Below are 121,896 nucleotides of genomic sequence, written 5' to 3'. Positions count from 1 at the left end.
ATTTTTCAAAAGTTTACAGTCATTTGAGAAAAGGTAAGTTAGTACAAGTTACTACATTTATGCATTTTATTTAATTTTGGAAGTCTAAAAATCACAGAAAAGAGAGACCAATCTTCATTGGGTCCATCAAACTGAGAGATTTCAATAAACTCTGCTGTTCTACTGCCCATTTAAATGTAAGTAGCCCAAAAAATCTGCTGTGTAAATACATGGCTTTCCAACAGAAATAAACTATGGTTTGAGTATTGCTTTACTTGTACATTTTTATAGCACTGTAATTGTATTGACTTCATTTGAGACATTTCTGAGGCAGTTTTGACTTGCACCAAATGAGAGGAAGCACATTTTCAAGTTTTCATATTTGTTGCATACAACAAATTAAACAAAGCACAAATCGCTAATGTAATATTAAAATACTTTGGAAATTATTGAGATTTTGGAGTCAAAGCAGGAGATTTTTCTAATTTATGAAGCACTTTATAATGATGAAAATTTGGTGACATCATAAGTGAAAAGGCCTTGTCCTGTAATCTTTACCCACACTGAACAGCACATTTCTTTTTGCACCTTGTTACTGAGGTTGCTGAGTCTTTTATCGCTGTCAGTTCTCTGTGCCACATGTATTATCATGTGTGTCTTCAAAGCTTTACACAAACAAGCTATGTGGTGATGCTGTCATTTTGTCTGAGGATGGCTTCAGTGGCACTTGTTAAAGAATAAAAGCGTTTCCAGTAACCTAGTAACAGTTGAAGAAACAACTAGGTCCCAGAGAGAGGTCAGAGCAGAGCCCGAAAAAGATTATAATGGGGCGCCAGCAAACCCCACTGTACTTATTTTTTGTAACTGTTTTTTAACGGAGCATGCATTTGTTCTGTTTCTTTTGTTTGCATTTGTTTTACCTATTGCTTCTTTTCTGCTTCCTAGCTCTAAACAGTCACTCTAAATTGGAGAACTGTTTCTTAGGAGATGTTAACAGTTATTAGTCTCAGGCCGACAGCATTTGTACTTGACCCAAGCAAGGCATGGTGATGTGTTACTTCTTCCCATGCAAAAGAGTAAGAAAAAGAAGTCATTTACACCTGCTGCAGCACTTATTCTAACAGCGGTAGTGGAAATGTGAATTTCATTTCTGAATGTGAAAATTTCAAAATACTAGTGGTAAATGTAGAACATGACCATGATGCCCAAGCTTACTTGCTTTCAAATACATTTATACATTTTTACTTTGTACAAATGTGTGCTCTGAGGTACTTGCGTTAACATGTTTGGGGGTTGGTACATGCTTTGAGAAAAGCGCTTATACAGTTTAATTAACTATTCTTATTTTTGAATTAAACCATTCGAACCACTGCTGCAAAACATTGGGACTGTTTAACAGCTTTCTTTGAAGTACTATTGCTTTACTATTGCTTTAAGCATTTAAAGCTAGTGAATTGGCTTAAATGTAGAGAGGCTTAAAAAAATACATTTGCGGTGGATGGGGGAGCTCCACTTGCCTTTTAGCTTTTTTTTGTCATTGTGGTCCACAGTTTCAGGCTGACAATAAGGACTAGCCAGTAGCTGAGGTTCTGGTGTGTTCAAGTGATCTCAAGGTCTAAGGATTTTGACAAAATACCAAATATCACAACCTTGTAACAGAAGCTCATGAACTGGTAATTTTTTTCCTTATACCAAGTTCTATTTTCCATTCTGTACTTTGCTGCAGCATTAAATTGTAAAGCTCTTAAGGTGAGATATTTTAATTAGCACATTGGCTCAATAAGTAACTGGAACTAATCTTTATTATTTTATTTGAATTCATATTTTGGGAAGTTTGGAAACTGAATACCCAGATTCTTTGGAAGAAGTATTTTAATATTATCGAACAATGCAGAATGCTATGTATATGATCAGCTGTAATTACTGTTGATGTCTAACCCTGATGTCCTTGATGAAGATTTATGGTGCTGCCTCTTACTGCTAACATTGGAGGAAACAGTGTCTTGGATTCTCAAATTGAATTCTCTCCAAAATGTGATGTGCTGTGATGGAAGATGGCCAAATCAAAACCATTTTAAAATTAAAGTTTATGTTAATATAAAAGAACAAAAGTATTCATCCAAATCATACAGATTTATTCCATCCCCCCCATCATGCTGTAATGTTACGTAGCTGTTATCCTCTCAGTCAGCTTTGCCTGTCCCTACCTTGAGCTTGGCACCATCTAGAAACTTCAAGGCAAACCCAGATATGAAACAGCTGGGTGGAAAAAGCAGAAGTCTTTGCAAAGGTTGTGTTTGCAAAACAAAAAAGGATGCAGATATAAAGTATCAGATGGAACAAAATATATAGGGAAATCCAGTGCTTTCTGCTTTGGCTACATCAGGTAAATGTTGAAGACAGTTCACTGCTGTAAAGCCAAAGTAACTTCATCCTTGGCTTGGGACCTTACAGTTAAGTAGAAACACAAAATAAAAGTAGCTACAAAGAAGGCAACATTGCTTTGCTTTTATTTACTAATGCTGACAGAAGATGTGAATGTATAGCAATGCAAAAGATTACCTGTTGCTAGTGTCTTTTGAGATGAGTCATTATAAGACATTGCATGAAATTTTAAATGAAAAACAGAAATTGAGGGAAAATGACCTTTCTTCTTACATCCTTGTCTCCTCCAGTGGTCTGTTCATGAAATCTTGAATTGCCTGGTGTAGGGGTAACCATTTATTTATTGAAGCTTTCAAAGCTGTAATCCACCTAGAAGAAAGGAAAGACCAACAACTGTCTCTGATTGAGTATTACATATGTACTTTTATTTCATTTGAAATAGGTCTTTTATAAATGGTATTTGTACAGTCTTGTTACTATGTATGCTGATAGTAAGTGGATTGGGGAGAGGCATGAAATGAAGGAGTTGACTGTAATAGCAACATGTCTTAACACCAGTTTCCAAAATACTGAATAGCTTATCTTTTGTTCATTAAATTAAAACACAAATCCTATAATTAGTAGGCTTTACACAAGCAGAATTCCCACTGACAGCATTTAGAATTTGGCTGGATTATGATGATGCAGTTCACCTTCAGAAAATGATTTCATAGACCAATTTTCTTCTTTAATTCTAACGATCATTATTGGAAGTAAATCATCCTTGGGAATGAGGAGGATATACTTTTCATTAGTTTAAGCTTCTCTAGTGAAAGGTACCATAGTTTTTCTGTTTAGCGTAATCACCCACACATCATTGTGGAAGGCACCCTATCAAGCTTCCTTTCTGAACCTCTGCAATTGAGCCTTGCTGTAATTCCAGCATTGACAGTAACAAAACTGATGACTCACATGTGCCAACATATTGCACTGCAGTGTGACTAAAGCTAGAATTAAAGGGAAATCTGGGGGAACAAGTGAAAACAGAATGAAAAGTTGTTGCCAGATCTTCCCAAACTATAGTGTTCCTGCTTTCCTGAATTTTTGGCAAATGGAATAGAAACAAAAAGTTCAGTTTACCTTTTATTTTCATTCACATTCTCTGCACATAAGTAGAAGGTTTTAAACTCTTCAGATGGAGGTTTGAGCTCAATTACAGATCTCTTTGAGCCCAAAGACTGTTCACTCACAATATAGCCCTGTAGATAAAGGCCACCTGGACAGAAAAAATAGCATGCATTGGGTATAATGTAGGCACCATTTGTGAAATTACTGACAATTACAAGCATACTGACAATTCTTACAAATTTTATTTGCAGATTCCTTACGTTGGGTGTTTCTATTATACAGAATTTACATATAAAGTGATATACTGAAAAAATATAAGAGTTTAGCTTTACCCCCCAAATTAACTTGAAAATAATGTACAATTCCGTATTTATTGCGTCTAACAAATTTCCTGATCAGATGTGTTCTGTTTATAATTGGAGCAAATTTTTCATTTTCCTCAGCTGCCAGGTTTGGGATTCAGTTGGAGGTCTGTGAGGTCAGCTGAATTCTTGCAACCCTGCCCCTTATCTTCATTATGAAAGGTCTACACTTTGGATGAAAAGCAGCGTACAGGAGGTGAGTCTTTTCATTGTTACAGACTGAATTTACCCTCAGTTAATGCTTATGCTCCCATTTGTTTTGGCGCAGATGTATCTGATTGTCAAGTCAATGGAACTTAAGAAACAGTTCTCTTGCTTTATGAAAACTCACTCTAGCTCATTCTGTTTTGGCAGTACTGGCTTGACAGATATAATGGGAATACAGAGCTATAAAAATGCATTTATGTCCTTAAAATCAGCAGGTGTTAATGTGACTACAAAAATAGGAAATCTGTTTAGTAAGTGACATTGTTACATCATTATTTGAAGTGTAGCCATACTTAGAGTTATGTTAAAGTAAAGCCATACTAAAAGTTAAGACTGAGAAGGAGTATGGATGTGAATTTTCAGAATAGCCTCATTGTATGTTCTACAGTCAGTTTCTTGTGCACAAAACTCCAGTCCTGAAAACTGCATGACCTTCCAAGATTCAGGGGGTTGATTTTAGTCAAACAAACCTAGAGGCTGTTTCAAGTAAACCTTGAAAGTTTCATTTAATCTGTCAGGTACTTTAGACCCACCATTTTATGCACGCTGAAATAATAATTATCTAAGTCTATCTTCTAGTTCATTGAAAAAAGTGAAATTTGAATTAGAGACTTAAATGAGAATAATATTAGCATCATGGAGTGAGCTCTATACACATTCTAACAGTATATGGCAATTTAGTTTGTATGTGCAGTTCCAACACAGTGACTATACTTAGTACAGTCTTCCCAATTTCCAGTCATTCACTCTGGTCAGCACGTAATCAGCAATATAGTTTTAATGATTTCTTCCCAGAAATAAGTTAGCTTCTCATATAATATTAAGTGGCAAAATATTTTTTCTAGTTTTTGTTTATTTTCCTTAAAAAATTATATAAATTTCAAAATTAAAAATTCTCGGAGTCAGCATTGGTTTTCTTTATTTGACATGCTCCCATTAGTTATTGGAACACTGCTGCAGGCCACACTAGCTAATGAGGAAGAAAAGGTATTACACAGACGTTGTTCTTCATGACATTTTCGTTTTAGCCATATTTTTTTCAGATGTCACTTCACTGTAACAGTGTTCACTTCATGCATATATGGTGTCTAGCCAAAAAGACCTATGCAGCTGATCAGCTGCAGCTGAAATTTTCTGTTACTGACTTCAAGTTGTGTATTTTTTGACTCTCACAGTTAGTAACAAGAGCAACAAACTAATGCTACATCACTGAAAAATTATATGGGGGAGTGCGAATCTGTAGTGAATTTGGAAAGAACAACAAAGAGCTGCAATAGCAAGAGAGAAAACACTACAGTATGGAAGAATTTGTACGTTGTAGGATGTTTAAACAGCAAAGAAGCCTATTTAGCAGTATGAGCATGGGCTTGAATGTCGTAAATATATAATAGCTAATTCTTGCCTTTACACTGATTCACTGCTTAGTTTTGGGCAAATCTTGGCCCCAGTTTCACATGGGTAGGACATCACTGGTCATTTCACATGTATGGCCTTTTGCAGATGAAAAGTGCTATGTAAATGTGAAAGACTAAAATGGAAAGCCTCTTGACTGACCACATGAAAAATGCATAAGCCCTAAGAAAAGTTTTCCCTTTTCATCTGAAAGCTGACTGGTAAGCAGTAAGTTCAACAGTGTTTCCTTTCTGACTCTTCTGACTGCCAACTTCCTTAGGCCAGAAAAGGGGAATTTACAGGTCCTGACCCAGCCCCTCTCCCTAGGGCACCTCTTTTTTTTTTTTAAACATCAGTTTTCTCAGAGTTGGGCTGGTTCCAGGTTCTCATTAGCACTTGAAACTTAGCTCCTCTGCTACAGGGTCACTTGTGATTGACCCCTAATAGTCTCACTTTGCTGTCTTCAAAGAGTGGCCAGATACCCTCCTCTGTTACTGGGAGAGCTGCTAAACAGCACCACAGCTTTTGCAGATTAGCTGCAAAGTACCATGGGCAGCCCTTGCGGCACTGATCTCCAGCTGCACAAGGGAGAGCCTGTCTGTCACTGGGTGGAGCTTCTCTGCCAAGGCCATGTGGAAACTGCCTAATCACAGAGAAACCAGCCCTAGTTAATAATATTCCCTCCCTCTGGGGGAGTTATCTACCGTGCAGTAGCAGACAGCTGTCAGCAGTGTGTCCCCTCAGTGGAAATATCGGACCACTCATTCTCAAGGTAAAGTGCACAGATCCGGGTTAGCTATGTTCAAGACAGAATTCAGACTGCACAAGGTAAAGAAAGGACCATGAGGAGAATGAAGAGCCTATCTTATGAGAACAGATTAAGTTTGCTCTTCCTACCCTCACCTTCATAGAACAGGTAGAGTGAATTTGCTGCTCAGGATTTCATTAATGCTAGAAGTTCTATTCTGAAACAGCAATGAAACGTTCCTGCTTTAACAGTCATTTACAATGCAGTAGTCATCTGTACCTTGGGCCGGTGTGGAGCGAAGAGTGGCATAGAAATACAAGCAGCCGTCCTTCAGGATGCAGTAGTGCTGAACCCAGACGTCCTTGTTTCTATCTAGCTGGTGCAGGAGCCCGAGGCACTCCGGGTTCTTGATAGCCAAGGGTGGCAGTGTGGTGTTATGCAGTGTGACATCTACCCATACGTGGTTCTATAAAGTAAGCACAAAATTAATAGTTTCTGGTAAGAAACTAAGGAGGACCTGCTGTTATGAAAAGATGCCAACTCTAGTCCCCTGCTAGGAAATTAGCTTTTGCTGTCAGAGCAATTTGGAAAGTCGACAACTCTGAAAGTATAATTGAAACATACACTTGACGATAGCAAATAGTGACCAGCTCTTCCTTCTTAAAATAATGGCTTATTTTTTTCTGCATCTATTTTAATTTTCAGTTCAAGTTCTGGCAATAGAAACAGTAATATTTCAAAGCTGTACGAAGAAGGCTTTTGTACTGTTGTGGTGATTGCCTGGCTTCAGCAGTCTTTACTTTGTGTAACCTTGGCAAGCTAAGGTTCACCCTCTGCCCTCTGAGATTCCAGAGGAAATGCAGGAATGTCTGAGGCCATAATACAGCATTCAGGCTTGGATGGAAACAGTACCACACATGAAGTGCTTAGGGATGGCATTTCTATCCCTTTCTTGAAAGTACAGTCTCTCTAGTTACTAAAATTAACTCCATTGCTATTTTGAGGGGGGACACACAATCCCCTTCCATTGTATAGGCTATTTGTATAAGAGAAGCCAAAAGAAATAGTAGGAGAATCAGGTAGAAATCAGCAGTGGTTTAATGAGACCAAATTGTCTAATGTGAGATTAAAATATTTCTTCCTCTCCTTTAAATCTTAAAGGTGTTAGGAACTTGACCTCTCCAACAAAACCCACTGTGTTTTGTTTGTCTGCAACATATGTATGTTTTGAATTCTGCATCAACCAGCATCATTGTCATTTGAAATCCATGGGGAGAATGTGTGCAATATCAATAGCATCCAGATTGTTTCCATCGGGGTTTTCTTTTGCATTTATTTATGCTATTTCTTTCTCATACTTGACAAGCCAGCGATGGAGAAAAGACCTGAAGAATTATAGCTAGCTGTATTCTTTGCTGTGAACTGGAAACCTGCTGGGACTTACTGCAGCAAAGTGCAATAGATGACTTCAGTAGTACAAGGTGTATTCATAGAATAGATGCCCTTGTAGATTCATTAGAAGGACATAGTGTCAGTATATTAGTCTGTTAAATCATTTTGTTGTGAGCCCCACTGTCATACATTAGCTATTCTAAAAATTTGGTAACAAATTATATAGCAAATAGGGGAAAAAACAGCTTTCTTTCATTCAGCTGAAGCCTAGTTAAAAACAGGAGGAAGGAACTAATTGAAAATAATGTTCATTAAGGACAGAAGTTAGGCAATGAAAGGAACATATTAAAACAAAATTTCCCTCAGAAAAGCGTGTTGTTTGCTCTAAGACGAAGATAAAAAAGACAAAGCAGTCAAAAATAAGATTCAGTAGCAGAGAAAGGAGCCAACTTATTGTGTGAATGCATGAGGTGCATGCATGAGAGGTTTTTTTGTATGTGTAAAGTTGGACCTTTTTACTTTACAGGTAATTAATGCATGATACACTAAAGATGTTTTTAATGTGTTTTTATTTTTTTTGGTGTGTGACTTTTTCCTAGTTTTTGTCTCAGGTTATCTTTTTAAATCTTTTGGCTTGCGTACACAGTGAATATTTTAAATTATTTGATTTATTTTTGCTGTTTAAAGTATCTGGATTCCTTTATATTCTTTCAAGAAATACTGCCAGGTCAGATATACTTGGACACAAATTAGGTTTTGCACTGATAATCCCATATGAAAACTGAAGCTGAAAGAAATGTATGCATGACTGATTTTATTCCAGTGGAAAAGGTATTAAATAAACAACAAACATTTCCTTTCAGTGTTTGGAAAACCATCACTAAAGCATACTGCTTGGAGGACTTATTCATGTGTCTTGAGTTGAGAGAGGAAGGAAAGTAAAATGATTTGTCGTTCTTCTTTCCCACTGCATTAACACAGGATATCATTTTTAACTTACAATTTTCTTATTTTTTACTGATTTTTTTTAAAGTCAGTTTTTCTTTTTTTCTTTATTGATGGTGTTCCTCTGCAAAAAATGTAGACATCAATATTTTATCTGCATTTGAGTCTCACATTCTTTCTGCTAAGAAACAAGCTGGTTCAGTAGCTACACCCTATTAAAAAAAGACTTTACAGGTAAACAGCATGTTTTTATAAAGATGGGTATATCTTTAGGAAAAAAAAAATAAGATTTCTGGGGCCACTTTACTAGGAAAGGGAAGGCTAAAGTAGCTTTAACCTCCATGCATACAGGAATTGCTTCTAACCATGGAAATACCAAAATTAGCTTTGCAGCTCCCAGTTCACGGGAAAGCTGGGGACTGTTTGTCCTAAATCATGATGGGCTGAGCAAGGTCCCTCTGTAGCAGCTCAGGATCAATTATGAATGTTTCTGTCAGCCACGGGGGCCATCAGAGAGCATAGCTATATAAAGAGATGGAGAGATGAACGAAAGGTTATCAGTTACCTTATCTATTTTTCATCTCTAGAAATACAGGAAAGAACAAATCCAAAAAAACCCCACTTTCTAATATTCTCTCAGAAGTGACAATGTATGGCCTCAAAAATCCGGTAGCTGGCAATCAAGACAGACGTGCAGGGAATACCTAGAAAGATATAGCCTTTCTCACCCTTAATTCCAAATAGTATTACCTGGGGTGGACCATGCAGCAGAGCATGTGCTAGTGAGTCTTCTGTCCACTGTGCATACTACCCTTCCTACCTTCCCACTATCGGCACAGTTACCCTCGTTTTAAGTTATGTTTCTGAATCAGCTTAAAGCTGCTGATATCTGGATGGGGAACATTTTGATTCATTCCACCATATGGCAGCAAAACACATTTGCTGAGGCACAATAATGTGTGTATATGGCTTTTAGATTGGAGCTGATTCACATCCCAGCAGCTCAGAACAGCTTCGATGTCGCTGTCTGCACCTGACCATGTACAAGATATATCTGTCTTTGTCTTCTGCACAATCTACTTTACACATTCTGCTTCTTGTATAAATAAATCATTACCTGATGGACAGGATGCACTGCTTTATCCATAGCCTCCAACCACCTATAAAATGACCAAAAATGAAAATGGCTTAGCTTGGTAGAACTGAATAAATGTATTTCACTGCCTCTTTTAATTCTTGCTGATATAGATAGCTTTTAAAGGGATGGGCAATTTTCAGGACAGATTCAAGACTTCAAAATAGATAAGTAGTGGATTAATTCCAAATAAACATTTCTAACTCTTAGAAAATAACTTTCACAGCTTGCTGTGTAAGATGTTATAATAAATTAGGGCAGTATTGCAGACAGGTGAATCTATAAATTTAGCCTATAAATATAAAAGTGAATCTATAAATTTTAGCCTGATGTTGAAATGTCTTCACATGATCATTCTTCTGGTGTCCTTGTTATGATGTAGATAAGGAGTTTGTGGGAAACTTAAGAACGACCTGAAATTGGAGATTACAAAATAGTTAACTGTTGGCAAAGTTTTTGTTTGTGTGCTGTGGCTGGTATAGGAACAGGAAGTGAGATGTGCTCATCTATTACAGCTGTCGGTGCCATGTAAGTACTATGATTCATCCCTGCATTTTTTATAATATCTATTTCAGCAAGTATCATCTGCTTCATATCTTTATATTTCTGATAGAATAAAACAAAGAAAAAAGGCTAGATTTTAGTATATTTTGAAAGTAAAGCCTAAAAAGCTGTTACTTGTGTCCTACGAGGCTTTCGTCTCTTTTGTTTCAACTCAGCTACCCTCTTTGGGAAATGGAGAAAGAATATTTTAAAAATCTGTCTAACTCGGAGGCAAGCCCAAACACATTGCCCCTTATCAGAGCCAATATGCTTTTGTGGACTGTCTGTTTGAAAATGCAAAAATAATAATGTGACAGCATAATGGAAAGGGAAGTGGAAGATGGGATTGCATTTATTACTTGCACAGTCTTTGCTGGGCAAAAGATAGACTATTGGTGTGAAATGACAGATAAGCTAGTTTAGATCCACAGGAAGATGTATCTATCTGTATCATTAGAATAAAGAAAAGGGGGCGAAGGAATGAGAATATGGGAGGAGAATTTTTTTTTTTTTTTTATGGAGATCACCAAAATCAAGTATTCAGGGAAAGGTTGAACAGATCATGAATGTTAAAGACTTGATGAGAAAGCTATTTCTTTTCTCATTAAAAAAGAGAAAAGATAAACTATGAATCTGAAAAATAGTTCTTGAGACTTCTGCAAATGAAAATCAGAAACAGCATCCTTCCCATAAGTAGCTGACAAGTTTTTTTTCCTATTGATCAAGGTAGAGTTTGTGAACACACTCCAAAAATTTAAACTCCCTCTTTCCCCAAACTAAAATAATAAAATTGACCTTGTAAAATGAAAGATCACTTACCTCTTCATTTCTTGGTTAGAAGTTGCACAGAAGTAGAAAATCCTGTTTCCACTTTGAGGTATGCACTTAAAAACAAATGGTTTACCCAGACTGGTATCAACTCCAATTTCCGCTCCTTCCAACTTAGTTACTTCTAGGGGCTTGCATTTCCCTTCATCCTGTAATTAGAGAGAAGAAAGCTGTGTCAAAGTTCAGAATTGATATAAGACTGATCCCTGTGAGACTGGGATAAACTAAGGGAAGTATGCAAAGGTGTAAAATTTGGTGATAAGCTTTTATGCCTTTGAAACCATCCTCCTAATCATCATTTGCTTTAATGATCAGTACTCCCAGAAAATACTTATGGTGGAGTCACAAAAAATAAAATAGTCAAACACCCTCTAAATTTGCATCTGTGTTTTTGATCTTAATCATTTTTGCCTCATCAGAAGTTGTATTTGTGTGCAGAAACCTCGTTAGCTATTCGTAAATATTCCAACTTTTGAGGGTGCAGTTAAGTAAGGGTGGGATTTTCAAAATGCACTGAAGAACTTTAGGAGCATGAGTCCCTTCACAAGGCAAAGCTGGTCACAATCTGGATTTATGCTGAAAATCTCACCTTATATGTGCAGACAGAGGGAACAAAGGTCTACATTCAGAAAATAGCAGGCATAATTTAAAAGACTGCATTTCAAGTCCTTTGTAAAGTTGCCCTAAATATCGGTATATTCAGTATCTTTCCCTATTCATTTCAGACAACATTCAATGGAAATAATTTCAAAGTCTTTTGTACAGTATTGTTGTGGATTGAGTTAAAGCTCTTTGGGACTGGAGGGTATTGTTACTGCCTTTCTCTTTCGTTAGTTATAAGATGACATTAAGCTCCTTAATATAAGTAGATAGATGAAACAGCTATTCTCCCTGCTCTCTGCCCCACCCCACCCCCAAACCCAACCCCCCAAGTACATGTCTTAACTCAAAACAAAGGCACACACATCTGGATAGTGAACTCTGTCTTTATTTTAAACAATACTTTAAGCCCCTTTGCTCTGAAGAGCTAGGATTGGAGCTCTAACAATTGCATCAATTTTGCCAGCAATAAAATGGAAAACAAGAGTTAATGTGGGGGCGCATGAAGAGCATTAGTGCCGTTTGCAAAACGCACAAAAAACGGTGTCTCACCGAATACAATAAATAAATTATTAGGAGTTAATTAGGCACTATCAGTAGAAGCCAAATTACAAATGCCTGAATTTTTTTTTCTTAGGCTAAAGAAAAAAAAATGTACATAACCTTTCATGAACAAAATACCTACCTGTGAGTATTAGATACCTGAATATTTTCTTGTATATTCATTGACATGTAATTATCACTTTGCTTCTGTACAAGCATTTTCTGCAGGAACAAAATAGGTCCCAATACTGAAAACTAGTGCCAACTAGACGTCCATGAATGCATTTCCTAGATCATTCTGCTTTCACTTTTTTTAAATGCAGAAGTAAAGTCAATACAGAAGCTAAAGACAATCCTAAAAGTCATCACTGCTGTGTGACCTACTTTACTTATAATACCTTCAGACATAAGACTACATTGCAACAGTAGCATAACTGAAATATATACTGAGGCTCCAACTCTCATCCCCAGCATAGAGAAACGTGTGCTAGGGTGATGGAGTGTTATCCATCAGGATTCAATTGTCCATGGTCTGGGTTCTCTTGCCTGTCCCAGCCAGAAGGCAATAGTCACTGCAGATGCTGAAATGGCTGTGAGACCACTATAACTGTACATTCTTATGAACTCGTCCTCTGAACACTCTCTGCGCTGTCCAGAATGAAGGCAGAATGAATGCTCAGAATGATTTATGTTCACTCCATTTCAAATTAATACATCTAGGGAAGGAATAAGATGGATTTGAGGCATACGTTGCAAAGTGAGACCAAATGTTCTTTATTGACTGAAAGGCAAGTGTGCTCTCCTAATTCTGATAAGTCAGAGGTAAGAGCATTTCTTTTCACTGAGGTGGCTTTCATGAATAATATCTTGGGAGCGTATCTCTGGCAAACCTCCCTTTGTTCCAAGAAGTGCCAAAGGCATATAACTGAAAAAGTCGTTATAAAAGCTATTTGGTATGCCTGGGTCTGGAGTGCAGCCCACTGACAATCCTGTTGCTGTGGTACCTAATACAGCTATGTGTTGCTGTTTAAGTAAGTTGATGACATGTAAGGTACAGATTTTAAATGAACTAGTTCAGATTTTAGCTACTACTGTTCTGTTTTGCACTTAAGTCAAAAAGATTTTTCTAGCCTATAGAAGGGGGACAAAGCTATGGGTCCAAGGTTCATGTTCCCTGCATTAAACAGTTAAGAATAATACAGTCCGCTGGAGATTCCTATCTGTTGTTTCATGGATCCTCAGCGGTCTGCAGGATTTAACATGGACATGGCATATTCTCCTTTGGGAAGTGCTATTCTGAGAATAATAGAAATAGTTGAAATAACCCTTCTGTTGCTGTTAGTTTTCTTCAGGTGGCCTGAGTTTTAGGGGAAATGTTTTTGCAAAGAAAAAAAGGCCCACCTCGAAGTATATCTATGACCAAAAGACAGGCTGAAGCAAGGGAACAGTAAGAAAAGGAAAGTAGGCATCTCCTTGCTTTATTGAATGAAAAGGCTGTTATGATAGGGTATGTAGCTGGGGGTTCATAAACCAGCCCTATTTAATTTGGTGTAAATACTTCCAGAAAACAAATGACATTCATAGCATTTCCTGAATGATTCACTGTGATCAAAGGATTCTGTTTGAGCAGAATCATATTTGCTGTTCTAGTTAAGCTGCTTTGTCTATTAGAAAGGGAGGCTGAAAAGATGTATGCACATTTCATACTATCTGCAGTGAAAGAAACCAAAATAAACAACAGGAAAAACAATGAAAAGAGATTAAAAATAAGCTGTGCAAGAGACTGAAAATACTAGTGAAATGGAACAAAAATAACTTTATAGAAAGTAAAATCCTAGAAAATATTAAAAGGAATCTAAAACACAAAGGAAAAACTGATCAGTGCTAGAAAGCAGAAAATGATGGATTGGCTAGCTTAGGGGACTGGCAGAAGAAAGTGTAAGGCAGTCACCTCTAGGTCACTGGTTCAGATTGGTTTCAGGTTAGTAGTGACATGAGAGAATTTTTGGCTGTATTTCTAAAATGTCTCTTTTGCTATGCCCCTGTTTTCTTAAACTAGACTAGAAGATGAACTCTCTTCTTTTTTCTTGCTTTTTTGCTTCTTATTTTCCTTTTGCTCAGCTTTCTCCATCACAGCTGACATGGCCATGACCCTCCCTGGCATTCAAGCTTACAACATTTTGATCATCTGCAACTTTAGTTTTTCTCTGTCCAGCCTCTCCCTGAGTTCTGGTGCTGCTTGCTTAGTAGCATGTCTAAAATGTGCTTTGTGGTAGGCTCACTGTTCGTTTATTGAAGAATTAAAAACTAGAGCCTGTTTGCGTGTCTTCTCTGAGCTGGGCACCTTGGTGTATAGGAGTAACTAAGGCAGAAGAAAGTACTTGCATGTGTCAGTGAACAGAAAACTCTAGACTCCAGATCTATTTGTAAGGTATTTTTCTCAAATGCAACTAAAATTTCTTAGTTTTTTGTTTTGTTTTGTTTTAAACCATTGACATCTAAATGAGAGACTAGAAATGTGCTGAAGAGCAAGACAAGGTGGGAGGGGGGGATGCAAAACCTCCTCTGATTTGAGGAACCTAATTATCCTACACCTAGCTGTATTGACTGTCAGCTGAAGTACGATCAGGTGGTCTTGTGATACAATTGTGATTATTCTTCAAATTCCATTATTTTGCTAAGGTTGAGTCTTTTGCTGCAATTATTTGTGCAAAAGGTAATTAATGGTTTGCAATACCAAACCGCATGGGACAAACTACTGACTGAGGTAACATTTTGAAAAACTTCAATTGGGTCAAGTGATATATCTGTTTATGACTCTTCTCTGGGTATGCAGTCTGTTGGTAGGCCAAAATTAACTTATGCATCATATCAGCCAGCAGTATTTATGATTTATTAATAAAAAGAATACAGGGGAAATATTGGAAACCCAAGAGTCAGCAGCTCCTTAAATGTAAATTGAAAAATATATCCTGGAGCCATGGGAGTCATGGAAAACATACAGAAGAAATCAGATCGTATACCAGCTCTAAATAATGTGGCAGCTCCCAGACTGTGATGATAAAGCTCCAAGCAAGAATGAAGAACAAATAGAACTGGTATCTTTATGAGCAATGGCTCAGACCTAAATCTATTTATAGCTAAGCCTTTTACATAAAGTGCTTAGGCTTAGCGATGAATACACAGGCCTGTACAGAAGAACAAAGGACTGAATGTTTGTCATAGATTGAAATGCTGTGAAAGGTCCACACATGGTAAGCAGAGGATTTCTTTCTTGCTGTAATAATTGGACTCTGTATATACCACAGAAGTTAAGATAATTTAAAGGCATCTTTTCTTTCTCTCTGTTCTGTTCTACTGGGAACAGCCTTAAGAGTGTGCACAAGAAGTATGTACCATAGAATCTGAGTTTCAAATTTCTGCAAATACACACTCTGTAAAATGCCCTGTTCCTGCACATAGAGGAGACAATTGTAGAAAGAAAAGGGAACACTTAAATGTGCATTAAAATTTCCTCTTTCTATTTAGGGAGGGCTTTCCCTTGCCCTGGGAGGGCCCTCACTTGTTCTGTGAGGCCTGGATGCAAACTGATGTGTCATGCCATGAACAAAGGATAAATAGAAGACCAGTATCCAGCTGGTTACGCTGTATGTGTAAATGTTGCTGTCGACTGTTGCTTGGAATAAAAACAAGCAGCCAGCTGTAAGTTTCCAGGTGTCCTGAATAAGGAAGAGAGCGAGAAGGGAACAATTTAGAAACACAAACATCCACTAATAGAGAAAACTAAAGAATGGCAAGCGGTTTCCTTCACAGAGGCCCTGCTAGCTAAAGAATATCCATGGAAGAAAGCATTCTTCTGGTGGAAAAAAAAATGGAGGTTAGGGACTCCTAGAGTGGAAAATGGTACTGTCTAATTATCTGAACAATATATAGATACTAGTTAGCTGGCTGTGTTAAACTGTCATAAACAGAGAAGACCAGAGAACGCTGAGCTATTGAAATGGACCATCTTTGTAGTGGAAATAGGAATATGACCTAACATCTGATCATGGAGGTGACGGAATAGTTGCTTATTGGACTGGGGTCTAATAGCTTTTGGCTGTTCTGGAACGCACAGCATCCTTCCCCCTGCGCTTAGCACGGAGACACTTTTACCTGCCTGAAGGCTTCCTAGAGGCATTAAACTTGTGAGCCTAAGAAATGCAAATCATAATTCTTTTTTAAACTGATATTGTTATATATAACCACAAGGAAGGCTGACAAAATGCATATCCTTGTCCTTCACTGCTTCCACTGTGTTCAGTGAAATTTCTCAAGAGTACCTGTTGCAGTTTTCTTGTAGCATGCTTCAAACTATTACAAACATTTATGGAAAGTCATTCCTCTGAGGTTTTGCACATGCAGGAGATGTTGTTTCTGCTGACTCACAGTTTATTTTTTTGTAAGAATCTCTAACATCTGAATCTCTAAGACATGTCGCTTTCTATTTCTTATTGTCAGGACAGTGACTTCCAACATAACTACTTTAACTTCCTTCCTATCACAGTTCCTTCTTTTGACCTTCCCACCTTGAGTCCCATAAAAGAACACTGCGAGCAAAATCATCCTCTCTAGTTACTTATTCTTAATTACCATTGCTCTACATCATTCTTAGCAGAGGGAAGTGGGAAGGGAAATGGAATAAATGACAAAAGTAATGTAAGGAGCTGACAGAGCTGATTTGACTATAATACATCAGTCTCTAATTTCTGGGAAAGATAATGTCTGCAGAGGAGATACATTAATACTATACTTTCCTGTTTGGAGCTGGCCATCTTTATAGCTTCCCCTAAACCATAATCTGAATGACATTTACTTCATATTTTCCTTTTCAGTTATGAAATTGGTTCTCTGTCTCACTTTCCTCTTTCCCAGGACCTATTTATGGCAAAGGGACAGGAAATCATTCTTAAGATATAACAAGACTCAAAATAGAGGAAAGCTAGGATATTTGTTACAAACATATGATCTTTTGTTAATTCTTTTAATTTTATCAACTCTTTCTTCTTCTTTAACCCAGAGAGTTGCATACTATATTTTCTTTTAATTAATCTTATATAGCAAGAAAGCAATGGTGAAATTAGGAAACGCTGGCTTTGGCTGATATTTTTAGTAATCTTGTAAATACTAGTATAATTCTTCCTTAAGATTATGTTTGTATTCAACTTTAATTAGCTGAGCTTCTTACATTATGAATAGTTGTAATGAAGAATTTTGAGCAGTGTATTTTTGGCTGTAACACCTTCTTTGTCCTTTTGATTTCCCGTTGAACCTAGAACACTGTTAGCTCTTTAGCAGCAATGTCCTCATGATAGAGGAATGCATGTTCCACAGCCTTTATGTGCCTTGTAGGCTTATCTGTACCTTGGTTCCAGGACTTCTATTCCTTCTTTTTAATGAATTTCATATGGCTAGTATTTTTTATCCTGAAAGCTGAAGCATGGGTTAGTTTTCTGAGTTCTGACAGGTTGTAGAAGCCACTTGGTGATGGAGCACAGAGCTCTGTGTGAACTTGTTTAACCTGCTGAAGTGGTGCTCTACTGCTGTGGCTAGATTGCTTGTATTAGTTTTCTTATCTTATTTAAAGTTCATTCAGGTTTCTCTGTCCTACTGCAGTCTTCACCATAGACATTTTGTGGTGTCTCTGCAATCACCTTCTTGTGCTGAGCAGCAAGTGCTAGTGTTAGAGAAGCAGACACTGCTATCTGTAGAGAAAGCATCAACACTTGAGTATGCTAGTGTATCTTCAGCTTTCCTTGAAGAAATGTGTAAGCTCATGAAGAAGAAACCTATGACTGATCTTACCGTTGTCTCAGGATAAGACCTGAGTGTACATCATTGTTTTTCTCCTCACCATTCCCAGATATCTTTCCTTGGGAGGAAATCCAGGCACATAGGCAGGGATGGAAATGATGCACTCAGGAAAGCCTAGTGGTCTGGAGGATGTGGGACCAGGACTGTAGAGTGTAAGGTGGAACTCCACTGCTGTCAACTGTAGGCAAAACTATTATATTACAGCTTTACTGATCTCGGTAATTTACACTAAGCAAGGATCTAACCTAGTGTGTTCATATTCCTGCTATGAGCTGGCAACCCTAGCTGTGTCCAGTGAGATGAAAAATGTATTTTAGTTACTCATATGGATAACTGCTGGTAGAATCAAGGTCAGTGACGACATCTGTCTGAGCAGAAAACAAAATGACCTTGTAGACAAAGTGACTGAATCTATTGCAACAGCTATCACTTCACCAATATGTGATGGGATAGAGATGAGTCTGAAACAGGAGCAATTACATGGGTGAATCAATATGTAAAATGCTGTAGGAACAACAATTTCTCTTTTAATGTGGGTGGGAAAAGGAAAGTTCAGGATGGGTAACTTCTGCCTGTAAACAGCAATGACGAGGAAATGTAGCGCTCTGTTTTTGTTGGTAAGAATTAAAGCAGACGATGAAACACCCTTTACTTTCTCAACCACAGAACATGATTTGCACCATTTCAGGCATAAATGAGGGCCTGGTTGTCTTCTCACATTGGTGTAAATCTGGCATGATGTTTTTGGAGTCACTGGAATTACACCAATGTAAGACCTTGACATCAAAATCAAGCACTGGGTATACCTGAAAATTGATAAATTTGGTTAGTCTGTTGGACAGTGATATGCAGGTTATCCTGAATTACTTTTGTCTCCCTGAATTACTCTTACCTTCAATGCACTGTTTTAGAGAACATCTTATATTCACTAAGTGGAAGAATTTGTCTTCCTGAGTGAGATGAGGCCTGGAACATAATGTTTCCAGCTTAATCTCATAGTTGACATGGTACATAAATCTTGTGTGAAACTAAGAACATTATTTGTAATTCTCATAGAAAAGGAAGTGGGATAAGCAGAATCTATTTATGTTACTCTTCTTGTGCCCTGATAGAAATCATACCCAAAAGAAAGAAATAGTGCCAAAGGGTCGAATTCAGCTGCTGCTTGCTTCATTTGGACACTGGATCTCTCAGTAGTGAAGAAGTGCATCCTTATGTAAGCATCTTTCATTTTATCTTACTAAAGGCCTCTTCTAAGTACCCTGTGAGCACTTGAAGCAGTGAAGGGTCCTCATGCTTTCAGGTACTTAAGAAGTACTGTAGTATTTTAGTGTGTTCTTTGGAGTCCAGAAACAGAGGGAGAGCAGCTGGCTAAAAAATTTGTCTGAAATGTTTCAAAAAGTTTTTGAATGGCATTAGTCTTTGGCAGTGCAAGAAAACAAGTTGTAATTGCTATTACAAAATATTTATGCAGTGCTTTAAATTTATGTATCCTTAATCAAGAGGAAAGGCATGTTTTCAATGCAAAAGAGCCTGCAATCAAAGTACAAGGTTGGGATGATTCAGGTAGCTATTTTCTAAGGCAATAAACAAGACAGGACTAGGTGGGGAAGAAAAAAATTGCCTGAAAAATAAACCTGATGATTGAAAGAAAAAAACCCAAATCAATTAAATACAAACGAATGTAAGATTATGGGGCACCTTCTAATCCTTAATCCAATTTATATAACACTGTTTCTTCAGGAGTAGTTAATTGATTGGGAAGTGGAGAGTGTTTAAAAGGCATAATTAGATTTCTTTGCATTTCAAGAATTTGATGAATGACCTGATTAGGATAAAATAAATACTTCTCTGCAAATAAAAAAGTTCCTGCATATTTGTGTCCTTTTAGGCATGTGTTGTTTTTTGTTTTTGGACTAGAATAACTGGTGCTGAAATAATGAGGACAGAAAGCCAGACTGCTTTGTTGTGTATCTGCTAAGCCCAGTGGTTCTGCAGCATAACCTTGACAGGCTGGCTAGTGTTTATATCATGACATATGCAAGGAAATAAGCCTACCAGGTTGTCTGCTGAAAATGCTAGGGGGAAAGAAAACTGTAGACAAGGAGGCACTTTCTACAATTTTTAGCTACTTTTAGCAAGATGTCTTTTTCCCACAGAAGTGTTTGGTTTTGATCAAGACACTTAAATGCCTGAAAGCTTGACTAATTTGAGTTTGGATATGATATTGCAGTGCCTCATGGGAATTTTTTCTTCATGTTAATAGTATTGTCCATGAAACTCTGTGCTTAGGATTACCAGGAGGAGAGACCAGAATGCATGGTGGTGAGCTCTCAGAGATACTGAACTGTAGAGGAAGATGGACCCCCCCCCAACCCTCAGAGTACAGTTCTCAGGAAGCATTGCAACAGCATTTTTCAAGTGAAAATTTGGTCCCTAGCATTTTACTAAAAAGGAGAAATTGTCAAGTGATTTTTTTTTTTTTGGATTGGCTCTATTATTAATGTAAAATTAAACAGCGTGCAAAAATGAAATGTATACATGTAGGGGATGGCGAGATGACACATAGTAGAGAAATCAATAAAAAAGTAGATTTATGTTTAGGAGTGAAGCCTGTTGTGTTAGCTTCCCCCCATTTTCTTTTAGCTGAACTTCCATTATGCCTTCTTGCTGTGTAGATTATATTCATGTTCATTACAAGTCTGTGCTGGTATGTCTACATGCTTTGATAACCAAAAACTATGTGACCATCTTAGTAGAGCCCCAAACTATTTATAGGGCATATTAGTGTGGGCTTGGTGCCATGCCTAGGTTCTAACATAATTTTTTGATTAAGGATGGGCATAGGTGCATTTCGCTGGCATGTGTTCAAGCTGTGTGAGAGAGACGAGCTCCTTTCTATCTATTTCTAACCAGCTGGTTCTGACCAGCTGATATTTCCACAACGATGTCATTCCTAGATTTAGCTAGGAGATTCTCTGGAAGTTACATGGACTTCGTGTAGTGATAAATCCCTCACCAGATCAAATTGTCCCAGCTTCAAGAAGTTTGCTTGAAATAAGGTGAAAATGAATGCTTAATTCATCAAAAGATCTTGGATCTTTTTTTTTACAGGATTTTTTAACCACAAAACGTCCTGAACAGACTGCAGGCTTTGAAATCAACCTGTTTAATTTTACAAATGTAACTTTCTGCATGAATAAGTTTGTCACGAAGTTACACAAGGGAAGGGATTAGCAGCTTGTAATTACATGCAACGCCTGCTGAACTGCCTCGCAAATTACAGTAAAATGGTACTGTATAGCAAATGAATCCATCCCACCTCCTAGTGAAAAATATCTATTATCAAAATACTCCACCTGCTGGATCCTGGCTGAAATGCGCCCGCAACTCGAGGAACTGTCCAGCAGGCATTTCATGTGAACTCATAAAACAAAGATCCTTAGAGTTAACAAATTTTGAGGAAAGAATGAAAATTACTTTTTAAAAAATGTCATGTATTTATTTTTTGTGGCAAATAAGTATGTAAGATATTCAAATATATATAGCTGACACACCCACAAAGCCACTGATTTTTAGGCCATTAAGACCCATTCTACACTAGGGGATTGTAAGTTACTCCATATTGAAGTGGGAGCCTCAGTATAATGCCAAGTAAGGTATTATTCTTCATGGAATATGTGTATTCACCAGTTTTATGCCCTTTAGGAAGCCTACTGTTAGCTGAAGTAAAGCCTTACTAGTACTTAGGAGTGGATGCAGCTTCCTGCTCACATGACAGAGAATAAGAGAGGCACTGAGCAGTGCCACAGTCCTTTGGCACTCTGAGAAAACTGAGCCTTCCCCATATCTCTCTGTACAATTCTATTGCTTATTTACACAACTAGAGAAAACTTATGCTTATGCTGTTTTTTGAAAAACTACATAAAACTGTAGAAGAAATATAAAGCTCCTATACTTCTGAAACTATTTCCTTCCTTCCAAAGCCTCCCAGAGCCTGTTCAGTTCACAGACTTCTTTGGCATCAGAACTATGAGATTAAATGTGAATCCATCAAAGCTTTGACAGTTAGTGTCTGTGTCTATCACTAGGATAAAGGACAGAAATGCCCAAAGGACCTTCTATATACACTACACACAGAAAACATCTTTAGTACTGGTGCTATTCCATAAGTCCTACAAGCCAAGATAATGTGCTGCACTTCTTAGTTCAGGACACAGCTTACTTCCTCACCAGCCTCTCTCCTTACCTTCTTGTGTCTGTAATAGTGGAGGTGCCCATTATGTTTCAGCACAAACCACCTCTTCCTCCATCCCTTCAATATCGCTGACTGTGTTCGTTTGTGCAAATATCCCCGACAGGTGGGCCTGGGAGTGTTAGGGTAACGGCTGATATCTGATCCCACCACCATAGTCAAGATATCGGGACCTAAAATATTACATGAAGAATATGAAAACATAAGTCAGAACTAGAAATAATAATCCAGCGTCCTGCAGAAGTACACTCCTGCTGCTATGGGGTGAAGAGCAGGAAGAGAGTATGCCATCCCATCCCCTTCTCCTCCCAGTGCAGCTTCTAGAACGTTTGGCCTTCTTTTAATAGAAATTCAGGAATGAAACTCACATTGTGTTGAGGACTAGTAATGGAGCCAGCTGTCTGAAGACAACTCTTAAAACAGTTCTTGTGATCTCCCTTTGCAAGCACCAAGTTTATTTTATCGGTTTGGAGAACTGGCTAAATTTCATTGCTGGAAACCAGATGTGTGTGCATAAACTGGGATTTATACCAAAATTGCTGAGAATGCCCTTAGGGCCACCTTCAGTCTCTGTTATCTTACATTTGTTCTTGGGATTTCTTTCTTTTTTATGTCTTGGAGTCTACTAATGTTTTCTGCTATTTGTGCCCCTCACTGAGGAGGCTTGCTGTGGGAGCCTAACCTGTGTTAATCTGCCCACTTGTCAATTGCAAAAGATAAGTGCTCAGGAGAGGTGTTAGACTGCAAGATTGGCTGAAAATGTGGTATTGTTATCAGCAATGTGGTACTGTTTTATAATATTTGCTGATGCTATCCACACATCTACGGCTTTGCCCCTAGAGGCCTGAAATTCTGATTATACCAGATACTACTTCAGAGCAGGTGGCAATGCCTTGAAAAAGATGGAGAACTGTGACTATGACATATTTTCATTTGCAAAACATTTGCTGGATTTGGGATTACTTGACTTTGGGAATGCTGCCTGTGTGCCAAGATTCAGGCCAGGGGGTGTTCTCTTGGTGGAGCTAAAAATACTCTGTAATCAGAGATTTATCTGCTAAAAGACTTGACATACTCTTAAATGTAACAGTGTGAATGGCACCTCTATAATGAAAGAACTTGGTATGTGTCAAGATAAATTTGTCACTGTCTTGTAAAAGCATTTTAATTTATTGAATTTCCTGTGAGCCCTTGTCAAAACCATATCTGGGATAAATAAAAGAGCTGCAATAGATTGACTTTCAGCATGCAAACATGGGTATCTTTAGGTTTTAGTCATCACAATACTAGGAAGAATATGCATGATTAATACTACTGACTTTTTGTTTCTGCAATGCTGCAAAAGGCTGCCTCATGAAATAACCTCTCTGCTCTCCTGACTAGACTTCAGTTCCTGGCAACACAGAAATAGCTACTGGGAGCACTGAACCAAGCTGTGAATTTCCCCCCTGAGGAAGCATAAGGCATAAACAGGATATTGGTGTCTCTGATGTCACTTTCAGGAGACTCTTTCTCTAAGGCAGGAGAGCCAAAAGTATTATTGTCAAATGTACTCTTTGGGGAATATTTTGTCAGTGTGTCCATTTTCTGCTATGTTCCCAGCAAGGTCTAGATAAGCAAGTGATTTAGGCAATGCCAGTGTAGACGTATTAACTGTTAAATAAAACTTTTGTAGCCTCCATCACCATATTGTTTGTAGATTATGAGCATTGTATAGTGATCCTGATTCATGTAATTTAGGATGATTTTAAACTCACCTTTCCTTGCCAGATTTGCAGCTTCTGAATGTGGCATGCTGGTGACATCCGTTCCATTGACTGCTATCAGAATGTCCCCTACCTGAAGCCCTGCTTCTTCAGCTGCACTGTCTAGAATCGAAAGTAGAAAAATGGGATTTTATTATCAAGCTTATCTCTGTGATCAGGCTTTGCTAGCAAAACTGATGTCTGTCCAACTAGTCAAGAATTATGCTTTGGGGGTCTTCATGACTTCAACTTGGAGGTGGGGTAAGTTCTTCTGAGCAAGTTGTGAGTGCCCAACAAATGAAACCTCAGGGTTTAGGTACTGATTCAGTGCCAGAGAATCACTGGCAGTGGAGAAATGTCATTTAATATCATTATGATTTAAATACTTCAAGGGGCAAGTAGGCAGTTCAGTATTTTTGAGAGTTTGGGCCTAAGTTTCCAAAAAAGATCTGGTCCAATCCTCAGTGAAGACAGAGGAAAGAGCATCCATTACTCCAGTGAGTTACGGATTTTAGTTTTCTAAGCTACTGTTTCTCTTGCTGGTTAACAGAATTTGGCTACAATATTTTGTGGTTTGTGTCTTTAAGAGGAAATAACATACTAGCTAACAAAAGAAGTAAGTGATTCAGATTTGCTAGTGTATCATCATCTTGTTTATTTGTTAACTGTTGCAAAGTACATATACTCCTAATAAAATATGCCTCAGACAAACGCTAGCCAGGAATGGAGGCAAGTTAGATGTGATAAATGTGCTCCATTCACAAACACTAATGCACAATCACTTAAATCCCACCCACATATTTTTCAGACACAGTTTTTTCTTCTCATATTTAATTAAGCATTCCTAATATACTGGGAAAAAAACTTTCTGGAAAAAAAATTATTCCATGCCCATATTATCTAAAGTATAATTGTTAATAACCTGAACTCTATCAGTAAATGTGATAGTTGAGTGTGTTTCTGAGGACACTTAGAAGCTGTGGGGAACAGATTAGTAAAAACTTAATAATAAACAGTAGGCATAATAAAGCCATGGTTCACCCACTAATGTATTACAAACCACTCACAAATTAGACATTTTGGCTCATGGTGGCCTACAACGTATCATACAAGATTTTATGATCATAAATGCTCTTCAAAATATTATTTTAAAAAGTCTATTTCACTGTGCAACTGAAAAGCGATCCAGATACAATTTTTATGTCTCTTTTAATGGGGCCAGCCATATTTTGAAGAAATGGAATTTTACTAAAAGTTTGTCTGTAAAAAAGAATAGTCATTTGTTGTTTAAAAGTAAACACATTTGAAAACAGAAGACACAAATAAACTTAGGAATGACATAGAATGTGAGTAGCTGTTTTGCTATACTTCATTTTAATTAGTAGGTATTAGGGTTATGTGAGTTATCCAGTATGTTGGATATTAGGGTTAATGCTGTGTGTATAACATGATTTATTTACATTTAGGTGTAAAACTCCCTCTTTTGCATTTGAAAGGTCTCTTCAGGGGTTATATTCTTTGATTTAAGAGCACCAGGGGAATCTGTATATTTACAATGGGGAAGTCAGCTGAAGCTTTTAAAACTAGGGAGAAGTAATATCTCTTTGGAGCAAAGAGAACTGCGCATGAATGGGAACTTGAATTCCCAGCAATCTGATACCACAGCTAGTTGTCCAAGTGCACACCACCACAGTTGTGGTATTTAGATCAATGATGGCAGAGCCCAGTAATTTTGTTTTCTTAAAATAATCAGCAACGAGTGATGGCAATCTTTAACCTCACTCTCAAAAATAACATACTAATGAGATGAGCAGAAAGAGTTTGTTTTCTGAAAATTACTTTCTCAGATTCATACCATATCATTTTGCATCTGAGTTATACTCTGAAGATTATCTAGTCTCAAAGGCTATAGATATAAAAAAATGTATTCTGGAGTAAAATTATGTACGTGTTTTGGGATAAATGGCATTACATAGTCACTTTAGCCATAATTCAATCTTACTAGGTCCTGTGTACAGTATTCTACAGGCAAAAGGTTTTTAGATTGACATTATTGGCTAGGCTTCAATTGAGAATGGAATTATTGTCTGTACATGCTTAAACACAGAACAATTTTCAAGGACATGTTGCCAAAATCATGTTTGTTTACATGTAGGTTACAGTAAGAGATTAAGAGATCCTTGGATAAATCATAACCAGCTCCTGCAGATGGACAGAAAATAAATCAACCACTTCTAACTTTTTTTTTCCTGTTGAATACATCTGTCCTTTGCATGAGGTGCTCTTCTAGACTGAAGGCTTTATTTTTAGCATTTAATAAACGGAACATTTGCTCTGAGGCAACAAGTTAGAATGACTTTTAGAAGTCATGAAAACAGCATCATGTATAAAACATGATGGCTGAGGTATGAATCTAACAATGTTCAGACCTTAAGAAGTTGTGTGGGTTTCTGATACAAGTCTTAAAGCTTGTAATGTGTTAGTAAAGTGTTTGACCTTTCAGATAAGTCATTTGCCTCTCTGCATTTTGCTCCTTCACTCAGATTTCTGCCTTTTCTGATTTTCTCTAGAGGAGTTTAATAATGACACCATTTGTATGCAGTATGTAAAGTGATGGGTTCAGCTAATGGATTTGCAGGCCTCCAGTATTAGACCAGTGTAGTCAGGAAAGGAGACAAGATGATACATAAGGCCAGGAAAGTATTCTTGCTGGTGGGCCCTCCTGGTCTGGGATGACAGTTTTAAGTCTTTGGTAGTAGAAATCTTTCAGTCTTGAGTCTACCTCCCGTTCCTTCTCTAACTCTACTGTGTCCATCCTGAGATGCAAAGAGCAGTAGAGCACACAGTACTCTAGATGTGGGTGCATCCTTACTGCATCCTCTGTTTCATTCTACGGTTGTTGTCATTAATGGATGTCAGCCCCACAGAGTGCTAGACCTTCCTTCTGGAAAGAGGTTTAATGCAGACACTTGCATAAAGTATGAACTGGTATCGGTAGCAGACCAGACCAGTGTCCTCTTTGCCTCCAGACTTACTGGGGCCTTAAGATGGTTTGTCACAAGCAGTTCAGAAGTGCAGGTATGTTTTATTAAATACCTCACATCCACTAATTGTGCAAATTATTCACCAACATCTTTTCACAGCAGAGGTTAATAGGTAGAAACACTACTTACTTGTGTCAACTTCAGTCACAAGGATAGGCTTTGAGAACTGGATTCGGAAACCCCATGGGTAATTGCCAGTTCCTTTAGCAATCTTCACTGTTCTTTCACGAACTGCAGGGGAGAGAAAAGGAGATCCTTTTTCTTTGCAAATCAAATTGAATTTAACAAGCAGCAGCTTGTTTATAAAACTTTCTATCGATAGGAACTGACATTCATTCTGCAAATTGCTGGGGTGGTTTCAGTACCACTCCTTGCTGTTTGGTACTGCCCCTCTGTCAGTCCTTACCTCCCTCACACAGGGACTGACAAAACCTCATCCATCCCAGGGCAAAATCTGACAGCTTCAGTGAAGTATGTTGTCATTCGCAGTTTACGTTAAGTGGCTGGACTTTGTACTGAAGTGGCAAAGATGCGCTCAAACATTCCACTCCACCGACTACATTTTGGGAGAGAAAATCACTCCTGCCCTCTGTTGAATGAATGTGTGTCAGAGCTCTAAGCTCCTGAACGATTTTAAGTCTATTTCTCCTTTTTATGTTTTTGAAGGTCTCCATCTTTTGGACATCAGTTGCTTCCTTTTTACTCTTGCATTCCTTCCTTGTTTGCTCCCCGCTCCCACTCCCTCACAGTCCTCTAGTCCGACCCCTTCCCCCTGCCCCCTTCCTCCCCACTGGGATCTCCTACCACAGACAGCCGTACCCATGTGAAGTGTCTTTAAGTCAGTAGAATTCAACACATAAAAGGATCATCCTCCTTATAAAGGAAGATCAGGGTCTAATTGTCTACTTCACATTTCAACTTTTCTCTTTCTCATAATAGCAATAAAGGCCTAATAGTATTATCATGTCTCAAAAGGTCTGGTTCATTAGTAAATGTTATACTCCTGACAGACTTTGGTGTAAACTCAAATTCTCAGTGTGTCTGCTTTTGATCATTTGATTCTTTTACCAGGTTTGTTTAATGGGGGCCAATTTAATATTATTTTATGATAGTTGTTTTGTCTTCAAATTGTGTAACATTTGGAAGATAGAAATTGCTTTAAAGGTTACGTTACCAGCAGGCCAATTGACGTCATCTATCTAAAAGAGCATAGATACTTCAATACCTACATTAAGTGGTTTGCTGAACTTCTGACTCTCCTCTGGGGAGAGAAAGCAATCAAAATGCTCTGTAGAATATTCTCATATATTTTAAAGGAGATTTTTCATACCTGGAGATTTATAGAGTGCATTTTGTTTCCTCCAGTGTGTGGTGAATGATTTATGAGCTCCAGCAAAGAACTATCTCCTGGAAAGCTACAGAGGTGTTTCACTTTGTTCTTAGTTCTTCAAAACATGTTACCTTTCAGTAACTTAACATATGAAAAGCAAAGGAAAACCCAACAAACAAAAAGACATTCACTGCATCTGTGCGTGACAGGGTTTAAACTGCAAACAGAACAAGAAGACTACTTCATACTCATAGCAAACTTTACGCTTTTCTCTCTGTTCTCTTCTACTGTTGAAAAGTTTGGTGGAGAACTGATTTTACGACAATTAAATATACTTTATGTCCAGAAATAGTCTTGTGTGATGTTGCCATGCTTGAAGAAGCTATGAAATACATTGCTTTTATTTTTACCATGCAGCAAGAGATGAGGTTTTATTCTGACCTTTTACCAATATAGATTTTGTCAAGTAATCATGATATTTTGTGAGAGATTAGCTCAATAAGAAATACTTATTTAGTTTTTTAATCCCCTTTTATCTTTTTGGATTCCTCTTTTTCTTGTCTTCAGTATAAGTGTCTGGCATCTTCTCCAAAACGTCAATCCCATGGTAGCCTCAGAGTGCCCAAATTACATGTAGTTGTATGACATTTATTACTTGTAGCTTTAGACTACTTACTTGCCACTGGTCTAGGCCTTTTGCTGAGACATCTAGGACTATTATTGGGAGAGACATCATCTCCTCTGAAAACCCAAGAAGCAGAATGAAAGTTTTCTGTATAGAAACCTCTGTCCTCATTTTCAGAATGTAGTCCCAGATCTACTGACCGGGCATCCTCTGAATTCACTATCATGAGGATAAAACAAACAAAAATAACATCAGTAGGCAAAATGACTGAAAATAACAGACTTCAGCCAATCAGCAAGGAATAAATGCCATGAACTTCATAATGAAGTGTTCGTATTGTCTCAACTTAGTTCTGCAATTTTGCTGCTGCTAATAAAGGACAGTCTACAAAGATGTCAGAATATAATATCACAATATTGGGTGCTATTGTATACTGAATGTGAATACCAAGTGAAGTCTAAATGCAAATGGTCAAAACAGGAGCTGCACCTGTTTAAGAGATGTCTGGCTTTAGGCAATTAATTGTGAAGCCTTCTTATCTGGTCTATTTCATTAGCAAGCTAAACAAGTTTTATAGGAATTTAGTATGAGTCCAGTGCATGTGGGAAGACTAAAAGAAGCAGGAAAGGAACTGACATGACTCAATGATTACTACATTTGTTTGCCTAATCTTAACTCTTCCAGATGCATAGTCTTGTATTTAGTTTTATTAAAAGGGAATTGAGGAAAGAGCCTTATTTTTGGATATAGAACTTTTGCCTGTCCTCTGTAACGCTTTAGGCTGCGGAATATTTGTTTGACCTGGTTTATTGTTACTTGTGTTGTCAGGAGTTTTCATAAAGAAAACTATATTATATATACAGTTTTCTAGTATATATTGTATGTATGTGTATATATATATATATATATATATATATATATACACACACACACTATATTTACATAGAGTAAATAACCTCAAATGAATACATGCCTGCTGAGTTGTTCTTGTTAAAATAATATCTTTATAATGTCATACTGAAAAATACAGTGTTGCAGTACATGGTATTTCTCTGCTTCTGTGGCAGATTTGTCTTGTTTTCTGTAGATCTCATATTTTTGCTTTACTCTGCTAATGCACATCTTTAATTCTCCTGTTCTGCAGATCTGTAAGCTCAGAACAGACTCACTTTTGTGTCTCCTCTTGGCCACTGATTGTCTATATGAAACATTACGTTGTGGCTACAAAAGTTCAGAAATCCTGAGTTTTTGGAATATAGTGATCATTTTTTATATTCCCCTGCACAGTATGTTAAATTAGTGATTTTACTTTTTTAAAGCAGACTGGATTACATGGACAAATGATTCACTGTTCACTCAGTTACAGTACACTATTAGTAGTCTGTTGTCCTATGTTTTTACAAAAATCTGTATTGAAGTCCTATGAAATAGCAGGACTTTATTTAAGACATGTCATAGATAAACATAAAAAAAACTTTGACTTTTTTCATTATAGGATATGAACTATTGACCAAAGGAAATTAAACCTTCATGCTTTCATTACAATAGTGTATGCACTATATCACTACATTTATAATGTATTCTAAGTACTTTATATATATACATCCTTCCAAAATTAATAGTTTTCATGGCAAAACTTTAATACTGAATTTTCAGATTGTTGCTTTATATTAATTTACATTCACAATGTCTTGTGTCTTGTAACGGGGTCCACTGGCTCAAACCATATTACCCAGTTCAACATGGAGACAGTGAAGAACTCTATAATTCCTCTGCTACAGCAAAAATCAGTAATTTTCAGGGTGACAAGGGGCCAGGACAGGAGGGGAGATGGCTGAGCGAGAGGCAGGCTGTAGACAGCGGTTTGACTGTGGAGAAAAAGGCTGTGCAGTGGCAACTTTCTGAGCAGTGTGGGAGCTACAACTCAAAAGCTAAAACCAGATGGTGAAAGGCATAGAAAAGTATAAAACGTCAGAGAAGACGTTAATGGATAGACTGAAAAAACACTTTAGTATAAGCGGTCTGAGAGGAAAAAAAAAAAAGAAATCATGGTCCTTCAAGTACAAAATGCCTTGTATAACGCAGCTGGGGAAAGGCACTATTTGCTTTGTTTATCCTGTATTTGCTGTGAGAGTTATGTAGAATGATTTCCAATTTCAAAACAGAAAAGATAAAAATTAACCTTTCTTTAGTTTTGTTCAACAAGTTACTTCCTGGATACATCTAGCATGTATCCAATGCAATCCAATTTTCTTTCACTTTGACAGTTTGCTTAGCTGTATCTACATACACAAATATGCCACATCTACTGACTTCTTCCTTATTACACAGACAGTGTAAGATGCCATTATTAACTGTATAAAAAGCACTAATAACTAGATGCTACTGAGCTGTCATACTTAAAATACATCTTAACCAACTAGCATGAATTTATAAATGAAGAAAACCTAGACTAGTACCAAGCAATTAAGTACAGCACAGTGTTTTGACAATTAGAATACTGAATTGTTAAAACTGTCATAGAGCTCAAAGTGCACCGAATAGATAAAAACACAGAAAGAAATATTGGCACTCTGGCATTAGGGAGTTATGCCAAGACATTTCTTGAATGTCTCTTCACCTCTCCTCTGCTCAGTCTTTTTGGCACAGATGTCAAGTCTAGCATCTTATGAATGTCAGGGATGAGCAGCACTTAGGTTCTTTTTGGCTATTGGAATCAAGCATCTGAGGAGTTGCAGCTGCCAAGTATGGATGAAAGTTGTCTCAAGCCTGCAAACACCAGGGAACAGGCTAGCAGCCAAAGGGAAATGGACAGAAAGGGTATATTATCAAGCCTCAGGCCTGTAGCATGCTGTCCACAATAATTAGATACTAGGATTTGTGACAGAATTGTCTGATCTGGTCTAGAGGCCACTTCAGGCTCATGCCATATTCTGGCAAAAGTCTTGTCTCAAGGAAAGCAATTCCAGATATTGCAAGTTGTTTTTTCTTTTTTTTTTCTTTGCCCGCCGCCGCCTCTTTTTTTAGTATACCCTCTGTGAAATTAGTTTGTGCCTCATCTAGTAAACCTAACAGTCCAACTCGGTGTTCAAGAGCAATTACTGTTGAAATCAATGAAGGCTTTATCTTGCTGTATGTATCTCCTGGTAGGTTTGGGCTGTCGTGATTTGTAATGGTAACTTTAAAATCTTTTTGCAGTGGACTTGAATCTTGCTTAGGGACAAAGATTGTAAGCTGTTGCCAACAAACAGCTTTTTGGTTTGTATGTCAGATCAGTCAGTCATCCCTGCTGTTTTGATAATGGGCATTAAAAACTTAGGGAGTGGCTCATTTGCCTGAACACAGCCTGCAAGTATCATATTAGATGTCTTAGGGTATCCCGCTTGCCCTACAGTTACTGCTTCAAAAGGGCACGGGTATCCTGTAGGTCATGTGTGATATCTGAAAGTCCCATATGGATACCTCAGAACCCTACTGGCATCCCAGATGGCACCAGACACCTATGTTTAGGCAATGCATTGAGCCCCTACTGATTATAGGAGTTATCTCTCCAGTACAGAGATGGAACATACTCACAATTTATGTTGTATTGGACCTACACGGAAGATACCAGTCTCATAGCTGTCAGTCTTACACAGGTTTGCACTTCCTATTGACAAAACTTCCCTCACAAAAAAGACATTGTAGCACAAAGTATTCCTGTAAGAAAGGGAACTATGTGTCTGCGGTATCAGTAATGTTTCCCGTTTGCTAACAAAAGGATAAAAAAACTCTTCATCTGTAAAGTCTACTTCTTATAGTAGTTAAAATAGCAAACCAGGAGGCAAAGGCAACATTAAGTGAGAAGAAAAGCATATGTTCTCTCCTAGACTGTACAGTCCCTGCATGGGGACTCCAGTTGCATGAAGTGTAAATTCATTAAGCAGTTCATCTTTAAAATTCCTTCCCATGAGATTTCAAGCTGCTGAGTTTGGTATAGCCTCAAACATGTAGCAAGGTGACAGATTTCTTAATGAGATAGTTACAGGAATAACTGTTCCAGTAACTAGAGGGACAGTGAAGGACAACCCGGGCAGCAAACCTGAAGATAAAGGCTGGGGGAGGTATCTTAGTGAGGAGAAAGGAACTCCCAGCTTCCCATAGCTCTGACCTAAACAAAGTAGGCAATGAGACTGTGACATTTTTGCTGCACCCATAAAACTGCTGCCATGAGCAGTTACCTGTCTATGTTTAGAGTTTGTCCTGTGCCTAATTGTGTATGGACAAGGATGGTACAATCTACTTTTTATCAGTCAGATTGTTTGTTCTGTTGTATGAAGGAGAAAGAAGGAACCTAAATCCCATGCTGAGGAATGGTTAAATTGGATAAAGTACGATTGCTCACAGTAATGACTAAGATAGAGACTCAGGTTATGAACTGAAGATCTATTTCAATGGCTGATAATCCTAACAGGGTGTCAGTCACATAAAGGAAAAAGAATACAATTGTCAGACTAATGTACTCACCTGATCCCTCAGTGATTGTGCTGTTTATGGAGCTTCCTCCAGCTGAACTGCATTTTTTGCTGTCTTTGAACTGTTTCCGTCTCCTGGCCCATTGGTCTATTGCTTCTTCCTGGGAGCTATCGCTGGCTCTGGTGTCTTTCAACAAAGGTAGCTTTCTGGTCTTATTCATTTCTGATTTCAAGTCTAAATTATAATCAGATGTTGTTTGTGAGAAATATGTGTAAGAAAAAAATTTCAGAATATGCTCAGGCAATTATACTGTTTTAGATTTCCATATTGTAAGTATGAGTAGTCTGTTTGCAAGCACAGAACTGAAAATACCAAATAATACTGAAAATATTCATAAACTGTATCTTTTTAGAAGAACTGAGTTCTTCACACAGAGATGAGTGCATCACTTGGTTCAGTGTCCTTTCTGTCTTGTTCTGGCCTCACTCAGGTCACTATCACGGACATGTATCGCTGAGCTGCTTTTCCAAGACAACTGATTATTGGTGAGAGTCAGGAAACTGGTTTCTTGAAATGCCTTTTACATGAGTCCTTGTCCCTCTGACTATACCTAAGTTCTCACATCATCATCAGACTTCTATATTGCCTGCACTCCTCCTCCCAATCCTGTTCACACAGCTTTGCTCTATTTTTTCCACTCAGTTCTAAATGCTCTCTGCCTTAGTTGAAAATTGCCATGTTTCCCTTCCAGCATCATTCAATTATTGAGCACAGGAAGCCGCACACTGCCTCTCGTGCCCAAAATCTTGGCTAATTAATAATGTGTATTCCCACATTCCAAGCGGACTCTGATTCACATTAATCACTTTTAAAACTTTAAACGCTCATTTTTTTTCCTGGATGCACACATTTACTTATTTAAGGTGGGATCTCCACAGAAATAACAAGCATGCAAAATTCAAATTCATCCATGGACTAAAAGGTGGCCAAAGTTATGGGTTCAGGGTGGCACAAACCAGGTGAGGTGATAGTTAAGAGACAGCACACACAGAGCAAAGTCTTATCCAGGGGGAAATGGAAAGAGAGGGGAACAAAATCAGGAAAAAACAAATAATCATTCCTTGCTATTGTGAGCTAAGTGCACTTCTGTGCAGTGTGTTTAACCACCGAGGTCCAATGTGTAAGTCAAGGTTTTTTGAGCATGTCTGAGACAGGCAGAATAGAATAGCAATACAAAAATGGCTGGCTGCAGCAAGGGAGGAAAACATGGAGTACTTTGTTTACAAAGCCATTCTAGAATCAAAACAGGTTTTTTTCCTACTCCTTAATTGTTTCATTGTCAAGGTTTCCAAGCTTTTTAACCTCACTCCAAAGCCACTATTCTGGGGACAGGTGGAAGCTAGAAAAACTTACCTTTATTCTGAAGGCTTCCTTCAGTGTCTTCTTTCTATACCTCTCTTCTAAAGAGATTTCATTTAATTAATTTTCTGTTTATTTTTGTGTAGTATACATATCTCAGTATCTAGTTATCTATCTATATAGTCAATAGCAGACTTTTAGTAGTTTTGAGATTTCCATTGGCAGTGCCAAAACAGGTGAACTTGGAGAACATATCAAAATTTTCTGTAGCTACTGTGAACAAAAAATATTATTAAAAATTTTGCAGTGTTTTTTAAAGATTACTAAGATTTTAAAAGTACTTTTCCCATGATAAAAAAAGTACCTATTTTCAAACAGTGTGAAACTCCTAGTCTCCAAACCTGCTAGACACATTCTCTTCTGGAGTCAAATATGGCAGGTTGCATTTCAGGCGGACTGGTGTCTTCTGAGGCAGTTACTTCATAGTTTCAGCTGAAGCCAGAGATCTTGAAAACTGCTCTCTGACATTAGTGGCATAACATTAATGGCATAACATATGCAGATAGTTACATCTGCTCATGTTAAAAGAAATAGTCAAAGCTGTATTATTCTCTGGTAGGTAATAATGCAAAATTACATATCCTTAGAACTTGGCATAGAAAGGTTTCTTTGGGACTCTAGGGGAGCTTGCTCCCCCTGTGGTCCCTCAAAGGCCAACAACATCATCTTGTTGTGGTCCCTCTTCAACAATATCTGCAAAATATGTGGATGCATGTTTGCATGTTATTAGCTGCTTTGCTTGCATGACATTATATATTTTGAATGTAGAGTCTGATCTGAATCCACATGATAACATAGGGAAAAATTGCAGACCATTTTGTACACATATATTGGGGCTTATGCACACTGAAGTCATAGTGAACTCATTTTACCAAAAAAGGACAGATGAAAATGTGGCTCCAAAGATCCATGAACTGGCTCTTATAAAATTCACTTAAGCAATTTTTACTGCAAGTACTTAACATTTAAAAACAGTATTTCCATACTAGTGCAAATTTTTACAGATTTTTATGTTGTAGGATTTCTTTTGTGGCCTCTATAGACTTCTTATAATGACTAACATTTTAGTATTGCATGCACTGAGTTATGTTTACATTCTTGTAAGTATAATTGGCTCTATAGCCTTTTATTCTTATTGTCCTGAGATTCTTATGTAACTAGCTCTTCCCCAGTTAATAATTTTATCACAAAAAATGGCATGAAATATACCATTAACATTGCACAGATTCAACTGGTTCTGGAAACCTCAAATTCCGTTTTTCCTTAAATGCCAAAATATCTTTGCAGCCTTCCAAAAGCTTAAAAAAAAGTATTTCTTTAAGTTAAATCTCAGCAATGTGCATGTGCATTTTTCTGTACTTTACTTCATAGTAAAAAATAGAAAAAAAAATGTTATCTGGGAGATAGACAATTTTAGACATCCTATTTGAAATGCTAGCTTCACTGAAGTAAATAACAAACTTCTCACTGTTGTTTGATGTTTACATATTGTGTACGTGTTAAAAGAATATTGTGAATGAGGATGATCTGAGTTATATCTGCACATAATTTTAATTTTTCTTTAATCAAGTTAAGAGGTTTGGAATGATATTTCAGACATACAGACTGAAGATTTACAAATGTGTGTATACATATTCATATGTATAGGTAAAGTAAAAAGCTTATATTGTAGTGTACAGTGTTCCAGTATGGCTTCACATTTTTATGATTCAAAGCACTCCTTTTAAGTGACCCAGTCATGGACATGGGTGGATAGATTACAGAAGGGAAGACAAGAAGTTTTGTAACAGATTCATACCCCATGTAAAAACACAAGATAAAACAGCCCCCTCCCCCAACCTTTGTCATATGCAGTTTTCTCAGCTATATAAAGAGAGGAGAAAGGAAGGTTAAATGATCTGCTGTGGTCATTCCGAGCCCCATAGAAAGCTCAGCCAGAATTAGGATGAGATGTTCTTAGAATTCAATATTTCCTTGGACCACATGGATTCCAGAAACAGATTTATGTGGTTTCTAAATACCGACCAGAGCTCTGAGAGTGTCACAGGGCAGCCATAAAACAACAACAACAAAAAAACCAAACAAAAAACCATGTTTTGGTGTTTGCTTCTCTCACTTAGATGTATCAGGTGGGTTGGTTGTTTAATATAGAAAACCCACTTCTTGAGCAAAGCCTAGAATTTTCTAAAATTTTCTTTCATTTTTATTAAAACTTACTTGGCTCTGCAAGACAGCTCCTAGGATCCTCAACACAATAACTGTATAACATAACCAAATAGCTAAGCATACCAATATGATCTCTTTGTAAAGTAATAATACACTTTCTTTTTCCCAAATAGATTTCAATAACGCACTAAGCCAATGACACAGAAAGTGCATAAGTGATATTAACTCTAGAAGTCTTAGAACACCTACCTTTCTGACTAATCTGTTTTATTGATGATGTGGGGATATCTGTATTCTGATGAAAATCTTCCTTCAGTTCAGTCTTTTTCTCAGTTTCATCAGAGTTGGATTTGGCTAACTGATGTAGCTGATGGGCTTCAGGCTCTCTTCTTAAGCTATCATCGGATAATTGTTTGCTGCAAAGGTTTTTGGTTGTTTCCTTGATACATGAATGTTCTGTGAAAATCTGTTTCTTTTCTGCATATGCTGAAGAAGTAGATAATGTGGCAGCCTGTGCTGAATCATTATGGCAATTAGCTTCATCAGGGATGTTCTCAGACACGTCCTGTATCTCAGACAAGCTTTCTAATTCATTTTCCGTGTCAAGCTCCTCAGAATACAAGCTTCCCTCTTGTATACTACAGGGAAGTTTAGGCTCCTTTCTTATTGCAGGGCCAAAGGAATCGGGTATCAACTTGTTGTCACCTTGGATGATAAGTCTTTGTTCTAGCTCTCCAGTTATTACAGTCATTACTGATCCCCTCCTTTTCTTTGTTACTGCAGGCTCTGCAGGGGATAGCTGAACGTTTGGCTGTAAAGCTAAAAGGTGGGTTGGGACACATTTGGTAGCTGCATCATCAGTACTTTCCTTGTCACTAATAAGCTCACCTGATGGGCTTCTGGAAGGTGAAGAGACCTGTGTCAGCTGAGCTTTGTTCTTCAAATCTACATGCTTTTCTAGATGATTGTACTCTGATGTCCCTTCATCTAACATGCTTTTGGTAGACTCTGTATCTTCCTCCCTTATGGCTAGGTTTCTCAGAGGCTCCACATGTTTATTTTCTTGTTTCTCATTTATAGGATCACTGGAATGAAGAGTCTTTATTAATGTTTCTTCACTTTGCCCTATATAGTTTGCATACTCATTCAGTAAACAAGTATCATCTAGACTTTCAGATGGATAAATGGTAATATTATGATCAAATGAGGTGAAAGCGTACTGATATGAAGACTTAAGACTTCTCAAACTTCTCAGTGATGAGGTGAAGTCAGGACACCTACAAAGTTCTGTATCGCTGGTATGAGTGTGTGCGTTCTTGCTGTAAACATCTCCTGGTTTGGCCTCCTTAGGTAATACTTTTAAGGATAAGGAGGGCAATGAATAAAAGCCAGAATCCCTTCTAAGATGAACTGGTGATAGTACATCAAGGGTGGTATCTGGGAAAGACTTTCTTCTTGCTGCTTTTTGTCCAGTGTCACTGCCACTGTCGCTGACATTTCTTTCTTGACCTGTTCCACTGCTCTTATTGATGAGTGCCTTATCAAAGTTTGGCTTATTCAAGATATTACTATCTAGAATATTTCTATTATGCATACTTGAGAAAATTGTTTTATCTTTTGAAAAATATTCCTTTTCACTTGTGTGGTCTTTATACTCCTTTTTGTTATGTTTACAGAAATAATTTTCTTCTTCCCAAATTCTCAAGGCTGCAGAGAGGCTGTCAGAGTCTCTTCTGTCATTATCAGAGTACAAAGACACCCCCTCTGAAATAGTATCCAAATGCATTTTGTCATAGTCAGCAAACTCTTCAGGTGGAGGGAGAAGTATGGATCCATCCAGGAATGTACAGTTGTCCTTTTCATGAAGGCTAAAATATGACTCACAATCTGTATTGCAAGGTGCCTCTGTTACAGAATAATCTGTTTCACTCCAATACATATCTTCATGGTTGCCGTTGCAGGTTTTGCTATGTATCTGTTCACCAGGTCTGATGTTAACCATTAGATTTTTCTTTCTATTGGTATATTTCACTTTAATTTCTTTTCCTTCAATATTCATTTTCAGGGAGGCATCCTTGTTAGTGGCAGTTTGGATTTTATGTTTAGAGGATACCGTATATTTCTCATTGTCATCAACTGAATGGTTAGTTGAAGGACACTGGTATTTAGGACATTTTGAATACTGACTTTTCTGGAATCGTCTTTCATGACAGCGTTTACTGTTCTTTGAACTTTTCCTTTTTTTGACTAGAAGGTTTGTTCCCGTACCAAACAAAGAAAGGTTCTTAATTTCAACTTTCATATTAAATGAACTGTATTTTACTTCTGCAGTAATTTTTCCTGTGGCCAAGCTAATGGACTTTGCAGAGTCTGGTTTGCCCCACAGTGTAATTTTTCCTGTTGATGAGCCCTCTGACTCACCAAAAGTTACTGTAGCTAGGATTACATTTTGCTGAGGAGAGAACAGTTGAGGAGGGCAGTTCTTTTCCTTCTTTTCTTCTTTTTCACTGTCTGATACATTATCAAGGTCTCTATCTTCAGATGCATCTGAGCTACTCTGATTCTTATTTTCATGATCTTTTCCATTTTCTTCAGAACCCTTTACATCTGATGGCTCAGAGAAGTGAGCCAGCTCCTCATCTACTTTATTTTCAAGGCTTTCTAGATTTTGCTGGCATTTACAAATGGGTGGCAATTGTTCATCTAATTTAAGGAGGGAAAAAAAAGAAAAACATTTTTCCTGTGATTTGGTAGGCAGCATCATAACTCTATGGTTAGCTTTGAGACACTTCTCACAGAAAATGCTGATTTTAGCTCTAAAGTTTAGCATATTTTCCACAACAGTATTTTTTCTGTCCAGTATTCATTTCTTTTGACATAGTTATCTGATAAGTAATACAAAGCCAAATAAGGGAGCCCATGTTAACTCATTCTAATTACAAGAACTCACTCCAGTTACAGGAAATTGATATATTACATTTCTTTTTTCTCAGAAAGTTTTATAGTAGTGAGATGATATAGGATTCAATTTGCATTTAGAAAGATCTGCCCTTTTTACTTCCATTTTTCTTCTGAGTATTTACTTCTTTCTTGTGAACACACCGGGACAATCAATATGCCATTGCATGTTTGCAATCTGGGGTAGATTACATGGAACTTGACTTTTATAATTCTTTTACAGATCAGCAAACAAAGGGATTAATGAATATTGTCACAATCACAGAGCAAATCAGTGGCAGCATTCCCAGGAGGAATGAGCCACAGCTCCCTGTTCTAAGCTCAGGACAATACTGTTTCCTGGGGGAAGCTGTACTAGGCAAGATTTCATGGCATTTATACAGCACATGAAAATCTGCCTGGCTCAAGTTTTTTTTAGAATAGGTCATGTGCATTAGAGGATAATAGTTTACAGTGACATCTACCTAAGTAGGATTAGATCAAGCTATTATACTTTAACAACATCAATAAATTTACAGTGAGAATGATGTAAACTCGAGGTATGAAACATCAGCATCTTTGGAAAGACTCTCAGAAAGAAGTAGGATAGCAGCTCAACAAAAGTGAGTAGTCTCATCAAGACATTACCTACATGTAACCACACTTGAGTGTGTAAATATTTCCAATCGAAGAAACAGCTTTGGGCACAAAGATGGATTTCTGTCTTGATGAATGGAGAGTAAACACCTATGATTCTGATGTTTTTACTTCAAATTAAATATTTTAGTAAACTTACATTCTCTGGAATCAGAGCTTTTTCTGCTCTTGCAGCTTTTTCTTCTTTTTCTACTCATTTCTAAAACCTGAAGGCATCTGCGCTCCACTTTTCTGTGTGGGAGGGAAAACATTTGATGATGAGAAAGATTCTCTGTGATAATTTTGCTCTCTAACTTTCTCTAACTTTTTGTTGAAGTATGTGGAAGGTTTGGACCATGGCTGACTTTACAAGCCTATGATTCTGATTTTTAGACATTACTATGTTGTGTTAAGCATGCATTTCTAATTCAATCTAATTTATATACATATTGAAAACAATGATTATTGTTTTTTCTCTTGAAAAAATGTTTAGACTGAATATAAGAGAATAGAATCCCCAAACCCTCAACCAGGGGATGATCTTTCCATCCATGTTTAGTCAATTATTTTCTTGCAGTAAAGTGAAACCTAAAATTTGTATTGAAACCTAAAATTTGTATTGAACTGAGCAGAATATCTAAAATCCAGAAGTTATCACTCCTACTGTGCAGTGGAGCTTGAGTGGTGATTGAAGGCATGGTAGTGAGGGAAAAGGCCTGTATCCCAGGCTGTAGAGTTACTATGTAGGGGCTATGCAGCCACATAAAATGGGTAGCATCTGGTGGGATTGTGTTTCCTGGGAAAGTTGGCTGGCCAAAACCTACAGCTTTTTTTTCCTACAGTATTGAAAATACAATCTGTGAAAAAAAATATAATCTAAAGATTTCCTATTGTATTTTAATGACCTATGGAATAGATAATTCACATTGTTTGAAATTAGAAGTATTTGAACTGTTAAAACTATTGGCAGTTTTGAAAGTCAGTTATGCAATATATCTTTAAATATCATTGTGACTGCAAGTGATGCTAGTTATAATGATACTTAGACGATGATTGTTCATCAATACATCAAATGCATCATCATACATTAGTACAACAAAAGTTAATAAAATAACTCTATGGTTTTCTTGTGAGTTTTCTCAAGTTAATAGATAAGTTGTCATTCGAGTTACCTGAAAGAATTGGTTTGTATTAAAGAAGTAATAAAAAATAGTGAAATTCATTTCAAAGTCTTAACATGTTTTCTGGTTTAGTTCGATTTGCAAGCTTTTAATTTGTTTCATAAAATGTGAAATTCTATCATCGTAAAAGTAATCATGTTGGAAAGAGCATGAGTGATTTTTTTCAGGCTGTAAACCTATGTGGTGTAATGGGAATGTGTGGATTTTGTTATAAAAATTAAGATTACAATATAATCTTTTAAGTCATTGAATAGACAATATGAGAATCGTGGTATGTGTCACTGTATGCAGTCATACGTAGCTAGCCAAACAACTAGGAATAAATTCTTCTTTCAAGACATAGTCATTGACTTCCACAAAAAACTTTTTAATTTTGTGGAAGGCTAAATGACTGGATGTGCCAGAGCACTAATACGTCCATTAGCTGGTTGGGAAAATACTGGCGTTCTCCCCCTGCCATTTTGGAAGACACTCTTGAGAACTGGATAAAGTTGTGTATTTATTTCACAGCAGACACTTTGGGATGTTTACAGTGTCAATTTACAGAACGCAACTATCTCTCAGTTTTTTTCCAGGCGTCCTTAGTCAAAGCTTGACAGACAGCCAAGCCTGCCTGAAGGTGTTAAATTCAGTGCTACAAGGCTAGGTGAGGCAACACATGATGGAGGCAGCTGAGCTCTGTGCTCAGTGGGAAGAATAACCTGATCGGTAAGTCAAATGTGAGGGTCTAAGGGACACAGAGGCAGGGGCTGGGACCAACATTCATCTTTAGTTATGGATGTGAGGGAATGCCTGTCAGCTCCAGATAAAAATCAAGGTTCTATTAAACAGTTACGTATGCTAGTATACTGAGAGTGTTAAACTCATTTTTAGAGTTACCTTATGTTAACTATGATTTGTCGATTGGTACATATATTTATAACCACAGAAAGAGCAAGCTAACAGACCCCCATAATCTGTCTGTGATAATTGATATTTTAGTTATATTCACTTTTATTAAGTTGTAATTGAGAAAACATTTTTATTTTTAGGATTGCTCTCAATTCAACCTCAGGAAAACCCTAAACATCCCTTCTCCTTCCCCAACTCCTAAAATTGTGATTGCCACCAACAAGGATTGCCATAGGACAAAGTTGCTCTCAGTGATAGGATTTTGCCATGTGGTCAAAGACAAGGAGTGAGACCGAGGTGACCAGTATGATTTAAGCTGTGTTTTTGTTTTGTGGGTTTTTTGTTTGTTTGTTTTTTGAATTTTTGTGCTTGGTAATAAAGGAAAAGTAGATGAAAGCTACAATTTAGGATGATTGTTTAGACTGTTTGTGATGAAGACTACAGTTTCGTTTGTTAATTTTCATATTTATATATTACTGATTTAAATTCCAGATGCAGTATGTTGTCATTGATATCTTAAAATAATTTTCAAATAAACATTGAAAAGAACCTTTATAATCCAAATAGTTTTGTTGTCCCTACCACATTTCCAAATGTTAAATTATACTTTCTCCTCTAAGAATTACCATTTCAGAAGAGGGTGGGGCACCAGCTCTTCCTTTTCACTCATGTTTTCTACGTACATTTTCTTTGCCTTCTCTTTGTTTGTTCTTGTTCTGTTGGTTCTACAACTCAGATGTGCTGAGTTAGGAATCTCATCACCTTCAATCCTAGTCATGTAAGTAGTGCCATTGCCTTGAGTAATGATTAATTTAAGGCATCAGGATTGCAGGGTAAGACCCTTAATCACGGACAATTCTGTCCACTGCTGGACACTTCTTGGGAGAAGCTGAGTGTTCACTAGTCCAATTACCTTAACCACGAATAAAGGCATTCAGCCACTGGATAGAAGCCAACATCTCCCGACATAGTGGTCTATGCGATAGGTTATTCTTACTACCAACGGCAGTGCTTGGGTTAGCTCGCGATAAGCGACTCCTTAACTAAATTTTGCGTGAAAGATCACTCCCCACCATAGCAGTAGTTGAATCTGTCTCAAATGTGTTTATTTTCACTGTGAACGGCATCCCTAATAGCATTTCTTGCAGGATAATGTGGGTGACGACAAGCTTTGTGATAATAATATGGACAACAACATTTTATTTTTCTAACATATGCTTCTGAGATCATGTTGTGAGGCAGGAACAGCTGCATTAAAAATCCTACTTGAAAGAAAGAACTGAAAATACAGGAATAATTTTATTTCATTTTCATATTATCTATATAATGGAGATTTTATTTGAAAACATTTGTTTTCTTAAGTTTTCTGAATAAGCATGTTCAGTGAACCTATATTGTGATGATGGGACACTGGCAGAAAAGGCAAAGTAAGCTTTTTTTTTAAAAAAAGCAAGGAAAAACATGAAGGAAATTATTAATGTGTAATGACACAAGAAATGTTAAGTCAGAATGGTGTGGTGACACAATACATTTGTAAAATGTCTAACGTTCTTTCAGGATACTATTGTCTTTTTAGGTGCTAAATATATTTTCTGTAATTTCACCATCATATGTTGTAGAAAGCATAGCTATAAATATTTTCAGCGACAGCTCACTATCTCCCCATTAAATCCCATACCTAAAATATTTCACTTTTCTTAGACTATATAAGAACAATGTCTCAGAATACTCAACCATTTCTGAATTAAAAGCCTTCTACTGCCTTGCCTTCTGTGTTTCAACCATATCAACCCCTTCTGATATATTTCCTCCTTTTGGATACAGCATTTGACTTTTTGTCTCTAAATCTGTATACCAGATTTTGTTGTCATTGCCTTCCACTGCGTCTTGCTTCTTGTATTTCTCAAAACTCTTCTGTTGCATACTAATCTTTGTTTTCTTTGTTTTGACTTTGCTCCTCTATCAAGTTATCAATTATGTTTGGCTCAGTCTCTCACTGCTTAGGTTTCTCCCCTTCTCTCCTCCTTTTAAATTATTCTTAAAGCTTGACTTTTCCTTGTGAATTCTTCCTTTTGCTCTCCTTACTGATTGTACTTTGCAGCATACTACCTGCGTTGGTGTTTATGCACTGTAGCAGATAACCCATGGATAAATAGGGCTCACTCATTTGAGTACCTCTTACTGAATTATCCTCCATTTTCTCATTTTTTCTATGAAGGTGCTCCAAATCTTTTTATCAAGCTACCACTATTCCATATTTCAATAATTTCTGAACACTCATTTCTGCAGTCCTTTTGCCAAAGAATGTATTTTATGCCAAACACATGCAAGGAAAGAGGTGCATTATCAAAAATACCTGTCTTTCTTAGTGGTGTTTCTTATTCTCCCTCTCAGCTGGTATATATCTTATTTTCATTTGTTTATCATTTCCTCTATTATGTTTTCCAGAGAACAAACAAAAGGAGGCCAAAATGTCTTTGGAAAATGTTTAGAACATTTGTTCGTTCTGCAGAAAGAAAAAAAAAAGAAGCAGGCAGCCACTTTATATATATGGAGGAGTAACAAGACCCTAAAGCATTTCACAAAGTTAATTAATACATGAATTATGTGGCTGCAAAGAATCAGCTTCCATTCAGATGGAACTTGGTAGTTATCTGAGAGTACCCAATTAGATATGAGAATAGCACATCCAAATTAAATACTTAGAAAAGCATGGATAAGTGAAATTACTCAGCAATCGGTATTGTACTAAGATCCAGTGATTAACCATTTTATTTCCTGAAATGTGCTGCAGAATTTTTAATAACCACATCAAATCAAGATCTTGCTTTTTCAGCTCATCAAAAGATAAGCAAACACCAGTCAATAGTATTTCTACTGCATTTCTGATTCTCTAGAAAGATTATTGTCTAAGCAACTAAGAACATCACTTGTGCTCTAAAGGAGCACATTCAGGAAATTCAAACTCCATGGAATTAAGATTTTGCATTATTTTGGACCCTTACGTAAGCAAGAAGTGACACTAGACAAATAGTGTGAAATAGGTTTTGACTGACTTTTTTAGAGGAATAGCTGGCATACCATTCTGGCTATTACATTTAAAAGATCTTCCTGCACACAGATTGCTCTTTGCTTTAGTTTTTAAAAAGGCTAATAAGGTAGCAGTCAGTCAACTGCTCTCAAGATTATTTTTACTGAGAATGCAAATGCCAGCAAATGCATACAAAAATTATAGTTCAGCCTTCATGGGTTTTTACATGCACGTGTATTTCTGCTTTTTTTAGGCAGAGAAGAAAAGGTATAGGTCCAGGTTTCAATTCTTAACTTCTGCCAAAACCATTTGTAAAATTCATTTTCTTATAAACCTAAATCAAAGCTCCTGCCTACTTACTAAGCTAATTTTGCTTTCTGTTTAATTATTCTGAGTCCTTGTCCACAAGAATAAATAATGTATTATTAAGACTAGACATTCATTTCATATTTGAAGATGTGTCATTTCTGCATCGAAGTAGTTCATTTCTACCCTCATTTAAAAATATGCAGTTTTCTATATGCCAAAGAAAAGGAGAAATAAGCAGCCTCTGTGCTGTAAATGACCCTTAAATGAACCACCTGATGACTTTAACATGAATTCTGTAAAATGAATACTTCAAGTTACTGATCACATTTTTCAGTGGTATCAGTTCAATATAATGGATGTTCATGTATTTATTATGCGTATATAAAATAAAGTTTCTACAACTGGCCTAGACAGCTTATTTTATTGTGCATTGTATCTCTGTTATACTGGATAAAATCATTTTGTCCTTACTAAAATTTTCCTCATGAATTGCCATGGATGTTGTCTCAACTGTTGGACTGTTCCTATTCCTGTTTTGAGGCCAAAGGAAAAACGGCCAATTTGAACAGGAGCTGGATCAGCCCTTTCCTTGTCAGTGAGTTTGTCATACTGGCATTGTATCTTGCACTCAGTCACTTTTGTTTTTGTTTCAGCACATAAATCATGCTTTGTCAGCATGGACCATAAGAACAGGTAGGTGAAATGCACTTCAGATGTCATGTGGCAAATGGAAATGAAATTAGTAGAAGTGTCACTGTAACACACTGCTGTTTCCAATAGTAGGAAATATAAATTCTATGGTAAAAGATGGTACTACCAACAAAGTACTACAATCCATTGTCAAGCCGACCTATGCTCATTTTTTGAATTTCAGAGTTGTTAATCCCACTGCAATAAGAATAATGTAAATCACAAACCTCTTTTATTTCACTTGAAACCCGGCTTATCAAGAGAAACCTGTGCAATAGTTGTATATTGTCATAATTAATTTTCTTTGGAAGTGAGTTAGCTAGTTATTTTGAGAGCATCTGTGTGACTACAGAATATAAATTATGATTGAGAAAAATCTTTCATTTCTTATAAAGTGCAGTAAGAAAAAAAAATTGATCCTAGCTTCCAGGTTTTGTTTTCCATTCTCTATAATGGGGAAACAGAATTTATCCTACCTTATTTTCTGACTATGCAGTTTCCAAGGTCACTTTCTAGAGGAAAGGCATTTATGGTGCATAGGAGTTATTTGGGCAAAGGATAACAAAAAAGGGAGTGTTTAATATTTCACAGGCTTGTTTTTAGTTCAGTGTAGGTATGCTGAGAAAATGTTTATGTTTCTTCACTAAACTGGGAGGGAGAGAACCAGTGTTTCCCTCCTTAAAGAGGAAAACTACTTTTCTCGGAGTGGTCTAGTATGCAGGATGAGGACACTGCCCCCAGTCCCCTACCCCAGCTATCCAAGCTTAAGTGCTGCAAACTCAGTTTGTAAGCTTCTCTACTCAGCAGTATGTAAAACTCCTTCTTTACTAATATATCCTATCCCTGTAGTCTTACCATAGCATTCTTCACCTTCCACATCTGAAATAGTCTTTGCAGATAAAGACAGTACAAATAACAAATTGAAATTTGTTTAGCCAGGCTTTCAGTTCTTAAAATATGTATTACTACATTTTAAGTCCCTGCCTTTTCGGAAATAAGATGACATACAGTTTTAGGAACCAAAAGTCCATCTTCAAAATCCCTTCTATTTAGGACACTATTATTCATATTTAAAGAATTCAAATTATACTTGAGTTTAGGTTTGTGAATAAATTGCATCTACTGTGTAAAAACAATACAGAAATTCTGTATTTTATAAAAGCTATGATGACTTACAGCAATTAAGTATCTACAAAATACTACCCGATACTTAGGGCTGCTATTTAAAATAAAAAGGTATTTATACTTACTATGAGCCAAGATTCATTTTTCTCAGATACTCACTTGCTATTATGGACTGTCTGTGAATAGTTTGGTTTTCTAAGCTAACAAAGGATGGGCTGGCTGCCTTGCTATGGCTTAATAGGATAACACGTTCACATTTTTTTTCCTTTGCACTTATCCACTTCTGCACTGTCAACCCCGGTCAGGAACAACGTGCTGTATACACATATCCTTCCAATTGCTGAAGCAAAAAAAGCACTACTGGTTATTTAACTCTTAATAGTTAAAGCAAATGAGAAAAATAACAATTAACTCAACTTACCTGGGCAAATGCTTTAGAAAATGTCAGTTTTGTCTGCAAAGCCTAAGTTAATAAAATTGCATACATGAAAAGTAAAGATAAAAGAGGGAGCAACACTATTCACAGTCTTGCTCCACTTCTTTTTCTATTTCTGTCCCTTAAGCTCAGAATCTGATTAGTATATTTAATTCCATGAAGCATCGTGACTGGTCTACCTTTAATCAGCCTACTGACATCCACTCTTTTTTCCTTCACATGTTGCAGAATTTAAGACACACGTCTACCAATTTAGCAATATTCCTACACAAAACACAACATATAATGTTTATGCTACACTACCCACATTGGAATGGTTTTATTTTTCATATATTTACGTATATGCAATATGAAAAATAGGATATAAGAAATATGCTTATAGGAAATATTTCAGGACCTGTGAAAATTTTGTAAGAATCTCATGCCAGTATTTTAACATAAGCTTACAGTTTGGTCAGTAATATGAACTTTTTCATATTTACCACCTTGTTTGGTCCACCTTATTGTATTATTATCTGTAAGTTCCCATCTTATAATTTCAAAAACAGGTAAAATACATAATTTTTACAAATTATATACTGAATACAAGTTAATAACTGTTAGTGTAAAGGCAAACTGGGAAGAAAGGCATCTTCAAAATTTTATTCCTTGTACATCAGCATGTGCTAACAGTACTCTCTTTGCTCTGGTACCATAGTAGAAACAAGAGAGAAGATAGTGGGACAACATTCTTATATCGCATGAGCAAAACCCCTCTATTTTTAGTGGTTCAAGTATTTTTTTAATGTAGTGCCTTAGCTTAATAGCAAGAAATAGTCTTCTTGCACAGGTGCAGCGTTTTGGATGAGGCATACAATTCAAATCTTATGGAGGTGTTGTCCTGACCATATTCCAGTTTGATTCATTATACTCTTTCTGTTTAATTTCCTTGCTAAATTTAATTTGGCACTCTTCTAAATTGTTCTGGTTGTTAAATGTCTACAGCATTTGGCTCTTCAGTTAGATGTTTCATGTGAAATCAGCAAATAATAACTATCATTCAGAAAATTTCTATGGTGTAGAATAGATATTTTCAAACTAGAATACTATTCTACTACCTACAAGTCCAATTAAGATAAAGAGCCAAGAAAAGTCTCACTTTAAGAGATTAAAATTAGTTCTTACAGAAGAAATATTTGTCATCTTTTCCTGAATGGTTCATCTGTTGGGAAGGAACAAAGCATGGGTGTATACATACAGTGCCGTTTTAAAAGGACACTTGATTTAGCATTTCTAAATGTAAATACATTAAAAATCATTATAAATAATACCAGAAGTTATTAGAATTGAAAGATCATTAAAATATTACTTTCAAACTCAGAAATTATTAAAACATTGCTTTCTTTTTCAACACATTCTTTTTCTGTTGCTTTCATGCTGTAAAATGGTATTTTCAAATTATTTATTAGCATTGTAATTAGATATATATTCTGTTTATATAAATTAAAAATGATAAAAAAGAGTCTGAATCTTATTATCAATGTCAGGTTGTGGACACTCTTATGAGTTTCACAGTTATAAACCTATCTCTATAGCAACTCACCAAAATTTCCTACATAAAAAACTAATGGTAGGATGGGACTTATATATGTATTTTTAGTTACCTCAATGTAATAAATGATTTGTCTTTACACTGTCTATATTTGCTCTTTGCTTTATCCTCCCTCTTCCATCTGTTCATCATTCCCTCCTTGTTCATCTCTCTTATGCTTGGTCATCATTGTAATCCTATTCAAAAGTTTCTTCCATTGCTTAGTTTCTCCTCCTATTTGCATGCTGTCCACTGTTCTCCTCCACTTGCATGAACAACCTGCAGCTAGACTTCCTTCCCCCCCCGCCTTCTTTTTTTTTAAGGTCATTTGAACTCCACTGACAGTATCTTGTCTTGCTTGTTAGCTGTGGTCTATGAAAGCTTTCCCTATTTTCTCTTCTGCTTCGTAGAAGAAATTTTTAAGGGAAGCAGTGTATTGCTTCCTTTTCTTTTCCAGATGGGTCAACAGATTCCCCAATCTTCTTAATTTATAGGTGCAGTAGAAACAAGGGAAAGGGCAAAACAAACTAATGATTTGTGAATTGTTTCAAGTCTGCCAGAAGTGTCTGTTGGATCAAAGTTTGATACCACTGCCTTAAAAACAGGATGCTGCAGTAGTATGAGAACACTGGATGGAAAAAATTAATTATTAGGATTTGTAAAAACATCTGTTCTGATTCTAGATTTTGCAGAATTTTGAAAAAAGAAAAATCACATCTTTTATTGATTAAAAAGATTCAAAATACTCTGAATAAAGAAACACCATATAAGTTAATTTTTATGACTAACATTGCATTTCCTCCTAGTCATTTGCATTTCTTTTTATACCACTGCAATGACTGCACAATCACAGACTACTGAATCTTATCATGACAGTAATAGTAACAGTACACTTTTGTAACCATCTATTTTGAAAGAATATAGTTTCCATTCTTATCAGTAATGCAATAAATTAAGGTAAAATTTGAAATACAGCATTAAATATACATAAGTAAATATTTCTAATACTGTGTTGCTCTCTCAGTCGCACAGTTGTGGTTGATATATTTCTGTCTTTCAACTGTAAATTCTTAATAACAATAATCTTTATCTCAGTTTTTATAAAGTAACTTTTTACATATTTTGAAATATTATGTGCTGTTTAAATAATCTATTTTCTTCTTCGTTACTCTACAGTTCCACTTCTAATGATCAGAGAATGAAATAACTCGTTGCCTAAGGTAAGTAAGTACATTATCATTTTATATAAATAGTCAGTATCTAGGCTTTTTGGAATGGTTCTCCAATACCTTTTTTTTTTTTTTTTTTAAACAAAGTACTGTGTTAAGCCTTTAAAATAATTCAGGACAACATTTAATTGGGTAAGTGGAGGCCAAGTCAGACTGGTAGAGTAAATCCTCTCCTTACAATGTTATTCATGTGAAAGATAAAAAGTACTACCTGTTGAGCATTAAACTTTGCTATTTGTTTAAAAATAACCATTGCTGATAGGACTTTCAGCATTAAATGCTATTTGGTGTTCCCATGCCAGGCAGAATTAAAAAAATTTAAATTTAATTTAAAAAAACCCCCCTCCTTCCAGTGGGGGCTGTTTGAGACATCTGGCCCAAATCAGATATTAAGTTCAAAATAGCTAAGTGAATTGCTGGAAAGTAAAGAGCATGATAGTGAAAGGCATAATAATTTGATCCCCAAATCAAAAAGCAGCGTGTGCACAATAAGATATCAATGTTGCCTGTTTGTTGCTTGCTTGGACAGTAACTGGCTTATCATCCAGTTATAACCTCTGAACCCCCCCCAGTTTGCATTGTTTAGCTCTGGAGCCAAAGGGCAGGCTCAAAAATACATGTGGTCGTATGTTTACTAGATAAACAGGTCTTTCTAATTTATTTCTAACATTAGCATTCACTAGAAGAAATAATTTAACTTAAAGAAATCAATTATTTGAATTTAAAGATTAGCATTCATTCCAATCCAATGTTTTATCAACTGGTGTGCAATAGCTCGACTTGGTGGCACAAAGAAAGAACGATGATTTCCTTTAATGATAACATCCACGACCTGCAATAAATACAGATTTTTTTTTCTTTAGAAGTTAGTATTATAAATCATACAGAATCTAAGATTTTATGAATACAGGAATTATCATACTATGATAACCAATCAGTCTACTGTTACTGTGACAGAGCTACTACCATGTTCTCCAAGAGAGATGCAAAAAAACATACAGAAGGGATGTTATAAATTCTGACATCTTTGAGTTCAAATGTACCTCAAAGCATGCTTTCTTTCTAATACAACTTTTGACACTGACTGTCTATATATTTAAGGCTTTTGTGAAGCCTTTATTTTGGTAAGGACCACCAGATGGTGCTCTACACTGCTTTTTACATTCTTTATTTTTTACATGCAACTTTTCGGTCTTGAATGAATTATGTTTTGTTGGTTTCCTGAAGCAGTAGCAAGCAACGTGGGAGTATGCTTTTAGATTGGTATATTTTTGAAGGACATTTATTCCCATCTCTATACCAATCTGCTGATGATTAGCTGTATTCAGAACTCATTTAAAATAGATAAGCATTCTCAGGAACACACTGAGATTGTAGGTGACTAACTTTGCCTTCAGGTTGACTTACTGAGTCACAACACTTGCAACTGCTAGGAAGATGCATAGTGTTAAGAAGTTTAGCTCCTCAGTAGCTTGTGACGACAAACTGAATAGATCACTAAACAATTGTCCCTTTTTCCTCTTGTAAACTTGTATTTCTTTCTATGCAAGTCTTGTTATTCCCTCTTTTGTTAACATTTCAAATATTCAGAAAAGCTAAGTTTAGAATTCCATATTAATGCACTGTGAACTGCATTTAATTACTAGAGCTTTAAACTACTATTGCACGGAAAAAAGATGTTAGAACTAATGAATTTCCAGAGCTTTAACCTAAACTTCCCCTGCCCCACCCCAACAAATCTTATAGCATGCTTGTTTGGAGAAACTCAAATGATGAATGCCATTAAATACTTCCTCCACCTAAATGCAAACAAAGCACAGGCTTGTGAAGGAAAGTGGGCTAAAATAATTGTAACTTACTTACCTCCTGAAAGGAAACAGTGAACAGCTAACTATGGCAAAAATGTCAAGAAATGGGCTTGAAACTGACCCAGTAATTACCATGCTCCCTTATGAATATCTGCCTTTCTCTGACTGCAATTTGCAATTGCCATATAATGCAATTACAGTATGATAAAATGGAGAATATACATGCTTATCCAACTTGCTGAAAAAAGTGAATATCTATTGTATGCCAGAACCGATACAGTCACAGACCAATCAATACAAGAAGGAAATTAAATTGAACTTTACCTGTTCTCTAGTGAACCAGCGGGCATCCTCTATTTCATTCTTGTCAACTTTAATTTCTGTAGACACTGCAACAGCTAAGCAACCAATCATTAGGGAGGAGGGCATTGGCCATGGCTGACAACAGACATACTGAACATGGCCCACTTTGACTCCAGCCTCCTCTTCTACTTCTCTTCGAACAGCATCTTCTATTGTTTCGCCTAATCAAAAAGGGCAAAGAACAAGCGGCCGATGAAAACACTCCAAGCAAGGACTATATCCTGTAGTTTGAACTGACTCAAAAGATTTGAAACTGTCTTTAACTGCCTGAACCAATCTCAGGAACTGCTCTGAAATCTAGCTCACAGATCAGGACATAGACTTTAAGCATGGGCCACAGAAGACTACTAAAGTCAAAGCAGTCACCAAAGCAGTATTTTTAAAATGGAACTTTGAAAATAAAGTACTATAACTTCTCCACCATAATGTTAATTTCCCAAATCGATAGTTTACCGTATGTGCAAGCTACCATTACTCCACCTAAAACTATAAAAATTGGGTAGGGAATGCACTGTTCTTTAAATGAATTTTGAAATACCAATCTGTTCATTTATAAAATAGCATTCTGTTAAGTTTTAGATTTTCAGGACAACTATAATGGCATGTAATACAACTTGGAAATGAAGTATTTAAAAAGAAAACAGTAAGAAAACAGGGACTACAGTAGACTTGCATACATTCCTGCACTGTGTCAGACTCATTCTTTATTGTCTCAACACATGCACACAATTATCCAAACTTAAAACTTCAATGGAAAACTTTGTCCATTTGCATGGACATCTGTACAGATGTATACGTGCAGTGATGATGGTTATAGGCTTACATATCTATGTGTATACTCTGATGTAACCGCTGATTAATGTAGGGTTCATTAAAGCAAACAATCCACACATCAGTACAGTGCTTTATTTGAAGATATTCTAAAAATTCTTTTAAGTAGTTCAAACAGGATGTGCAAGAACCAAGAGCTTTTATACATATTACAAGATACAGTGATGTTTCTGTGTATTTCATTTTGTCCCATGAAAGAACTAGCCACTAATATAGCAAACCCTTTCATCCAGTCAAAAAACTAACTTGTGCATAAATGTCAATATTTGCAGATATTTTCTTCAGGTTTTTTATTAATTGATAAACCAAACAGTATTTTAGCTAACAAGAGAACTCCTAAGACTTGGCTCAACTTAGCTGAGTCTTAGCTCAGCTAGGATCAGCTGATCAGAAGATAAGCTACTCTTAAATTTCAGTATTATATAACTGAATTGAGTATCAGAGAGTAGTAAGTTGGGGAGGGAGGGAGTGAAAAAAAGGAGTGAAGAAATAAACCTCCTGACTTCTTCCAAATGATACCTGAATCAGCTTATTCATGCAGGCACCATAATTCATTCACACAATTAGAGAATATAGTAATACTTCTACTCTAGCTGGCGAGTAAGATGTATTTAAAATGTAAGAATATTTTACAAAACATTCTGCACCTATTAATTATTTGAACTAATTGAAACTATTATTGCTGAACACAGCTAGGAAAACATCCCTTTACTTCTCTTTCTGAAATGGTAATATTTCTGCTGCTCTTCCATATAGTCGGTCAGGCCTTAAACACTTCAGCACATGCCTCAGTATGAATCATTCAGTTTAATCTCTTTTTTCTATACTAAAACTGCTTGCTAAATATCATTAAAGAAAGGTTCTTACATATGTTTTTATATGTTTTTTAAATTTAATTATATGATTTGAGAGTGCGTAAGAAAACTATTTTAAAATTATATATATTCATGTTGACTTGTGCTTTTTTTTAAAATAAAGTGCTGCAGAGTTTAGTACAGGTATATTTATTATAACAACTATCTAACAGGAAGTCAAAGCATTCATTTGACATAACATTGTACAAATTTCTAAATTATTTTCAATGTACAATACTTGCATGCAAGAAAAATCCTTTGATAAAGCAAAATGAAGTTACTCACCAGGTTCTACAAATCCAGCAAGACAGGTAAACATTCCAGGGGGGAATCTCTTCTGCCTACCTAAAAGGCAGTGGTTCCCATCTGGATGGATGACTTGCATTATCACAACAGGATCTGTAAGGCACATAAGAGAATTATATTTCAACTTTTGGGGGACTTAAAAACAGCAATAAATTTCAGCCAATTCAATTATTAATGTGTGCAGATACAAATAAGATACCTTTAAGTGCTTGAAATCAAAATTGTGTAGGTGCCCCAAAACAAGCTGTTATTTTATTTAGCTGTTGTTTTTTTCCTGCAAGATACCTATTCAATTATTTTTGCAACATACATGCTTAGTAGAAGCACTCTGCTAGCCAAGGCTTGAAATTCAGGGCATAAATTACCTGCAACCGCAGCATACAACCTGACGAGAGTACCAACAATACTAACCTAGTTATACATCCAGCAGGCAGCAACAATTTTGGCAGCAAGCACAATTTACTATGACCTCTTCCACACGCATGCAGCCGTAGGATGTATTTTTGACTGAAATGCACATAGAAAAGCTAGATACTCTTGTTAAAATGTAAATACCAACTGAACTTTCCACTTTTGCCTTTTTTGATTATTCCCACTCAATCTCTCATTTGATGTTGCATTTTTATTTGCTTTTTCACTTCTGACCTTTTTATGTTTCTTTTTCTTACTTCCTTAATATTTTCTCCTATTAGTATCATGGTTTTTGTTATGCATCTCTGCATAATGTTCATCTACCCTCTTCTTCCCTTTTTATTTTCATCAGATGCTTAAGTATTCCAGTGTTTTGTGTTTAATTTTTTTTTCAACCTCTGCCTTTACATATTTTTTCTCTTGATGTTGTCTGTCTCCCCTTTTTGCCCAAAAGGTCAGTATTTTCTCTCTAAGAAGGTTTGATTCAGCAATCAATATAAGCAATACTTTCGAAGATTAGTGCCCTATTCAAAGGTGTCTGCCATGTAGCTCAGTGTACAATTTCAGGTGTTGCTGTCTGTATACTGTTTTTTTAGAGGAAAGCATCAGTAACAATTGCTGGTTCAGCAGTCTTTCCTAGATAAACCCATTCCTTTTCTGACTTTGTTATGCTAGAGACTGTAAAGAAATAGCTACTAGTCATTTTCCAAGCTTCACTATAGTCCATGAGAGAGAAGAAAATGTCACAACTTTTCTGATTAATAAAAAGGTCTATCTACGGGACATAACACAAAGCAAAGCCCAGAAATAAACACATACAACATCCAGAATTACAACTGCAAAAGAAAAGAGAGGCCAGGGTAGGGGAAGGAGAGGTGAGCAGATGATCACCAAATGATGCAGGCAGGTAAGTTTTTTCCTTCTTTGTTTCCCCACCTACAGCACAGAAATTATAACAACCTCCTTTGCAACAAATTTAATGAAAGGAGCTATAGAAGAATATATGTAAGTTTGTATTCTGGGTAGAATTAAGCCATGTAGTTAGTGACTGACAATGGAAAGTGAAAGCCAGTGGAGGTGGTTAATGCAGTCAAAGCAGCACTACAGGAAAATGACCATTGTGTCAGAAATTTGATGCAGCGCCAAACAGACTATTTGAAGCCCAGAAGGCTTGCAGTATGTGAGACGACAATATGAAGGAAAAAAGAGAGTAAAATATGAGCCTTTGTATTGTGAATATCTCATTGATGAGATATTTATATTTATATAACCACATCTAAGTGGTATTATTGCATTTCAATAAAGATTGATATTGTCACAATATTTTTGTCACAGGCTACACCAAGAGGCAGAGGCCTGAACTATGTCATTCTAAATAGAGCTGAGACAGACACACACTCTGTAGAGAGACAAGTATGTAAGACCTAAGACAGAAGCAAATAGCTGAAATAGCTAAAGAAACAGAGTTACATGTATATAACAGTATGGAAGCAGTTACAAATAAGGTTCTTTTCACCAAGTTTATCTTACAGTATCCTCACCAACTCTTGGATATGAGGTGTTGTGAACACCGTGGAGACTGGGACAACCTTCTTTCAAACAAGTTTTCTTGTAACCTCCTTCTTCAATCTTGGTTGCACTCCCACACGTTGGGCAGAATTGGTAGCGGCTGTGCCATGCTAGAACAGATCTAGCTTGGGCCACTACTCCTTTAAAAGAATACATTGAATATACATAAAATCACATACTAATTTATTTAAGCTTTTAATATTATAGAATAAAGCACATATTAAAATTTAAATAAAGTAAGGCCATGCCTTAAACTGTCATCTGCTATAAGAGAAGTTGAGCAATATGGGTTATTTGGATCTTTTTTTTTTTTTTGGTAGGGGAGCACGTGCAATATATTGTAGTACTACATGGACATGGCCCAATTCATTTGCTCAGAAAAAAATTCATGGGATTTCCAGACCAATATACCCTGTTTCTCATTACTGTTACTGTGTCTGGGTAAAGTATCTGAATTACGTATCACACTCCTTCTAGTGGCTAGAATGACTATTTCAGAGCTACTACATGTATCTTGACATAATAATGCATTGTTCCATTTAAACTTGAGGTGGAAGTCACACACTTGCTGTTTATCCTTCTGTCAGAACAAAATTGTCGCAACAGCAATTGTTGCAACATGTCCATACTGGAATTCATTCACTTCTGCGATGCTGACTTTGCAGCATTAACAATTAATTTTCAGTATACAAATCTAATACTGTACTAGAATACTTGTCTTATAGAGCAAATAAATTACAGGAAAGATCATGCAACTGCCAATATTTTTAGGATAAGATGGGGAAACCCAAAATTTCATCTCTACTTAGTTTCTGTAAAATCTTCAAACAAATCAGAAATCAATACAAAACTTGTGCGTTATTGCCAAGATATCATTAGTGTCCATACTTGCACTACATTGTAATACTTAAGGGCTGGTTTTGTCTGCTTTCCGGCAGCAGAGCACCAAGCAACAGGGTTGCAATGCTCTGGGTGCTACTATTGCTCATACTTTTTTATTCTCAGTAAGTATCCAACAAATTCTTATTAAGGACTTATTTTCATTTCTTGTATTGAAACTCAGTAATCGGAGGATTTTTTTCATCACTTTAGAACACATGCATATGCATTAATATTAAAATAGCATAATTTGTAAAACCATGATGGTGAATGGATTTTATAATCTATTACTTGTGATTGCAGATGTTAGTACTTTGCAACTGCATGTTTTCACATACAAAATTCTTCACAAAATGACTGATGAACAGTTAAAGTTTTTCTAATGCCACTGAAAATGCATAGTTCTACTGCAGTAGTTGTTTGTCTTTGCACTACATTCCAGCGAATCCCAAAGCATATCTTTCTGATGAGACATCTGATTACAGTTGCATTTTATGCACCTTACCAGCTTCTTTTTCAGGCAACTGCAGTAGTGCAGGCATTGGTGGATGAAGAAAATAACAGTCTTCATGCGTCTGTTTAAATTTCTCAGCGGAAATGGGATCTATGCTAAGAGCGAACCAAGCAACTAACCCATCCTCTTCGTCTTCTTTCAGAACCCTTCCATTGCAAGCAGCCAGCAGGTTCATGTGGAACTGAAGTTCAACTCCAAGAAAAATCAAGGTGACTTCTTCAGTCTGATTCAGGTACTGCTTTACATCTTTGTGGTACAGCCTACAAAGCTTGACTTCTGGTTGCTGGGAACTCTCTACTCCTCCACCCAAAGTAACTAAAGGACTTAGATTTGAGAAAAGGATGTATACTGTAGTTGGATGCATCTGTTTTTTGTTTAACCAGTTAGAATCTGTTCTTTTGTCACTTCTTCTGTCCAGAAGTGTCATGCCAAAGTAATTTTCATACTCTTTCACTTCATTTGACAGAAAAATAGGTCTCTCCCCCCCCTTCACATTAGCCAACAAATTAGCTATGTGCTTGTACCCCCAAAATTTAGCAATGTCCAGAGCAGTCTGCCTTGATTTATTAACGATGGACCTGTCACACCTACAGAAAAAGAACAGAAGAGCGGTTACCACAGTAACTTTGTTTAAGAGTCCTAATGCTGTATTATTCTTACTTAAGGCACAACACTGATACTATTAAGCTGCAGGAGCTTTTAGAAATTCAGTCTATATTGGGGCACCTTTTAGGCTAACAAGTTAGCATTATAGTAGTAAAAAGTGATCATACTTCACTTCCTTGTGCTAATGCTGGATCTCATCTTTAGACTGCACTCCAAATTAACTATCACTTACCAACATTCATGCTGTACTACAACAGCAATGAATTAATAGAAAACCCAGACATTGTGTGATGCAAAAAACAACAAAACAAAAAAAGAAAACCCTCAAGATCCTTTATAAGGAAGTGGAACTGTGAAAAATAGGCTACAGGTCTCTTCTGAATAACCAGAAAATACAAAAAGGATTGAAAAAAAAAAGCAGTTTAACAAGCATTACTTTCTAGAAGGTATCCAAAGTGGTATCAAAAGACTGACAAGACAAGATTTTCTGTTAAATAAAAATTAAGGACATGGCCTGTGCTTAGTGAGAGAAGTTGCACTTTGAGAATTGTGGGGCAGGAGCTGGTCCCTATCAATTACCAAAACACCTGCAAAATCAAAAATTTGACAGTATCTTTTTAAACAAATACATGCGATAACTGTTTAATTTTGTGATGCTGCTTTCTGGAAGTGGTATCTTAATTTTGGGTGTTACTGTCTACCGTCAAAATATCCCTGAATTTCTTGAGCTTTTGATTTGCTAGCCTAAGGAGAGTAAAGGTTTGATCCTATCAAGTAGAAATCAATTTATGCCCTATGGACTTTCCAAGTTACTAAAAACATGGGAAGCCTCGATGCTAAAATGCTGTATTAAATCGAAATTTTTAGATTAAAAAAACCAAGCCTCAGAAGGAAAGCCACAGCACAAAGGAAATACCCTCAGTAGCCCATTGTTTTTAAAACCGTAAAAGGCTAATACATTCATGTTGATGATACGCAGGTAACTAATAACGGCGAGACTGTTTTGACTTCAGATTTTATATTAAACTCAATAGTTTTTGACAGAATTTGAGTATACTCTAAAAAAGCACTCGAATTTTAATTTAAAAGTTTGTGGTGCTAAAAGAACTATTGTTGCCCGTTTATGTTTTCAGATTAATTATCTTTACTGTAAAATCTTGCCTTATTTCCTATTTAATTTCTATCGTTCAGCCACTGAATTTTGTTGTGATTTTGTCTTCTACTTTCTGCCTACTCAGGTACGTGCAGGCTGTGATCAAATTGCTATTCACGGTCCTCAACAGTGGCTTCAATTATTTAGATTACTAAGATCTTTTTTCCAGGCTTCAAACATTTCTTGTAGCTCTTCTCAAACATGGACGAATAAAAATATTGATTTCCAGGATTAGTCTCTGGAATGTTATATAATATCACCTTCAAAGTTTTATTGACATTCATGTTTATACATCCAGCAATGTATTAATCCAAATGATTATGACTAAATATGATTAAAATTAGACTAAAGAGGCCACAGAATCACATCAGCAACTGTATTCAAATTGCCTTTAAGAACTGTCCTGAAAAGGACATTTACAAAAGGAAATTAATTCTTTTTTACAATAAGCAAAGTGGTAAAATCCCCAAAATCTCAAGGAGAAAGGTTCTTCAGTACACACAAGATTTCGATCCAAAAAAATCTGGCACGTAGGTATTTTTCTGCTTGCTAGAATGTGCTGATTATAGGCCAGAATAGCAGTTCATCTGACACTCCATGCTGAGCCCCAGCAGAGGGTATATCATTTTGCTAGGAGGAAAAAAACGATGGGATGACCCCTAGAGCCTGTGGAATGCCATGCTTGAGCTTACTCATACTGAATTACATACTGAACTAATCTTGCTTGGTTCTGTAATTTGGAGTGCAGAAAGGAACAGATTGGTCTTGATTAATGTAGACTTCAGTTGAACCAGAACACATGACTCTCATGCTTCATTTTGAAATATTTTCCATTTGAAACATTTGGATCCTCACTTTGTTCAGGATTTAGAAGAATCTTCTTTCGGGTCTCAAGCAGAGCTTTGAGGCATCATTTGCTTTTCTTTAGTAATTTGAAAAACTAGCACTACAGCAGCTGACTTCAAGATAGACAACAAATATGATAATGTATCTTTGGCAGGCTATGAAAATGCTTGGTGTCATACTGACAGAATTAAAAAACATAACAGTGCAGGGAGGAAGGAAGAAGGGAACAGTCCAAAAAATATGGAATTCAGCAACCAGTAACTTCAGCACTGCTCAATTAAAGGGATGTCAGTCATGTCTTACTTCAAAGGCGAGTAAGTCAGCAAATATATTTTCATTTTCATGTTATCGTCTGCACTATAACATAGATGCCAGTGGATTACAATTAAAGCTCAGAGAAAACGACTAAGTGGAACAATCAAATATATCAACTTTATACTCACTACAGTGGGTGGAACAGGATATGAATTTTTTTCTATTCTGTTGGTTTCTGAGAAGAGTGACAATATATCCTTGAAAATCAAAGCAGTAATTTTAGACAGGCTCATATCTTTTAAGCAGCAAGTATGGAAAGCATGATAAAATTACAAAATCTAGTCATGAACTGTGAGAGAGTAAAATTTTCTGAATTTTAAACCTGGAAATTCTTCATCTACTGGGTAAATTTACTTTTCTGATATACAGATTAAATAGGCAGAAGGGGATTCAGGTTAGAGCTCTTCACTGGGATCCACTAAATAGCTTACCCTTCTTCAAGAAGAATTTGTACAATCTCAAAATGTCCATTTCTGGCACCATACATCAAGGCTGTCCAGCCGTTCCCTGCAGTTGCATTGATAAGTGATGGAGAATGACTGAGCAATGTTTTCAATCTGACTGTATCACCAGCAGCAGCAAAATTATGCAGTTGAGAAATCATGTCCTGCTTCAGGTTCTTTTCAAAGTCTGTCATTGTCTCAACTAAGTTAAAAAAGAAAACAGAAATATCTGAAAACAAATTTACTATTGGTAAAAGGATTTTAAAAAGTAAATTAAGACTAATGCTATGCAGCTAATCCAACATTGTCACTGAAACTATGGATACAAGTGAAATTCTTATAATCCATATGAAATTGTTACTTCCAACCAAGTATCAGTTCCACAGATTCCAAACGTGGGTAAAATTTTACCTCAGTCATCAAAACCAGTTTTAAAGACGACTTATGGAGAGAAGGATTTTACAATGAAAATGAAGCTTGTTCGAAAGTGAAAGATGTGTTCGGGTTTCAGATTAAACAAACACACAATCAAGATAAAACCTCTGAACAAGAGAAATCTGTCTTGGGGAGAGATCACTTTCCTACGCTGGAGCCGCCCTGGAGTCTCTAACGGTCGGCGCGGCCGTTACCCGGCGCGGCGCGGCCCGGCCAGGGCGGCCCACCGGGGAGGCCGGCAGCAGGCGCGGGGGGACGGGCGGCCCCCGCCCGCCCGGGGCCAGGCCTCCCCCGGCGGACACCCGTTGCGGCGCGGCCCGCTCCTAGCCCGCCTCCCCTCAGCGCCCCTTGGGCGGCCGCGGGGGCGGGCAGGTTGTGGGGGTGCCACGATCAGGGCTCAGGGCGCGAGGGGGCGGCGGGGCGGCACACGGACATGAGCCGCGGGCGGGGCGCGGCCCGCACCCGGCGGGGGGACCCGGCGGGCTCCCTGTTACCGTGAGGGGCTCGGGCGCAGCAGCCGGCGCAGGGCCGTGACTCGGCACGCACTTCCGCCGCGGCTGCCCCGCCCGCACTTCCGCGGCGGCCGCAGTAGGGGCAAGGTGCGCCCGGCAGGAAATGGCGCCCGAGGGGGTGGGCCGGCCCGCGGAACGGCGGGCGAGCACCGCCCGCCGCTCGTACGCTCTCGCTGCCTGGCCGGGGGCTCGGCGGGGACGAGGGCTGCGGCTGGGGACAGACCCCGCCGGGCTGGGCCGGGCCGGGCCGGGCGGGAGGGAGGGAGGCCGAGCTGCTGCCGCCGCTGCTGCGGGTGGAAATCCCTGCTGCCAGTCACGGGCATTACAAGTGGTCACTTGAGTCATGTCAAGCAGGTCAGCTTGCTGGACAGACTGAGGAACAGAGAGGCCTTTCGTCTTCCAGGCAGCGAATTTTATAGTTCGAAAAAGCACTCAAAAGCTTCCGCGACACCCCCTCCCCCCCAACTTCGCTTCACTATGGGAAGTGCTAGGGTAAAGCCAAACCGGGCAACAATAGGACATGCAAGTACTTTCTTGTAAGAAAAATAGATGTGAAGAAAACTGGCTAAAACGAACAAATCAGATGTCACTGTGGGGGAGAAAAGCTAACAGGGAAATCAGAGTGATTATAAGTAAAGCCAGAAGATAGCTTTGATAAAAGTGCATACTGTTAGCCTAACTCAGGGAAATCAAGGACATGCGAGTCTTAGAGAAATGTGCATGGGACTGCTCAAGTTTACCTCTGGTGAGCGCTTACCATGCTTTGTGCTTTCTTTATAAAAAAAAATACTACATTATCTAAGTGGCAAACCTTAGTCTAGCACCAGATGTTCTGAAGTCCCGATGACAGTCTTGACGTTTTAGAGAATAAAAATACAACTGCATGACTTTTAAAAAAATCTTACTGCTTGAAAAACCTCAACAATATTTGGGATTATTTTATTCGTCTTTGGATTTTTTAATTTTGTGGAATCATATCTTCAGATTCCTTCAACACCAGATATCTTTAAAATCATAAGAACCAGACAATTCTTGTATAAACTACTTTCAAATCTGTAATAAAATGCCACCTATTTGCAGTATTGAGTGGAGAGGAAGAGAGAAAGTGTGGCTGGGTCCTATCAGTCACAGTGCTGGCACAACTGCTTGCTCTATCTCGTGAAGTGCTTGATAGAAAAGCATAATCTTAAATTATTGTGGAGCTCTAAAATTTAGGTTATTAATTTTTGCAGCATTTTTTAAAATAGTCACTGTTAAAAGTTAATTGTCACACATTATAGTAAATGGTTTGCTGAACATATAACACTTCGGAATATATGAATGTATCACGTGGCCTTTATAAGTGGTTGATAAGCCAGCTTTAATCTCTGCTGTGTATGTGTTCTTAAGTTATATATTATTAAAGCATCCTCAGCAGAGACTTGATCACATAGGATAAAACTCCGTATGGAAAGAACTCTGGTGCAAAGCAGTGAATGAGCATAGGGACTTGTTAAGAGTATTCTTCTGGATAGGAGCAAATAAAAAGTGTGAGGGATGTGATTTTAATTTTATTTACTCAGCTGGAAACTATTTAGCCATACTATATATGATCTAGGTCATGTATCCCTAAATAATAGTTTCCACCTGGTGGAGGGCTGCCACCAGTACTTCAATAGCCAATGCCCAAGCAGATTCAGTTATTCCATCATTCTTTCTTCCTGTGAAGATTAATGGCTGAAGAAGGAAATGATTTCCTCAGTGTAATCAACATTCAAAGCCACAAATCTACTTCTTATCTTCTTTTGGTAATGTCTTACATCTGCCACCTGTGAAGTTATGATAACTCAGCCTTTTACATCCTGATCTGGGTAATGAAGTCCCTGATCTCCTGTAGGTGGGCTAAAGCATTTTTTGTGTTTAGGCAGCTGAGGCTTTTCTTGTAGTGTACCACAGAAAATTGTTTGCTTGGCTAACTCATGGTACTCTGTTAATAGCTTTGAAACTTGCTTTCCCTGGGTCTGAAAGTCAAGAATGAGACAGCATCCTAAACGGAAGAGGAGCTAAACAGAAATGTGGATGTTTTGGGAGTCAGAAAGGAAACATATGAGTTGAAATTTCTACAAGGTGAAGTATATATAGTCTCCTAACACTCAAGGTAATGAAATATATGCAAGTTGTTTATTTATAAGCTATATATACACAAAAATCTGGTGCTGTGGCACTAGTCAGCAAGTTACTGTATCTTGACTACATGGTGAAACAAGTGGTGTAGACTAGAAGATCAGGTATGGTTTGAGGAGCCTTTTGTTATATTCAGTGTTTCTTTTTGCAGTACCTTTATTATCCATGGCATGTATAGCGTGAAATGGAGTTTCAGTGGAGTGTCTAGCTGAACTGTTTCATACTTCAATTAATCTATTAGATTCTTTTTTTTTTCTTGTAATGGATCTATGTTTTTTAAAGGTTAAAAAAAATCATGCACTTATGTCAGTGGTACTTTTTTATGTTACTAGAAATTTTGTTTTCCTGTCTTAGAATTTCTACTTGTATGTGGGTACCAAGTTATCTCTTGCAATATGAAACTTCAGTATTGGCTGTTTTGTATGACCAGGTGAGGTACCTGACCAGATTCTTTGCTTTAACCTCAATTCTTGAACAAAACCTGAGTATGTAGGCCTTGTGCTCTATTCATAAGGCCTGTGAAATCTTTTTTTTACAGGGTATTAGTGCTATCAGAATGTTCTCCTGCTTGTGAACTTCAAAGTGGTGTGTTTCCCCCCCCTCCACCTTGGACAATAACCTATCTGGAGGGAGGAGTTCTTGTTCTTAATTTTCCCAGTATCTTCTGCCTGTTGTAGAAGTGCAATATAAAGTGAATACTTTTTTTTTTTTAGTTGCTTTTATAAGCCATTTTGGAAGAACTGTTTTCCTGAAGTAGAGCAAAGTTCACATTTTTTAGAAAACATCTATCTTAATGAGTTCAAATTAATTGTTGCAGAAATCTAATTACACTCCTACCAAGAGAGTCAGGTGACTTGTTCCCCCCCACCACCACTTTTTCATGTGAAATACCATATGAAACACAACATTGATGGTACCTCTCCCAAGTTATCATTATAACAATAATGTAATGCCCCTTGCTGTAAAAAATAAAGCTAATGCAGTGATCAGAGTGGTGCCGGCTTTTGCTGTGCTGTGATTTTTGATTTCTTGAACTTGGAAAAATTATAGATACTGGCTAGTATAGCCTTTGACCTGACTGGGTCTGTTAGCCCTTTAGTAAGGGTGAGTATTCTTAAGGTATATTTTAAGGCATTCTTAAGGTATATTTTTAATGCTTCTGGAGTTTGAGTGAGATCGTACCCTGATCCTGAAAGAGACTCTGGTGGGTCTGTTTTGATAGTGACTAATGATAGTCTTTTCAAAATGCTTGCTGATTACTGCAGACAGCGAACAAGGGAGTAATATTTGAATGCCGTGATGTCCTATTCATTTTGTGCTGCAGCCTGTAGAAAAAATTGAATACGCTGTAAAGAAGGTACCTAAAGTGCCATTGGGAGCACTGCAGTGTGTGGGCACTGTTGCTGTTAGTGCCTGCAGGGAGTGAGACAACATTGCTCATAGTTAGCCTAAAAGATGGCAAAATGATAGCACTAATGGGAGAGAAGCAGTCTGAAGAGAAGTGTAGATCCCCAGTAGTTTCATAACTTTATTTGCAAAAGTCTAGCAATATGCTATTACTAGCAAAACAGGGCTATTACATTACTGTGGAAAAGTTGAAGAAGAGAACTCTGAGCCAGAAACTAATGAAAGTTTAGGCTCTGCCAGAGCAGGTAGCTGTTCTGGGATTCCCAGTGCCTGAAGGGTAAAAATATCTTGAAGAAACTTAATGCGAATGCGTTGAACTTCCTCTGTCTGAGCTGGATAAGACATATGTATGGCAAACAACATCTGACTGTATGACTTGTGACTCTCCCTCATTCAGCATTCTTAGAAGCAGTATCTTTGGGATTTTATTACTTAAGAATCTCAAAGCCTGTGTGTCTCTCCCAAGGTAGTAGTTAGAATAAGATTGCAAAAATAAAGGGCAGTAAGGACTACTGGGTCTAGAATGGCTAGCTTGTGATTCATTAATGCTCTCATACCTCAAATGCAAGGAATTAGTGTTTTTCTGTAGTGGGTCAGGGTAATCAGATCTCCTTGTGAGATGCAAATGCTTTGATGCCTGGCTGTTAAGCCTGAGAACTTAGATGTCTACCAGCATCTGAATATTTCCAGGGTTGTGCAGTAGTGGAGAGATCGTTCTGAGGACCTAACCGTAACTATCTTTTATTAAGTGGGCACTTCTCAATCTGAGAGATTTATTACCTCCTTGTACCGCTATGACATTAAGGAGACATTGCATCTAAAGAAGACATGAGCTATGTGGAAATCAACAGTGCACAAGAGTGAAGAAAATGTAACTGTTACATGTTTGTGTGATGTGACTTTAATAGGATGATCTGCCTTTTTAAAGTCCTAATGAGTCTTGGGCTGGCTGACCATGTAAATAGCCTCATTTAGATATCAGCTCCACTTGGGCAAATAACATCTGTAAGGAAATGAGCTAACAGCACAGTTCTGGGGAGGAAGAAAGTGTTTTTTTTTTTTCTTTATTTCTACACCTTTTCTTATTCCAAAGCCAATCTCAGGAAGAAAAAGAAAGAGAGTCTGTTTGTGAAGCCTATGTTGGGAGGAAAAATAGATCTGGTCCAAGTTACCTTTCGAGTCTTTTTATTTGAACTGATAAACTCTACTGAGGGAGGTGTCTGAAAAATGTTTTAGTAGCTATTAGTTCTTTCTGGACTAGGGAAACTGGCTAACTTGATTGCTTAGATTATCGAATTTTACATTATTTTTGATACAACTAACTGTTTTTGTGTGTTACACACAAAAAGGAGAATCTGGATAAATCACATCTTAGTGCAGAGGCTCAGAGTTGGGGCCACATTACACACAGAAAAAATTTGTTTTGATGTTATTCAGACTCATGCTAAAATAGTAGCAATGTCATAAAAGGTCTGCTTGTTCATCATTTGGGCCTGTACTGCATTCTTATCACTTAATTTCAACATGCTTTACAAAGGCCCTGTTTTCCCAAGGGTTGCTGTGGTGAAGGTTAAAAGGCAGCTTTCATTTTAAGTTTTTCATTGGAAGGGAAATAAAGTAAGACAGTAGATATATGAAAGGAATGTGTTGCCAAACACTTTGGTTTATGTGCAATGCATTTTAATGGATTGCTCTTTTAACAGTTTGGCTTCAAATCAAAATTATAATGCATACATAGCGTATCTTAGGGCTGGTTAGGCTGTTATGAAGTAAGTGGAAATCAGTATTATCTGATTAGAATTCTTGAATTGTGATTGTAACATGCAGAATAATCCTCTTAGTTGTTTCTAACCATGGCTTTGGCACAACCTAAGTAGGCTTATTTCCAAGAGACTCCCTGAGAACTGATTCTCACTGGGACAAACCATGCAGGGCTTGATTTAAAGTCCTTTGATACAAATACTGTATGAATCTCTTGACACTGAAGAGTTTGAATCAGATTGGGAATTTTTACTTCATTATAGGAAGGACCTGTAGCAAAGCATATATGTTCTGTGAAACTCTCTCAATGTATTCTTTCAATCAACTAAACTGTATTAACAGCAAATTTTCTTTGTCTGTGGTACAACTGCAATATGTGCTGTGTTTGACAAGAAAAAAGGAATACAGCTACCTGCTGAGGATGTGTTCTGGAAAAGTGAATTGTTAGTGATGTAATGGTTAGTGAAGCGTTTTTTCTCCAAACAATTAATGTAATAGAAGGGGGGATGCATGCAGGGACTTGAGATATGTGCACAACTTAAATATGCAGGGATAGTTTGCATAGTGTGAAGGATGGAAAGGCAGGAGCTGGATCATCAGGGCTGTCAACTGGGGGAGGTGTTAGCTTTTTGGGAAGTGGCTTCCCAGAGCGGATTACTATTCCAAAGGTCTTAGCTGCTTCCTCTGTGAGAGTGAACACCATCCATCTTTCTGAACACTACCTCTTCAGCTTGGTTAACTTCGCTGTTCTTGATTCATATGAGAAAGATGATGTGTAACCAAAAGCGTAACCATTCAGAAGGAGAGAAGGATGTTTATGGTGAAGTGCTGGACTCCTCAGATCCTGAAAGGTTGTGACCAGGCTACAATCAGGGGAAAGAAGTAGTATCCCAAGAGCTGAGATAGGTAGGCTATGGGCAAGATTATTATGTGTGGTTTGACTGGCTGACAGTTGGAGACTGGTTAGTTTTCTCCAAATTATTCTTGTGCTTTCTCCTTATTCTAATTTTGATGCTGTTTGTCAAGGACTTGTATACAACTCATTGTTTATGAATGTGTAAGTATGGCTCCCTGAGTACTAGACAGAGTAATTTACTTTTTCAAGTTTTTGAGTGCGGGTAGTTGGTGTTTGAGTTGTTTAATAGGAGTTGTTTAGTCGGGCAAACTAAAATATAAGTGAAATCATCTTTGCAGCAATCTTGAGGTGAAGGGACTCTTACTCTTTTATTCTATAGACTGGTAGCTGAGGCATTGAGATAATATTAAAAGCATCTAATAGTTTTTTTTTTTATTTTTTTTTCCAAAACAAGCTGCATGATAGTAATTGTATAAGTTCAAAGGATGATTCCTCTTAAATACAACAGAAGAGGATGTTGAGAACTTCTGTGAATGACATCCTTTTGTCTCAAGTGACTATTGAGAAAATTATTTTTAGTAGTTTTGGGAAAAAGTAGACTTTTAGTGACTTTCCAGGTATTCCAGAGAAATGATGGAGCAAAAATAGGAATAAAAATCGAGCTCCCTAAAGCAGCCTCAACTGTCTTCATCATGAAGCTGTTCTTTATCTGCCTTAGTTCTCTGCCTTGGTCATATACAGCTATTTCCAAATTAAATGAGGCAGAAAACATTCACTTTTTTTTTCCCTCCAAAACAAAACTTCATTTCATTTCCAGAACATAGAGAATGTACGTGGACTATAACAAAAATACTACCATTAAAAACAATATGTGAGCATGTCATGAGAATCCTGTCATCGTCTGCATTATGAATTGAGGTGGCACAAATCACCTTAATTTTTGGCATTTTCTAATTTTAGTGATTTAACTTGCAATCTTAAAATCTTATGACAGGGTTTCTGTTTGTTTGGGGGTTTTGTATGTGTATATGTGAAACTCATGAAGTTCAGCGTACTCTTTCTTTGGAGGAGAGGAAAAGAAAACCTGTTAAAGCTCAAGAAGCTGTTGACATTTTAAAGAACATTTTAAAACATTATTGAAACAATCTATTTTAAAGACCATATTTTGGCTTCCCCTCATTTTGTTGTGCTAAATTACATTTGTACGTTTAATTTATAGGACAAATTGCTATGTTTGTTTATTCACTTTTGACTTTAATTGGCCCTTGGTACAATTTACTACTGTTTATGGCAGCTTTAACTTCTGCCAGCAGTTAGCATCTCTCAATGTGCTGCACAGCCAGAGATGATTTTGCTGAGGTTTGTGCTTGAATTTCTCCTGGGGGTTTGCCTAAAAAGCATTCCCACAGCAGAGAATGGCAGGGTTGTGGGTGCAGAGGGCATAGGACTGACTGCCACTGATGACCCTTCTCAGGCGTGCGTCTTTAGCGTGGTTTTGAGGTTTCCACACAGGCCTGCTGTGCATTGGTGAAATGTTCCAAATGTGCTTCTTGAAAGAGAAAAATAGCGATGTGCGTTATTAGTCAAAATTCAGCAGTTAAGATGCTGGCAAGTGGAGTTCAGAATGTTTTGTGGTTTATTCTGTTTTTTACCCATATAACTTGCTGAGCATTATGAGCAACTATCTTCCTCTTTGGGACTTCTGCAAATTGGACTATGCAGGGATGTGTATTTCTCTGTAGAGCATTTTACATAGACAAAAGGATGTAAATTCATTGAAGAACTGAGAGTTTTCTTTTAGTGAATTTATTTTTATTTAAAAATAATTGCTTTTTAAAAAAATGCATATTTGTAATTTTTATTGAGCAACTACAGTGTATACAAAAAAATGTGGTATTTCATATCTGTGTGTGTGTGTCTCCCTCTAGTGGCTGATGCAAGGCCAGTAAATCCTGTAACAAGTGAGGCGTTTTCCTGAAGTTGAAATAGAGTATGCTTCTTAGATGTTGGCAGTCTACTTCTGCCTTATTTTTTTTTCTGCACTTAAATCCATGATTTTGTGTAGGAGAGGAACTGTTAATCTATATTCTTACTGATGTTTATGTAAAATAAAAGCTTTTACATTTTCTGTTTGTCTGCTTGTAGAAAGTTCTGGACCCTTCTGTGATGCTGATGTGAAGTCAGTATATGCTAATGAACTTTTTAAGTATATTTTCATGGTAAGAAGTGAATTAGGTCTTGTCTACCAGTTTGTTTCTGGTTTATCTAATATATGACTTCATGAGGTAGTCAAGCGTATGGCCCTCTAAGTCTGCCTAGTAAAATGAAGAAGATAGGACAAACCTAGAGAAAACGTGTAATATGAGAAATATTGTGTCTAAATTGCAATCTTTCAAGGTTTTCATAAAATGTCAGCAGATCTTTAATATTCTGCTTTGAAATGAAATTGTCTAAATTGTCTTGCAGGTTCTAGCAGATGACAAATTTTTATGGTTATCAGTAAGTAGAGTTTAAGAGGCTACTAATGGTCTCATCAGTTAGAGAAGGAAAAGAAATGTTTAGCAAGTCACTGTTTTACAGATGGTCAGTCTTTCAGCAGAACTTACCTACTGTACCTTGAAATATAGGACTTTATCAACTGTGGCCTTTGGTAATCTATGTTTTAAATGAAAGCACACTCTTTCCAAATCAATATAATGAATTGATTTGTACACATTTCAAGCAAGACTGCTTTCTTTGGATTTTTGGTATTGAATGCGTGCTGCAGATTTAATTACACAGAAAAGATGCTTTAACTATATTTGTTGGCTTCTTCATTGAGTTGAAACTGAGTTTAAAAGGCTGAAATATAAGTTAAAGCAGAAAATATGCAAATATTTTACTTTTTTTTGTTAAGATACTGAGATACTACTCTTTTCCTCTGTGAAATATAACAAATGGGAAAGTGGAGTATGCTGTGTTTTGATTTAAGATATAAGTACTTTTAACTAAATATCTGGAAAAAATGATAAGTTCTATTTAAGGCATTTCAAGATGCTCTTGGAGATATGTAATTGCTTTGAGTCAGCGCCTCTTGGTTATCACCCTTTTCATTATTGGTGTTTCTGGTCAGGCAAAGAGCATGTGTGCACTGCCTTCTAGGTGCTTCTGAGCTTTTATTAGCCAGTAACTAGCACTGTTCCAGCCAGAGTGCTGTTATATGAACTAGCTCATGTAGAGCTGTGGTGTAACCTGACCACAGAGCCTATGTGACAGTACGATGCTATGCAGGTTGCAATATATATTGAAGTAATGGTTGAGGCATTTGAAGGATTTGCATGTTGATGCTTATATGTGTAAAAGGAATCAGAGCAACAAATAGTGTACATAAATCAGTGGGAAAATTAATGGCTAGTCATACAGTTTTGTCAGGGTGTGGACAAGTTAGGGGAGACATTACAAATGTGATCAATGATTCACTGTTACAAATTAGCAGCAAGGCCTGAGAGCCTCAGTCAATAGCAGGTGCTCCTGAGACTAGGTGTAATACAAACCAACAGATGAGTCCAGTTTCTGAAGAGCTTAAAACAAACACCTCTGCCCCACCCAGATACAAGGATTTGACATGTAAACAAATCAGCTTTTGATACTATATGTGTGGTAGTTCAAGTTTATAACAAAATACAAGGTTCCCAATACAAAAGGTAATGACTGATTTTTGTTTACACACTATCTTAATGTGTACAGAAACTGTACAGTACCCTGAGATTTTGTTTGAATTAGTCTTACTTTGTAAATGCTGAGTTAGGTTTTGTTTTTGAAATGTTGGTTTAGATGGTTTGTTTAACTGAAAACTGACACAAAACAATACTTGCTAGGGAAAGCCTTTCTATTCCAGTTGCTAATGGAGAGCCATTTGCAAGAGATGGGAGAGGAGAAGTATCAGGATAAAACCAAGTTAATGTACCCTATTAATATTCTCATAGTCTCTAGTTATGTTTAAAACAGCTGAAGAAATTTAAGTTAGGAATTTGCATTGATTCTGACAAGACTGGAAGATGTTGTAAAAGAGGTGAGGTGCTTGGTAGTATATTGATATAAGAACTAATTACTAAATGTTTATTTTACAGAAACTAAATGAAATTGCTACACAGCAAAGAAAAGTGACTTCAGATAAATCACTGAAATAAAAATTTGGGTATGAAAGTATAAGAATTCCACAAGTGAGTCTAAGTTTATATGTTAAATTTTCCATATACATGTAGGTTTAAACCTACATTTCAACACTCGAAGAGGGGAGAGATTGCAGATAACTTTTAGAATTATAGCACGTACATGAGTAAAACTCGTAATTTTCAGGTACATAAAGTCATTATGCAGTAATACCAAACTGTAGCTTTAACAATATTAATACACATGGTGTTTGCTAAAACTCTTCTCCTACCTTATGCTACAAAACTGGTTAATTCTATCCTTGTTGCCATGTATGTATAAAATCTTGCCTCATTCTTGTTTAACATTATTCAGTGTAGCATGTCTGTTTGACTGTGACCTACATGGAAACTAGTATTGACTTCTTGTGAACTATGCTTACAGAACCTTAGGATCAGGTCTCTTTCTGTAAACTCTATATAAATGCTTGAGTTGGTATGCTTTGGTTTTAACAGTAATCTTTAACTGTTATAAAGCCAGTGTTGTAACTGAGTTAATCAGTTGTTACAGGGAACACAGATTTATTCAAAACAAAGGATGGGATTAATACTATTTTTGGAAACAGTTCAAGTGTTACACATTCCTGAATGAAATACATTTACGAAAACAGTTGCACACAATTCATGATACAGACTGTTTAAAAGACTGATAATTGCATAAAAAAGACACACTGGCTGTGCCAAAGTCAGCACAATCTTTCTTCACTGAGGCATCAAGTGTGCATGTGTCTGTCAACTGATTTTGAGTACTTAGCACCTCTAAAACTAGGCCTTTGTGTCCTAAATCCTATTACTATAAACTAACAGCACAGCATGACTACTTATAATCTTTATCTAAAAGTTAGTAGGATATATTCTCTTTGTTTTGGTGTGATGGTTTACAGAAATTAGAATTCTTCCATCTCAGAGTGCATCTAATGTTACACTACAGATTGGCTGCAGGCTTTTCTGTGTATCCTCTTGTAGACATCCCTTTACCCTCTGAAAGACACCTCATGCCTCTTGGAGTGAGGCTTGGGGTGAGGACATACTTGCTCTGCATGCCTTCATCTACATGGTAGCAGTAATTTGAATTGTGCTTTCATTGCTTTTATCTCATCCAGAATCATGATTTTTGCTTAAAACTGCTCTCTTAAGGCACACTCATGGGTTTTTTATTGAGGATGTTTAGAATTAGTCCTTCTTGGGTGGTAATTATAGATTCTTTTTCTGCTTGTTTTCTCTAACTTTTGGACTACTTTGTGTTATTATTTCCTTATGTTCTAGTTATGTCAGAAAATCCAGACGGTTTGGCTATCTAATTCACCTACAAGAAAGATTCTGTTCAGTGATGGTATTGGGCAAACTACATAAAAATTGTGCTAAGTTAAAGGATATTGTAGTATGTATGTATTGGCCTTTGAAATTTCAAGTGACTAAGACAGCCCTTTTTGGATTATATACAGGTAAATAGTGTGTTAATGTAGAGATGGCATGGGTGATCTTCATTGCAATAGAATTCTTATGAAAGCATACACCACCTGCATAGTAATACCATTGTGATGATCTCCTCAAACTGTTAATACCATAATTAAAAATTCTTCTTATTTATGTGTTCAGCTCTTGTATGACACGAACTAAAATAGAGCTGAAATATGTGACAAAATAGAAAAAAATACATTTATTAAAAGCTCTTGCTTGCTGTGGGCTTTGCATTTACTGTAGAACCAACAAAGGATTTGAATACCTAAAAATATATGCCACTAGAGGGTGCACAATGCACAGGAATTGCAAAAAGGTGGCTAAAATCCTTTGCTACTCACGTGCTTTGTAAGTGCTGAGAGAAATGTCTGAGGAACCTTGCGTTTAACATTTCAAGAGGCGTTCAGAGGTTCCTAAAGCATTTCTCTGAGCATCTGAATCTGCAGCTGACTGTTCTCAGGGTGGACTTAATGTTAGCTTTCTTTCCCCACTTCCTCTGAAAAGCAGGTTGTCATTCCGTTTATTTTTGTAAATGTAAAATACTCTATAAGAAGCAAAGAATATCATTTAGACCATCATAATTTTAGGTATTATTTCTTTTTGTGCTCTGAACTTTGTGGGCTTTTTGCATGAAATATGACAAATCACTGAATGTTTGTTCACTTTTTATAGTTCATAATTTATCTATAAAGCTTCTATAAGAGCCTTGCTTTCTCTGGGTATTGGAGCACAGGTGTTGCGTATCTGCAGGCAACACTTGGTAAGAATGGAAGTATAATGGCAGGTGGTGTGTTGGATTATGGACTAGAAAAAAAAACCTCCTACACTTTTAAAACTACTGAGTAATCGGAATTGAGTGTGGTCATTTTGATCTGCTGGGTTTGTACCTCATTCCTACTCTTTTTTTGAGTTTACTTTAGATTCCGGAAACATGTTAAACATGCAATGTGAAATTGGTGGCACAATTATCTAAAGAATTAATAGATTTTTTTGGGGGTGGGGGGGGGTCTGTACACTGTGTTTGATGTTAGACATCCCAAGAATGCTTTAATATTGCATTTTCTATGCCTTTTAATTAAAGGGTCACTGATGGAATAAGATATAAGTCCAGAACCACTTTTGGAGGGTATGTAAAATACATGACTACACATAGTACTCATTTAACTGTGGTGTGTTTCTGAGACTAGTGTCCTAGGGCTGGGGACATCAGCTGTAGAGGTTCTCTTATATCAGAGCAATAATATGAGAGTTGGGAGAAATAAGCAGCTTGAAACCAAGATCCTCTCTGTGCATTCTCTTTTACAATGTTTTTGGGAAGGATAATTGCTAGGGCCCTATGGCCAGATGGGTCAGGCACAGGGAAGTTGTAGAACCATTGGTATTTTTCCATTTGCTGGCTTTGTCCGAGGGTAGGTCCCCTTTTTTCCCCTGTGTCTTGGCACCTTGGTTGTCCTGGAGCCAGCTACCAGGGCCTTCCTGTGGCAGTGCTTCCTGTGAAGAGAAGGAAGCGTGATGAGAAGGGATGAGTGCTCTAAGCTGTGCTGTGTGTTTTGTTTTTCTGTGAAGGTAAAGGTTCTGCATTTCCCTCCCACTCCGTACGGCGTTGTTTGTCACCCTGTTGCAGAAGCAAATATTGTTCTTCTTGCCTTTGCCTTTAAAGTGAAAATGCACTGAAGGACCTGAGAGTTCAGATTTTTATTTTTTAAAAAGAATTGAGTAGGGTAGAGGCAGGGTTTGCTTCACAAACTGAAAATCGACAAAATTTTTTTTGTTGCCCTAATAAATAGGATATCGTTTTTCTGATGCTTAAGCAGTCTGGCAGAAATGATTTACAGTGCTCAGAGGAAAAAAATAAGACTATTTTAGGAATTTAAGTCTTCAGCTGTTCATGAAATTTCTATGCTAAAAGATATCTTACAGATGTAATAAATTGAACTAATGCACATGTGAATTTGGCAATGTAAAAGGTATTTAGATAACATCCTGAAGATAAAGGCCCCTACCACTCTGCAGAAAGGCTTGGCATACTTAAGACATCTTTATGCAATGTCTAAATTCTGAACCAAACTGCCTCTTCCAGGGCCTAAAGAGCAATTCAGTTCATCAGGCACTGGTTCTGCAGCCCTTGTTTGGACGCTGCCAGCTCATGTTAACCAGTGCCACATGTGGTGGATTTCTCGATACGCAATTGACCACTGAGCACACCGCATTTGTTTCTCATAAAACCTTAGAACATAACTGCTTATGACTTTCATCACTGTCATGCATTTTAATTTGTTTTACAGGGTTGAAAGGCTCTGTGTCCTTACCAATATTCTTGAATCATTCAGGCCACTTGCTTTAGGTTGTTTGAAATACTTTGTAAGCAGCTGCAGGTACAAACCACAGGGCTCAAAGGAGAAAAAAACAAAACAATAGTGAGTCCATTAAAGACCATTAATGTTATACATCATTTTATCAAGAGAACAAAGAAAACATTGGGGTGGAGTAGAGACAGGGAAGAACAAAGTAAGAGATGCACTTCCAGCATGTTAGAAAAATGATTGAAGGAGATTCAAGAAAATTCCTTGCTGCTATGCTTCCCTCCCCATTTTGAAGGGTGGTGGAAGGAAAAAGTATTTCATGTTCCCTTCTGAAAAAGTCAGTGGTTGTCCTTTTGCAGATTTTCATTATTTTATTATATATTTTTTTTAATGTCATGATTTGCATTAAAGTGTGTTAGAAGACAAAGTAATTGGACAGTAGAAAATAGCTGTCAGGAAAAATCACTTAGGAAAAATAAGAGGGGGAAGCAAATGCATAAATACCCTTTTCACCTGTATACTGTTACTCTTCTTCCCCCCCCCCCCCCCTTATGCTCACAGCTGCTTCATGCTGTCTTTTGCTTGATCCTGCCATAATGATTCACAATCACCCTCTACGCTGTTTTTCAGGGTCTTAGTGATAGGCAGCAAGTGGCTTGTTAAACAAATAGTGCTTCAGAAAACTGGCCTAAGAGCCAAATCAGGCCTGTGAACGAGATAGAGAGGTCCTTCTTCTGGTCTTTATGTAATGTGGTGCTTAGTGGAGCTGCAAGTGTGTAGGGGAGGAGTCTTTAGCAAATAAGCTATGCTGTGATGATGGAATTGATTAAGTTTTAGTGACCTCTCCACTGCTTTTATAGGGAACCATGGTCTGGCATTCCTAGATAGAAGAAGGTCTAAATGGCATACAGTTCTCCAAAACCTGAAAAGCCACAGAAACCACAATATTTAAATTAAACATTTACAATAGGTGATACAAATATAGATCACTTTTTCTATGCTATTTCTCCATACAGTTCCAAACTGGAGAGTCAAGAAAAGGAAGAGACTGAAGACAGAGGAGGATCTATGGCTTCATAATGTTGTGCAGTTCGTCGATGCTCTTGAGAGGCTGCTTTAAATTAGAGCAGTTAAAAATGCAGCCTGAGCACAGGTGTCAAACTTTTTTTCCACGTGCTGCGCTTCTCAGAAGGCAAAGCGCATAATTTAACATGAAGGATTCAGCTTGGTCCAAATGAAGAAATTGTGGTCTGTTTTGTTTTGTTTTTCTCTTTGTAAGAAAAGATTGGCTGTTTCCGCAGTTTTGTACCAAATCTATGACCACCTTCATCTGTGTTCTGTGCCTAAACTTAGCCCTGAGCCTGGCAGGAGAGCCCGTCGCTTTATGGGGCGAATGGCTTTGCGGCCATGTAGATGGTGCAAAGTGCCTGCATGATCACTGAGAATTATATGTCGTATTTCATGGATTTATAGGATACCTCAAAACAGGAAATATTTTTGATTGTTTTGTAGACCAATTCTTTCTATAAAAGAACAGTGAAGTATTATGGAAACAGGCATGGCTTGTTAACTGTATTACTTGAGATGCATTGGGTTTTTCCTCAATGCAAATTGGGATGGTTCAAGAATTTCACCTGTTGTGCTCTTGTATTTTGTGTAGTCGATTCTATAATTTGCTGTGCCACGTGCATGCATAGTGAACTCTGTTTCTAAAAGCACTTGTCAGAAGCATGTGACTTATCACGTCTTTTGTAAACCTACAGATACTGCTGTGTGTTAACAGTTTAAGCTAGCATTTGCAAGTTGGTGTAACTGTTAAATTACTAGTGTGATAATTGCATTATGGGGTCCTGGAATGTAACAGTAACGAACACTACAGCTAAGTCCTTTTGCTAACATGAAAAGGACATCTGGCCTAACATGCTTTATTTCTTTTATAGTCCATATTAATTCCAAATTTATGCTTTTTAAAAATCTCTGCCTTCTGCAGAGATCCACGTGCATTTCTTGGCCCTATCTACATAAGCGCCTTCAGAGAGCACATACTTTTAGCTTCTGACTCTGCAAGGTGCTGAACAATCTGTAGCTGGATAATTGAGAATGCTGAGCAACTGGTAGAAAAAAAGGCCCAAAATATTACTCTGCTGAGACCTTTCAGTCACCTACTGTGTTGCATGTCAGAGGATAATCCGTTTTTCTGGTGGCTGAATTAATACTTAAATAACCTTTGCCAAATTATGGGGATGTCGTTAGAATTAATTAGCTGACAGTTTTTATCTTTGTGAGATCTTTAGGTAAGATGCTGTAGGAGTGAAATAATTACTCTGCCCTTGTAATAAATAGTGATTGTAGTAAATGGATAAAAGAGTATGGTGAATCATGCAGCCATCCTTATATAGTGATTCCATAAAATCCTGATTAGGATTTAAAAATATATTTTTCCTTTTAATATTAAAGATTTATTAATAAACTTAAGGTTGTGAAGTTATCAGGATGGAGTAGTGTAGGTCCTTGACATGACAACACAGTTTAAAATTTTACATACAAAAGATTTGCCTTTTTTATTGAACGTACCTGTTATCCATTTTATTTGAAAAATGTAAATATTACAATTTATTAAAACCATGGGATCACTTCCCTGATTGCTAATATTTGTTTTTATTAGGTATGCATATGGTCAGGACATCCAAGCTGTATTATAATTAACGAGGAGAAGCAGATGAATATTTTTGACCTGTATCCCCCTACACTAAACCTGCTAATACAATACCAACAGCTCTACTGCTTTTGCATTAAAGTGCCCATTGAAAACTTGTAACAGGATAATTTAACATAATACTATTATAAATGAGCTAAATGAGCTCTGCATTAAAAGTGGAACCTGGAAAAGAGCTGTTTTTTCTTCATTGTTCCTCTGTAAGGCTTTTTAGAGGGAACCTGCCTCTTTCAGGCATCGACTCTTCATAGCCTCACCTAAAACATTAGTTAGGGTTTTCTCTCCACTGTGGGATTAGAGTTAGACATATGAGAGCAGGCTTTATTGTTCAGACTTGCCTACTGAAAGTGAAGATGCCACATAACCATTCATCTTTTCTCCTTCTAGAAGAAAAACCTGTGAAGTCCTCAAGCTCTGACTGTGAGGTTCACGCTTCTACACTTCCCCTCCTAATTCTCTGCCAAGGAGATTGACTGTAACATGTTCCCAGCACAGCTCCACAATATCTCTTTGGCTTTGGACTATTTCTGAAGAGGAAGGTGCCATGTTACTGCACCGCAACTAGGCCTGTATGTTTTGGAAAGAGATCCAGGCTTAAAGAAGCTCTACTGAGGGTACATCTTCAAGGCAGCAGGCTGGCAGTATGGTGGCACTCTGTCTCTAGACCTGTCGCGACTGGAGGCCTCCCTCCCTGTTGTGTAAGGTACCCATCTGTGCACAGCTGTCCTGTGGCTGGGGAATGCTGCATACCTTTCCTGCAGCTTGTTCACCTGGCCAGATATGTGGGTTCTTGTACATTAGCTTTCAGGTAAGCTGGAAGGCCTTGATGAGCAGAAAGCAGACTAGAACTCAAAAAAAAAAAAAAAAAAAAAAAAAAAAGCGCAAGTCAAAGGAGCTCTGGAAAAGGACTTTAAACATACTTCAGGATTTTTTTACTCTTCAGAAAATATCCCAGATTTTCTGCAGGCATAAATACTGTTTGTGGGTGTAGACAGATGCAAGCGAGTTTGACTTGCAGCAAAGTGAAATAAGTAGTAATTTAGTTGAATTGTTATGAAAATTAAATGAGTCTTTGCCTTCTTCCCCCCCCCCCCCCCCAGGTTATAGTCAAATTCATGGTCAAATAAGTCAAAGTGGGATAAATAAAAATTCATTCTCAGTTGCATTCCTTTTTATCTGCTGATATGGATTTGTCCTTTGTCTTTCATACATGTAAGGGAAGAAGACTGACAGATCATGAACTTGCCAAGCATCTTTAACAATGAAGAGAATATTATTTAACATTATTTATTGTTATGCTTACTAAATGTTATTTAATATGTAGAGGTGGGTTCTACACACTGAACAAAATGAATTCCCTCTTAGAATTATAGTGATCCAAACATGTCATTCTTTTTCAGTTCTCATGGCCTGTGGAAGTGTGTTCTTCAGCTATCCCATTGTGGACAGGACTGGGAAAGCATTTCTTTTCATTCCAAGATTATCGGGGTTTCCTGTGTGTATTTGTGGCTTTAGAGGCCTTTCTTGTATCCATCAGGTGGAAGCGAAGAGGTGTGCATGCTTCTATATGCCCACTCATCCCTTCCTTCAATGTTGGTGACACAGTATGTGAGGAAAAGCAGGTTTTGGGAAGTTTGTACAAGAATGGCTTTTATGCAGTCTAGAATGCATTTTCTATGATACATCTGCGATGCTCTGACAAAATTTTATATCATAATCTTCACCTGTTCCCTTTCTGAAGGAGATTATGGAAGAAGGAGAGGGGAATGAAAAGAAAATTAACATCCCACACTTGCCCCTTTAATAATATCTGCCCAAATCTTTTTTATTTATTATTATTATTTTATTGTATGAACCAAATACTTACACATGTTTGCAGCTCAAGCCAAATCAGGGCTTTTGGTACAAGGCTATCAAAAAATGGATAACCTATGATACAAAGGAGGCGAGATTATGTGACCTATAGCTTCACATGCAGTGAATGTCTTAGTAGGTAGAGAAGCACCTGAGTTGATGTTCAACTTGAGAAGACTTGGTTAGGCTTTGAATGAAGAACAAGTCAAGAAGAAGCAACAAATCTTGGAACGGCTATTGCTTTCACAGCAGAGTCATTTGGGGGATCCTATTTAATTTGTTTTTTTTTTTAATTAGGTTACAGTTTGTTTGCTGTTATACTTGCGAATACCCTGCAGACATAACATCCTTTTTGTTCCAAGACTGTAATCCATACTTTGTTAAATACTATCTACCTGTGTGTGTGCTGGACATTCCTTGCATTGATATGTATCAGTGGAAGGTAGGAAATGGGACTGAAAAGGGCTCTCTGGGTCATGAAGTACAGCCCTCTGCTGTCACATCCAGGCACATCATATAATCCTGTTCACTGGCTTATCAAACTGTTTTTAAATATAGGTTGGTTTATCCTCCTGCATCTGTTGGATGACTGTTCTGGAATGCTGTTCCAAATTTGACTCTTCTGAAAGTTAACGAGCATGAATTGGAAAATCTGTCCTTTTTTCTAAAATCTGATGTGAAACTTTTACTGCTCATAAAACCACTTTTAAAATGTTTCCACAAGTATGTAAGATTTGCTAAGATTTGTTTTCTGAATAAATTTAGAAAATTCAATATTTTACTGAACTTTTGAGATTCTGTATCTGATGCTCACTTTTTTCCTAACAGAGAGGTAATACTGCCCCCTTCTTGCCCCCCCCCCCCGGTGACCTCTGATTCACTGATGCACCTTCCCTTGTAGCAATTTAAAGCGCTGCCAACAAAAGATGCTTTGCCATGTGTTGAATCTGTCAAGCTTTTAACTAGTTTCTCCTCAGGTGTCCATTGAAGATGAAGCAGGTTTTGAACAAATGTGTCTCGGGGACTGTTTGTTAGCTAATTTTTCATCTGAGTTTCCAGCTGCACCAGCAACCTGAGTAAGGAAAAAAGGAGGTGATTTTCAAGACAAATCCTCTCTCAAATAGAATAAGCAATGTAGTGTTTGCTATTTGTCTTTTGAGATAAATTACTTTAACCAATTATCTTCATCTGTTGCTTTGTTGTCTCTACATTTGTTTAGGTCAGCAGCGGTAGAAAATCTGACTGGAAATGCAGGCATAGATCTTTAAAGCAGCTTTTTCTAGCTTTTCCTAGAAATTAGTTCCAAGACTACTATTTCTACTGCAGGGATGTTCTGATTTTGAAACACGCTAGTGACAAAGGTCATTCATAAGGAGTTGGCAGTGTCTGATAAACTTCTAAGTAGAATGTTTCATTATGAGATAATAAGACTAATCAAATAACTTGTGTTTCAAATGAGTGTATAAGGAGATAAAATGGGTAAAGTCATATTCAGGCTATCCCTGCTAATACCTCTAGACACCGTCCTTCCTCAGTGTTATTAAATCAGCATTTTCTTACACTGCCCCTAAGACTGGATCAAGAATTCCTGCAAACCACCCGTCTAGGGCTAAAGTCCAGGAAAGGCTTAACATGAAGAGCCAAAGTGGTAGGTGTTAAAACATTTGCCAGTCTGCTTGGCTGCAGGCCCTTCTCAAAGTATCCTATGTATGGCATTTGCTATGTGGATCCTGAGGCATGTATTCTGTTACACACTGGAAGGTGGGATGTCTTTCAAATAGAGGCTTCTTGCTTTGCTGTTTATTTTCAAGTGAGTGTCTTGAGTAGTAAAATCAGTTCACTTGGTCTTAGTTCTTTCATTCTCAGAATTTCCAATAGTAAGGTTGAGCCACATAAGCGTTTAATGTGAGCTGTCAGATGGCCAGTAAGCAGTAACAAAAATCACTACTGATCTATAATCTGAACTTTGATATACTATTTTTGCCTTGTTTATTAAAGTGTTGCTTGTGAGTATAAAATGATCAGTGTAGACTAGCTTCCATTGCTTCTTTACATTTATATCCATATTGGGCTCTATTGAGTTAATCCTCAACTGTGGGTTTTTTTGTTTGTATTTTTGGTTTTTGTTTATATCTTTGGTTTATATTTAACATAAAGAAGGGGGAAAATTTAGCTTTGTAGTTGTTCAGTAACCATCTCCCCTGTACAACTCTTAAGCACCTGTATTCTATGATGTTGCTGGACATGTTGTTTCTTTCTGTGTGTTGATATACTTTCTTCAAAATCCAGAGTCTCAAAATAACAAGATCTATCTCTTTAGAACAAATTGGGACATATGGGAAACTTTTCACTGCTGTTTCTCAGGCTTGTACTTATGTTGTACCTTTTCCATGGATGATTCATCTCCAGTGTTGTTCACATAGTGCATTTCAGAGATTAAAATTCAGCTTTGAAAGGAAACATTTATTTAGTTGCTTTTCAGAGGCATTAGCAGGTAACTTCTTTTTGTGTTTTGACTTTATTAATGGATGCTCCTTATTCTCATGGGTTTGGCTTTCTCTTTCAGTGAAAATACAAGCGAGACTTCAGCATTCTGTATCAGGTGTCCCTTTGCACATTTGAAACTAAATTACAGAAGGAGAAGCAAGCCAGTTTCAGGGATGCTTTGTCACAAAGCTGTTAAGAAATCTTTTCTTGATAGAGACCTGTGATTGTGAACCAACAGTTTTGCTTTCTGTAGTTAGGGAATTTTAAAGCAGAGTTTATATGAACGTAGCTTTTAGTGAAGTGGGATGCAGTATCAGATTGATTTACTATGTGCAGCCTTGAAGCATACTTCATTCTAGATAGATAATGAAAATTAGTTTAAGAAAATATAAATTTGAGAGAGAATTTAAAAATATATGTTTAAAACTGAATAAGTGCATAAGTGCTTCTGTGAGATAGGGAAATCTGTTCTTTTGTCACTTATGTAACCAATGGTTTTCTAATTCTTGAAGGCCTTCTGAATGACTGAATTTATGGTTCAGAATATCCTAAATTAATAGTAATAAAAAAGGGTGTCTTACAGGATGCTTATCTAAAGTAATGATTGCAGTATGCTGTTTCCAAGTTTAAAATATTTAGAATGGAAATCCCATATAGAGATAATAAAGGTCCTGTAATATCTTAGGGTATGATATAGAATTGTATAATCAGTTCAGTAAGATGATGTTTGTCATAAATTTGTTTTCATCTTATTTTTTGCTCAGTTTTTTAAAATGTCTTGTAGGGAAACTTTGTGCTTCAGTGTTTTCTTTGGGCTAGCAGATGTCAGGAGTAAAATTCATTTATATGTGGGTGGTAAATCGTATATTCTCATTATTGATTACACATTTGTAGTGTGCTTCATAATTCCTAATTCTTACCTGTTTAATGGCTTTAATGGAAACGCTCCTCTTTACTATTCTTACCACATGTGATAAAGTTCCGGACATAGAATTCAGAGAAATTGATGGTTTTACAATTCCAGTCCACACTGCTATTCGTAAAGAACTCAAGTTGAAGTGAATGCACTCTTCAAGACAGAAACTGTCACCTTGAGACTAGTGAAACTGATACAATAAGTGGTGTTAGATATTGTACGTGAAGTAGCTGCTTTGTATGCAACAAGGTCTCCTTGAACAGTAGGAGTTTTCATTTTTTTCAGCCTAATGGATAAGACACTTGTTGTCTCATTATAATTCTTTTTCTTCACAACTTGTAGCATCTGTGTTATCCACCTTTATAAATAGGAGATTTTGAAAGGAGAAATTTCAGAGACCAGTTGATGCTCATGCTTTATGGATTGCGAAGATGAAGTAGGAGATATAAAAGGATTAAAGTTAAAATGGAGTAAACTCCTGAAAACAAACAAAGCTGGGAAAAAATGCAAAAGCTTTCAAGGTTAAACTAAGAGATAATTCCAAAAGCTAAATAGGCTTAAAGTCACTTTTTTTGTTTTGAATCATTACTACTTGTAAAGAATATCATACAGACAGGCTGTGGTTAATTATGCATGCTGATGCAGGGGTTCTCAAAAGGAAGGATGCTGCTGCTGCTTTTTACTTTTTGTTATTTAGAGCGAGGTCAAAAGAAATTTTGTCTTAGCTTTTGCACTTCCTTTATGGGCTTTTAAAATATTCTTAGTTTTAAATGTGTGGCTGTAATTTATATTCTTTCTCCATGTGGACAGATACCATAATCGATTATGAAGAGCTGTATTTCTAGATTTCAGAGCTTTTATTAGGTATTAAAATACTTGTACTCTTTTTATGACAAGAATTATAATCAGAATGGAATTAGAACTTTACAACTTTTTCTGCATTTCTGTCTAAGCCCAAAACTAGGGGAAATGAGCTAATGTTATAAGTGCAGAAACACATTTATTCTCTTTGAGTTTATATAATGTCTCTTTTGACATTATATATGACTGTTTTCCCCCATAATGCAAAACAGAGATTTACTTCATGATATATGTATTTCTTTTCCTAGCAGCTTCCCAAAATACTGGACTTTATAGATGCCAGTGTATAAAAAAATAAATAAAATTTCATGTTAGCATGTTACTGACAGGACATGAATAGAATTCAGATAGTTTTGAAAACTTTTCATATTTGCCATTATTATTAATGAATTGTTACAAGCACAAAATGGTTGCTTGTGAACTCTTTGCCCATCTCAGTTGGAGTTCTGAATATGTAAAGCATACAAGATTGGGGGAAAAAATTAAGAATATCTATATGTATGTCTATATATCATACCTTTACCTAGGAATGATAATGAGTTCTACTGGATTTTGACTCAGAGGTAAAAGAATGTATTCAGAATACTCTTTCATTACACTTGCTTTATTTGTAGTGATTAACCAAAACCACTAGTTACTGATTGACTTTCATTGACTTACCATTGACAGCTCAAACTGAATATTTCCTCTGTTGCCCTTGGTGTAACTTATTTTGTTTGTACAAGTATTGGTTCTAAATGTCTATTTAATACTTCCTGCTTTGTTTTGAAACGGGTGTACTGACGAGTAACTTGTATTGCAGTGACACTGTTCCCGCAACTATAATTTTAAGTATGTTAGTATTTTGCTGGTAAATATTTTATTTTAAAATGTTTATAAATTGGCCGTTAATACAGTATGAATACCAATTTTTTAAGCAAATATCTTGGATCTGGGAACAGAATATTATTTCCAAGAAAAAAAGGCAACTTGTTCACTGAGGATTTTGAAGCCTGCTAAATCATTATTAAAATTTCTTATCTTAAGGTGCAAAACAGACTGCCATGATGATAAAACAGGAGGAAAAGGCTAGACATACGCTTAACTTGCATTTCAGGAAATAATATAAATGTGCACTTAAACAACAAGCCTCTCTGCCCGGACTTGCACTAGTTTCCTTTTTGCACTAGGGACAAATGCCCAGCAGGTATAAATTGTCATTGCTCTGACATCAGGAGATCTATGACAGCTTATACTAGCTGAAGATGCACCGCCCATTGGTCTGTTTGCACGTATTTACCGTGCTCTCCCTGATGTATGCCATAGGCTCGCAGAGGATGGGCAGCAACTCTTCACCTCACTGGCAGTTCACGTCACCTCATACTGGTGCTCCTGACAGTATTCTACTTTTAGTAATGCTTTGTCATTATCCCTCCTTTAGGTATAGTTTCAACCACTTAAAACATTTCTTTTTACTGTCACTGGGAAATAATTTTTTAAACTGATTTTACAATTTGTGCATTGCATAAACCGGCACTGGTACAGCAGTGACTCCTTGGGAGGGAGCCCCAAGTTGTGAGCGTAGGCTGAAACTTTCCTTGGGAATTTTGTATGTAATGTGCTGCGAAGATCCATGCAGCCATAGAGAAGAATGCTGCTTTTATATACCTTTAATTCTAAAAACCTTTGCTTTTTGGAGTGTGTGGAGGTTTTTTTGTTTTTTTTTTTTGTTTTTTTAAAGTTTTCTATGTGAAAAATCTTCAAAGTCAATTATTTTTACCATTTTTTTAAGAATCTGTCCAGATGTTGAGAAACAATTTCATGTTTACTGACTCATTACAATGCCTAATAACTTTTACAGTCTAGATCTGATCATAAAGCTGGCTTGGCATACATGTGAAAATGAGTTTTGTGGTATCTATTTAGTCCTTAGTGAGTATCTGTCCAAATCGCAGAGCCACAATACCAGATAACTTATGTCAGTGTCTGCACAGGAGAGGTCCAGTTCAGGAATAGCAGGGGTGTTATAGGTCAGTACTGAAATGCGTTGGCAGAGCTCTGCAGGGAGGCTTGCGTAGCATCTGCTAGCACTACGTTTGGCATTTTTGACCACTACTAGCAATTCCTTACTTGAATGAACGCACTAGAAATTCACCCCAAACCTCAGAAAACCCTCTGTACCAATCCATCAAAAAGAAAAGTAACTTAAATACAACAGAAAAGTTAAAAGATCTGGTTTTTAGCTACCGAAGCAAAGCTGCTTAGAAAGAGGAGGGGAAAAAAAAAGCATATGGATTGAACACGCTCTCCATAGCTGATGCAGTTGCAGCTTTTCCTCACTACCAAGGGTGGGTTTAATTTAAAAAGTGAGAGTATGAGTGTGGGTGTAAAAAATGCAGTCCCAATTTTTGCCTCTTCATTGGCACTTACAGGAATAATACTTGCAAATGGATTTCTAGATGGTTTGTCTGATCTGTTATGTGCATCTTGGACTCTCTTTTTAAAATATAGCCCTTATTTTAACATTCATTGAAAGATGAAATATCTGAAAGGATTTGACATAATACCATGTACAGGAATAAAACATGCAGGAAATGGGTTGTTGTCATAGATGAAGAAAGCTTCAGTATTTTTACAGTGTAATATACATCTTAGTGACTAAAAACTTTTCTGGAAATAAAATAAATAGTTTGAAGGTAGAAATCTATCTGCATCTTCCATTCACCTCTCTTTGTAAAATACATGGAGAGCATTATCAGCTCTCTCCCACTTTTTGAATAGTGCTGATATCTAGAATATGAAAGGAATGTTTTGATTTGCAACAGTTTAATAAAGCAACTCAATTTCACCTGACTTTTATGGTTTTATACGATGTGTTTTCATATCTTCATGTCAGTTTTCCATTGAAAACTAAAGTTCATTAAGCTGTCTTCTTTGTGGGGGGTTATGATTTCTCACGTTCATGTGGACAGGCATGTATATTTCTCTCATCTTAGGTAAAGTATTGCATAAGAGGACTTCTTTTAGACAAAGTCATATTAAGAAAACAGTAACAGACATTAGCAGGTGCAAAAATGAGATCTAGAATGAGAACTCGTCTAGACAATTATTTGGGGATAATCACTGGTAATGTGTATAACATTTATTCACATATGTAAAATAGTATGATAATATTTTAAAATTCATTGCCACCTATTGGAAGGAAGGTAGAGCTGATAGCGGTTCTGTTCTGATGCTATGTATTAGGAATGACAAAGACTGATTAAATAGAATGCAGTTCTTTCTTACTCTTTCCCTATAAAGCTAAGAGAGGAAATAATGAATAGCTTTGTACTAGTGTCTGTGTTCGTTATTTCAAGATGTGTAGTTTTACTTTAAATAAAATGGTCAATGTTTTACTCTGATTAAAAAAAAAAAAAAATACTGTTCCAGATATCTGTAACATTAAGTTCTACTTTTAGGTGAATCATCATTGCAATACCATATGGCATGTATGAAACAGCAGTTACAATTGTAGACCCTGTGATGTGACAGGCTTGTGCATTTATGAAAAGCATTTATGAAGGGCCTTGTTACCTCCTCAGTATGACAAACCTACTCAGAAGACATGCTGTGAATGATTGTAGCTCAGACAGGTTGAGGAGTGCAGATTGAGTCAGTAGAGATATGGGCTATGGAAGGACTGGTGTGGAAGGGAAGATCATTAAGCAGGGGATTAAAGCAATCAAAGTAAACAGTAAGAGATGTATGCTCTGCTGCTTAACATAGGTTTGCTGTATGGGAATACCAGAGGAGAGGATACGTCTACTTCCCCCATCGCTGTTACTTTCAGGAAAATGGACTGGTAGTCCTGAAGACAGTGGACCAAAAGCTGAGGAAAATATGCAGAGGCCCAAGACTAAGTATGAAGTTGTCTGGATGACTGTGCTTTGAATTGTCAGAAGCAGTTTCTGAAATAGATGGGCTAGGCTGTATTCGAGAGCCTTGGATGTTGTTGGAACTGTGTGCCTCATACTGTTGCAAACTCTTCTGGGACATTTCAAGTAGGCTTATGTTAGTAGAGACAGCACCAATACTACAGAGTAATACTGCTGTTACTGGAAAAAAAACATTGAGTTACTGAGGTTTTGCCACAGCGTTGCTATGTATGTTAGAAGAATAAGCAATCTGGGTCTTGAATTCAACTTGAAACCGGAAGCAGTTTTCTCTGGGAATGCTTTTTCCGTTGATCATAGGACCCTTTTCAATTCTTGCTTTTCTTCCTCCACAGTCTGTGTATCTGCAAACAAATAAGAGTAAAACCCACTAGTAGGTAATGCAAGCTACATGGAGTAAGTGAGTGTAGTCTAAGATAGCAGTATAGGTCCCTGTGTTAATTAATGTAGCAAGTATATCTTCTCTCTTCCTCTTTAATTTTGTAAGAATGCTAGATAGGATGTAGGTAGTGGAAATCCAGAAATAAATAGTCCATCTCTCCTTGCATCTCTTCCCACATACTGAGATAAACTGCAAGTAGATCAACATTCCTTCTAAGTATTGGGTTTATTTTGTGATTAGCATAATACTTTTGGCTTTGTTTCTTTTTTGGAGTGATGGAGATAATGTGTAAAAACTGTTCTCGATCCTCTTCATTCTTCCTCCCTTGCTGCTTTGGGGAAGTCCTTACTGGACAGTGAGTAGAAGTATCCCAGCAAGTAAGTGATAAGGAATTTAGCAGCCTTATTCTATTTGTTGTTAAAAGCCTTGCTGCATACTTCTATTATCAACTCTTCGTGATCTGTTTGAGTAGAAAGGAGGAGCCTGTGCCTCCATCCCCATACGGAATTCTCTTAAGTCTGGGAGGTTCATTCCCTAAAGCCTGGAGACGCGCTGGGATATGTGTGAGAAGGCTCTAGTCTTCTAGAGACTACATGGAAAGGCATGTTTTGTCTTCTCTCCTGCACTTGCAGTTCTGTGACCCTCAATCTCCAGGTCTAGAGCTCACTCACTGCAGCACAGCTTACGTTAATTCTGTTTTAGAGTTTAGTATCTCTTCTGCATGTTGCTTCTTTGTGGACCTAGAACAGCTGTTCCTTGCCTATTTAGTTGGATAGTTTAGAAACACACAAAGAAAATGCAGGACTGTTTTCTCACCTGACAGCAAACTACGTTTGTGCAGTCAGGAGACTTTTAGGACTGTGTTTCAACTTGTGAATTGCCAGGCATGAGCTCTCATGCTCTCTTAGTGTTTTTCTCTAGAAGCATGAGAATGGCAGCTCTGAGTAGCTCTGAATGTGTAGAAGAGCTGTTTCTCTCTCCAGTCTTTTTATTGCATGACAACTCTGTAGATATTTTTGTCCTAGGCTTTACATATTTCCACGATTCTGAATTGCAGAGATCTGAGCCATGCCTTTCTGGGTGTACGTTTCCTGTTGAAGGAAGACTGGTGTAACTCTGTGAATGTGCAGGAGTTTTAAAATAAAATAATAAAAAAAAGCAGCGAAATGACATAGAAATGTCATTCTTAACTTACACTTCAGTCTAAGAACTTAAAAAGAACCCCTAAATAATGGGCTTTTTTTCTGCATTGCATACTGTAAACATAATTTCTTATTTCTGAATTTTCTTTGTTTTGGAAAACAAAACAAACCTTGTGAGGAAATATGAATTGATATGATACTCCCTTGTAGGACTTGTGGTTGAACTGTTAAATAAGATGTAGGCCCTTTTTTTGAAAATACATATCATTTATCCTGTAGATGGTAATGGCTTCAGAAATCTCATTTTGCTATATCAGCTAAATATGGAGTTTAGTCACTTTCAAAAAATGACTAAAATGGCTATTTTAGAGCAATTAAAAAACATCTAAAATGTAAAGAGTGCATACAAAAGGAAAGATTGAAACATATTCAACCGAGAGTAAAACATCCTTTTCTGTCTCTTGGAAAACGACCTTTAGTATTTTAATCTACCATTGATCTATTCACAGTCACTAATCTCAAAAGTCCAGCTGCTATTTACAGTTTTAGAACAATGTCACTATTCACTTTGAACTTTGTGGTAACCTCTGTATTACTATGTGAGTTTATGATATTAATTTAACATAGAGGCACTAAGATTGTCAGTGTGTTCTGTTCAAGAGTGTCACTAAAACATGTTTAAATTAATTGTGGAGGCTAAACAGAACAAACCTGGCCTGGTTTGGGGTACTGTTCAGAGGGATGGGGATAAAATCCTTTCCTTGGTTAAAACTCTTTGCAACTCCATTGGCCTGAGTGATGTATAAACCAGTATGTAAATAGACCATACTGCTTCCTTTAGAGCTTTTTTCAGAAGGAAAAAGTGTCTTAAATTACAAAAAGTCAGTTCTTCTTGAAAACCTTAGAACTGTAGTTGTAAGAACCTAATGTATAAACTGGTCATGAATTAATCTTAGAGAACAGCTCCTAACCATTGGAGACAGGATTGGCAAGGAAGCTCTTGGATCTGAGTGGAAGCAAGCTTCTAGTCAGCTCTCTGATGAAACTTGATCAGCTTATGAACTGCATATCATGCAGTTGTTTGTAACTGCAAAGCACTGGATTTGATGACTTAGAGTTTTCTTCCACTTCTGAGCAGTGAACTTACATCTTGGGGACAGAGTGTAGGCCAGTACTTGGCCTACTGTGACAGGGGACAGAGTGTAGGCCAGCCATGAGAAACAAAGAAACACTAGATAAGCAGTGAAATTAGATAAATGTGAATTATAAAGCCTCTAGAATTTTGGAGTGAAATGAACCAAAGAAAGATCGATCAGAGGGGAAATCTAGTACCTGAGGATTTTGAGAATACATGAGGAAACGGGGGAAAGGATGCCTTGGTGTAGGGCGAAGGTGTTTGTGTTATGGTTACGTCTATACTAGCAGCTCCTGAGTGTGCCCATGAATAATGTTTTGTGGTGCTGCACATGTTTGCCTGTGCTAATAAACAATTAGAATGTTCCTTGGCACCAGTTTGGCCCGTGCCCACCAAAGCCCTCCCCAGTGCCCTCCCTGCGTATGATTTGGCTGTTAAAATGCTCTCCGTTACTAGAAGAGATAAGGCTGTGCTGCTTTGGCACACTCCCTCTGGTGCAGCTCTTTAATACTATCCCAGCAGGCTTCATGCCATGCTGCAGGCCATGCCAGATGCCCCTTTGGCATCCTGCTATATGAACCTCACTCTTAGGAAGTGCTGTGAAGTAATGTGCTAATTTTTCACAGTTGGACGCAAAAGATGGAGTCTTGATAGTAAGGAGCCCAGGAGGTGACCACCCTCTTTGCAGTCTGCAAGAAACTGGACCAGGAATGGAGGGGGTTCAGCTCTGGCCAGATCACTCTTCTCCATCCCTCACCAGCTATGCCAAGACTGGCTTACCCCCTCTGCCAAGACCGATGATCACTTTCATGCGCTAAGCAAGGGCAGGCTACACAGTGCTGATGTATGATTTCAAAAACAAAAATGTCTACCACAGCAGTTACTCTTGTGCAGCTTAACATAGATGGCTGCACTCTTCTGAGATGCCTGGGATCTTCAGCCGGGAGACCTTCCCAGAGCCCCATGTGTGGCATGACTATAAGCTGCCCCCTCCTCCAAGGGACTGTCATTCAAGGGAACATGCCAGCCCTGGATATGGGATCATAGGGCCTGAGAGAGGGCCTGTCCTTGCTACTCCTGTTGTCATTAATGTCATGTGCCCTAGTGGCAGCATCTGGCCTGGAGGCCTCAATTGATTAGTGAACATTAGGTTCTTTGTTTTCTCACAGTGCAAGGAGTTGTGTTTTGGGATTTGAGCTATGCAGACACTATCTGAGGATCTGGAATACCAGAACTGTGGATTGTGACCTATGGGGGAGAGAGGCTGGTAACAGGTCCTCAAGTTAATTTCCTTTATCCACTTTTGCCAGCATCAGCTAGGGACTATTTCTGCCTAGAAATCATCCATGTCGCATATCAAGACCTCATCTGCAGAGTGGGTAGGGAGGATTCCTTTCCAGTAAATGGGCTAGCTAAGGAGTTTTGAGAAGACAAGTTGTGTACCCAGGGATGAAAATGGGAGCAAAAAGTTCTTGATGCTGATTTTTTTGAGACATAGCAGCAGCTGCAAGGCAACATTTGGTGCTTTGTACTCAGCAGAAGTGACAAATCTTAGAGGGCTTGGCATGGGGCTCATGACTAAGAGGATGTGGGGTATGCTGATGTGTGTTATTTTCATAAAAAACTGAGGAGAGCGTGACAAATAGGTAGTGCTAAAGAGGTGTGTGGCCAAGTATGACTATGGTATGTTTTATGCTAGGTCCTGCTCTCACTAGATAATTTGTTTTGAGAGAGAAGTTCACTCATATAGGTCATTTTCATTTTAGTTGGTCTTAGTGTTCAGAGACCATTCCCTGGTAACTTTAATGTACAAATGTAAAGTATCACTGTGGTGCTATACCCCTTATATTGCGCAAGCAGAAATACTATCCCATATTCTATTATGTCTTAGAAGCCAGGCTCTTTGCTGGGTTATGCTGGGATATATGGAAGTGATGTGAAGGTAGAAGAGCTCACCCAAGCTTTGTGTATGCTGTGCCAAAGGCAGCAGGCTGTAGTGACCACTATGGTCACCCTTCAGGTCACCTTTCATCTTGTGTGCTTGTCTGTTGCCCTCAGGGTACATCTGGGTCATGAGGAAACCAAACAGCCCTCAGTATTTGCTGATTCATGGTAAAATAGAATAATTGCCTTGGATAGCTGGAAGGAGATGTGCTGTGTTTTTTGTTTTCTTTTTTCTTTTCTTTTTTTCTTTTTTTTTTTGAAGTACACACTCTACCTCTTTAATTTCTTCAAAACAAGGAAATGACTAAGGAAAGTTCATATGGGATCCCGTCAGTGATGTTTTGTGGCTTTCTTGCTTGGCTCTAATTGTAATGAGACCTCTGTAGAAAGAATGTAACAGCACTGGCAAACAGGGGTTTTCAGTGTTAGTTCCTTACAAAAATGCTCATGAATGTAATGAATAAGCCACGTATGGAAATGAAATGCTAATACTAACAGTACAAAGTCTAAAGTAATGTCATAAGGTAATGTTTAATGATGAAAAGTTAAGATGTTTATCTCTTCCTCATGAGTCAAATACTCATTATAAACTATATGTAAAAATATTAGTACTTAGTATTCTGAAATACAGCTGTATAAAGCAGATTCGTTCCCTAGTTTATTCTTCATGATGATAATGTTACTACTACTGTTCTTGGAACCAGGTATAGCAAGTCAGTGCAGTAAAGCTTGTTTTTCTGTTTGCAGTGAAATACCTTTCTCTGATCATGTATTCTGGTGAAAAATAGAAAATATTGATGGGCACATAGGCAGTTTGCCTCTTGGTTTTGAAATAGTAAAAATTAGAAATAATGCAGGATTTAACATTTTAAAAACATGAAACACTTAGCCAATTTTGATGCCAGTTCTGCCATAAATTGTAATGTAACCATATATTCACACCATTTAATGCAGCATCATGCTAGAAATCCCTAATTTAGCACCAGACAGACAGCACAGTCAAATACCATGCTGATATTACTAGTTTTGCCCCTGAAAGCATTATGATACTAATTTTTTCTGCCTCTCAGCAGGTTAATTAGCTTGGGCATGGCACAGTGATTATACTTTCATCTCTGGAATTATCTTGTTCAAAGCTGGTTTGGCTATTTCTGTACAGTATTTCCATTGGAATGTGTGGCTGTATCCTTAATACTGCTGTTTCCCTCTTTGGCCATCCATAATTTGAGGTTAATTCCAATTACCTTATCAGGAAAACATTTAGGTCTAGAAATTTTAAGGGTTTCTACTGATTATATATGATGCATCTCTACCCTTCAAGGATTTTGGAAAGTGTCGAATGCTAGTTGGAAAATGTTTCTGCTGACCTGTTGAGACTCTTCAGAAAATCTCATTAGACATAATTCTCTTCATAAACCCCTTTGAAAATTTGACCTCTGCACATCGCCAGACTGTATTGACTTGGTCATGTACCCTCATGAATGCATTTAATGATTTGTTTACATTTTCCTGGATCTGCGCCCTAATTTCTAAGATCTTTTATCATTAAATATGAAGTATAAAATGAAATATTAATTTTTACAAGTTATTCTAGTGTAGCATAGAGGGCGCTATACATTTCTCTGTAAACATTCTCAGTAGGTAATAAATACTTTATTTAATAGACTTAGCGACTATAATGAAACTATTCACGTGAGTATTTAAAGTAGCCTGTTTAATTTGGATCCCCAGTGACTAAGAAAGCAATCAACTGTACCATAAACAATCCAAACTGAACAGATCTATAAATCAGTGATTTTTAAATTTGTGACCTTATTTAAACAGAGCAATACCTGAGCTAAGGCAGGTGTATGACTAGACTCATTTAATGACACATGTGTCATTTCTATATGTAACAACTCTAAATGGTAGCACAGCTTAGAATAGCAAGTAGGTAAATTGTTTAAAGGTCAAAGATACATCATAATGTTTAACATGGAATACAGGTAATGACATTAAGGTGAGTACTGGCATATTTAATATATTAAAAATCTGGGAAGGGGCATCAATATCCTGGACAGAATTCTTTAACTAATGCATAGATGGTATTATTAATTTCTGTTTTTCCTGAGAAAATAGTTCAACCAATCTTGCATATGAATGCACACTTACAAACCTAGCCAATGAGTTTCTGTGGTAACATTTATGTAGTGTGTAGCTAACAACAGCGTACAGTCCCTGTAAAATTACATTTTCCAGAGGACTAGTTATTTCTACTTTGCTGTTCCTTATGAAGACTTGTTCTCTTTTGATCATTGTATCCCAAATTCAGCTCTCAGATAACAGAGGTCTTATTTAGCTCAGTGGATTTACACAAACAGCAATGAATTCCAGCACAGAGGTTGGGGGCCAAATCTGTGAACTGTTCTAAGGATAATGAAATGAAGAGTGCACTTAATGAATTTGCAGATGACACTAATCTAGGAGAGGCTGCAAGCATATCTGAGGCCAGGATGGAATTCTAACTATTTTGACAAGCTGGGGAAATGGCTCTTCTCTCAAGAGGTCTAGAAGCCTGACTTATGAGGAACGATTGAACAGCTTGGTGATGTTTAGCCTAGAGACAAGTAGACTAGGGGATATGTGATGACAGTCTTCAAATACTGCAAAGGCTGCTGCAAAGAATACTGTATTCTTTATTTCCATGCTGAGTAGGATAATATGAAGATTTAAACAGCAGGAATGAAGAATCCACTAGAAGAATTAAACAGTAGAAATGTTTTTGTAACAATAAAGAAATATTTAAAAACAGTTCAGATAAAAAGATGTCATAATGATGAAAATATAAGATATCCTGAGTTAGAGCAGCCTTATTGCCTTTTTAGCTGATATCATCAATTATTTTTGGTACGTTTGAACACATGTCTGGAGATATAGTAATGGACTCATTTTGTACACTAAGAAATAAATTTCTGTATCTTCTTTAGAATTGCATTGTCACTGATAGGTACTTGTTTTCATCCCTGAAAATTTTTCCCTTTGAAAAATTGCAAACTTTCACAGCTATGCAGTAGCCAAGAATATAAAAGCATATGTTATGTGATATTTATATTGTATATAAGTATGTTGGAAATCAGTTGGATCTTAATCTGCATATTGCTATGAATTTTGTACAAAACCATATTTAGTCCTGAAACAGTAGTACAGACCTCAGAGAGCTTTGGGAATAATATCAAAACTTTTTTTTGTTAAAGTAGCATGGAAGATAATGGCAAGTAAATGCAGTCTTTCAGATGGCTGATTGTCTTGGAAGTGCGTGGTCTGATGCACCTCTATATTTAGTGTTTTTTATTGTCTTGTGTTTACTGACAATGCTGGGGTAGGGTTGCTCTAGGGTAAAACACCAGATGTGCTGAATTTCTGTTACTTGCAACTTGCCATCATGAAAATGGATGTCCTTTGTTCAATCTGTGAATATTGTCACCTCCACTTGACATGTCAGCTTTGTTACTGCAATCATTTTGTTATCTGTCGCAAGTGAGATTTTTTTCCCACCCCCAGGTTCTTCAACATCCATATTTATATTGGGGAAGGAGATGGGATCCTCTTTGATATTCACCAAAATGTCCACTCTCAACGTCTTGAACTTTGCAAGGGTGCTCCATCCTCAAAGACTGGGAATTAAAGAAAAGAAAAAAACAAAAACAAAACTCTGGAGTTCCAGAATTATTTTGCCATGACAAATTGCTATATCTTACTGAATCCTAGCCATGTTTGTATTTCCTGCTCATGTTCACTTTCTCTAACAACAAATCTTTTGGGTATCAGCATACCTGGAATCAGTGATGTAAATTATTTCTAATCTCTTCTAAATGTGAAGGTACTTGAAAAAGCATTTTAAAATTGCCAACTACTATTCATAGAGGGAAGCCACTGCAGTGTGAAATTAATTCAAAAAACACTTCTGGGCATGTCAGAAGAATCTTCTCAGTGGTATCTTAACTTTACTAATTGGAATAAAGTTAACTCCCAGTACTTCTGCACGATTGCTGGATTGGTTCACTTAGCCCTAAACGTTGTCAATATGTTCTCATTATTATAACCTTGAATTTTAATAGTGTGCGTAAGGTAAAGTGTAAGAATGTTCCTGGCAGAAAAGTCTTTTCTGTGTGTGTCTAATAAACAGCATCTACTCCTGTGCACTGCTAATGAATTTAGGGAAGAAATATATGTAACGAAAGAAAGGCAAAGCCATTATACAGACACACAGAGTAACTGATCAACGAGAGGTTAGGTCCTAATGCTGTTATAATCTATAACAAAAGATATACCTGGCAATTATCAGGTTTACCAGCAATGAAGAAAGCAGAGGTTTTTCCTGAAGAGCTAGCATAAAATGTAAATTGTAATGATTAAAGTCGTTCAGTAAAGCGCCAGTCTCTGCTAGGCCTTTGTCCAAACTCACTGTCCCAGACCCATTACAAGAGCCGTAGCCCAATCTGGTGTTCCAGCGTATGGATGTCGCAGCTTCTGAGCAGTTGCAGAGCTCTGGGTTTGGAGTTACTCCAGATTTTAGACTAATTTTTATCTAATCGCTTTCTTTCCAATGCTAGAGAGCACTAGCTCATTTTATTTACTGGGCACTGTTGTTTCTGGAAATGATGATCTCACCAAGTGGTAAGCATGTGGGCCAGTCACACAAACAAAAAAATGCAAGTATAATCATATATACTGGCACTAATAGGCGATTCTGGTTGTGTATCTGGGTAGATATACAGAGGTATGAACTTTTTTTTTTGACCAGTTCCTGTAACAGCTTTGTAATGGAAACTTAAGTCTTTTCTTAAACTTTGACGGCTTACTTGCAATATCATTTTCAACCTCTAGTATGGAATTAACTGTTGGGATTTTAGAGTACCTAATATACCATACTTCAGTGAATCTTTTTACTCTTCTATTCTGCTGTTCTCATTTGTGCAGCTGGCCAAGTGCAAACTGTTCTCCTAGGTTGTGCAGCCTTCCCAAGGGTATTCTGGTCTGTTTCCTATAAAATCACCACCATAAAGCTACCTGATGACTTCTCTGTAGTGTCAGCTGTACAGACAAGGTATCTCTCATGTACTGGAAGAATCAAAGCTACTGGTGGAAACACCTTATTGGTTATTTAACCTCCCTCTGCCGGTGCCTTTCTACTGCCTCTTCCAGTTGTAATTGTCTCAGGCAAGGAAGTTTACACTGCTAGTCCTAATTACTTGCCTAATAGTCATGCCGTGAGGTTTACAGTTATGCAAATTGCTTTCTCAGAAATGAGTCATTCCTTTCTTCAGTCTGGGTTAAGAGCTGTACAGAGAGCCATTTCAGTGCCCCAAATCAAGATGTCTGTTTGTACACTATGAAAGCCAGGTAGTATGTTACATATCTTTAACAGCATCTACTGGCATCTCATCTACTTTGAACTGGTCACATCTATGCAGATTATGCAGGTCTCCATATCCATAGGAAAAAAAGGGATGTTTATAAAACAACTTTCCAGACTTTGTTCTTATGTTACTTTTATTTTGCCATGCTTACTAGTTAGGGACAAACCAGGTGGACTATCTGAACCCTCTGTGCTGTAACATCCTCTTCTCTAGAATGTAGGCAGAAGTTAATGAGAGAATTGCTTTTGTCCTCTATGTTAGCCACTTTCATGATGCTGATGCTAATGCATAGACAGGAGATTGTCCTTCTGATGTCAATGCTAAAAAACAAAAAACAACCCTCTCTACTCTGGTCTGGGGCTGCACCATCAGTTTTTTGTAGAGTTACCTGGGTGAGCAGCAGGATGCTTACCTGTACTGCAGTGCTGACAGGTGCTGCTGCTGCTGCATTATGTCCCTGATCCTATCCACGATGGGAGCCTTCCTCAGTGGCAGACAGCTGCAGCTAGTGTGCCAGTATGCCAGGTTAGTGGAGCGCCACGTGTCCGTATGTTAACTGAATGTTGTTGCCCTTGGGTGGTGTAACGTAGTTGAACCTCAGCATACTGTAAATGTAGCACACTGCATCAATATATGCCTGTTCATTCTTGGTCAGTTAAAATGAATGCTGTCAAAGCCTCTGACACATGACTTCCTTTCTGATATATTCAATCCTTGCTGGAAAATGGTGTAATACAGAATCCAGGAACCATGGAAGCTACTGAGCCTTATGCCATTTCTTTTTCTCATTGTAAAAGAGAAGAAAAGGCTTAGGTTGTAGTAGTCCTGTAAACTGTGCTCCTATAAGGCCATCCTGAAAATATACCTTCAAAGAAGGACATGGAATATTTTTGTTATTGAATAGCTTGTGCTTGGTAGTGCTCTGAGTGAAGAAATCTGACTGGTTTCTCACAGCTTACATCCCTTTAAAGTGTCTTTTTTACATTCAGAAGCACTACAATAAAGCACGTGGATCTGAACTTGTAGAAATAGTGCAGGTTCTGACCTGGGGTAAATTGGTGTGGCTCCATCGTCATAGCTAGTGGAGGTAGAGTTGAAGTGCGTTTCTTTCAGAAATGGACATTTGGAGAGAGGTGAAAATTAAAAGGATCTGCAAATGAGTATCGCAGAACTATAATTAGCAATAAAAAATTTCAATTAAAGAGGGAGAATGGAAGTCTAAGGAAAGACTGAGGAATCTGGATTCAGCCTCTTTGTGTTCCAACTGATGGAAAGATAGCCATAACACATCTGCAAATGTCTTAACAGACATTTTCTCTTTATGCAGAGGGCCACCTGTTCAGTACATGAGAAATGCTCCTGGGGCTCTGTTTCCTCCCCTTTGCAGAATAGGGTTAGCTGTCACTTATAAAGGAGGTGGCACAGCTCTGCACCATGGCAGTGGGTGAAAGCAGTGGAATAATAGTCAAGCGTACAGGCGATGCGGCTGCACTTTGCTGTACAGATGCGATGGATGGGAAGGGAAGAGACAACACAAGTGAGAGCAGGACAGTAAGCATTACTTCATTCTTAACCTTAGGACTTCTACAGTCTCTCTCTTGCCAGTACCTTGCCATTACCTACATCACTACTGGTTTTCTGTAAATATTAGTTGCTAGAGTCGCTTGTTAAACTCAGCAGTGCTAACCATGCAAAGTAAGGAGCTTAGATCTTGGAATCTAATTTCCTCACCTGTGATGAGATGACATTACAGTGTGAAGAGTGATTCCTTTTAATAATACGCCATGTGACTAATATCCACTTAAGAGAAAATGATTAACTTATTATGCACTGTGTTCAGTAAATGATATTCATAGCATGGCAAAAAATACTGCAGTAATTCTGTTTTGCCACCACTTGCTCAACTGGTAGTAATTTGGTGATTTTAAAAATGTGTTAATGCGTAGTGCCATGTTAATTGGATGGTACTGATAAGGCCAAGAAACTATCAACAAATATTGAAGAATCACTATAACTGAACTATTAATAGTAATGGGATTTGTCATTTAGCATGAAAACAAACAGTTTTTTCTGACAGACTTAAAGGTATGATGAACATATTGCAAAATGTTTTCCTAATTGAGCTAATCAATGCCACTTGGCTGACTAGGCCAGTCTCAAAAGGAGCACGGTATGCTTGGGAGATGGAATGATGATTACGGGAATCCAGTGTGTGGTCTTTGAAAAATGTTTCCTAAAATATTGGCTAAGCTTAACAGTATTAATTGGCACATAAAACAGGAAAAAACAGGGAAACAGGAGACCTAACCCCAGTACTGACAGAACTTTGTGAAGAGGAGTTTCTGAATCTTTTCTGGGTACTTTTCTTTCTTTCTCTGATAAAATGTTGTAAGAAAGCAGCAGAAAGGGGTTAAAAACAGATGTTAGCTTCTAAAAGCTATAATGTGGAAAATAACTGTATTAGGGGAAAGTATAGGACACCAATCCCACTACATAGTCCCTCCCAACTCTGCTTGAAGGGTAGAAGGACAGCATTTTTGTCCCTCTGGCCCTGTCACTGCTGAGGAGGAGGATGTCTGAGAACTCGTGCAGCTCTTAGGTATCTGCTAACCCTACTCTACTTCCTCTTGAATAAGGATAATGTTTCTGGTGGTTGTTACAGTATCTTTAGAGTACTACTAATACCACCCAGTATATTCAAAAATTCATCCCAATAGCATTAAGTTACCATGCTGCAGAGGTGAAAAACGTGGTTATAAGGATTCTACTTGCTACATTTTTCCAAAGTGGTGTATATAGGTTGCATGCCAATTCAGGAAAATACACAGAACGGCAAGATGTGAAAATAGCAAAGGGAAAAAAGGCACAAATAAGGCTTATCCTCTTAGTCCCTGGTGTCCTCATCCTTTGAGTCTTTATCAGCTTTCACCTTATCTCAAGTGCTTAGCTTTAAAGCAGAAGCCTGATCACCGAAAGACATGACATGCTTTTTTTATTGTGAAGTACTACATGCAGTTTAGCCGGGCACAGTACAACCTCTGTTAGAAAAAAAGCTGCTTTATAAACAATGTGAAGCTCCACCAACACTTTAGCAACTTCTTGAATACAATGAATATAATATCAAATAGTGTAGACTGATGAATTACAGGGCTGTATGAGTCATTAGAGAAAAGCATTTAATAGATAACAAATTGCTCTCTGGGCCCACTGCAGATAAACTTCTCTATTCCATATTTATATATGCTGTCTTTAATTATTTTGCAAACACATTTGAGACTGAGCTTATTTGTATAGAAGTCAATAAGCATTTTGCTGCTTGCTTCAAAGGCAACCTTACCCTATACAACTATCTTGTAATACTGCACTGGAAACTTCGCATCCATGGAGCATTGTTGGATTGCGCCTGTCATCTAAAGAGCAGCTGAGTGAGTAGGGATAGGTATTTGGCCTCAGCTGTGTTTTCTGTGAGTTTTTCAAATACTTGGCATTTGACGCGTCAGAGAAACTCAAGGAAATTGTTTTAGCTAGTGGAGAGTCTCCTCTGGTTTTGCTAGCAAATTTTTATGTTAATAGAACTTCACATCAGAGTATTTTAAACTATGTAAGAGAGCAGTGGCCAAACTTAAGAGACATTACAAGTATGCGTTATTCAAAATTTTGGAGTTTTGTTTCTTTTTATGATTATTTGGGGGGGATTCTGCACAGTCACTGGCTGTCCTTGAAATGTTTGACCAAGAATATTTAGACTACTTTGCAACATGGTTTATTGTGATGGTCACTTTCTGTAACTTTCTATTAATAGAAGAAGTCTGTGTTTATATGCCCTTGATTCCACTTATGCTTTCAAAGTAGGAGAATTTCTCATACATTCACATTTTCACTAGTTTCACTGGCAAGCAGATTGTGTTAAGTAGCTATCTGCTAGCGTACAGCTCTTGATCCATGGACTGAGATCACGTTGGGCTAAGATGGCACAGACATGGAAAAAAAAATGCTTTCCTTTGTACCAGTAAGTTTAAAATGTAAGTATAAAGCAGAAAAGTGTGTAAAGCCAGGCACAGCGCGTGTGATGATGGCGATGATGCCCTGTGAGTCAGTGATGTGGTAATCATGGCATTCATACCCACACAAAATGTAAGGTTAGCTTTATAGCAGCATAGAAATTAATTTTGATAATGTAGTTAAATACATGGTATGTACATGGCCTGGTAGTTTGTACATACAAACTTGTCCTAAGGACAAAAAACAGAGATGAAAGATGGAAGATTTTTATTTGAAAAGTAAGTTGGCATGATAGACAAGTGCTTACATGTTAAATTAGAAATAACAGGCTGGTTCTAATGGTGCTGTAAAGGTTTTGAATGTTAGAAGTTATGGAATGAACGTGGTACTTTTGCTGCTACTCTAAGCCTTAAGTCTTCTTAAATAAATATATATTGTATGTGGCAACATGAACTCTGGTAGGGTTTTCAGACTAAGTATGAAGTTATTCATAACTTTGTGAATGTCCTATTTGTCTATAAGTAGACAATAAGATCACTGCATGGTATGTTACTCTGGTCACTTCATCCACCAAACCAAGCATGTGAAAGTAACAAGTGATGTTTGGTACACCTGTACTGGATCCAAGACAAACAATTTGTAACAAGTGTTGGAAGCGTGCTGTTCTATGTAGTTTGCCAGAGAGGGGTAGTATTTTCCTTTTGACTGTGATAAATGTGAATTTTCATTTTTTCTGTGCTGTGAAAATTCCAATATCTCTGAACAACTTCATTTCTCTATTGCAAATCTTGTATCATGGTGGAGGGAGGAGGTGAACATGGGAGCACTGCATATATAACAGTGTAAAGTGCCTCAAAACTCTGAAAATGATTTTATTCATACATATTTGAAGAATGACATAGAAAACTTCTGACTGACAAAATACGAGCTGCTCTTTGGAGTGTAGTTCTTCTGTCGGTTATTAACTGTCTCTAGTAGTTTTCTCTTGGAGCGTTAGCTTGCCCTGCGCTTCTGTTCTTTGCAAAGCAATTTTAAGAAGTGACATCTTCTGGAAGGTATCTCTGTTTCTTTTTACATAACTTACAGTAAAGTCCATCTTTGTAGATGTGTTGTGAGATGGGAATGAAAATACTCATGATCAGCATTATGTTTCTTGCACTGGCTCATACATATTTTTCGAAGAAAAATAAATTTTCCAGAATGAGTGATACATTTTTCTCTGCTCTTTGGCGCTCTCAGCATGTTTTATGTCATGCAAAACCTACACCTGGTAGCTTGACATCACCTTCCTGCAATGAAAACACAAGTTTAGCTTTTTGGGCATACGTTTTAAATGCCAGCTTCCTCTGATTCCTCTCTTCCTTCTATCCACTGATTTTAGAATAACCTTTGGTGACTTCTTCCATAGTGGATTTCAAAACTAGAAGTAGTAATTGAGAGTCGGTTCTTGCTGTGGCATTTTTCTCCTTTTAATTTGTCACTTTTAACAAAAATAGCTTTTCCTGATACTATTTTCAAATGTATAGTATGGCAAACTTCGAGATGAAGAATTTATAGAGCTTATCACATCTTTAGCCTTTCAGGTCTCCATTGGAAAATATTTCCTTGTAATCAAATGTTTGACATCTGACACGCTCTAGCTATATCAATAAGCTTATTTCCAAGAATTTCCTATAAGTTGAAGCCAGCCCCCTTCAGATATGTGGCAGACTGTAGTTTTGTTTAAGCTTGGTGGTTTATATACCAATCCTCATCCAGGAGTCTGGACCTGACCTGGGAGAAGTATTGGCCGAAATCTTGGACTGTAATCTGTATTATGAATTCTACATATGATGAAATTTAAGTACATAGCTGGAAGAAGTGCATTTCTCTTCCTTTTTGCTACAATCATTTTTTCATAGGAAAATGGTCTGGTACGCATCAAAGGCAGGCTCCTGGACACAGTCAACACAATGGGAAATACTCTTATTCCCTCAGAGGTTGCATGCACTTACAGACTTTAGAAAGCAATGAAGCCGATTCATGTACATTAGTGTTTTATTTGAAGGGTCTTTCACAATAAAACTCCTAACAAGATAACTATAGACATCTGCTACATGTGCTGCAGTGGTGACACAGTGTTTAGTACAGTCTTCTATGTTTTGCAGCTTTAAGCAAAAGGACATATTGGCAATTCAGTTTTCCGCATAATAGGCAGATAATGCAAAGTACAAAGCTGGAATTCTGCATTGTAGTGGAAATGCTCAATGTCACCAGAGCAATTGACTTTTCCCACCTGGCTTACAGACATTTGGAGAGAAATAACATATGTACCTTAATTGTTAAATGTGGGCTTAATGAACACACAGGCGTTATGTTATACCAAATGTAACAATAGACATGATGGCAAGCTACTTAAGAACATGTCACAATGTTTTGTTAGTAACCGATTTGCCTTTGGCAATGTCAGGAGGAAGAATGTAGACGTTTAGTTCCCAGTCCAAAAATAAATAGAAAACGTTACTCATGTACACTTGTGTTCATTTTAAATAGCTGTGTCAATATTTTTGTTTAAAGAAAGTGGTTTTTTTTGCCTATGGATTTCGCTGAAGAATTCAGTGACTGTTCTTTAATTGACTTTGGTTTAACGTTTTTGTTAGTTTCAGAAGGCTTCCGTTGATGCATTTCTTTTAGATCTGGACCATAGAGTTGCTGCGAGTGTTCTGCACAAAGCAAGGAAAAAAAGAAAAAGGAAAAATGTCATTAAAAATCCAAGTTACATTAGTTTGTGGTTAAGGCTCTTGTATAACCTTCAAGTTCTGTGGAATTAGGCCCTAATCCCACAAACTCTTAAGCATATGAATAATGTCACTAGTGATCCAAAAGACTGTAGGTTTGAAACTGTACCCCAAACCATGGAAGCTCCCTGTCCTAACTAATGTGTTCTTCTTTCTCTGGTGAAACTCAAAGGAGGAGATATGGTGCTCAGGATAGGTTGCTGGGCCAGTAGCCAGGGGATACTTTTTCCTTCCTTTGTTTCTGACTTGTCTTAGAATCTGCAAAAAAGACACGTTGTTTCAACAGTAAAACAACACTGCAAGTGGCTATTGATTCCCTTCCTTCCCGCCTTCTCTCATGGCAATTTTGTGTGGTCCTAAGCAAGCATATTAGAAGTGCCACTTTTCATGGAAATGCTTCAAAATGTTGATATCATTAGTCCATTATAATCATCTTTTTGTAGATCCCAAAAGTAAGCTTGGATGCACCTTGTGTGAAGGGAAAACGTGTTCTGAATCTTCTTGCTCATGGTCACAGTGTGTAAGCTGTTAAAAACAAAACAAAAAAACAAGCCGTGAATTGGCCTGTAACAATTCACAACCCCTGCCTCTGCTTTGGTATGTTATGTAAGCGAATGATGTAATGGCAAACTACCGTGCCACTTAAGCACAGATCAGTCATTGCCGCTGAGGTGGGAATGATGTGAAAGAGTGTACAGAAGCGGTGCGACACTGCTACTCTGCCTGGTCTGAAGCAGGGAGCTTGCCACTGCTACAGCACTTGCCCTCATACAGTTGCATTTCTTCTCAAAGCCCGTCCTGTTCTGTAGCTTGTGTGTGGCTGGGCCAAAGGGCTCCCTTACTCTGCCTAGCTTGGAGTGCTGTTTTCCTGCCCAAGCAGAGCAAGAATAAAACTCTTTATGCAATTCTTGTTAACCTCTGTGTTAGAATAGAAACACTTCCCATGGCTGAGGCTAAGGCCATTCTGGTTAGCAGGAACGTTTTCTTATCCTGCCACTGTCTTTGGCTTAGGCCTCTACTATACAAAACCGTAAGGTCCGTCTATGTCCGAGGGGAGATTGGCATCAAAACCTAAAGAACTACCGTATGCATTACCTCAACAAAATCAGTAGCCCTGTTTCCTGCTCTGCCTAGATTATCAACAAGCAGTCAAGCAGTTCTGCTCGTGAACTATGGTAATTCTTAATCCCAAGCACATTTTTGACGTACAATTAAAGCACACCTTTTATAATAGTAGTATAACACAATGTGTATCATCCATAGGGATAGAAATAAAAAAAGGTATCATTGTATTCATAAATTAAATTGACATTTTGAAAGGTTAACACAAAGAGCTGCTATGCTGCCTGTAATCAATAAAAACAGGATTTCAAGTAATTAAAATCTCTGATATGGACATTCCTTGTTTGGTTCCTATCGGAAATAACAAGAGAGAGTAACCATAGATGGGAGATAAATACAGATAAAGCAAGTATGGCTCCTAAAAGGTCTTACTTTCTACAACAGGAATTATTGGTGCACAAGTCCTCACTTATGTAAATGAGTTAAGAAAATACTAAACATTACTATGAATTTACAGGTTGGTAAAAGGGGAGAAAAAGACACAATTTTCACATGATCAGTGTCTGAGAGATAAGAAGTAATACTAGGTGTTGTATAGCTGTCTCGATGCATAGATATTTATTAGATTCAGTTGTTTTAGAAGAGATTTAAAATATGCATAGGATCCTGCTAGGCTTATAGAATTAAATGAAATCTGTTTTCTTAACTGGAAGGAAAAAATGCATTTGAACACAGCCCTTATTTTGTAAATTTGCTACTAAGTGATGAATCACTTTCTGGTAGACACTGTCGAATACTGAAAAATGCTGATAAATGATTTGTTAGTCGTAACCAAACCATGATAGGACAGCAACCTCTCTTCAATTCTTTCTTCAAAAACTTTTTTTTTTTTTTTGTGATTAATGGAAGAGAAGAGCCTAAATATCTTTAAATCAAATTTAGTCATGATCCTTTTTGTATTTAATTCCTTATGGAATGGGAGTAATCGATAGAAGCTGGGGAACCTACAGTTTATGAAGGCAAAATTCCATCAAGTTTAAGGAGCGTTGGTGATGAGCTAGTAAAAGGGCAAGGAAGGTCGCTGACTGAAGAGGCTGTGAGTGGTCATTTTAGTGTGTGGGGTTTTTTTTGTTTTTGCCGTTGTTTCCTGATTAGATGTGAGCAAATGTAATACAGAAGAGGAGGGCAGGACTCATTTGAATACTCTCAGAGGAGTGAAGGGGGTAATTTATGAAGTTAGGTGCTGGGCTGGTGAGACTGGAACGTTTGCAAGCTGTAAATCTTTTTGTTTCCCAAACTATTTGATTCAGGTCTTGCTTGAGATGTCTCTTAGAAAAAAATAGGCTATTGTAGTATCATAGACTGGGGGCAGATTTAAAATTAATTTTATCTCATTTCATTCACACTAAGCAGTGATGTATGTGGTTTTTCTCACATAGCCCTAGCTGAAAAGAATGTAACCAGATCCTTATCTAATTTAATTGCTTTTGCGTGCCAGAGCTCTGGTCACATATTTTTGCACAAGGGGTACAGTTGCAGTGTTGTCTATGCTGATTAGCAGCGTAGTGTATTGTCTTAGTCTGTTGGTGTCTGGTTTTCTGACTTCTGCTACCGCTGCCTCTAGTCACCGTTACAAATGGAAATCAGGACGACTGTGCGTGAAGTCACAGGGCTCCAGCCATACCCTTCTCCACTTATCTTTTATAAGGAAAAAGTATTTTTTTAACATAAGCAGTGGTAACTGTTTGCTGGATTTTCAGAACCTGTCAAATCTAAATATAAAATGATATTTCTGCTGAAGAATTCCATAAAATTGTTCAAAATGCCTAAGAGAAGGATTTTTTCTTTTTATTAATATCAGTTTTGGGAGTTTATTTGTATGGGAGTTATATAATGCCTTTGTCATCTCCTGTTATGTATATCTCATGAACAAAATCTTGGCACATCTTGTTTCCTTAAAATTCAAGCTTGTTCTCTGGAGAACCACCACTCTCATTGCTAGCATTTGCATCTCAAACATACTGTTTAAGTATCCTTCAGAACAAAATCCTGAAACAAAGCAATTTACAGTTAATAGTTTCCGCCTCCACAAGCAACCAAGGTAAACTGTACCTATACAAAATTTTTACCTTAATAGTGGGTAATGAGAAACTATAATAATTCCTTTAGGAACTTGGTACTGCTAATGATTTTTACAAAGGGTTTTCTATGGCAATGCGGTGATAAGCAATCATATGTAGCGCGGAAACAGATACATAATAGCTATAAGCACACAAACAGCAGGTAGTTGTGAAAGCAGAAAAAGGATTGCTGACACGGCACTCTTCTAGACTCGCTGCTATTTACGCATGGCATTTGTTTCTCAGTGTTTGGCATTTTGCCGAAAGCATGTAATACCAGTTTACTTGGGGAAAATTAGGTAATCCCAACCTATGTGTTTCTGGTCAGGATGACAAAACCTGCTTTTGGTGGGAAATCTAGTGAGAAATGGTAATCTTTGGATAATAGTGACACAAGTCCATAGCTTAGTTTCTTCAGAGGTGGTAAAAGGCCATGAGATACACTGCAGGGACAAGGAAGAGGGAAGTAGGATGGTGGGATCCTCTGAGCACTAATAAGATGTACTTGGGATGTGACCTATTCAGATCAGCCAATGACTATTTATCTAGGAAGACCAGGCTTCTATATGAGAAAACACTAAACAGATCAGGACTCTTCCATCTAGGAAACAGACGACTGTGTGGGAGGCTTTGTTTTTGTAGACGTCAATCATAAATGAAATACAAAAAGAAAATGACCATTCACTCCTCCAAACAGGAAACTCAGGCAGTAGGTATTGAACCAATAGAAGGTTTCTTTTTCTGAAAGTTCATGTTAAATTATAGAGCTTATTTGCCACATAGTATTGTGAAGTTTGAGAGTACAAATAGGTTCAAAAAGGATATAAGCAGACCTAGGGAAGTTAGATCCTTAGGTGACTATTAAATGCACGAGTTCATATTCAGCACTAACATGTTTGCCGCCCAAAATCAGGACGATATTTTGGGGAAAGGATAATTTTATGCTTATCCTGGTGTTTATATTATGTTTGCAACCCTCCGTTATGGGCACTGTTGGAAACTGGGTACTGGCCCTGTGTGTTTTATGGGTTGGTGTGTATTTCTATTGCAAACTATTTATCCCCAATAAATAGAGAACTGAAATGGATACGGACATGCGAAAAATCTGAATGAAGCAACAAGTACAAGCTTTTCAAACAAATGCCAAAATCAAGCTCATGCTAGTGACAGACTGTATGTCAGAAAACCTCTATATTGCCTTTTTTGTGGTGTTACAAACTTAATTGCAGAACAGTTCCATGGACATGATCTGCTGACAGGTGTCAGAGGCCCTTTTTACAGTACACATCTCTTTTCTTGGTTTGTGTTATAATGCATAGGATCTAAAGAAAATAGCTATATGTTATCTTCACTAAATAGCTGCATTTTACTATAGTGGAGGAAAAAGCCTTGTTTGCTCAGCTTGGCAAGCTCACCTCGGGAGAGGTGGCACTAGGTCGATACTAAGGGAAAGCCAAGGATACAGTGCTATGAGGAACTTCTAGAGAGCGTGATTGTCTTCTTCTCAGGGGCTTGCAGGCGATGGCCTTAACTGTTTTAATTTGGCAGATGGTGGGATCCTTTCCTGCATGTTTTGGAGGAGATGATGTTGCTGCTGATTGAAAGCTGAACTGACCCTGTTGATAGGCTTTGCCCTTGGCAGAGCATTGCAGCCGTTCCTAGGTCAAGGGGAAATTTCTTCGCGTATTTCTTCAGTGCCAAACCAGCATCGTGTCAGGCATGATTGTGCGTCCCCTTCTTTTCGTGTTTTCTTGTCATTCCATTATCTCCATCTTGCACACTGACTTTCCTTCAGCTATTCTTTTTCTCCTGTCCCCTTTCTGTCCCTTCTCTGCGCTACTGGCAGGCAACATTTTTTGTCCCTGTCTAAACACTAGGACATATTTGCATTTTTCTGGGGGTAGGATTCACCCTTTTAGCGTTATTCAAATTAAGCTAAACACGATTCTAGAAATGTGGGTCTGACTCTAAGGTAACAAGTCCCTCTAATATCTCACAGCCTTCTGGTAGGAGAGATAGCAATGGCTAATGGTAGGTGGGGCTACACTGTTTTTGGTTTATGATATTCATTATTATTTGTCTGGGGGGGTAAAACTGTAACTTTGACTCTTTTGGCTGTGATCTTCTCGCTGCTGCCTTTAAAGAGCTGGTAAAGGAAGGTAGAAGAGCAAAAAACAATGCAGGCAATATGTTCTTGAACTCTTGACTTCCAGCAGCTGCATTTTAAAAACTGCCATTCCATTTTGCTGGTATGTCTGTGAAGCCTCTCCATTATGTGTGCAAACACAATCTGATTAGTATTTTTTATAAGCTAGTCTTGTCTGCTTTTATTACAGACATCACCTTCAGACGTGGGGCCACCGCAGCCATTAAATCAAGAATATTTAGCTATTATTTGTAATAAATGTCAGCAGGGCTGAACTGAAGCCAGCAGGAAATGTTCAGGGCAGAAAACACACTGACATTCATTCATGCAAATTTGTACCACTGGTAGAATTAATCATAAAGAGGGAGGGTAGAACATACAATGCATTTATATTACTGGTTTGGCCAGTTGTGATTCATCATGAAAATGAGGGTTATAATGGGTAAGCAGCAGCCTACTGACAAAGAGCCGCATGCAAAGTATAATTAGGTGAGTATTACTTCCAAGACAAGATATTTAAGGACTGTGTTTAAGTTACGATGGGTGAACGTGTAGTCAGATGAGAACTGGAGCCCTCATGTTTTAACTGGTAATTTCAAGCACAAACTTTATAACCAAAATTCAGGCAACTTTTGCAATCGTTATCCTTTCTGGCAGTTTTCACAATATGGAAAGATCTGTTCTCAGTGCTATTTGACCATAAAACAGTAGTGCTACGAAGCTTCCAGAGACAAAATTCGTAAGACGTTTTTCACTTCAATATCACAGACTCTGGAAATCTTACTCTTATTAAATGTATCCTATGCAGAACACTAGAGGGGGATTATTGTATTTTAACAGGAAGCAGAAGTTTCTTCAACAACTATGACTGCACTTATAGCAATGTTGTGCCAGATTGTGTCTGGAAATGACCATCTGAAACTTTATGCTGGTGAAAAACCAGGAGGATGCCTAATATCTGGAAAATCCTGAAGTTTGTGGGAAGCTAGAGCACCTTCCTATACTTTTGAACCCTATAGCCCGCAGGGGTGACGTGATCAGTAACTGATTCAGGAGCCTGGCTATTTAGTGCTACTGGAATGGTGCAGAGTAGGAAATGAATTCTAGTGAAGTCGTGAATTCAGCTGTTAATATTGGAGTTTTGCCCATTAAAAATATCAACAAAATGATCCTTACTCAACACTATTCTCTGCAAGTTCTAGCAGAGAAAGCAAACTTAATTGCAGATATATTAATTTCTTAGCACTTGAAAAAGATGCTCTTTTTTTCTCGATAATTGTATTCATTTGTCAGGTGTATTCTTATAAAAGGAAGGGTCCTAGATTAGATTTGGTTGTTGTTAGATCAGAATCTGGTGGACAGCCTGTTAGGAAGTCATTACTTGATAGGAGAAGGAAAAAAGCACTTTAAACCCATTTAAATTTATCTCAGTGCAATATTTGGTGAAACCTACACACCTGAATAATTTGTAGGAAAACTATAATTACTATTTTCTTGTATTTGAAGCAGTCCTTTGCAATAAACCCTAAAGAGAATTATAATTTAAATCTGTAAGTGGTAAAACTGCCACTATAAAAGAATCAATATTGTATTTTATTATTCCTGAAATACAGAAAACAAGAGGATGAAAGCATAAATTTTTATCTCTTTCTATTATCTTGATGCAAAAAAGGGCTAAAAGAAAAAAGTCTTAAACCTGTTCTTGAAAAGATTAAAAAAATAAACCAGCTGGATGAAGCTGACATAAAAATGATAGGGGAATTTAGAGACAATAACTATTCTCATGCTTATTCGGTTGTAGAATTTAAATAATGAGCCAGAGAGAGCATGAAGCTGAAATATGACCCATGAAATACAAAAAAACTTTTCATATGGTGTTCTCTGAGCAAAATATCATTTTCAGAATATTTCTGAATTTTCTGAAGTGCCAAGGAGTTAAATGCAAAACAAATATTCTGAAACAATGTTCCATTTTCGCTGTTAATAATCACTGCATAAGGTGTTACCATGCACGGACTGAGAGGATATGTAACCAAAAACACTTTTCAAAGTGCCAGTAGTAGTCAGTGTAAATTGCTTCCTTAGGGTTTTGTTTTTAATTGCTAAAGTTGAGGGAAAGGACCTAATTTGGAGAAACAAGTACTTCCCGTTAAGTTAAACACAGCTTCTTTTCACATAATTCATGAGTTCATGCAGCTACTTAGCTCGTACTGCTAAATAATCATTAGCATGTTATACTCAGTAAGAGAAATCGTAATTAAAAGCTTTTATTTATTTACTTTTAAGGACAAAATCCTTTTGGTCTCTTCCCTTGTCTTAAATCTTCATCGTACTTGTTTGTTAAAATCCTGAGTACAGCGTACTTTGCGGGGCAAAGAGCTGTGGTAGGAATACAATGCACCAGCAGTGTTCACACTGAAGAGATTCTACTTTTTACCTGCCCTGTGTTTTCAGGACTTAATGTAAGCTTCAGACTACAGTTAAGATCTGGTGTAACATGAGAAGTCTGGTGATAAGGGATATTGTGTAGAATACCAAGAGCAATACAGAAAGCATGCTGCTTTATAAAGCTTTAGTGAGCCCACAGTTGGAGTGTTTTGGGCGATTCTGGTTTCTGCATCTCAAGAAGGAAATAGCCAAGTTACAGAGGTACAAGGAAAGGCAACTAAAATGACCAAGTGGATAGGGAAGCTGCCTTGCAGGGAGCAACTGAAAGTGTTAGGACTTCAGATTGGATAGAAGACAACTGAGGAAGTATATGACTGAGATTTACAAAATCAGGGAAGGTGGTGCCTTAGGTAAATGATGTGCTGCTATTCACCAGATCACACAGTGTTGTAAGTAGGGGCATGAACTGAAACTAGGAAGAGAATGACTAAGAAAGGTGAGAGTACTTTTCTGTGCAGAGGGCAAAGAAGTTTGAGGACTTGCCACAAGGTTGTGGAGGCAGGCAGTGTCAGCTAGTTCAAAGAGGGACTAGATAAATTCATGGACAAAAGGTCTATGAAGAGATACTGGAGGAAGAGGCTTGACAGTTTTCCTCTTAACACCTGTAAGATGGTGACTGTCAATGCTGAGGGTGGTGGTGGAGTATCATGCAAATAGACTGCAGATAATAACCAGGTGCTCTTAAATAGCATCTTCTACTGCCACTGTTGGAGGCAGACTCCTGGGCAAGATGGACCATTGGCCTGACCGAGTACAGCATTTCTAATATTCTTAAAGGTTCTGCTTAGGTGATGGAGATGTCACCAATCCTAAAATGGCCTGAGAATATTTTTCATCCCATTGATACGTAAAGGGCAAGGAAACAGAGATGGCTTAATAAAGAAATTAGTTAGTGGTTAGGTAAGCAAGGATAGTAGTGTCTGTTATGTCCTCAAAATAAGTTTTCCAGTTAAATTAGACACTGGGTGTAACAGCCAGTTCCTGAATAAACTTGAAGCAGGTTCTGACATATATTGGCTGACTGTATGAGAATGTGTATATATTAAATTTAATTTTTTTTAAAACCTTCTTTTTACCTCCTGGTTGAATAACAGTGCCTTATACCAATTCAGAAATTACTTATCACTCTCAAAGAGATGAAGTACCAATACACATTCCAAATACTTACTAAAAATTGTAAGCTGAATTGTGTGCTGAAAATGATGAGATATCATTAGAGATTACAAAACTTTAATTTCTTTTTTTTTCTGGTGTGCCTTATTTACATTTCTTAGCTTTTCTCTGAAATCTTGAGAGCTAGAAAATAATCCCATTCAAAAATAAAAATAAATGAAAGCTGAAATTGTTATGCACTATTCTGATTCTGATAGATGGACTCCTTTAAAAAGGGAGGGGTAGATTCCTAGTCTACAACCCTGGAAGAGGGTAAAGCTATTTACTTCTGAGTGTTCTGAACTGGATGCAGTAAGACCAACTGTATGTGGTATAATATACAGTGGATGAGCAGAGGAAGCCTACCTAGGAAGTAGAACGTGCTTAATCTTTTTTTTGCCTGTTAATTCATTATTTCAAGGTTAGACTCTGCCTTTGCAGGTAAATACTTTACTATCTTGCTTGATGTTACTGAACTCAATGGACATAAGCAAGCGCTTCAGAATTTTGATAAATGGGGCCTAAATGCATCTCTGTTTATCTCCTTCAATTTAATAGTGCATCATTATTGACCCATCCCCAATATATCTTATCATAATGTGGAACTGACAAGGACTTTTCCAGCCAATACAGTAGTTGGTATCTTATGCCAGACAATGTAATTTATACCTGAATAATTTTTATGCTGGGTAATTAGGATTTTGATTGAGGGCTCCTTTATAATTGTTACTACAAACTGAAATTTGCAATGAGATTCTGGAATAATTGCAAATAACTAATATAAGAAGCAGCCTTTTATGAGATGCGCTTGTGGTCTGATATTGATGACAAATTGTTCCACTGAGTACATTACGTAGCTGTGACTCATGAAAACTTATCCGATAAGAATAGAGAACAGCTAATAGGGTCAATATATGGTCTCTGTTTTAATGATAATGGTCCTGTCACTCTACAAAAGCAGTGAACTACCCATCATAGTTACTTTGCCAAAATTATTTTAAGTATCTGTTCTACCTTGTACATTTATTTAAAGATATAATAATCTAGTTTCAGTGAAGAAGTGAAGAAGTTTAAAAGCTTATGATTATCTTGCCTCTCTGTATTATTTTTCTTTGAGTCCCCAATCAAAGATAGAAGTTTTTTTTTCTAGTATGCCTAATGATAACTAAAAAATTCTAATTTTAAAATATTTGTTAAAATAATGCTTTCTGGATGACTGAAAGTGAAGAGAATAACATTGCTGTAGCCGAAGAGATTTGACCTTTATTTTCCCCAGAGAGTGAAGTTGAACATACAAATTTCAGAAAGCTTGTTGGGAACTATAAGAAGCTTCGATATGGAATTATAGTCTATACACATAAAATGCTGTAGCTTTAGGGTCTGTCTTTTTCTAGCCCTATTATACTGAATTCCTAAAAATAGCTGAGCCCATTTGGAATTGCTTGGGTTCTTAGTTTGAAATTTTGGGAAAAAAAAATACTGGATGGGAGGCTTCCGGTGAAATGTAAGGTGCAACAGGAAGCTTGATTGTGATGCAGAGAATGAAATACTCATCAATGAGTTAATACCAAGTCAAGTACTCCAGCTTAGAATTAGAGGGTAATTTCTCCTTTAGCTGAACTGTAAAACTGTGTTCATAACAACTTGTGGCCATCAAATATTTTTCATGGTACATTTTGCAAGAATAGGGATATTAATTCTATTGTCCTGGGCTAGACTCCAATTGGAGTAATTACGTTCTGCAATCCTAACATCAGTTTTGCAGAAATGTCAAATACAGCTTTCCCTTCTTTTCCTGAAGTGGAATCAAAAGAGCTGTACAATTGCTTAATATTTCTTTTTCTTGGGGGGGGAGGGGAATATTGGAGTGGGTGAGGGAATACCCTTTTAAAATCTTTTTTGACATGTCAGTGTTTTGAGTAAAAGTAAGATCTGCAGCACAGCTGAGCATATCTAATTTAGCTTTGTTGTAACATGCATATCTTATGGAATACAGGTGTATGCCTCAGCTAAAAAAGCCTATTCATAGGTGGCAAATCACAGTAGTTGCAGCCTTTCACTGTAACAGTGAATGAGATAGAGGTAAGTGGCCTCAGAAAGGGTACTGGAAATAGTCCACAGAGGAGTGCTTTAAGATAGAGAGTGCATCCTTCAGATATGTGACTGGTTCAGCCCAGGCCTGCCCTTGAGGGCGTGCTTGTGGGCAAGAAATGTGTTACTGAGTTTGGCCTTGAGTCTGGCATTGTGATTGCTCTTGCGCAGCAGGATAGAAGCAACCGCTGAGTAGCCATAGCCAGTTTCTGAAAAGTACACCTATTCCTCTCATTTATATACATCTAATAATGTTCTTTCCTAAGGTTTGTAAGAAAATCTTGCCTCCATACCAGGTGTTGCATTTCTGTGCTTCACAGATCAGGTATAGTCCTATGCTCAGTTACTACATTGGATTTGCTCTACCTGTGATGCTCAAATGTTCCTCATGTACATTTCCCAAGGTCCTTAGGTTTTTTGCTCCTGTGCAGAATTAAGGATATGTGGGTATGATAAGATTCCAAATAAGTTTATGCTGTAACACTAGCTTAGACAGAATATCTAAGTGGGTATGTCTATGTTCCAGTTAACACCGATGGTTGCTTTTCCAAAAAATAATGAATGTACTCATACTTTGCAGTGCAATGTGATATGGAGACATCCAAGCTGTTGCTGGCAAAATGAGTATCACTGCATTATGCAGCACAGCATCAGGCAGGTATACTACTTTTGGTCTCAAAGTTTTTTTTCTTAGCAGGCTTTTTTAGCTTGTGCTGGATCTGCCTTACTGTTTCCACCTGTGTCACTAAGTCATTGCTATCATAGGGTCCTTCAGCACTGCACTCCATTGTATGGTGTAGATGAATCCATTTAAGCCATTCCCTATAGAACATTCAGTGTTACAAAACATACTTTTTCCTTTTATGTCCAGAGTACATTGCCCTGAAAGAACTGTAAATTTTTGTTTGTTAGAGGTTCACAGTATCATCTTCTCTCATTGTATGTAAATCATGGGCTAGATGTAGGGTATTGAGTCAACAGTGCCTAAATAGGTTTGCATTTGTGTATCAATACTGCTGGATATTTTAATTGGTGGTTATCAGGCCACACATGTGATTTTTTTTCTTTCTTTCTTTCTTTTTTTTTTTTAATCATTCTGGTATGTTCTAGATGTTGTAAAGTTTTTGAAACCTGCAAGTGTCTCTGATCCTAGTCTGGATTTTCTGATTGTCTTTCTCATGCAGAGCTGAGGAATAGCAGCTGTAGTTGGGAATAGCAGTCAAAGAGAGATTTTTTTGAAACTTAAGAATTTTTCACACTGCCATATGACTCCTACTAGGCTGATTAAAGTCTTATGAGGTATTTGGAGAGTTAAATAGTCTGGCACTTCTGTCATTTTAATGCTTCAGCAAATTTTAGCACTTGTGGTTTTATGTGCATGAGTGCTCAGGTAGCCGAGGTCTAAAATGGTTTACTTCTCTAAGCATAATAATTTAAAGAGCTGAGTAGATTCTGGGGCAACCCATAATTCCCAGGTCCCTGGAGAACTGCTAATTCATTAGGAATTTCAAGATATGTCACTGCTTCTCAAATATTTTGCACCTTTTGGGGACTTCTAAATTCTAGAGTGGCCCTTTCCAGCACATCCCATAATCTCCTGATGAACATTTTATCTGGCAACTTGAAATGTCTTGCAGTCTGGTACGTGTACCTCTGCCAGTGACACTACCACTAGTAGGGATCCCACTGTCCCTGGAAAAAGGGCTTCTGATAACCTTTTGAGCTATGATCTGTTTCCTCCAGCAGTAATTAATGCCTTTAGATATAAAGATACCAATTAAGAGTGAAAGAACAGAAATAGGGAGATGTAAAATCAAGAAGCAGTGTGAAGTGTTGGTCACAGCCTTACTTTTACAAGTGCAGTAATATTACCTTTAAAACCTCACCCCATAAGTGAGGTAGGGTAAAATAGCTGTAAACATTCCACATCCTATAGCATGAATTAAATGACGGATAAAGCACACTGGAGGATCAATATCTTAGGAGCAGCTCCCTGTCCCCAGAGAGTCGGAAGGGAAGTTTTGATGAGAATAGTTTTGATGAAGGAAGACTTTCAAAAACCAGCTGCATGTGGGAAGCAGAAGGCTGTATTCCAAACTGAGACTGACAGCATTAGCATAGGTTTGGCAGCCAACTGTTTAGGAAGAGTATTTCAACACTCAAACAGGGACAGGAAGGATCAATATACCTCCTGATTGCTCCTTCTCTTGTAAGCGCAAGTATTGTCCTGATTATACATATAGTGTAAGAAATAGCAATTAAGTGTGGTGTGTTGTTGTTGGGGTTTTTTTAGTTTTTTTTGTTTGTTTTTTTAGTTTTGCTTTTATTGTGATCAAATCTTCTGACTGCTTGCTGTCTGAATATCATGCAAATGTTAGGTGCTTTTTTGGGGTATAGATTTAAAATCCTAACTGCAAAGGCTATCATACAGATGCTATATAATAGGCTGCTCAGAGTAGCTGGTTCCAGTACCTAATGTTATGAGTGATTATCCACCTGAGTATGTTTATGCTTGCCAGTAATTCTATTGAATATTTACTTTCCCCCTCTCTCTTTTGCACATCAAGTCATTTTTTTATCTCTGTTTTAGAATGTGACCAATTCTGCAAATATGAGAGCAAGTAGCTTAGGGTTAAGTCCCACCTGCTTGGTTGTAAGAGTGAGTTCCAGGACTTTGGTTTTCCTGTTGAGAATGCACTGCTGGTAACATTCAAAAGCATTGCTTGGAGAGGCACTTCTGGCTGGAGGCTGGCTTTTGATTTCTGAAATGACAGTAGGTACCCGTAAGATTCATGGAAAGAAAGTAAATTTGGACTTCAGAACTTTAAAGATAAATGTAGGAACCTTCAGTTCAACTTCTAAGGCATTGGAAAGCCAATGGAGTGTCGAAATACTGGTGTATTGTGGCCTTTCAGTTTTGACTTATTCTAAAGATGCAAGATAGAGGTAGGGTATCTGTTTGTCCTTCATGTCTAATGCAAAGAGAATAGAAAGCATCCAGTCTAGCGGCATCTTATGTAATGCTGAATATGAAGGAAGGTGGGAAGAAATCCAAGCAAAAACCTGTTGCTAGGTTTGGTCGTAATGTGCCCAATATGCTTACAGAAAACTGTGTTCAGATAACATTTTTAGCTCTATGAGAGTCCTTCAAGGTTCAGTTCTTGGCTTCTTACCTTCGTCATTGTGTATTTATGATATTGATCCGCTCTTCTGAAACGCAAAGTTTCATCTTTGTGGGAGTGACACAATTATTTATAGGTCAAATAAATATTTGCATGGCCTTTTGTATAACCTCCCATGTGATTTTGATAAATTACAAGATTGTGATAAATTGGATAATACTGTTTTAAATTCAGACAGAGAAAGCTTGGGCATTTGGTGTACACCTCATTCAGAAATCTCTTCATTCTGTCCTGCATGGTTCCTTTTTTGATGCATCCTTTTCTATTTGTCACTCACTTAAAATACCTTGTGATACAGTTAGATACGCTGTTAAAGAACTATCATTGTACTGAAGCCAGAGTTAGCAAAATGTGTTTATAGTTAGTTATTTTCTGCAAATAGACCTTGTTTCAATTTTCAATCAAGGTAAAAGCTAAACAATGTGTTGTATTGAACTTTATAGACTATTTTAGGCTGTGATGTCTTAATGATAACATACTACTCAGCCTCCATTCTTACAATTCAAGTGTTTCAGCTGCAGACATGTTGGCTAGAATGTAAGCTGGTCTTAATTGGTCTTAGCTTTGGTTTCAGGGCCTAATGTTATGAGTGATTATCCACCTGAGTATGTTTATGTTTGCTAGGATTTCTACTGAATATTTACTTTCCCCTGCTCTGTTTTATCCATCAAGTCATTTTTTCTTTTGGTTTTAAAATACTACCAATTCTGCAAACGTGGTGGCCCTGGCCATGCTGGTGCCTGTGGGGGTGGCAGGGGCTTCACAGCCACCAGAGCCCTGGAGCTCTACCTGCCTCTGGCATGGCTGATCTAAACCCAAATAACTTCAGGAGAAGAAAAGGAGGCTGTGCTAAGGCCATCTTTTGAAGGAATACAGAATAGTATACTCTTTTTCCCTTTTAATGTCTCTACTTAGGTTTTAGATGCACTCAATTCCTTGCCCTGAGTTCGGGTTGAGTCTAGTACTACTATCTTCCACTAGCAAACCCTGAAAGACTGGGTGAGGGACCACTTCTTTAACTGTGCTGGGGAGAGTTTATAGAGGTAATGGGATTATTGAAACAGAAAATTATTCCTGGTAATTTTAG

General features: G+C 37.3%; 2 protein-coding genes across 4 annotated transcripts; both read right to left on the bottom strand.

Annotated features, from left to right (window-relative positions):
• Positions 1 to 2,468: 2,468 nt before the first annotated feature.
• LOC112992425 (uncharacterized) lies at positions 2,469 to 50,431 on the bottom strand. Of its 3 annotated transcripts, none has more exons than XM_026115492.2 (13): positions 45,060 to 50,431; positions 40,792 to 40,883; positions 37,308 to 39,761; positions 33,525 to 33,707; positions 29,070 to 29,237; positions 27,193 to 27,294; positions 24,032 to 24,142; positions 22,269 to 22,447; positions 11,015 to 11,172; positions 9,635 to 9,677; positions 6,460 to 6,646; positions 3,484 to 3,619; positions 2,469 to 2,733 (listed from the first exon to the last, which is right to left on the bottom strand). In XM_026115492.2, exons 2-13 carry the CDS (start codon positions 40,847 to 40,849, stop codon positions 2,634 to 2,636), a joined length of 3,879 nt encoding a protein of 1,292 aa, XP_025971277.2. In that variant the 5' UTR covers positions 40,850 to 40,883; positions 45,060 to 50,431; the 3' UTR covers positions 2,469 to 2,633. The 3 variants fall into 3 exon arrangements, with proteins under 3 accessions (XP_025971277.2, XP_064358717.1, XP_025971276.2); XM_064502647.1 differs by having other exon boundaries at positions 40,792 to 45,209; positions 48,018 to 50,431; XM_026115491.2 differs by having other exon boundaries at positions 40,792 to 50,431.
• Positions 50,432 to 50,558: 127 nt separating this feature from the next.
• On the bottom strand, positions 50,559 to 63,044 carry LOC112992420 (NAD-capped RNA hydrolase NUDT12). Its single transcript, XM_026115467.2, has 7 exons — positions 62,921 to 63,044; positions 61,980 to 62,193; positions 58,620 to 59,215; positions 57,208 to 57,375; positions 55,235 to 55,348; positions 53,226 to 53,425; positions 50,559 to 51,925 (listed from the first exon to the last, which is right to left on the bottom strand). Exons 2-7 carry the CDS (start codon positions 62,183 to 62,185, stop codon positions 51,815 to 51,817), a joined length of 1,395 nt encoding a protein of 464 aa, XP_025971252.1. The 5' UTR covers positions 62,186 to 62,193; positions 62,921 to 63,044; the 3' UTR covers positions 50,559 to 51,814.
• Between the last annotated feature and the right edge of the window lie 58,852 nt (positions 63,045 to 121,896).

This window comes from Dromaius novaehollandiae, chromosome Z, assembly GCF_036370855.1.
Source record: "Dromaius novaehollandiae isolate bDroNov1 chromosome Z, bDroNov1.hap1, whole genome shotgun sequence".
Taxonomy (NCBI): domain Eukaryota; kingdom Metazoa; phylum Chordata; class Aves; order Casuariiformes; family Dromaiidae; genus Dromaius; species Dromaius novaehollandiae.
This window is presented reverse-complemented; position numbering and strand designations above follow the sequence as displayed.

Excerpts from the sequence above, each read along its gene's own strand:
- LOC112992425 (XM_026115491.2), bottom strand. The coding sequence starts at position 40,903 with ATGTTTTCCCTCCCACACAGAAAAGTGGAGCGCAGATGCCTTCAGGTT. Across the intron at positions 33,708-37,307 it reads AAAACAGATTAGTCAGAAAG|ACTTGAAATCAGAAATGAAT; the intron begins GTAGGTGTTCTA and ends ATTATAATTTAG. Across the intron at positions 9,678-11,014 it reads TCTAACCAAGAAATGAAGAG|GTGGTTGGAGGCTATGGATA; the intron begins GTAAGTGATCTT and ends GTCATTTTATAG.
- LOC112992420 (XM_026115467.2), bottom strand. The coding sequence starts at position 62,185 with ATGACAGACTTTGAAAAGAACCTGAAGCAGGACATGATTTCTCAACTG. Across the intron at positions 57,376-58,619 it reads GTTGCCTGAAAAAGAAGCTG|GAGTAGTGGCCCAAGCTAGA; the intron begins GTAAGGTGCATA and ends ATTCTTTTAAAG. Across the intron at positions 51,926-53,225 it reads GCTGGTTCACTAGAGAACAG|GTCGTGGATGTTATCATTAA; the intron begins GTAAAGTTCAAT and ends TATTTATTGCAG.